This window comes from Lepisosteus platostomus, chromosome 5, assembly GCF_059453375.1.
Source record: "Lepisosteus platostomus isolate fLepPlt1 chromosome 5, fLepPlt1.hap1, whole genome shotgun sequence".
Classification (NCBI taxonomy): domain Eukaryota; kingdom Metazoa; phylum Chordata; class Actinopteri; order Semionotiformes; family Lepisosteidae; genus Lepisosteus; species Lepisosteus platostomus.
Genome location: NC_142615.1, coordinates 21,821,480 through 21,965,658, shown reverse-complemented (window position 1 = coordinate 21,965,658; position 144,179 = coordinate 21,821,480). Strand labels below are relative to the sequence as shown.

The 144,179-nt window shown below is 42.1% G+C and overlaps 2 protein-coding genes, 12 non-coding genes and 2 pseudogenes across 16 annotated transcripts; 8 read left to right on the top strand and 8 right to left on the bottom strand.

Annotated features, from left to right (window-relative positions):
* Positions 1 to 9,025: 9,025 nt before the first annotated feature.
* LOC148664909 (interferon-induced very large GTPase 1-like) lies at positions 9,026 to 20,821 on the top strand (annotated as a pseudogene).
* A 99-nt stretch (positions 20,822 to 20,920) lies between these two features.
* On the top strand, positions 20,921 to 24,722 carry LOC148664908 (interferon-induced very large GTPase 1-like). Its single transcript, XM_088631564.1, has one exon. It carries the CDS (start codon positions 21,207 to 21,209, stop codon positions 24,720 to 24,722), a length of 3,516 nt encoding a protein of 1,171 aa, XP_088487690.1. The 5' UTR covers positions 20,921 to 21,206.
* A 16,306-nt stretch (positions 24,723 to 41,028) lies between these two features.
* trnaa-ugc (transfer RNA alanine (anticodon UGC)) lies at positions 41,029 to 41,100 on the top strand. The gene has a single exon. It is a non-coding gene; the product is annotated as a tRNA-Ala (tRNA).
* Positions 41,101 to 42,402: 1,302 nt separating this feature from the next.
* trnak-uuu (transfer RNA lysine (anticodon UUU)) lies at positions 42,403 to 42,475 on the top strand. The gene has a single exon. It is a non-coding gene; the product is annotated as a tRNA-Lys (tRNA).
* Positions 42,476 to 59,726: 17,251 nt separating this feature from the next.
* Positions 59,727 to 59,808, bottom strand: trnal-aag (transfer RNA leucine (anticodon AAG)). Its single transcript has one exon. It is a non-coding gene; the product is annotated as a tRNA-Leu (tRNA).
* Positions 59,809 to 61,486: 1,678 nt separating this feature from the next.
* On the top strand, positions 61,487 to 61,560 carry trnat-agu (transfer RNA threonine (anticodon AGU)). Its single transcript has one exon. It is a non-coding gene; the product is annotated as a tRNA-Thr (tRNA).
* Positions 61,561 to 62,571: 1,011 nt separating this feature from the next.
* trnal-aag (transfer RNA leucine (anticodon AAG)) lies at positions 62,572 to 62,653 on the bottom strand. Its single transcript has one exon. It is a non-coding gene; the product is annotated as a tRNA-Leu (tRNA).
* A 1,689-nt stretch (positions 62,654 to 64,342) lies between these two features.
* Positions 64,343 to 65,155, top strand: LOC148664902 (uncharacterized; annotated as a pseudogene).
* Positions 65,156 to 73,738: 8,583 nt separating this feature from the next.
* trnai-uau (transfer RNA isoleucine (anticodon UAU)) lies at positions 73,739 to 73,832 on the bottom strand. The gene is made up of 2 exons: positions 73,795 to 73,832; positions 73,739 to 73,774 (listed from the first exon to the last, which is right to left on the bottom strand). It is a non-coding gene; the product is annotated as a tRNA-Ile (tRNA).
* Positions 73,833 to 77,927: 4,095 nt separating this feature from the next.
* trnat-cgu (transfer RNA threonine (anticodon CGU)) lies at positions 77,928 to 77,999 on the bottom strand. The gene has a single exon. It is a non-coding gene; the product is annotated as a tRNA-Thr (tRNA).
* Positions 78,000 to 80,441: 2,442 nt separating this feature from the next.
* trnak-uuu (transfer RNA lysine (anticodon UUU)) lies at positions 80,442 to 80,514 on the bottom strand. The gene has a single exon. It is a non-coding gene; the product is annotated as a tRNA-Lys (tRNA).
* Positions 80,515 to 82,065: 1,551 nt separating this feature from the next.
* trnaa-cgc (transfer RNA alanine (anticodon CGC)) lies at positions 82,066 to 82,137 on the top strand. Its single transcript has one exon. It is a non-coding gene; the product is annotated as a tRNA-Ala (tRNA).
* An 8,700-nt stretch (positions 82,138 to 90,837) lies between these two features.
* trnas-gcu (transfer RNA serine (anticodon GCU)) lies at positions 90,838 to 90,919 on the bottom strand. Its single transcript has one exon. It is a non-coding gene; the product is annotated as a tRNA-Ser (tRNA).
* Positions 90,920 to 93,505: 2,586 nt separating this feature from the next.
* Positions 93,506 to 93,616, bottom strand: trnal-caa (transfer RNA leucine (anticodon CAA)). Its single transcript has 2 exons — positions 93,579 to 93,616; positions 93,506 to 93,551 (listed from the first exon to the last, which is right to left on the bottom strand). It is a non-coding gene; the product is annotated as a tRNA-Leu (tRNA).
* Positions 93,617 to 100,824: 7,208 nt separating this feature from the next.
* On the bottom strand, positions 100,825 to 112,235 carry LOC148664895 (zona pellucida sperm-binding protein 3-like). 3 transcript variants are annotated; one of them, XM_088631563.1, is made up of 4 exons: positions 101,557 to 101,790; positions 101,362 to 101,479; positions 100,996 to 101,163; positions 100,825 to 100,916 (listed from the first exon to the last, which is right to left on the bottom strand). In XM_088631563.1, the coding sequence occupies exons 1-4, from the start codon at positions 101,679 to 101,681 to the stop codon at positions 100,905 to 100,907; spliced, it is 423 nt and encodes a 140-aa protein (XP_088487689.1). In that variant the 5' UTR covers positions 101,682 to 101,790; the 3' UTR covers positions 100,825 to 100,904. The 3 variants fall into 3 exon arrangements, 2 of the variants coding, with proteins under 2 accessions (XP_088487689.1, XP_088487688.1); XR_015936527.1 differs by lacking the exons at positions 100,825 to 100,916; positions 100,996 to 101,163; positions 101,362 to 101,479; positions 101,557 to 101,790 and adding exons at positions 102,353 to 102,507; positions 105,102 to 105,157; positions 107,779 to 108,603; positions 111,396 to 112,235; XM_088631562.1 differs by having other exon boundaries at positions 100,825 to 101,163.
* A 29,355-nt stretch (positions 112,236 to 141,590) lies between these two features.
* Positions 141,591 to 141,701, top strand: trnal-caa (transfer RNA leucine (anticodon CAA)). Its single transcript has 2 exons — positions 141,591 to 141,628; positions 141,656 to 141,701. It is a non-coding gene; the product is annotated as a tRNA-Leu (tRNA).
* The last annotated feature ends 2,478 nt before the right edge of the window (positions 141,702 to 144,179 follow it).

Genomic DNA, 144,179 nt, shown 5'->3' with positions numbered 1-144,179 from the left:
CAACCATCGTTAAACTTAAAGAGTATTACTGTTAAGTACGAAATCACAGTTTTACCACAGAAAACCACAAGATCAAGTATGCAATCAACCCGGTAGATCGCAAAAGATCACAAAACAATCAAACACTGCTTAAAGAGCAAGGGGAACTTTTTTCTTTCGGCTTTCAGCACACTGTATTGTCGTGTATGAAACCCGCGGCGTTTTATATTGAATTATTCCGCTTGGTTGACTCATTTCAGTCTTGCCACGCCCGTGCCAGGGACGCCAAATAATGTAGGGAAAACCGGTTCAGGGACACCAAATATGTAATGTTAGTGGCTCTCTGAAGGCACCAGTTCTGTAGGGTTTGGGCATTTACTGAGACAATTATTAATTGTAGCAGTAAATCACAAAGTTGATTCTTTTGATGGCTTTAGAATCCAACCATGCGACATAACTCAAACAACGCGCACACACAGGTACTAATACACGAGGATACATTTATTAATACATAAAATATGCATATAAACCTAACAGATCTTATCGAGAGGGTTATCAGAATACAAAAGATATATATTCAGTCAGTTACAAAGAGTTACACATATCAAGAGGACATACGTTCAGTATATCATTCATTAAGACCGTTTCGTAAATGAACTTGGTTATAACTTCTACATTAGATACTCAAACAAGTACATAACTCTTAGGAATTAAATTGATATCAACTGGTTTGGATAACAATTGAATTCTCGAGCTGTAATGCAGTGAAGTTGAATACTCATCCAATCTTTGGGGATTCAGATCTCCTGCGGGCACAAAGGAACAGTTGCAGGCTGTTGCTGTCCAATCCGCGCTCTCTGGCTCGGTGCCAGCTGTGCTGTGCGGCTTGCGACGGTGCGCTGCTGATGTTCACTGTTGGCTTTAACTAGCAAAGGTTGTGCACAGGAGAAAAGATGACTGTGGGTCCCAGCAAGTCAGGAAGAGGACCGGTTCATTCCTGGTGAAGAGCTAGTTCTGAATAGTGATTCAGCTTTCCACAGGTCCGACCTGTTCACGAGGCCTGCTGCTGGTTACTCTCTGGCAACCTCCACTCTAGACTCTTAGAACAAAGGAAAGTTCTGGCACTCAGAAACACTGGCCATTCCGTGGTTGTCCGGGCTGAGTCTCAGGATGGTCAGGAGGCGCACTGCGAGAATGTCCTGCCCTTGGGAGCCTTCTGCTCCTGGGCCGTCCTGCCCTGGAATTCTCCTTTGAATTCCCTTTAGAACAGTCCACAGAATCCTCTCCAGAATCTGAATCTTGTTAAATCTTCCCTTCTGAATCTATCAGGCTCTCTGTGTTGCCTGTTTTTACCTAGAGGAACTTCAGCTCATTGATTGGCTGAAAGTTCCATGGGCATCAGAGTCCCACGTGGGTTACTCGGCCCTACCAGTCTCTGATTGGTTGATCAAGGTGAGATATGAGTCACTTAGTCCTGACACTTAGTAATGCAGTCCAGATGTCCAACTGGCACTCCCTAGACAGATAGGCGCCAATGGATGACCATTGATCATGATAGCCAGGCTTAGCTAAGTGCATCCCCCTTTGGGAGCTGTCCTTATCAAAAGAAAACATCTTGCATGAATGGTTTCTCTGTGGCTGCACCACAGAGATGAACAGAGAAATGAGGCCTAATTTGGGAAAGCTCAGAAACACTTAATTCTGCCTTATTAATAAGCCTCGCCACTACACTTTTAACAGAGCGTTCCATAATTTCTAACTACGAAAATGCCAGGTGAAAGGATTTGTAAACATATTTTGTTAAAGCAAGTCAGTTTTTTCAGCAACACATAAAATACATTTTTCCAAGAAAGTTTAGCCTTTGTCACTAATGAAACCACTAAATAAAAATATTTATTCTAAATAAATATAGAAATCTTAAGATTTGTTTTATTTAATGTTGGTAGCAGGATGAACTGTCAGGTTGAGCTGAGTGTATATTTTGTTGCAGAGTTGCTGCAAGATGTTAACAGTGAAAAAGGTATTTAGAAATGAGTTATTTCAAGATGAAAATTTTCAGAATAATTGCAAATCTAGCAGGATAGAGAAAGCACAGAACACTGGCAGTTAGATTGATCAGATTAGTATGAAAAGTCATTTAGCAAAGGGAATGAGAAGAGTGACAAACTAGTATACTTTAGATCTTTTTTTCTGAACCAGGGAAAATCTGATCATGTTTCCCTATAACAATAATAAAAAACTTTATTTGATATATCACCATTAAAGGTGGCATCTCAAAGCAATACAGTAGATGTAAAAACAGATAAAAGGACCACAGATTACAAAGTAAATGCATATAAGAAAGACAAGCAGTTAGAGGTGCTACCAAAAGTAGAAAATGAAGCAGATACAGACACTAAGTCTTCTGAAAAGAAAGGTTCTGAGGTTAGATTTAAACTGGCCCTGGTGTGTGTGTGTGTTTGTGTCTGTCTGTCCTGTGATGGACTGGCGCTATGTCCAGGGTGTATTCTGCCTTTTGTTCTTCGCTTACTGGGATAGGCTCCAAATCCTCTGTACTGGATAAAGAGATTAGAAATGGATGGAAGTAAAGGCACTGTGTGGATGGAACTATACACAGTGTTAGAAACCCATTATGAAATGGCAGCATCTCACTGAGAATAAAATATTTTATAGTGCTGGCTTAAGGAAACTGCCTTTCCACCTCTCTTGCACATCAGTATCCATACCTTGTTATTTAAACAAATTGCCTCTAATTATAAACATCTTAATATGCTGGCTCTGTGGATCCGCATCAGCTATGTTTGCCCATTCCTTCAATTCATGTGCATCCAACACACAGTTCAACGCTAGCAACTACACAAAATCTAAAATACAATCCTCACAAAGGCTAAACTTTCTTGGAAAAATGTATTTTATGTGTTGCGGAAAAATGTTTACAAATCCTTTCACCTGGTATTTTCGTAGTTAGAAATTATGGAACGCTCTGTTAAAAGCAAGGGAGTTTTTATGTCCGTTGCAGTTCTTTTGAATATAATTATATCGTTATTAATTTCTTGAGATATGCGATTCCATATTATATTCCCTTTTAATCAAATTCTAAAAGTATGCTTGTTGATTCCGGTATCGCTTTAGTTAAAGACTTCGATGCTTAAAATGTTTAGGGAGAAATGGAATACTGGTGTGTATGTTTTCTTTAAAGTACCGAGACCAGCCATATACTGTATGTTTAAGTTCCAAAATTAATATCGTTTATGGACTTCACATGCGTTGCAGTATGCTCCTATTCTTTTTATGCTCAGGCACTAAGATTTCCCTTCTGCTTTGTGTAAGGATGGTATCAAAAGCAATCTTAAGTAGTGAGAAAGCTGTGCTCAATGTATTTAAGGGACTTAAAAGTAAAAGGAGATGCTTCATATTGCTTGACTAATTTTAAAAACTAAGTTATAAATGCAGACGCTCCCTCGGTGCGCTGCTCTGGTACGCCGGCTCTTACACAGTGCCTGTCTGCCGTAAGCGTTACAATATACATACCCAACACTGCTTGTACCCATCTGTCATGCAAATAAAACACTTTGAATTGAATTGAATTGAGGGGAGAGGGGGGGAATACTAAAGCCAATACTGGCTCAATACCCTCAATGGGCTTTGACGTGCTTATGCGTTGGTTTAACAGTCCGGGTGTGGCAGGCTTCCAATGTCAACTCGACTCGATTGGAAGACAATGAACGTATTTTAGCCCTAAATGAATAAATAGCAAACATGGTTTACATAAAATACATTTTTCCAAGAAAGTTTATAATAATACGATCTATAGTTGAAATCTGAGCCTACTGTAAATATAAAGGAAAAGTATTTTCAGAGAGCAATCACGCTGTTTATGTAGAAAAAGCGATTAGGTTTATGAGCAATCTAATTACCTATTCGCTTAAAACGCTATATAAAATAAAGTTTATTTAGAGATGAATGATCAGTGTCGCAGTTTAAATAGTTTTTGTAGGAGGGCTTGGACAGATTCCAAGTGCATTTTTGCAATTTACGTTGCATTGTCCAAGGTTCTGTTGTAATACAGGCTAGAATACAGTTACAGTAGTTTAAGCTTTATCAGCCTATTTAAAATAATTTTTTTGAATCCCCGGCAGAACACACTCCATATGAATCAGCGCTTTTATACAGTATATCGCCTTTAAACACATATATTTAAACACGCTTTACGATTTAAATCAAAACGCGATTCAAATCAATATAAATGTATATTTTGTAACGCATAGGTGACTATTCATTGTTATTAAAAAGACTTAAATTCGATCATGTAGTGATATTTAGAAATATAAATTTGTTTGGTGCGAGTGAGGTTTTATTTAATCTCTGACCAAGGGAAATGTTTCATTTTTTCAAAGAAATGTTTGTTAAAAAATAAAGTCATAGTTCCATGGGATTCAATCACAGACCATGTGACATGGGAGTCAGGAAACTAACACACAGCGCCACTGGATTTAATAACGCAATAAAAACGCTATAAAATAATGTGACTAGGCACAGAAAAAGTTTACAGCACAGTACAATAATAAATGCTGACCATGACTTTAGAAGCATAAATTACCTTACACTTAATTTAAACACAAGCTGTCTTTCTGTATGAACCTCTAAGCTGGTTAATACAGAAAATGTAGAAATGCATTAGCCTGATTATGATTAAAAAACACATAATTAAACACGCGTTTGAGATTTAAATCAGAACACGATTTAAATCAATATAAATGTTTATATTGTAACGCATACTGTCCAGCCTCCATTTCTCTATAAAAATGTACTCTGTTGCACACACACACACAATAGAAGCAGGAACCGCTGTCAGAAGGGAAGATATGTTCAAAATATCGCAAATATCGATCATGTTGCGATATTTTGAAATATAAAAGTCACTTGATTGTCCATAATATCGCTATTCTATTTTTTCGAAGAAATGTTTGTTAAAAGTAAAGTCCAGCACCAGCTGGATTTGAACACACAACCTGTGCGTTGTTAGTCACACACCTAGACTAGTAGGCTACAGGGGAACTCGCATGAACAGGGAGGCGAAACAGCCTTACACAGCCCTGTCGCAGTACACGAATATAATCATACCGTTATTAAATTCTTTAGATACGCGATTCCATATTATATTCCCTTTTAATCAAATTCTAAAAGTATGCTTGTTGACTCCGGTATCACGTTAGTTAAAGACTTCGAAGCTTAAAATGTTTAGGGAGAAATGGAATACTGGTGTGTATTTTTTTCTTTAAAGTACCAAGACCAGCTATATACTGTATGTTTATGTTCCAAAATTAATATCGTTTATGGCCTTCACACGCGTTACAGTATGCTCCTATTCTTTTTATGCTCAGCTACTAAGATTTCCCTTCAGTGGTAAAATTCAATATCTACAACGGGCACAGTAAAGACGTTTACAGTAAGTCTTTCTACGACAGACCAGTGCCCCTGTCGGTCAACCAATCACGAACCGCGTCATCTTGCGTCATGATACGCGATACCGCAGCCAATTACCTTCGGTACGTGTCTGTACCGCGCACTTTGAATGGCTGCATCTGTATTATGATATAGAATTTGTTTTCATAATTTCAATAGAACATACTTGAAAAGACTTGGATAGTATGTTTTTATTGCCTGGAGTTAACTATTAGGTTATTATTAACTTGTTGGTACAGTAGCTACTGTGTTGTTCCTTTTGTAATAGTGAAGGTTTAGGTGGACTGCCTGAGCACCGGCTTCTTTTCTTTAGCCAGGAAGCAAATGGTGTGCTGGTGTCGTATCGAAAAACAGGTCTTTGTCGCTATATAAAAATGTCCTTCCAATAAAGGAGAACAGTAATTCACTAGCTGTTCAGTTAGAAGGCTGGTTCTGAGCTTAAACCCCTGTTTGTGATCTCATGAGGTTCTTATGTAGTTTGATGAGACACAGCTGCTGCAGGGGCACATTCCCACATGCTGCAGAGTAGGGTGCACCACTGTCACACTTTAGTATTTTTGAAATTTCACATTGAACTTAAGTAGAGGTCAAACATTTTAAGAACATTTTTATTGTGCAGAACAGAAACAATAAACTTATGAAAATCAACTAAATAAGTAAATGTTATACTTCAAATAAAATTCTTATAAACTTAAGTCATACTTAAAACAAAATAAAATGAATATATAAATTAATAATAAAATAAATAAGAAATATTCAGGCATTAAAGTAATAACACCTCAAGTATTCAAACAGCTGCTTAGTGTAAAAATTTGAGAAAGAGGATGCATTGCTGTTTTCTGCTCATGGTGACTTTTTAAATCCAAACCATTTCCAACCAGCCGATGACCCTTCTTTTGAACACAACACAATTTCATCGCTTGTTCCCGTCTCGCTAGCGCTGCCTTTCTCCACTTCCCCACCTATTTGTGTTTGCAGATGGGCATACCAAACATGTGCGTTTGTTTTCTCGGAAAAGGGAAGCATGTCTTTATTGGCCGCAATGATCTCAGATGCGTCATAAACCGGACGTCTGAATCACCCAAGATCAATAATTCTGAACCTATCAGATTTCCAAATATCAGCAAGATATTGAATTATATAACTGGAGCTAAAATACAGCAGAATTTTAAACTATGAGCAGTCAATAGTGAAAATTTCCAAACCCCATTTTTCGATGACAGTGGCGTCGCAATCTATGTAAACACCAATATCCATTCTCTATCGGTATATGCGCTATAGCCAAATCCATATCATATTTCTACCGGTTATACCGCGCACCACAGAATGGACTGGTGCATCATCCATCATCCAGGTGGTGATGCACATTGATTTCCATCGTTCCTTATTTGTGACAGAACTCTAACAATGCAAGACTGCCATCTTGTGTCTCACTTCATTTTGCTTATGTCAGTGGTTCTCAAACTGTGGTATGCGTACCAGGAGTGGTACGCAGAGCGCCGCCAGCTGGTACGTCATATGACCCTGGAACTTTGTTGTGTGCACTGAAAAATCAGGATGGGTTTTCATATTTTCTATTTTAATACATGTCGAATATGCAGCCCACGTTGTCACGCCCTCTGCAGCCAGAGGGCGCTCCTTCTCTGTCCTGTCCCTAGTTTCCGGTCTGCTGTCCTTCCTGTCCCTCTCTTTCCCTTGGGCTATATATTTCCGGGTCTTGCACTCTGTCCGGGCTCAGCATTGTTGTTCAGATGTCCTGAGACCCGCCTAGCACCAGGGCGCCCCACGTCCGCTCCCTGAGGGCATAGGTTTCTATACGGCATTCCTGAACTCTTTGCACTAATGAGCCCGGGCCTTTTTCCCGTCTCGCCGCTACGCATATGGGTCTTTTTCTGCTCTCCTGCTCCCCACGGTTAGTCCCTTTGGACGTCCGTGACACACGTACCACGATACAGCGTGCGCGAATACTTGAGTGGACACAGAGCTACAATGTAATTCTATATCATTCTATAGGAATGCGTGCTACGAACGCAAGTGACCAATTGTATTTAAAAAGCTTATCTCCAGCAAATAGGGAGGTAGGAGAATGTGCGTGATTTCAGAACAATGCCAATGTTGTAAACAAAGGAATGAATAGAAATGCGTGCTAGGAACGCTGGTAATCTTGTGATCACAGGAAAGTGTGATAGGTAACAGAAAAATATTTAAGAACTGTTCTAGGTTAATTTGAGAAAAATACCTGAGCATCAATGTGTTTCGCTCCCATGCGCATGAAATAAAAACTTCTTTTAACTTCTGAGACAGACTCCTGAAACGGAAATGGGGAAAAATGCAAGCTTGCGGATTGCTAAAGCAGGTAAGGCCCACACTATTTTTGAAGAACCTTATTTACCGTTAGCAAAAGAGCTGACGCGTATTATGTGTGGAGAAAAAGCTGCTAAACAGCTCGACCTGCTTCCCCCTCTGAAAGACACAGTCACTCATAGAATTATTGAAATGGCGGATGATATAAAAAGTACGCTGACAGAGCGCATTAAGATGAGCAGACGCTTTTCACTGCAATTAGATGAGTCTGTAAGTCAATTTTGCTTGTTTACGTTAGATACAAGTTTGAGGGCATGTCCCATGAGGACTTTCTGTTCTGTAAGCCGCTGCCAACAGGAACTACAGGAGAGCTAATTTTTCAGCTTCTGAATGAATTTATCGAAGAGAATGGCATCGACTGGATAAAATGCATCTGAGTTTGTACACACGGTACTAGAGCGATGACAAGCCCACACAGCAAGAGGTTGCTTTAGATATGAAGTGCAACATCCACTGCAAGACCTTTGCCGTCAAGAAAATGCCTGACGATTTAAAATCTGTTAGACTCTGTTGTGAATTGTGTCAAGGCACGAAAAATGACTTCACATCTGCTTTACTCTAAACGGGCTCACCCCTCTCACTGAAATGGTGCTTTTTATTGTTTATTTTTATTTGTTGTTGTTCCTGTTTTTTTCTGTAAAGCGCTTTGAGAAGCCATCTTTAAAGGCGCTATATCAAATAAAGTTTATTATTATAATAATATTGTAACGCATACACAGCCTCTGGGCTGATGGGAGATTTCCCTTTGGCTCAAGAGGCTAGGTCCCTGTTGAGTAACACCGGAGGCTTGGGTGTGAGTCCCTGATGGTGGGGGGCTGACCTGCTGTGGTGAGGGCGCCCATGTGAGCCCTGTAGTGTTACATTGGTGTTAGAGTGGGGTGGGATAGCCCTTTGCCAAGGATGGTGAGTTAAGTGGGGGAGAGTGTAATGCATACGGCCTCCATTGCTTGTAAGAGCTGGCTTACCAGAGTGGTGATGTCACCGCCCTTCCCTGTGAATAGCAGGGACTGCAGCCATCAGGCTGATGGGAGATTTCCCTTTGGCTCAAGAGGTTGGGTCCCTTTTGAGTGATGCTGGAGGCCCGGGTTAAAGTCCCTGACGGTGGGGGGCCTACATGAACCCCCTAGGGTTAAATTATTTATTATGTGTATGTGAGTGTGTGCATAAATGTGCGCTCATGTCGGCCATTGCGATTTTCTGGGGTTCCTATGAGAAGATGTTTTGTAGGTGGTACTTGGATGCTTTGGTTTGATCAGGGGTGGTACTTGGTCAAAAAAGTTTGAGAACCACTGGCGTATGTAATTCTGTAATGTCTTCAGTGTTCTGTGATTGCTTCAGTACATTTAAAGTGACTTGTTGTTGTACAGGCCGAGAGTGGAACATTGCGAATGAGCCAGCAGGAGAAAATAATGAACGAAGCCAAAAGGTAACACCTATACGTGCTGTGTGTGTATACGGTATATACAATAAACCTCTATATATATAAGAGATAAGATAAGATCACTGTATTGTCCATTTACAATTTCTTGTATTAGGAATTTGTCTTTTCATATACCCCAACTTTCTCTCCGTGAGACACACAGACAAGGGGAGAAGCTGGGGGTCAGCACAGGGTCAGCCATTTATACAGCGCCCCTGGGGCAGTTGGGGTTAAGGGCCTTGCTCAGGGGCCCAACAGAGTAGGATTCCTCTGCCAGCCACAGCATACAAACCGGCAACCTTCCAGTCACAGGCGCAGAGCCTTAGGCACTGCACCATCCATAATATGCAAAGGAACAAGTAAAGGTTTATTCCATGCTGAAAAGAGAAGAAAAAAAAAACACAATGTTTCAGCTATGGAGCTTTCTTCAGGTGTGAATAAACCTTTACCTTTGCAGCCTACGCAGGCTGACTCAGCTCCCTCTTGAAATATACAGTATACATAACACATGCAGAATAATATATTTATATATCTATAGAGTGTGCAAGGCACTGATGTGTCCAATTTCCTTAAAAAACTTAACCTTTCCAAATGGAATTTGAATTTCCTGCTTTCTTTGCCAATTTTATTACAAGTTGTCTCTGGAGTTGGGGGGGGGGCATCAGACTTAATTGCTATGTGGCAGAGTGGTTTCATGTCAGTGTCTTAGAAACTTTTAAATTCCCTTTCCTTGCAGTTTTTACCCAAGGGATCACCAGAGGGAGAAGAACTTCAGGAATCATCAGAGACAGAGGTTCCAGAGAGATCACCAAAGACAGCAGAACGTGAGGAATTACCAGAGAGAGAAGATGCCAAAGTGCCACTTAAAACAGAAACTAGAACAGAGCCATCAGAGGTGAGTACATATTTATACTAATTGCTATATACTAATAGCAATATATATATACTTGCATACAGTGCCTTCAGAAAGTATTCACCCCCTTAAATTTTTTCACATTTTGTTCCTGTTACACTTCCAAATTTTACCACATTGAAATACTTTTCTCTCCCTTCAATAACACAATACCTTCAACACATTTGAGTCAAAAAATATTTTTTATTCACAGATAAAAGATTCAAGGATATTCGTTTCTCCAGAATGAAAGACTTACATTTCTCATTTTAAAACGTATTCACGCCCCGAGTCAATACTCTGTACATAGTCCTTTAGCAGCAATTACATCAGAGAGTCTTCTTGGGTATGTCTGTATGAGCTTTACACATTTAGATTGTGGAGTTTTTGCCCATTATTCAATGCAAATTTGCTCCAACTCCACCAAATTAGATGGAGAACGTCAGTGGACAGCAGTTTTCGGGTCATACCATAGACTTTCAATTGGATTCAAGTCTAGGCTCTAGCTGGGCCATTCCAGAATACTAACCTTTTTTTTCCAGCAATTCCTTGATAGTTTGTGTTGTGTGCTCTGTGTCATTGTCGTGCTGGAAAATGAGTCCTTGCCCTAAATGCAGATCTCTGGCTAACTGAAACAGATTCTCCTCAAGGATTTGCCTGTTTTTGGCTCCATCCATGTTGCCCTTGATGTCAACAAGCCTTCCAGTTCCTCCTGCTGAATAGCAACCCCAGAGCATGATGCTGCCACCTCCATGCTTGAGGGTAGGGATGGTGTTACCTGGGTGTTGGGCTGTATTTGGTTTGCGCCAAACATAGCGCTTTGCTTTCAGGCCAAAGAGCAAAACTTTAGTCTCACTAGACCACAAAATTTTCAAAATTTCCAAAAAGTCTCAAGTTTTGTCACATGGCTTCTAGCAAACTCTAGGTGTGACTTAATGTTGGCCTTTCTCAGTGATTCTTAACAATAGCAGTGCGCCAAAAAAATAAATCAAAGACGTCGTGCAGAACGCATACCCTGTCCACGCAGTCCATCTTGGTTTTGTTTTATGGCATGTCAGTCATTTATTTTCTTTTCTCTTAGAAACAATAAGTGTCCCATTTTGTGTCTCTCTATACTCTTTCGCTTAAATGGTTGTTAAATAATGTTGTCATGTTTACTTCATATTCCTTTTCACAACTTTATTTCATCCCACTGACGGACCAAAACAGACACCATATAATGAAAGTATTGTCAATCAATTGTTTTTCAATCGACTTGTGATGCTTTTTGCTAAGCGACTTCAGGAGCAGGATTAACAAAGTACTTTATACTCGCTCGTAAAATGACTGTAACGTTGCCATAGCCAAAATGTAATGTAGTGGCTCTCTGAAGGCACCAGTTCTGTAGGGTTTGGGCATTTACTGGGACAATTATTAATTGTAGCAGTAAATCACAAAGTTGATTCTTTTGATGGCTTTAGAATCCAACCATGCGATATAACTCAAACAACGCACACACACAGGTACTAATACACGAGGATACACTTATTAATACATAGAATATGCATGTAAAACTAACAGATCTTATCGAGAGGGTTATCAGAATACAAAAGGTATATATTCAGTCAGTTACAAAGAGTTACATATATCAAGAGGACATACGTTCAGTATATCATTCATTAAGACCGTTTCGTAAATGAACTTGGTTATAACTTCTACATTAGATACTCAAAACAAGTACATAACTCTTAGGAATTAAATTGATATCAACTGGTTGGGATAACAATTGAATTCTCGAGCTGTAATGCATTGAAGTTGAATACTCATCCAATCTCTGGGGATTCAGATCTCCTGCGGGCACAAAGAAACAGTTGCAGGCTGTTGCTGTCCAATCCAAACTCTCTGGCTCGGTGCCAGGCTGTGCTGTGAGGCTTGCGACGGTGCACTGCAGATGCTCACTGACCGGCTAGTTAGTGTTGGCTTTAACAAGCAAAGTTTGCGCACAGGAGAAAAGATGACTGTGGGTCCCAGCAAGTCAGGAAGAGGACCTGTTCGTTCTGGCACTCGGACACACTGGCCGTTCCGTGGTTGTTCGGGCTGAGTCTCAGGATGGTCAGGAGGCGCGCTGCGAGAATGTCCTGCCCTTGGGAGCCTTCTGCTCCTGGGCCGTCCTGCCCTGGAATTCTCCTTTGAATTCCCTTTAGAAAAGTCCATAGAATTCTCCTGAATCTCTCTGAATCTCTGTGTTGCCTGTTTTTACCTGGAGGAACTTCAGCTCGTTGATTGGCTGAAAGTTCCATGGGCATCAGAGTCCCACGTGGGTTACCCAGCCCTACCAGTCCCTGATTGGTTGATCAAGGTGAGATATGAGTCACTTACTCCTGACACTTAGTAATGCAGTCCAGATGTCCATCTGGCACTCCCTAGACAGATAGACGCCAATGGATGACCATTGATCATGATAGCCAGGCTTAGCTAAGTGCATCCCCCTTTGGGAGCTGTCCTAGGAAACCTTACATCAGCCTGCATGAATAGTTTCTCTGTGGCTGCACCACAGAGATGAACAGAGAAATGGGGCCTCATTTGGGAAAGCTCCGAAACACTTAATTCTACCTTATTAATAAGCCTCGCCGCTACATGACCGATTAAGAAGGTTTTTTGGAAACGCACGAAAAAGTAGGGTTTTTGGAAACTACTTTTTCGTGCGTTTCCCAAAACCATACGTACAGATACAGCCATTCAAAGTGTGCAGCACAGACACGTACCGCGGGTAATTGGCTACGTCCTCGCGCATCATGATATGAAATACCGCGGTACGTGATTGGTTGACCGACAGGGGCACTCGTGGTGTGTTGGTCAGTCGTTGAAAGATTTAAATGTCTTTACTGTGCCCGTTTTAGTATTGAATATTTATATGGAATTTTACCACTGAAGGGAAATCTTAGTAGCTGAGCATTAAAAGAATAGTAGCATACTGTAACGCGTGTGAAGGCCATAAACGATATTCATTTTGGAACAAAAACATACAGTATATGGCTGGTCTCGGTACTTTAAATAAAAAATACACACCAGTATTCCATTTCTCCCTAAACATTTTAAGCATCGAAGTCTTTAACTAACATGTGAAATAGCACGTATAAAAAGTGGTAGTTTTAAGCTTTTCTGCTAATATAATATGGAATCGCGTATCTAAAGAAATTAATAACAATAAAATTATATTTGTGTACTGCAACACAGTAATACATGCTGTACAATGTCTGTTGATTCTGTATGTGTAGGGCTGTTTCACCTACACTCATGTGACCTTCCTGGTAGCCTGGTGGTCTATGTGCTGGATTAGTAACTCACAGGTTGTGTGTTCAAATCCAGTTGGTGCTGTAACTTTCTTTTTAACAAACATTTCTTTGAAAAAATAGAATAACAATATTATGGACAATTAATTGACTTTTTATATTTCTAAATATCACAACATGATCGAATTTAAGCCATTTTTAATAACAATGAATAGTCACCTTCTTTCCTTCTGACAACTGTCCCTGCTTCTGCTTCCTGCTTCTATTGTGTGTGTTTGTGGGGGGATCCCTTTACATCTCCCTTCAGATTTAAAAGGTTATTAATCATATCTTCTGTGTCGCATCTTCCCAGTGTAGCTGATCTTTTGCTGCCTGGGTAAAGATATCACAAAGCTTTAGAGAACTTAACATTTCTATTATCAACAAATTGTAAATATGACGTTTACATTGGCATTATTAATTTTTCACTTGAGTGTATGGAGGATTGTCAGCTGTCACTGAGAGTAGACCCCCCCTCTTAGGCTGTGCAAACGATCTTTAATTTTTTATAAAGAAATGGAGGCTGTAAAGTATGCGTTACAATATAAACATTTATATTGATTTAAATCACGTTTTGATTTAAATCGCAAAAGCATGTTTTATCATATGTATTTTTTTATTCACAATCAGACAAATGCAACATAAATTGTTATCTTTGTCTTCTAAGTATCTTAATAAACTTTCAGCATAGCTTTCTCCCTATTTAGATGTATTTTTCTTGGGATTTTTGGATCAAACGTGGAAAGATTAGATTGTAATCATTTTTATTTTTAAATACATTTTAGAAAAGTGTAATCTATACTAAAAAGCTGTATTTATTTAATACCACTAAATACTTATATTAATACTAATTAAAAGACCGCGGGCACTTTCCCCTTTGACAGCTGGAACTCCTATTCTTATAGTAGCTCAGCAGCTCTTTGCAATATAGGGTGTTCAAACCATTTTTTTTACACAGTGACACAGCGTCGCGTTGTGAATCTGTTTTTCCGTGTTTAGAAAAAAGTGGAATACAGTGAGACTTCCTGCTATATAGATACATATGTTTAGATATTTAGACCCGGTGCAGCACCGAGAGAGGGAGGAGGCACGGTTCTCAGTTCTGCTGCCTGGAGCGGTTAATGGCACCGATTATTCTGAAAATTTTCTTCTGGAAATAACTCATTTCTAAATACCTTTTTTCACTGTTAACATCTTGCAGCAACTCTGCAACAAAATATACACTTAGCTCAACCTGACAGTTCATCCTGCTACCAACATTGAATAAAAAAATCTCTATATTTATGTCTTTATTTAGTGGTTTCATTAGTGACAAAGGCTAAACTTTCTTGGAAAAATGTATTTTATGTGTTGCGGAAAAACTGACTTGCTTTAACAAAATATATTTACAAATCCTTTCACCTGACAATCTACCTGAAGGCCCAACTATCTGAGAAGCCCTCCATGAAAGCATGTTTGCTATTAATTCATTTAGGGCTCACAAAGATATTGTTCCAAAATCAATATCTTTTATGAGCATGTGAAAGGCATGGTGAATCGGAGATTCTCAAAAATTACTGTACTTTGCATGATTGGAAACAAATGCGTGATTGCGAAATGCTGGGGTGTTACTTTTACAAAGACAATCAATGAAAAAAGAATGTGGACCAGGGCAATACTTTGAGTTTACAGCTTGTCCAAGGTCATTCATTATTAATACTATTAGTAATAATTTTGGTAAAGACTTTGATGGCGACAGCTCAAACATGAGAGGTTGAGCTTTATTAGCTCCACCTTGCGGAAATTCAGAATACTATTATTTTATTTGCGGTACCACGTGGTATCATGAAGCACTATGCGAGAATTTATGGTATTAATACGGTAACTTGAGGTAAACTGCGTCAAGCGCACCGCACAATAATGTGGTATCGCCCGCTTGTTTTGAATGGCTGCATCTGTACAGCGGAAAGTTGCTCGTTAGTCTCTAAGATTCATCGTTTTCAGGAAACTCACCCCTGATCGGCTCTTTTAGGTATGAGACCTCACAGTCAGTGATATTTATTGTGCAATTTATCAAGCAATTGAACACAAGTGGATTCGAAATGAACACACGTGTACCTTGTTAACGTATTTAATGTGATATCTCAAGATAATTGAATACCTCACCCAATTTAGGTTGTTAAAACAAAGGGGGTGAATACTTTAATTTTCAATATAATTCTGAAGACATCTAAATACTTTATTTCATTTTAAGAAGTAATTCTCTATAATGTTAAAATGAAATCCCATTTAAATATGCTTTGATTTGACTTTCCAACACAGCAGAATGAGAAATAATTAATGGGGGGTGAATAATTTCTGAAGGCACTGTATCTATACTTCCTATGGCTGTTCTTTAATACCATTGTAAATAATATATAACTTATCTAAACTAATTATCCCAAAAAAGCATTTTATTGTAAATACAAAAAGTATGGTACTTTGCAAAAGCATTCAAACCCTTGAGTTTTCACTCTTGTTGCTTTAAATCTTGCAGTAGTTACACTTTGAAGTAGCAATTCATGTTTCTAACTTATGCAATTCAGTCCACACATTCAAAGTAAAAATCAAAAGTAAAGCAAGAAGTAAAAAGACAATATGCAAGAAAAAAAAACTCATGATTGCATAAGTATTCAAGCCATTCAATTACCATAATGTGCCATATTTATTTATAGAATTTAATGTGTATTTTACTTTGTGTTTAACAGTGACAGTACAGTGTAGGGTCATATGCAGTTATATATAAATCTAATAAATAAGGTAAATAAGTTTGAATTTTGAATGCTCAATTTGGTGGTAAATTATAGGGTTTTAAAAATGATATAAACTATATAAAGAGTGGAAGTTTATTTTTTATCCCTATCATGGAATGTTAGCTTTTGCTACATCCTCTCTCTGCTGTTCACCATTAAAGAACAATAAACCCAGGAGAACCAGCAGTTATACTCTCATGTCTTTCCTTCCTCACTTGCAAGCACAGCTGGGAACAATAAGGGAGGAACAATTTTATAATGGTAATTTTCTATACAGTATGTATTCACACTAGAGAAGGGTCACTTCCAACTTACATGAGATTTATAATTTGTAAATTTAGTAAAAACTAAAAAAAAATTTGAGTCACATAAAGACTTGAGGAACGAAACCCTCACATATCACAGAGTGGTCATTTGTGGAAGAGCCCTCTTTTTATTTGAGTAGCACGGCAAGGGGGTTTCCACATGAACCATGACCTTATCTTTCCATAACCTTTAACCGTCTCTTCCTAGATAGCAGTGGTAATAATCAGTCTATTCCGGTTGACCAGGTTCACTCATTAACTGTCTTCTTACTTACCAACATCCTAACCCAGTAAATGACCTAGGCTGCTATCAATGTTATACCACCATGCTCACTACTTTATAGAACCTTGAGAGTTTGTGGACAACCTTAACTTGCTTCAGGAACTGCTTACAAATGGGGGGAGTTTCCAGCTGCAGCCAATTCTGTGATTTCCCTGTGAGAATCCAAAAAATCCATCTGCAGCTACAGTACATCGTTGTACATTTCAATGACCTTTGGTCTCTTTGTGAGCATAGTGACGTCAAGCATTAATCAGAAATGAAAGTCTTTGAGACTTGACCATTACTGTCCTTGAGTGATCTCAAAACAATTTGGTTTAGTTTAGTAGAGATATGCCTAAAAACGTTTACAGATGTAATTGTTTCCAAAGGTACTTTCACTAAATATTGAATCCACAGATCTGAATGCTTACGCAAACATTTTTTTTTTCTCTTTCATTTTTGCTTTAGACACCATTAGTTTGAGCATTCTGGTTTTTAATAACATTTAAATTTATGCTTAAAAAATGTGTAAATTTATTTGTAAATTCACCATGAATGGAAAAATCTAATTTAAAAAATAGCAATTAAATTAATCATTTTTATTTTAAATGATTTCAATAATGTATTATTCAAAACAATGAATTTATTTTTAGAGGATAAGTGATTGATTTGTCAAACATACTAGACAGCAACATCTAAACCTCGTTGCTGTAATGTTTTGTTTATGGTAATAACACAGCTTATTGTCCCAACATCCTTCCCTAATCACTTTCAAGCTAAACAAGTTTGTTTCTCTCTACTGTAATTTACGTACTTGTTACAATATGTACTATACAATATGTATATACAATTTCTGTGTCAAGTCATCCTGAATGTTAAGTCTCAACATTCATGTTTTAATGTATTTCTATTGAAAAAACTCAGTTTTGTATATTATTTCCTTATATACTTTACATGGACTTTTTTAGAATGTAACCAGGATGGAAAATTTCTTAGCGTGTTCGATTTTTAATTATCGCCCAGAAACCCATTCTGTTTGCTAAATTATTTACTTTTTTTCTTCTGTCTTAATAAACTAGGTAAACCCACAGAAGTCCTTTAGAAGGAGAACACAGCAGGTGAGACGGGACCTAACACAGCTTCAGAAACTGTTAGAGAAAAATAAAGAAAACGCCGCCCAGGTGAAATCGTTGAAAGATAAGATTCGTTCAGCTCTTGACGTCCCTAAGGAGTGCTGGGTACCGGCTGGACAATCCCTCAAAGAGCTGGTAAAGAATCTGCACAAACAGCTCAGTTTCATGGAAGACACATCCACCTCTCCTCCTGGAAACCTTTCTGATGAGGAGGTGTTAAGTAATGCGTCTGAAGGCCTGTCTCTGCAGGGAATCTACTGCACTGGGGTTCTGAAGAACATGCTGGAGAAGAGAGAGCAGCTCATTGAGGTTCCTGAGGGCTTCTCACTGCACAGACCCCAGCACAGCTCCCTTTATGAGCAGGAGGAGTTTTCATCCTATAAATCACAGGCCCTTTTCCAGAAGGTCATGGAAAATCTGGGCTACTCTTTCAGCACTTTAGTAACAGGTGAATTCAAGGCCTTCTCTGCTGCAAACACAGTAGGTCTCTCACACTCTACAGACAAGGAGAAACCCCCATCTGCACACCCATGCATATGGAAAACAAAGTACAACTATGTACCACTGGCGTCCAGCTTTTTTGAGAAGAATAGACTGAAGTTGTCAGGTGCTGCCATGAGAGACCTCCGAGATATAGAAACGGCGCTGTTAAAGAGTGAAGAAGATAGCATGTTCCCTATGTTAATAAACAGAATGGATAGTTTTTTTAAGAGATTTGGCACCCATGCTAACCAGGGTCCTGTTCACTTTGGTGGGGTGTTCTGGTGGAAGGCCTCTGGTGAGGGTTTCAGCAGCAATGATCTCACAGGGATGAACAGCCTGACATCTGACAAGCTCTAAATATCTATGTTGGTCATGGATACTGTGCATTAACCACATCTTGTTCAGCTGGAGTGAGCAAGTCTGCATCAGAGCTGAAAGGACACTTTACTGGGAACTACAGTGAAACCCAGATGAGCGGAGTGAAGCTCTCTGTCTCTAAAAGTGGGGGTCCTGCTGAAACTCACAATCACCTGCAGTGGAAGTGTGCTCTGGTCAGCAGCAACAGGACCTGGCAGGTGATAGACAGAGGAACCAGGCTGATTCCTGTGTGGGACATCATCCTGTCTGCTCACACTCAGGACTTCACAGACCCTTTCAGACTGAGCAGCAGCCTGCTGGAGGCCTACAGAAGGATCACAGGGCAGGACGCAGACCTGATGTCAGGAGAGAGGGAGCTCTCGGCACAGAGAGAGGCTGAGGAGCTGATTCAGACAGTGAAGAACTGGACTGTGTCCAACAGTGAACAGGTTCTGACTGAGCTGCTGCAGTTCAAGAGTAAACTGAGAGAAACAACAGGGTCCCACAGAATCTGGTTTCAGACCTGTCTCTCTAACAAGGTCCTGCAAGATGTTTTACTGGAAGTTGTTAAAAAGCACAAACATGAGGAAGCAATAAACCTGCAAACGATGATGCGCTCTCTCATGGAGCCTCACCTGTACACAGTGAAAAACGTCCCAAACAGAGCCAAAATCATGGAGTGGGCCTACCAGGCTGAGGAGGAAATATTCAAAGTTGTCTCTGTTTCCGAGTTCTCTGAACTGGCGGAAATCCTGAGGAGAACTAAAGAACTAGCAGATTCTACATTAGCACTCAGTGACTCTGTAACTGTGCGTGAGGCCAAGATCAAAGCCACATGCACTATTGCCTTCTCCCTGAACTCCCTGCGACAGACTTTAACACAGAACAATGAGGGAGAAGCAGAGCTGCTGGTACTTTCGGTCATCACATCTGTAGGATACAGCTTGAAGAACAACAGTTTCAGTCACCCTCTGGGCTGGAAAGACATTGACTTTTTAGAGAATGAGCTCCAGAAGGCTTATGACAAAGACTGCTTACTGAAAGGGCAACATCCTACAAGAGCTCAGGCCCACTTAGTGCTCACAGCTCTGACTGCATCAAAAAACAAACAGTCAGTCACCTCAAAGGATAAGGAGAGGCGACTACAGTTGATAAAATCACAGCTAAAGGGGAAAATGATCCCTGAAGTCTCCTCAGCAATCACATGTGCAAATGTATATCAGGACTGGAAACGACTTGAACTGCAGTTGACACACTTGACAAACAGCGAGGAACAAGAAGATTTTATGAATTTGCTTCAGAAACTGGGTCTAAAGTGCCTATGCCTTAAACAGCAAAAAAAAGATATTCTTGTCATAGATAGTGCCTCACAAAGTGTGAACAATCCCAGAGAGGAGAGCCAGCTCTGTTTCCACTATCTGTACAAGCTCATGATGCTGGACTACAGTGTCCGTTTTTTTGTTCTTAAAGTTCCGGATACTGACTGTAAGGAAAACAGTGCCACCACAGTGCAGTGTTCTAGTGGTCCTGAAAAAAGCAGTTTTGGCTTCTTCAGTATTGGCGAGGAAGATGTTGAGAAGGAAAAGAAACACAAGACTCACATTCACCTCATGGACGTCCACATGGCTGTGTTCCACTACTCTGATGACTTCCTGAGGCAGTACCTCTACACCAAGCTGTCCACCTGTCAGTTCGCCTTACCCCTGCTGGTGCCCAGCCCCTGGACTGGGGCACTGGAGTTCCCTCTGTGGGCCCTGAGGCAGATCAAGAAATCATGGTGCTGCAGGGAGCCATCTGAGAGAGGCAGCTCTGTGAAACACAACTGCAGGGACATGTTCAATGCTCCAGTGCCAACGGTGTCCTTCATCAGGCTGGGATCATCCTCCGTCTCCAAATCCCAGATCCTGAACAGCGTCGTCAGCCCCAAGAGACACAGTGTGTTTTTCCACCGGCACTGCAGGGGCAGCTCAACACAGCCTGCTCATGGACAGGGTGGTGGAGATCGCCTGGTACTGTCCAGGAGGCAGGAAGGACGACGTGTTCGACAGCTGTGTGGCTCTCCTGAACCTTCACGGTGATGCCAGCAAACACCCAGAACAGCTGCAGTTTCTCCAGGAGGTCAGCGTTGTCAATGTAGTTCTGATCACAGAGACTCCACTGGGGGAAGACGTGAAGAAGACAGCTGAGGCTCTTTTCAACTCTCCTGTTCCCCTAATCTGTCTGTTTGCTGGCCTGAGTAAAGTCCCACAAGGAAACAATCCAACCAAGGTGAGACTGGCTGCCAAGAACAGGAACGAAGCTGATCTGACTGATGAGATAGTATTACACGTCAAACACTGCATCTCCACTGTGAACAAGAGCTCCAGCCTGCAGACATACTTACAGGCTGCGAGACAGCAGCAGTTCAGGGTGGATGAAGACAGTGAAGCCTGTATAGAAGGGAAGGAAAAGGCTGAACTTCTGATGAGCCTCCTGAGAGAAGATGAGTTATTAAACCTCAAGGAGAAGCTGCTGCCTCTGCAGGGCAAGCTGTGGCACAAGTGGTGCCTGAAGGACAAAGAACAGTATTGTCTGAACAGCAGAGTGAACACAAGTATTGAACAGCAGGTGAGCAATATCAGGGCTGAGAAAAGAGCCCTCCGCCGTGAGCAGCTAAAGAGAGCTTTCCCTCTCCATGACTTCATGAGATCCTTCCTGGAGTGTTTAGCTTCTGCAGATCCACAAGACATTAAACTGTTCATGCTGCACTGGCTGGGGATGTATCTAGATGAACTGACTGCAGACACACTGAGTGAACTTCAGAAGAAATTCCACTCCACATGGAAAACACTGAGGCAGAAAGAGAAGAGCAAGGACAAGGAGCAGGAGATGAAACTGCAGAAAGACCTGAGCACCATATCTGAAGAGATCACTGCTGCTACTCTCGGACTTCAACACCTCATGAGAGAAACCGCTCAGCTTCATGAGGCTGTTCAATCAGAAGGAGAGGGTCTAGAAGAGTACAGACAGTTTGTCAGTGTCTTTCCCGCTGTCGGAGCCGAGATGCTGATGTCAGGACATCCTCTGGAGATGATGGACGGAGATGCTGCCCATGTGCCCCTCCTGTGGATTGAGGCTGTCCTAGACAAACTCAAGGAAAAAATTGGAGACAGAAAGGTGTTTGTCCTCTCTGTTCTTGGAGTCCAGAGCTCGGGAAAGTCCACTCTGCTGAACACGATGTTCGGGCTGCAGTTCACAGTGAGTGCAGGAAGGTGCACCAGGGGAGTGTTCATGCAGTTAGTGCGAGTGAGTGAGGATGTCAGAGCTCAGCTGCAGTATGACTTTGTCCTGGTGGTGGACACAGAGGGGCTTCGGTCACCAGAGCTCAGTAATAAAACCACACTGAGTCATGACAATGAATTAGCAACGTTTATTATCGGGATTGGTGACATGACTGTGATCAACATCATGGGAGAAAATCCCTCTGAAATGCAGGATATTCTCCAAATCTGCGTCCAGGCATTTCTGAGAATGAAGTCTGTTCAGATCAAACCAAGTTGTGTTTTTGTGCATCAGAATGTGGCAGAATCTTCAGCAAACAGCAAGAATATGGAGGGAAGGAGGCGCCTCCAGGAGAAACTGGATGAAATGTCCCGCATTGCTGCCAAAGAGGAAGGCTGTGAAGTTACCGGCTTCAGTGACATTATCCAGTTTGATGTGGACTCACAGGTTTTCTACTTCAAAAACCTTCTGGAAGGAGACCCTCCGATGGCTCCTCCCAACCCCTCCTACAGCCAGAACGTCCAGGAGCTGAAGATGAAGCTCCTCAGTGTCGCTCAGTGGCAGCCGGGAGTGAAGTTTCCCTCACTGTCAGAGTTTAAATTACGGATCAAAGATCTCTGGAATGCCCTGCTGGGGGAGAACTTTGTCTTCAGCTTCAGAAACACCCTAGAAATGATGGTTTACAGTAAACTGGAGGACAGGTACGGAGAGTGGTCATGGAAGATGAGGAAACGAGCCTTAGAGGTACAGAACAGACTGAGCAACCAAATCATCAATAATATAGTTCAGGCTGTGACATTGTCAGATCTGAGGAGAGAATTTCATGAGATCTACAGAACTCTGACAGCTGAAATAAAGAAGTATTTTAAAGAAGAAAAATACCAGGAGATCTTGATTAAGTGGAAGGTGAATGTTGATAAAAGGTTTGAGAGCCTGAGAAATGAGCTCATTGAAGAAACCAGAAAGCAGAGCAATGAACTGATCAGACTGAAGAAATGCCGATCGGAGCTAGACAGGAAGAAATCAGAATACGAAGCAGAACTGATTAAAATGAGCAAAGACCTGGCGTCCAGACTGAAGGAGCAGAAGCTCAGTGATAAGAAAGTGGAGGAGCAGTTTGACAGACTCTGGAAGAGCTGGGTGACCAGAGTGTCCTCAGAGCTGCCCCCTGAGGAACAGCTGGACATCAGAGCCACAGTGCAAAACATCCTGATGGAGAAATTCAAGAACCAGGGAGATGTGAACAGAGAGGAGATGTTCCAGTTCAATAGGAAAAAACACATCAAACAAAGCTGGGCAAGATCTGCATGGAATACGGTTACTTTTCAAGACCCACAGTGGGAATATCATGGGAATGAACTCATTCAGGAAATACAGAGACCTGTTAATAAATACATTGACAGGAGAGAAGAAGAGAAAGTGGATTTCAATGACAACTTCATCCATGAAATCCTGGGGCTGATAAAGATTAAAATAACTGATTATGAAAAGTCTACAGAGCAAAATATATTCACAAAGGAGTACGAGTTTGAACTGTCTGTCTATCTGTGCACCACAGCAGTAGAACAATTTAAGAAAATGCACACAGCCTTCAGGAAAGCCAACAATCCTCTGACTTACCTCCAGAGTAAGAGGGATCAGTACCTCGACTGTTTTAAGAGCTTCTGTAAAGGAGCCTCATCTGTCACATTCTTTGTAGATTTTCTGTGCAGATGCCTCAAACCTGCGATCCAGCAGGCAGCATGTGATAAGACCTGTATCCAGATCCCAGATAAAATGAAATCTAACTACCCTGCTTTCAGTGGTAACAGATCCAACCTGGAAAACCACATTCTGAGACACCTCGCTGAGCAGCCGAACTTTGACTCCTATATGGAATATATTAACCATCCAAAGGGTTATTTTGAGAAGTTTATAAGGGAGCGTGTTGAGAGATACTGTAGAGACAACAGTGATCAACTGAGAAGGATGTTTAAAACCAATCTGAGTGACCTAGTACAGCAGGTTTTAACAGTGAACACTACTGTCACTGCAGCAGTGAAAGACAGACATGGTGGCACCACCTTGTGGCTGGATGAGTTCTGTGCAGCACTCAGTGATCACATGGTGCTCCCCAGACAGGACTTCAGAAACATTGAAAAGGAAGACATCACAGACCTGCAGTTCCTCAGAGAAATGATGGCCAGATCACTTGATGAGCTACTGAAAAGTCTTCAGAAAGAAAGCAGCAGCAAACCTGACCTTGACTTAAAGATTTTCAGACGCAGACCTGATGAGATTCTGTGTGAGGCGCTCAGTGGCTGTTGGGAACAGTGTCCCTTCTGTAAAGCCATCAGCACAAACACTATCCCTGGTCATAACTCTGATCACAGTGTCCAGTTTCATCGTCCTTCTGCTCTGGCTGGCTGGCATATCCATGGGACAGATATATTTTATGTTGATATTTGTACCACCTCAGTCAGCAGTGACAAGAGTTTCTATCCTACTTGGGAATCTACTAAAACTGTTCCCTATAAGACCTACAGAGAAGCAGGTGAACCTTACAGCAGGTGGCGCATCACCCCAGATAACAGCGAGCAGTCCTACTGGAAATGGTTCATCTGTACTTTCAGGTCACAGCTGGAGGAGAAATTAAAGTATAAATTTGTAGGTCATGGTGAAATTCCCAGTGAGTGGAAAACAATTGGAAAGAGCTCTGCACTGAAGGAACTGAAGTAACTATAAATTGTTTCTAGGTGATTAAAAACTGTCTTTTGTATAAACTGATACCTGAGTAAAAATGAAGTGAAAATATAAGTCCGATATCAAACAGTTCTACTGGAAATGGTTCATCTGTACTTTTAGGATCAAGATCGAGTGGGAATTTGGATTAAATTCACAGATTTGGGTAAAATCCCTGAAGACTGGGACAGAAGCACAAAGTAGGCAGCTCTGACAGATGAGCAGTAAACCAACATCAGTGTAATAATAATAATAATAATAATAATAATAATAATAATAATAATAATAATAATAATAATAAACCTTATTTTATGTAGCACCTTTAAAGGTGGCTTCTCAAAGCGCTTTACAGGATGACAACAACAATAAATAAGAAGAATACACAAGATAAAACACAATGACAATACACAGAGGAGACTTTGGATGGTGGTACTAAGAAGAGCAGAGGGGTGAAGAATGGAACCAGTTCAGTAAAGGCTTTTCTGAAGAAGAGGGTTTTGAGTCTGGATCTGAAGGAGTTTAGAGAAGGTGACTCTCTGATATCCATGGGGAGAGAGTTCCAGAGCTTGGGGGCATAGCAGGAGAAGGCCCTGTCACCCATAGAATGTAGACGGGCTTGGGAGACAGTAAGGAGAGCAGAATTAGCAGAGCGAAGATTGCGAGGTGGGGAGTAGTAGTAGTAGTAGTAGTAGTAGTAGTAGATAATAGTTCAGACAGGTACTGAGGTGCCAAGCTGAGCCATATAGGTGAGCATGAGGATTTTAAAGTCTGCATGGAATTTGACCGGAAGCCAGTGCAAGGACTTCAAGATAGGAGTAATGTGAACACTTGCACTAGATCTGGTCAGGATTCTGGCTGCTGAATTTTGGACATACTGGAGTTTGTTCAGTGTAGATTTAAATACCCCAGCGAGTAGAGCATTACAGTAGTCAATTCGAGAGAATACAAATGTGTTGATCAGCTTTTCAGCCACAGTTAATGATAGCATAGGGCATAGTCTTGCGATATTTCTAAGGTGAAAAAAATATGTTTTGACAGTATGCTGCACATGTGGGTCGAATGTTAAGCCAGAATCGCATATCACCCCAAGGTTTTTCAATTTTGATTGAAGCTCAAGTACAGAACCATCTACAGATAGGGTTACAGGACTGGCTTTACAAAGTTAAAGGGGGGTGCCAATAAGCATGACTTCATGCTTCATTTACACTTCGTGTAAATATTTAGGTATTCAGGGAGACTGATGTTCAACCTGATTCAGTGGGATTATGGATCGATTCTTTCAGGAGCTCAGCTACTGTTCAAGTCAGTCTTACAGGTCCTCATATCATATCACCATGATCCTCTGTAACAAATCTGGTTATTAATGAACAGATGAGAAGCTCTCTGGGTAAGATATGGTAACAAAAAGAGAACTGTCATTCAGTAAAATTATTTCAGTACTAGAATGTCACAGAAAGCTCTCACTCAACAGACATTTAGACACTGAACAGTTAATGAATAACTGCAGATTTCTGCAACTATTGTGTTTTATTTTAACCTGAAATTGGTTTTATCTTTAAACTTTATTCTGACATTTGTTTTGCTGTTTGTGAAAAGTGATTCAGAGTTTTGCTAAGGAACTTCATGCTGTATTTTGAAGCTGTGGGTGTGTGTCTATATCCACAGGAAATCACGGCATCTGCTCTTGTACTACATCAGGGGTTGAGTTCTGTAGGTACATTCTTATGTTTACTGTGCTGATAAATTCTTAAACCCTCTGGTGTGTGATTAATGGAAATAGATTAAAATAGGAAAAAATGAGATAGAATAGAAACACAATACATTGAAATGGTAATTGAAAATTGGTGACAATTGGTGATAGACCTTTCTTCTGTTCCTGTACTGACAAATGCGATAATTACTGCTTCTAACTAAAATATCTAATAAAGAAATCACAATCAAATGTGACAAACTGTATCTTTTTACAAGCATAAATAACATAGTGACATTTCACTTGTGTTGTTTTCTTCATTTGGAAATTGTTTGTTGTTTGACAAAATAATACATCACACCAGATTAATCTGCCAGTACAGCTCCCTCTTGTTTTACACTCAGCGATTCTGCAGTGTGAGAGAAGAAATTAAATACTTTCTTCACTTTCACTTAAACGACACTACAGGTCCAGACCAATGAAACCCACCACTGTATTCAGGATGCCTACTTAAAGACCTTAAAGTGTTCCAACAAAGCCTGAATGAAATAAACAAACATGTACCACATAACTTTTGCACAATAACCATACCATACAACTTCAACACCTCAATGGTTCTGTTTTTATCAGCTGACACAGTAATGAGCACAGAGCTGTAAACTAACTGCTCTACAGAGGACAGAAATACACACAATATTAAGTCTTGTTTTCAGCCTTTTATACCTGCTACCCCTTAGAGGCAGGGTAGTGCAGTGGTTAACATCACTGCCTGGCTACAGTTCCTAGGGGACTGTATGTGTGGAGTTTGCATGTTTGTGTTCACTGGGGTTTCCTCCTATAGTCCCAGTCTCATGCTGGTGAGTTCATTGGCTTGTGGGAAAATTGGCCCTGTTGTGAGTGTGTGTGTGTCTGTTTGTGTGTGCCCTGAGACAGAGAGGCGTCCTGTCCAGGGTGTGTGAGTGTGTGTGTCTGTGTTTGTCCTGTGATAGACTGGCGTCCTGTCCAGGATGTGTGAGTGTGTGTGTCTATGTGTGCCCTGAGACAGTGTGGAGTCCCATCCAAGGTGTGTGTGTTTGTGTGTCTGTGTCCAGGGTTTGTGTGACGTCTTACACACATTGCTTGTCAGGACAGACTCTGGCTCCCCTGCAATCCTGGATTAGAAAAAGTAGTCAGAAAATGGACAGATATACAATACAATTATATTTCTATTGGTAAAACAGCCCCCATACAAGAAATACCTACATTGTGCAGAGAAGTTTCTAGTTGTCTTGTACAGAGGGCATTTTGTTACTGACACACACACGGGTCAGGGAAATATCACCAGCTTGAGAATATGGAGACTGTGCCTGTCTTTCCCAGCTGCATCCCAAAAACCACAGACACCAGTGTCTGCAGGGGACTCGTTTCAAACTCAGAAACATAAACATAAAAAACATTTTACAATAATCACTTCCCATCATGTTTTCTGACACAGAGATCTGGAACATTAAATTCACGTGAAACTAATGATCAATAACTTCCCTGATATATTAATATATATTCTAATTAAACTGTTACATTTCTTCTATCTGCTGCTCTACATCTGTTCTCACCCCCCCGTCTGGGCAGAGAGGGTGTGAGGTGCAGTAATCAGCCAGACCCCCTTTATGATTTAAAAGATAATAAGTATTAACAGAATAATAAAGTCAAACCACGCCGTACTGAAGCAGCCCGTGAAGGAGTGTGATAATAATAACAATATCTCAAATGTGCAAACTTCAAATTGTCATTGATAGAAGCCGCCATCAATTCCTGCTGAAATGCTCTGTTGTGTACCGCTCTTGTATTTGTACTGTTTAATAAAGAGACTCGGAGAAGGGACATGAATACTCTTGTGTCTTCACTTGATCGCCCTCACTTCCGCCCACATTTCCGTGTATTGTTGGCAATGTAGTACACAAGCATCTCAGCAGATACAGCAGGTATCCCGCCTGTCAGCTCCTCACAAGCAGAGAGCTCCGGTACATCAACACTCTCGCCCAGCTGATCCTCAATAACAGCTCCTGGCATAGAAACACAACCTGGTGCTTTAATGTCAACTATTGTACACTTGTGTGCTTCTGCACCGAGAGCATTCTTCTGTTCTCTGGCAGAGAGAACTCGCCTCAGATCAAATCACAAACTGACACGAAATTTACATGTCAAATCTGCTATCTGGCTGTGGTGGGTTTTTATTGATGATAATAAACTGTGCGCGCTGCAGTTTTAAATACTCAAGATGAAAAATTGCCGCGACACGAAATCCTGGTACTGGGAGGGTTTTTAAATATCCAATATATATCAATAATAATATAAATATAGATACAATATAGATCTAAGGAGTATATCTATAGATACAGATACAGTAGAGATACAGATAGAGTAAGTAGACATACTGTATAGATATAGATTCTACCGGATTTGTGTGATTTTAAATCAGGCTCCTCAGAAATAGATGTCCATTATGTGAATGAACCGCACCTGAAAGCAAACGTTGGGTCGGGTTTCCTTTCTTTCCTGCATGAAATAGAAAATCGTTACAAAAAGCACCAGCTAATGTCCAATAGCGTTGGTCATTTTAATTAACATGAATATACTGTAAGGTCTTGGTACATGGGAGTGGATTTCATCCACAATTTAAAAAAGGGCAAATAATATTTATTTTATTTAATACAAAAGTGACCTAAAACTCTGTAACTTTCAGGTTAGCTTGAACCTGTAATAAAAAAGGGGCCTGAAACTTCCATTCTCTGATGTTACTGTCTCTAGAGTCGGACATGATGTTTCACAGATGTGCAGTGTGCCTTTTCTCTTGTTGTGTTCAAGATGACTTGCTGTGCACTCTCTTGAATGCGTGTTCTGTACTGCTCTGTTATTTCATTTAGATTATCTATGTGGTATACAGATAAAACTGGACTGCATGGTGTAATTTCTGGGTTCAGCACCAGCTGAACCTTAAAATACATCAGCCAATCTAAACATGATTTGAACACACAGCTTTTTGATGTGGTGTCAGATGCGCTACCGTTGCGCCACGAGGTCACTCCCTAGAAGTGCTTTTAATTCCCCCAAGGAGAAAAATCAGCATCCCTGAAAAAGTTTTTTTTTCATTCTCTCCTGTGAGGAATGCCGCTCTTCCAACGAGGGTCTCTTCTTCCCAGACCACAGATTATACTTCCTGTCCGGCTCTCACACAGAGAGCAGACACACCGTCTCCACTAATGTGTTTACTACATCTATAGATCTGACCCCCTACAGCCCTGATATTCCTGGACAGGATCCCATATTGAGCAGTATTTCTCGCGTTGTGAACTTACAGTGTGTACAAAATGCACTTTATACACAAAGTAAGTGTTTTTGTAACTCTAGGACGTTTTGTGAAAATGTTACTGGCATGCCAAAATCGCCCGCTCAACTGAACAGTCCCACCCCCCTCAGTTTTGGATAAAAGGTTTGGATAAAAAGTTTTTGAACACTTTCACTTTACTTGCGCCGTAAAAAATAGTTCTACTTTGTCAATGGTCAGATAACTACACTAACCCCGAATTCACAGTTACTACATCGGACTGTTTGATGTGCAGAAGGGCTATCCGTCCAGGAACAGCATGTTACATAGTGTCTATGTTTTGGGGTGTCAACATTATTACGACCTTATTTGCTCAGGTGGACCACTGCCTTGCAGTAGTTTATCCTTATACTTACAATTGTTATATAACTAGGACTGTAGTTATAGACGTTTGTACTTTCTGTTGGTTTTACAATGATTTCTTAATGATTCAGAACCTCGTTACTGTTGATGTTGTTGCAAAAATGAACACATATGGTTGATGCTCCAGGCAAAAATAATCACGTGAGTTCTGATGAACGTGGAACTGTTCTTCATCGCTAAATACCAGATTGCTTGTTGTTATCTTCTGACATGAAATACTAATCAGTGGCATGCTTGCAAGAATTCACTTGGATGGTTGCAACGGCTCCGTTTAAACCAAAATATCACTGCCCCCCTCAGGATTTCAGATGCCCCCCTACAGATCATTCACCTGGCGCCAGTCCTGGGTATAATGATGAACAAAGCTGCCTTGAAAGCAGTGAATCCGGGTGTGATTCCCACCTGATCCATCGACAAACGTTTTCCAATGAATCTTCGATCGATTTAAAAAAGTCTTGAAGCTGGTAGGCTAGGGAATAAGCACTGTTTCAGTGCACTAAGGAAAATGTGCTACTGTGCTGTGTCGCTCCAGTAGCGCAATTGGTCAGGTTGGGGTGCTTTTAAAGTGGAGTTATGTCGAGGTTGTGAGTTCAATCATCACGTGGAGTCGTTTCTGTTTTCAGCTACAGAAACTCGCTGTTGAATTTAAGTCTGTTCTTGTGTTGCTTTTTCCGCTCGATGGAGCTGTGTTAATGCAGGCACACCTGCTTCCACGTCAAGTTATTTTATTGTTGCTCACAAACCAACACACTGCAGACACCTCTGATATTGTCACTACTTGTGGGCCACATGTTCCTGCTGTCAGCCTACCATGTTCATGCACATCTAGAAATATTACTGTTACAGTATAGGAGCGAACAAACAAAATGAAAGCACACCAAGTTTAAAAAGGTCAAAATGTGTCAAAGCCCTTCCTCGACGAGGATGGGGTTCAAACCTACTTGTGCAGAGTATAATGTATTAAGAAGTTATTGCTTTAACCACTAGGCCACCTCCATACACACTTTAGCCCCTTCCGGACATGAGTTGGCTCTTTCCCCATGCTCAAGGGTAATTTTCCTCTTCCACCTACAATTTCAACATTTACCTTGGGAGATGTCAAACCACAGAGCCTGTGCTGTGCTTCAGTGTTAGCTGTAGTGGACACCCCGTTGAACATAAAAAGCAAATTGAGCTCCTTGGACATAAGCCATTTCTCGTCACTTGCTCAGCGAGCAGGCTCAGCCAAACTGAATGCAGGTGTCTCAGAGCAATTGAGATGTGTCCAAGTGGCTGTAAAAGGGATATTTGATGCCAGTGCCGTGGCTTAGTTCTCCGACGGCAGGCGTAGCGGCGCGCCGGTTGGAGTATTCTCGGTCGCATTTAATGGCAACGTCATGGCAACATCAGCTCAAACCACCAAATGGAGATGGGCGTGCCGACAAGCTGACCCTGCTGATGCGGGATTAACACTAGGATAAGAGAATGCTGTGGCTTAGTTGGTTAAAGTGCCTGTTTAGTAAACAGGAGATCCTGGGGTTGCCACACAGTTTATCATTATGGACAGCAACATGCTTCTACATTAAATTTAGTGTTCATTTAATTTTTGGAACAACTTGTTTTTTAAAAAATTCATACAAATTGCGAAAGATAAAATACTCATCTGTTTTGTCAGTGCAGAGGAATTACTGCCAGCTGGCAAGGAAACGAAAAAGATTTTTTGTCTTTAGCCAAAAACCTGTGAATGTAGAAGAAAGGTGATGTGCGCTAGTTTCTATGGCACAGTCAGTCAGCGTATCCTTCAGTTAAACATAACGTTGGTAAATCAAAAGTCCCCAGAGACGCATTTCAAATTAATCCGACCTCAACACCGTCTCCCCTAAATGTGATGGGGTTTCTTTGGATGTCCTTAAGCATCCTGATAGTTGCAGAGATTTCAAACTTTTGGCTAAAGTCAAACTACAAGAAGTTAATAGTTGAGCGCCTAAGTCAATATCACCGGGAATGTGACTATGTAAACTTAAATAGTATTCAAAATATTGCAATTTTGTTGTAGTTTAAAAAGATATTTTAGCTGGGGATCCTCAAATGATGAGGGTAGAAAAGAGAACAATAGACACCATCAGGAGTGCTTAACATGTGATAAAAGTGTTTTTTAATCACAAAGTGAAAATAGTGAATTTGTCTTTCACTTAGATGTTTATCAAAAGCTCATTAAACAATGAAGGAGAGGCTCGTGTTCCGAATTCACTTCGTGTCTCATTGTCTTGCTTTGATTTTTAAAATGTACACTGTTGACTATACACTCTTCCTAACACGATTAAAGAGCCGAGTTTAGTTCAGAGGTAAAGCATCTCATGCATCATATGAAGCTCTGTTTTTTATCACCAGCGTCTCCACTCTGGATTTCTTTTTAAGCGCAATATCTTTTCTGCGATTTCTTTCATTTGAATTCCCTCATGTGTGAATTTCAGCGCGACATAAACTCGTTTGTCTGTTTTAAAGAGATGCAATTTTTAAAACAGACAAAATGAAAGACTTATTAACTAAATACACGTAGAAAGCGTGCACCTAATTGAGAAAATTTGGACTGGGGCGATTTATTATTGTAGCGGCACAAGCTCACAGTGGTGCACTTGAGGAATGCGGTACAAGGGCCAGTGGTGCATTGGATAACGCATCTGATTACGGATCAGGAGACTGTAGGATCGTAATGCTCTTAAACCCAATACCATAACCGTAGTGTGTTCAGTCCTACACAACCTTTCTATCGACTGAATAAGCCTCCTGTTCCATCTCCATCTTCTTCCCACACATTCCGGCTATTTCAGCACTGTTATTGTTGGACTACAGTCACAGATACGTAAGGGACACTGTTCCGAAGACCGGTCTTAAATAAATAACGTTGCAAAAGGTAACAATAAGGGTTTCTTAATGTTACCTTACATTTGGCCGTACAATACAGTTTTCTGTACCCTCAAAAAACTAAAAAAAAATATTACTGCTTTCTCCTGAGAAACACAAGTGTAGTGTCAAATCACAATAAATAATACAACAAATATACTAAATTAACACCCAGATATGACAACACACAGCTATGACAGAACACATTGAAGACTTAAAAGCCCTTTAAATTTTTATTTCCTTAATCTCCATTCTCTTCCCTCCCCAGGATAACTGAAAACTAACTATAATAAAGACTGTATATGCATTACTTGTAATACAGCTACTAATGAAGATATACATGGAACTTAATTATTAATAAATAACACTTTTATTAATAAATACGTGTAATGATAACATTCATTGTGAATATAAGTTTATTGCAATTGACCCATTGTAGCTACCAATCAGCAGCAAGGAAAAACAAACTTCACTTGTGCCTTTTAAAAAAAAGGAAACAGAGTAGTAGTTTATGTGGTAATTTCAGGTACTGTACAATGTAAGAACTAATGTTAACTACTCCAATAGTAATGCGTGGGGTCCTATCAATAGAAAAAAAAATTGTTGTAACCCGAAAACACAACAAACACAAAACAAGAAGTCTTCCAGGAACCTAGGTAAATCCCTGTAGTAGTCTAACAACTACGAAAAAAAAACCAAACGCAACAACTTCAAAAGAAAAAGAACATTAAAAACAAATCTGGGGAACAACAAAAACACAGAGTCTAATGCGAGAGCTTTTTCAAGTCTTCAGTGCTCCTCTCGTCTCAGTAGACCTCTCTCATATATTTGTGTATAGGTCAGCTGGAGGTACACAGCTGATGGTAATTTAAGTAGGGAGCTGCGTCAGCATGCATGGGCTTCAAAGGAAAAAGTCAAGGTTTATTCCATGCTGAAAAGAGAAGGAAACACAATGTTTCAGCTGTGGAGCCTTATTTGATTGTGACTCGAAGTAAACCTTTACTTCTTCGTTTGATGTTAATTTATCTCCATCGGATACCTGATAGTATCTAAACTTAACAGTTGCTTTCAGTAGCTAAAGCTCTAGGTGAGGCTTGAACTCAACCTCGGCATGACTCTGCTGTGCACTGCTGTATAAGTGCCACACGCGAACCGATTGCGCCACTGGAACTGTGCAAGGTGCGCAGGAACAGGGTGAAAACGGTTTCGGTTGTGGATCCATCTATACATGGGGAACACTAAAATAGCAAGGAAAATACAAGAAAAGAAACTGAAAGAATTGTGCTAACAGCAAAGGGGGACGGAGGGAGGTGGTAGGACAAGTAAATCAACCTGGCAGATTATTTGTATCGACATTTTTTGAGTCAATCAGCAAACAGATTTCTCTTCATGTGCCTTAAACTGTGCGGTTTGTATCTTCGTTGTAGATAGGTTTCTTCAGAAGTCCAGTAAACTGACAATAATGGAGAACTAGCTGACGCACCCCATCGTGAAGACCTTCTGTAAGGTGATTACACGTTTCATTTTCAAGTCGCCTCCTTTACACGCAATTGCAGCCTGGACACTGAGAGAAAGTATGAGAAATGGCTTCAATTTCACTGTGAAAGCGCAGTACAGGCACGATGGCTTCACATCTCCCATCAATCAAATAAAATTGCAGTAAAGCGATCTAAATATGACTCTGAAGTACTGGGAAAGATGATTATTTTGAGTGTGCCTCCCAGGGTCTGCTACGAGGCTGAAGTTACAGTAGCTTCTTATTCGCCAGCTTCTTATGCGTGTTTTTCGTTCCACCTTAAATGGTGCTGCTGTGATGTTACGTCGCCTTTCGCCTGTAGATGGCTCTCTTTGATCAGTACTAATTCGGGTGGAATACTGCAGACATCTTCACTGAAAGGGAATATCCAAATAAATAGCGACTGTCCAAATTATATTTTTGTACGGAATATATTTCAGAAAATCGCAAACCAATTTTAAAAACTCACCACAACACGGACTTACACTGGGAAAAGGTGATTGCACTTTCTGCTTATTGCTACAGCCTTCCCCCCGATTATGAAAATGTCTCACAGTTCTGACACCGACGTGTGAAAGACAATGTAACAGACTATCAAAATCCTGAAGTACAAGAAACTTTAATGCACCAGTTTTTTAAATATGACCCTCTGATCCTGGCATGTCAGAATACATTTCGAAAAAGTATGGCACGAATTGCACGAATTGAAATGGCAGAAATTGTTGAGAACAGATTTGTTCGAGAAACTTGTAATCGCCTTAAAGAGAGTCTTCTTGAAGATTTGCACCAGCTAGCTCTCCACTGTCAATTGACAGGACTTTAGAAGAACATGTTCTCATACAACCAACATAAAAATTACACATCTTAAGGAACATGAAGAGAAATCCGTGTACTAAATAACATAAAACTGTCGCTGCAAATTATCACCAAGCTATTTTATGTGTCTGACCACCTCTTTGCTACTTTGCAACGAGCACAAATCTTTGTTTCTTCATCGCTATTTTACTGTCTCCTTCCCCTATGTGGAGATGGATCCACAGCCGAAACTTTAGGTCAGTTCCTGTTACTCTGTCTGATTGAAAGAGCTGTATTAAAGGAACTTCCATCTCTGCAGGAACGTTATTGCTGCTCTCAACACAATATACTGCAGCCAAATATAGCGATACTGTCACTGCCTGTGGGCCACGTGTTCCTGCTGTCAGTCTATTATTTAATGTTCATCCACACCCAGAAACATTACTGCTGTAGCACAAGAGTTATATAGTCGAAGTCCATAGAAGAAGAATCTCTTAATCTCAGAACTGTGGGTTCAGCCCCCACATTGGGTCCCTCTGTGTCAATTTGATCCCCCCAATCCTCCTAGCATGACCTGATGGCGGAAGTGAAGATTTTGATCTGAAATCATCGGCCGAACAAGAGTTTGTCTAAATCGAGGGAGATCTGCTCACAAGCAAGTATTAAACACTTCAGCATTTTCTGTTCGAATACCACACTTTGTCAAAACACTGCCGCTTCTTAAGCTAATAAGTAAGGGTTTGTGAGCACGCATTGTATTGTTAATGCTTATATTAAAAAAGCATACATTCACATAATGGAATTTGGACTGAACAAAGTAGTCCAGCCCCTTTACAACATTACATACCCACTGATTAAAGCTTAAAACTACAGCAGCAGGAGTAACAATAATGGCAACAACATGTTTGGAGTTCGGCATTTCATTTATTCTGCGGAAACATCGTATGGGAATGAACTGCCTGAGATAAAAGAGTAATTGCGGCTTCAGATCATTTTTACAGAGCATTGCGTTGTTCTGTTCATGCTGACTACACGCTTTAGATATGTCATTTACTGCAAGCGTTGCTTTTCCAGGTTTTTCTGAAATTCCTCGCATTTGAGCCAGCACTAAAATATTTCATTCCCGTCGCTGAATACATCGTGGAAACGGTATTTGCAACGGAATGCTGTCACACATGAAACCTCTTTGTTATTCGGTTCTGAAGTTTGAAAATGAAAATAAAACGGGGGTCACTTCATAGGCTTGAAAGAAGTCCAAGCAGCATAAAAACCCGCGAATTCTCACAAAGGCTGCACCTTTCTTCTGCTGCTGTTATAAATCAGCCTTAAACATTTGAATACATACCTTACTGCTGCTAATCACATTCACGTGTTTACGAAGCTTTTTTCTGTCCGTTATGTTTTTGCTAAGCAGTTTCTCCGTTTTCCTCGTACTGTGATTGTCAGCGAGCACAACAAGACTGAAAGAGTGTAAAGGCAGGTAAAAAAGACAGGGTAAAACGCCTAATTGTCGGGAGTGGGATTTGAACCCATGCCTCTATTTGGAGAGCGAAACACAAAGCTTAAAAGACACGAAGCTGTGAATTTGCTGTTTTAAACCGCTCGACTATCCTGAAAAAATGTGTGCTGATTGCACCAGTCGCATCCGATTTTCCGTAACTTTAGGACAATTGATACGACTGGACGAACACAATTTGTGGCGTTTAGCATGACATGGAAAACGGTACCGGAGCATTTGGGTCTGGACTACCAGTCTCAGAAACAGTTTTTACCCCCGCACTATTAAACTATTAAACTCCCAGCCTCTCTCACTCTCACCTCACCTCTCACCTATGATCTGAACCTCACAGTGCCTTTTTTCTTATCAAAAACCCAAACACACATTGAAAATCTACCTCTACCATACATGTCAAAAGCTCACTCCCCATCATTTCTATCCCTTTATTTCATTCTTTTGATGCATGTTTTTGCACATGTTACCTTTTTGTTGTTTTGCACACTGCCTGTTGTTGTTTTTTGCACATCGGCTGTTGTCTCTGTCTTTCTTTTGTTATACAATTGTATTGTTGTTGTGTTTTTTTCTTTGTACTACTTATGTCCGAGAGCTAGCTAAATAGCATTTCGTTATACCATATACCTGCGTATGAGTATAATGACAATAAACTTGAACTTGAACTTGACTTAGTCTTGCAGGCAGTATATTATTTTATATTATTTATTTACTCATTTTAAAAAACACGGTCTTCTCGTTCCTAAGTCAGATTCTTAGTGCTTTAGTTACTTCCAACCTGGACTGACAGCTCACCAGATCTGTTTGTGATCAGACCATGGAGTGGGGGGCTGTACCAAGCACACGTCATTCGGAAGATGGGTGTGAAGAGAGACAAGCTTTGTTGACTAAAAAACAAGGCAGGATATGCACAAATACTAGTCACTGGCAACAGTTATGTTCCCTTACTATTGAGACTCCCACATTGATAGTTTTTTTGAAGACTTTGAAACAGGCACAGGTGGGCCACGGCACCTTCAAGCAAGCATAGGAATAATGTTGTACAAATTATTTTTTTTCTGAATCTGGTTTCCATCGCCTGGAGGTAGTGTAGCGGCGAGGCTTAATAATAAGGCAGAATTAAGTGTTTCTGAGCTTCCCAAATGAGGCCCCATTTCTCTGTTCATCTCTGTGGTGCAGCCACAGAGAGACTATTCATGCAGGGTGATTTAAGGTCCTAGGACAGCTCCCAAAGGGGGATGCACTTAGCTAAGCCTGGCTATCATGATCAATGGTCATCCATTGGCGCCTATCCGTCTAGGGAGTGCCAGTTGGACATCTGGACTGCATTACTAAGTGTCAGGAGTAAGTGACTCATATCTCACCTTGATCAACCAATCAGGGACTGGTAGGGCCGAGTAACCCACGTGGGACTCTGATGCCCATGGAACTTTCAGCCAATCAATGAGCTGAAGTTCCTCCAGGTAAAAACAGGCAACACAGAGAGCCTGAGAGATTCAGTGAGATTCAGTAAGATTCTGGAGAGGATTCTGTGGACTGTTCTAAAGGGAATTCAAAGGAGAATTCCAGGGCAGGACGGCCCAAGAGCAGAAGGCTCCCAAGGGCAGGACATTCTCGCAGCGCGCCTCCTGACCATCCTGAGACTCAGCCCGGACAACCACGGAACGGCCAGTGTGTCTGAGTGCCAGAACTTTCCTTTGTTCTAAGAGTCTAGAGTGGAGGTTGCCAGAGAGTAACCAGCAGCAGGCCTCGTGAACAGGTCGGAACTGTGGACAGCTGAATCACTATTCAGAACTAGCTCTTCATCAGGAACGAACCGGTCCTCATCCTGACTTGCTGGGACCCACAGTCATCTCTTCTCCTGTGCACAAACTTTGCTAGTTAAAGCCAACAATAACTAGCCGGTCAGTGAGCATCAGCAGCGCACCGTCAGAAGCCGCACAGCACAGCCTGGCACCGAGCCAGAGAGCGCGGATTGGACAGCAACAAGCCTGCAACTGTTTCTTTGTGCCCGCAGGAGATCTGAATCCCCAGAGATTGGATGAGTATTCAACTTCAATGCATTACAGCTCGAGAATTCAATTGTTATCCCAACCAGTTGATATCAATTTAATTCCTAAGAGTTATGTACTTGTTTTGAGTATTTAATGTAGAAGTTATAACCAAGTGCATTTACGAAATGGTCTTAATGAATGATATACTGAACGTATGTCCTCTTGGTGTGTGTAATACTTTGTAACTGACTGAATATACCTTTTGTATTCTGATAACCCTCTCGATAAGATCTGTTAGTTTTATATGCATATTCTATGTATTAATAAATGTATCCTCGTGTATTAGTACCTGTGTGTGTGCGTTGTTTGAGTTATATCGCATGGTTGGATTCTAAAGCCATCAAAAGAATCAACTTTGTGATTTACTGCTACAATTAATAATTGTTCCAGTAAATGCCCAAACCCTACAGAACTGGTGCCTTCAGAGAGCCACTACAGTTACATATTTGGCGTCCCTGAGCCGGTTTTCTTACAGTAGCAACAACAATAAAAGGGATACTTAACAAGGAGATACGCTGTAGCAGTGTGACTCCAACAGATGCTCCTGAAGAGGCTGGAGGTTTAAGCCAGCTCCTTAGAGCGCTCGGCCGTGTTACTTTCAACAGCGGCTCTTCAGCTCTTGTCGTTTGACCTAGTGGTTTAATAACATGTGGAAACGACCGCAACTTCGTTTTCTGAGATGCTTTCTCTCACGTGGTGAAATCTCAACCTCTTTGGCATCTCTGGCTTTAGTTCTTCTGTAGAGAAGGCTTTCACACCTCTGCTTATAGTGCCCTTGAAGTCATTTTATTTTTACAGGAAGACGCATTCCCTGATGATCTCTCCTGTTTTAGAAATGCTTCATAAGGCGTGTTTGATTCAACGGCCAAACTATACTAATTGTACAATGCAGATCTATGCGGCATTCGTACTGTCTTTGACTGGGATTCTGAAATACGTCTTGAAAAGGTATTCAGATTTTCTTGAACCTATAATAAAAACACAGACCTGAAACTCCCTAGCTTCCAATCTCTGATGTTGCTGTCCTTAAACTTGGACGTGATGTTCTGCAGACGTGCAGTGTCCCTTTACTCTCGTTGTTTTCAAAACGACCTCCGTTGTCGGGCGCAGTTAAAGTGGAACTGGCCTGACCGCACAGGAAAGTACGGAATGATAAAATGTTTCTACGGCTCAAAATGTCCCTTTAGACCCTCGTCATGTTTCTGTGAGGAACGGGCAGGTAGAGAGGTTTAACAGATGCTCATGATGTTTCACACGGGGTGTTACCTGTTGTAGTGTTTCAAAAGATGTGTTAGCGGACCACAGATTATCTTGAAAAGATTTGGGTTTGCACTGGCTGGGATTCAAACCTGGCTCAATTATTTGGAAGGCGCCTGTACCACCAACGCACTTCCGAGAAGCGCCTGCAAATTATCACAATCCTCTCTTACCTACAAAGCTATGGAGACACAGACGTCCAATGAAAGCTCAAGGCTCCACTCAAGGCTTTATTCACTCAAGGCTCCACTCTTTTGTTGTGATGTCATTTTAATTAATATTAGCTTTGATAAGGTGTCATTTTGCCTCTTAAAGTAAAGTCTGCTCCTTTCTTCCTGGTATAGAAAGAACGTGTTCCATCTTTGTTTAAAAACACCACTAAAAGTAAATTATTCAGCTCTACCGCCTGTGTGCATTGACAAGACATCTCAAAAGGACATATTAAATAAGAACACGATCCTTCCTGTTACCAATCCTGTGGTTGGGGCATTGTTTCACCCTTTTACGTTAAATCATCAGTACTGCTGTTTTTCTATGCATAGTTTAATCAAGAGCACTTAAAAGATGCAAAAAGCTTTCAAATAAAATAGAATTGAAAGACAGTCGAGTAAGGAGGTAGAAAAAAGCACTCCCCCGTCTGGGAATCAACCACCGTCGCCCATGTAACTGGATACAAAAATAACAGATTAATTTGTGCCCAGTCTCTTGAAGCTTCGATGCGATTATTTTTCCTTGTTTATTTCTTCATTCCTATGAATTTACTCTGTAGTAGAAGAAACGCGAAAGTGGGAAACTGCAGGCATTCTTCGTGAGTGGTGTGATCAGTGAGCATTTGCACATCTCTAAGTCTGTTCCACAAACTTTTTCCATCGGGGATGTAGCTCAGTGGTAGAGCGCATGCTTTGCATGTATGAGGTCCTGGGTTCAATCTCTGGTATCTCCAGGTGCTTTATGTTATAGTACTCACATCGCAATCTTCTGTTGAGTGAGAACTCTTTGCTCGTGTTCAGAGAGAGCCAGGTTTACAAAATTAAATGCAGGCACACTCGACGTGCTGCAGAGTTGCGCTGCTGTTTTAAATGTACCTCATTTAGTTCTGTTAAATCCTAAATTATTTGAACTAATAATTTAGTTCAAATTCAGGAAATCTAGAGATTGCTTCACACTTGTCGTGGCTGTTGCAGAAAACACCTGTTGAATCTCACCCGGGATTTCCTGAGAGATTATTCAGCGAGCGAATCCTCCTTCTGAACTCCGCACTAAACTAAACTAAACTGAAAGCTTCACGAACTTCTCACTGCGTGTCCTGCGTGTCCTGTACTGCTCTCGTGTAGATGTGAAGCACAGCCATAAACACACTTTGAACTTTTTCAGTTTGTTAAGGAAAATGCAAAGAGCATGATAAGTATTGATCGTATAAAATATCCATGGCACAACTGGAGAAAGTACTGAAGGACTACACATCGACTTTTGATGATTACAAGAGATTCAAGAAACACAACCGTCCGCACCTGGGTTTGGATCCTGAACGCTAGAGTTAAAAGAACATAAGCGACGTTTATGACCTATAAACTCTCTAAATTGTCTTATAGTTTATGAAATAAAACAATTTCTCAATAATTACTTACTGATGATAGACGATTTATTGAATTTTAACAAAATCACAATTACAAACTTTTTCAGTTAAACTGTTATTCACATACTCTAACGTAAATAAACGTTAGTGTCTTCCGGTGTGTGAGCCAATTTCTCCCAAAAATATGCGTTAGTCTGTCGGGAGGCTGTGCAGGGTGTTAAGAAATAGAATTTCTAAAGACAGGCTCCTTAAGCTTAACATCAAGGCAGAAAAAATGCTGTTTTCTCTACAGAAATGCTCTTTACATTTCAGCACTGTTGCAACTCCCTTTATAAAGGGTGTGCACACGTATACAACCAAGGCATTGAAAGATTTTTTTAAATTATTGTTCCAAAAATGTTTTTCTTTTGTTTTTTTTTTGTTTTCTTTTTAATGTTGTTGATTAAAAGATTTTATTAAATGTGAAAAAAGGTCAAAATGCTATTGAAAAAAAACAGTAATGTGAGGAAAGATGGGTTGTGGGAGCCCCTTAACTACCCATGTCATGCTGTATTTCTTACTCATTCTACTTCTGTCAGTGGTCATTCCAGACGGGTCAAGTATGACTACTCTTCGGCACAAGAGACACGTGACTTGCGAGGATCCCGACAGTGTTGAATTTCTTTCAGGGCCCGGATAGCTCAGTCGGTAGAGCATCAGACTTTTAATCTGAGGGCCCAGGGTTCAAGTCCCTGTTCGGGCGATTGTGCCGTTCCTAAGTCTATTGTGAATGTCATTCTAAGTAGTCTTTTATCTTTCACTCTTCTAGCTGTACTGTGGTTATTTTAAATGTCCATTACTTGTATTTACAGTAGTGTATTTAGTGTTTCGTTTCACAAACCGAAAATGTTCAAGTAGATCTTGTCACTCTACTCCACGTAATCATCTAAATTAAATCACAGTAGAGTACAGAACACGCAGTGAGGAGCTCACACAGTGAGTACTCTTGAATACGACAAGAGGAAAGGCACACTGCACATCTGCAGAACATCATGTCCGAGTTTACAGTGACAGCAGAGGTTGGAAGCGACGTAGTTTTTTGATACTCGCTCGCTGAACGATCTCTCAAGAAACCTCGGTTGAGATTTAACGGGTGTCTAATAATCACGTTCAAAAAGGTGACGATAAGATTTTTTTAAACTAGGTAGCCTTAATGGCAACACGGTGTGAGTAGATCTTAAAGCAGCTGCAGACAGAGTACCCGTAATGGCACCACAGTGCTTTGAGTTCGGCTTTTCTTATTTCTTCTGCAGAACCAGTGGTTTCGGAATATACTGATCCACATAAGAAGCGCTTTCTGTTTCTGATCATTTTTATTGAGCGTTGCTCTAAACTTTACATTTGCTCGGGCTAGTTTTCCCATGAAAAAAAGACGTATCCCTAATTACATGATTTCACTTTTTTTCTTATCAACGAGTAGAAAGAAATAAAATACATACTTCATTATAAGTACCACAGGCAAGATGGCTGGTGGTCTAAGGCGATGCGTTCAGGTCGTAGTTAACCTTGGAGACGTTTGTTAAAATCTCACTTCTAATAAAGAGTTCTTTCTCGTTAGAGTAGAAACGATAGAAGCCTTAAGCGGGAAAAAAATCACAACATCTCGCATTTCACGTGTTTAATGTTAACTGTCTCAGTGGTTGCCTCGGTGATTGATGGCTCTTCTCCCTCGCAGGGTGACGGCAAACACCAGGGTAAAGTTAGCTTGAAGTTCGAAAACGATTTTGGCACGCCTGTAGCGCTTTCACGAAATCTCTTAGAGTTACAAAAACACTTGCTTTGTGTATAAAATACATTGTGGATGCTTTCTCAGCCTTTACTTTTTCGTTTATATGACATTTTTTTGACCAAGCACGAATATTCTTTTGTCCAGATCTCCGCAATGGAAGCACAGAACACCTTCAAACCAAAAGCATTTTAAAGACCACGACTCGTGGATATTTCCACAGACTTTACATCAAACTATCAGTGAGCTAATTATCTTTTTTTAAACCTCCGGTTTTTCATCGATGCGTAATTACGCACGAACTGGAACCCGGGGGACCGCTGTGTGCACACGTTCACAACGCGAGAAATACTATTCAATACGGCTTCATGCGAAAAACCCGTATATGACCACAGGAAGCAGAACAGCACAGTCTCCAATTACCCAGACTGTAAGCACGGGAATAAAGCTTTGTTTGATTTCTGAAACCCTTCTTTTACGCCCTGTTTTCGTTCAGGTAAGGGTCAACTATATTGAAAATACTACTGACAGCAGGAAGATTAAAATATTCTTTACTCAGCAGCTTATTAAAAACAGATCCCATGATGTTCAAACCGATTTTTTACACAGAACACTGACACAGCTTTGCATTCTGAATCTCTTTTTCTCATGCTTTTATTTAATATAGCACAATGCACTGGGATAGGGGTATTCTGTTCACAAACCAATAGCATTTAAATCACAGAACCCACAATGCTGCAAGTGTTTTGCACACTAAACAGGTCCTCTGACTTTTCCCAGCTTTGTTTTGGGTTGTGGAACCTTTATTTTTTATGATTTTTTTAAAATAACACTACAGGTAATACACTAGGATAGGTGGGTCATCTTCATGGCTCAAAAGCATTTCAAATACTACAGCCACACTGCTGTACCCAAGTGTTTTACACACCAGACAGGCCCCCGAACCTCATACAACCTTGCTGTGGCTGTGGCCCCTTTCTTTATTTTGCAATGATTTTCTGAAGATAACACTACAGGTAACACAGTGCGATAGGTGGGTCTTCTCCATGGCTCAATAGCATTTCAAATACAACAGCTACACTGCTGAAACCAAGTGTTTTACACACCAGACAGGCCCCCTAACTTTAGTTAGGTCCGCGTGACAGGTCCTATACTAACGAGGAAGACATCGATCTCTCCGACACCCGGCATCGTGTCCCGACCCAGCGTGCTGGAAGCCGACGCGTGCTGTGATTCCTTTACGGAGCAGAAATGACAACCGAGGAGCCGAGAGATCATTTCAGCATTTCGTGTCTGAACGGAAAACACAAACTACCAACTCGGAATGACTTGCCTTTGACGCTTATCAAACCGTTCTTTGTGCGTCGAACAGACCCACTCACCTCTTAGTGTGGCGGGATCTGCACAGTGCATGTCGCAGCGCTCCCTGCTTTCACTTCAATGCGCGTCCTGATGTCGAGTTGTGTGCCGTGCGGAGGCTCTGAAAGCGAGAGCAATGAAAAGGTGCACGACGCTGTCAAAGAAAACAGAGAAGTGAAAGGCAGTCCTTTCTCTAAGGAGGTAAAAGAAAAGCTACTCCCCAGCGGGGAATCGAATCCCGGTCTCCCACGTGACAGGCGGGGATACTTGTCACTATACTAATGTAGTATTTGGGCACTTAAGGGGACAATTATTAATTGTAGCTGTAAATCACGAAATTGATTCTTTTAATGGCCTTAGAATCCAACCATGCGATATAACTCAAACAACGCACACACAGAGGTACTAATACACGAGGATACATTTATTAATACATAAAATATGCATGTAAACATAACAGATCTTATTGTGACGGTTTTCAGAATACAAAAGATATATATTCATTCAGTTACAAAGAGTTACATATATCAAGAGGACATACGTTCAGTATATCATTCATTAAGACCGTTTCGTAATTGAACTTGGTTACAACCTCTACATTAGATACTCAAAACAAGTACATAACTCTTAGGAATTAAATTGATATCAACTGGTTGGGATAACAATTGAATTCTTGAGCTGTAATGCATTGAAGTTGAATACTCATCCAATCTCTGGGGATTCAGATCTCCTGCGGGCTCTCTGGCTCCGTGCCAGGCTGTGCTGTGCTGCTTGTGACGGTGCGCTGCTGATGCTCACTGACCGGCTAGTTATTGTTGGCTTTAACTAGCAAAGTTTGTGCACAGGAGAAGAGATGACTGTGGGTCCCAGCAAGTCATGAAGCGCTAGTTCTGAATAGTGATTCAGCTGTCCACAGTTCCGACCTGTTCACGAGGCTTGCTGCTGATGCTAACCTCGGGTGGATCCTTTGGTTACTCTCTGTCAACCTCCGCTCTCGACTCTTAGAACAGAGGAAAGTTCTGGCACTTGGACACACTGGCCGTTCCGTGGTTGTCCAGGCTCAGGATGGTCAGGAGGCACGCTGCGAGAATGTCCTGCCCTTGGGAGCCTTCTGCTCCTGGGCCATCTTGTCCTGGAATTCTCTTTGGATTCCCATTAGAAAAGTCTCAGAAGTCCACCGAATCTCACTACAGGCTCTCTGTGTTGCCTGTTTTTAACTGGAGGAAGTTCAGCTCATTCATTGGCTGAAAGTTCCATGGGCATCAGAATCCCACGTGGGTTACTCGGCCCTACCAGTCCCTGATTGGTTGATCAAGGTGAGATATGAGTCACTTACTCCTGACACTTAGGAATGTAGTCCACATGTCCATCTGGCACTACCTAGACAGATAGGCGCCAATGGATGACCATTGATCAAGATAGCCATGCCTACAGATGCAGCCATTCAAAATGCGCGGGCGATACCGCATTATTTTGCGGTACGCTGTACGCAGTCTACCGCAAGCTAAATACCGCGAGTTACCGTAAATTCTCCTATAATACGACAAGCAAAATAATAGTATCCGGAATTTCCGCAAGGTGGAGCTAATAAAGCTCAACCTTTCATGTTTGAGCTGTGGCCATCAAAGTCTTTAACGAAGATATTACTAATAGTATTAATAATGAATGACCTTGGACAAGCTGTAAGTGTAAACTCAAAGTATTGCCCTGGTCAACATTCTTTTTTTCATTGACCGTCTTTGTAAAAGTAACACCACAGCATTTCGCAATCACGCATTTGTTTCCAATCATGCAAAGTACAGTAATTTTTGAGAATCGATTCACCATGCCTTTCACATGCTCGTAAAAGAGATTGATTTAGGAACATAAACATATTACCGTATGAAAACTGTACTGTATACAGTATGTATATGTATATTTAATGTCTTAACTGTGCCCGTTTAAGTATTGAATATTCATATCTAATTTTACCACTGAAGGGAAATGTTAGTAGCTGAGCATAAAAAGAATAGGAGCATACTGCAACGCGTGTGAAGGCCATAAACTATATTAATTTTGGAACATAAACATACAGTATATGGCTGGTCTCGGTACTTTAAAGAAAACACACACGAAACATGGTTTCATTATGACCAGAATCGGTCTTGAGATATTTTTAACTTGATTTACGGTATTTGAGAGGTACAGTGCCTTGCGAAAGTATTCGGCCCCCTTGAACTTTTCAACCTTTTGCCACATTTCAGGCTTCAAACATAAAGATATAAATTTTTTATTTTATGTGAAGAATCACCAACAAGTGGGACACAATTGTGAAGTGGAATGAAATCTATTGGATTTTTGAAACTTTTTTAACTAATAAAAAAATGAAAAGTGGGGCGTGCAAAATTATTCGGCCCCTTTACTTTCAGTGCAGCAAACTCACTCCAGAAGTTCAGCGAGGATCTCTGAATGATCCAATGTTGTCCTAAATGACTGATGGTGATAAATAGAATCCACCTGTGTGTAATCAAGTCTCTGTATAAATGCACCTGCTCTGTGATAGTCTCAAGGTTCTGTTGAAAGCGCAGAGAGCATCATGAAGACCAAGGAACACACCAGGCAGGTCCGTAATACTGTTGTGGAGAAGTTTAAAGCCGGATTTGGATACAAAAAGATTTCCCAAGCTTCAAACATCCCAAGGAGCACTGTGCAAGCGATCATCTTGAAATGGAAGGAGTATCAGACCACTGCAAATCTACCAAGACCTGGCCGTCCCTCTAAACTTTCAGCTCAGACAAGGAGAAGACTGATCAGAGATGCAGCCAAGAGGCCCATGATCACTCTGGATGAACTGCAGAGAACTACAGCTGAGGTGGGAGAGTCTGTCCATAGGACAACAATCAGTCTTACACTGCACAAATCTGGCCTTTATGGAAGAGTGGCAAGAAGAAAGCCATTTCTCAAAGATATCCATAAAAAGTCTCGTCTAAAGTTTGCCACAAGCCACCTGGGAGACACCCCAAACATGTGGAAGAAGGTGCTCTGGTCAGATGAAACCAAAATCGAACTTTTTGGCCACAATGCAAAACGATATGTTTGGCGTAAAAGCAACACAGCTCATCACCCTCAACACACCATCCCCACTGTCAAACATGGTGGTGGCAGCATCATGGTTTGGGCCTGCTTTTCTTCAGCAGGGACAGGGAAGATGGTTAAAATTGAGGGGAAGATGGATGCAGCCAAATACAGGACCATTCTGGATGAAAACCTGTTGGAGTCTGCAAAAGACCTGAAACTGGGACGGAGATTTATCTTCCAACAAGACAATGATCCCAAACATACAGCAAACTCTACAAAGGAATGGTTCACAAATAAACGTATCCAGGTGTTTGAATGGCCAAGTCAAAGTCCAGACCTGAATCCAATCGAGAATCTGTGGAAAGAGCTGAAAACTGCTGTTCACAAACGCTCTCCATCCAACCTCACTGAGCTCGAGCTGTTTTGCAAGGAAGAATGGGCAAGAATTTCAGTCTCTCGATGTGCAAAACTGATAGAGACATACCCCAAGCGACTTGCAGCTGTAATCGCAGCAAAAGGTGGCTCTACAAAGTATTAACGCAAGGGGGCCGAATAATTTTGCACGCCCCACTTTTCATTTTTTTATTAGTTAAAAAAGTTTCAAAAATCCAATAGTTTTCGTTCCACTTCACAATTGTGTCCCACTTGTTGGTGATTCTTCACATAAAATAAAAAAATTATATCTTTATGTTTGAAGCCTGAAATGTGGCAAAAGGTTGAAAAGTTTAAGGGGGCCGAATACTTTCGCAAGGCACTGTATGTCTTAACACCGATACTACAGTGCATAAATACTGCTCACGTATATGTTTCTAGGTTTATATTATGAATTTCATATGGTCAAATTACTTTTGAGCAACTAATAAGAAGCGCGAAACAGTATACGTTTTAGTTTCGTTTTGTGCTGGGACTCTGCTTTTAACAATGTGGCCGTGGATTGATTAGAGATATCAAGTTCGTCTTGTAAAAATGTTACGAGTACATCATCTATCAACAATTACACAGGTTCTGTTTCCATATTGCGGATTTTGGTTACATTATATTATTTTCTAGATTTCACGTTGTGAATATATGATTTGGGCAAACAGAGACGCAAAGAAGTACATTATGGGTTGTTGTTTTTTTTTGCAGTTTTATCTAGAACAAGCGATGCTTAAACCTTTGTCTGATTCTTGTGAAACTATCCACACGACAGTTATAGTACCTAGGAGTTGACTTCAGTGATGTCACTGATGGGATGTTTCTAAAAATCCATCCACTGTAAAACGTCTTCTCTAGTTGTCCTGCATATGTATTCGCTAATGAAGCTGTGTGTTCTGAGCCTGGATCTCTACATTTCTGTATGAACCAGCTTAGAGGGCTAAAGACAGCTTGTGTTTAAATTGAGTGTAAGGTAATTTATGCTTCTAAAGTCATGGTCAGCATTTATTATTGTACTGTGCTGTCAACTTTTTCTGTGCCTAGTCACATTATTTTATAGCGTTTTTATAGCATTGTCAGATCTGGTGGCGCTGTGTGTTAGTTTCCTGAGTCCCATGTCACATGGTCTGTGATTGAATCCCATGGAACTATGACTTTATTTTTTAACAAACATTTCTTTGAAAAAATGAAACGTTTCCCTTGGTCAGAGATTAAATAAAACCTCACTAGCACTAAACAAATTTATATTTCTAAATATCACAACATGTTTGAATTTAAGTCTTTTTAATAACAATGAATAGTCACCTATGCGTTACAAAATAAACATTTATATTGATTTGAATCGCGTTTTGATTTAAATTGTAAATGCGTGTTTAAATATATGTGTTTAAAAGCGATATACTGTATAAAAGCGCTGATTCTTATAGAGTGTGTTCCGCCGGGGATTCAAAAAAATTTCTTTTTTAATCGCGTATCTAAGGAAAATTGCAGTATAACTTTGTTCATGCACAAACAGTGACATGTTACATTATAATTTGGGTGTCTCCTCTTGCCAGAAAGCTCTAAATTGCAACGTAAATTGCAAAAATGCACTTGGAATCTGTCCAAGCCCTCCTACGAAAATTATTTAAACTGCTTTAAGTTGAAAATCGAGGTGGATTTTGAGGATGATATGTTTTTGGTTGGTATTATGTTTATATGGTTGTTTTTGTTGGTTGGTTGTTATTATGGTTATTAATAATACAATCTATAGTTGAAATCTGAGCCTAAATAAAAAGAAAAAGCTAGTGATTAGGTTTATGAGCAATCTAATTACTTATTCATTTAAAACGCTATATAAAATAAAGTTTATTATTAATTTGCTAGACAGAGCGGTGAACATTATTATGCATAAGACAAAGATGATGAAATCTGTGTACGCTGTAAGGTTTTTACTTCTTAAACTTTTAAAATACACGTTTCGAAAAGAAAGAAATCCTCTTCCTGGTACAGTACTGTATGTATAGCAAACCAGCACGTCTTTTTTCTCCAATCAGAGGGGTGTCAGATGGTGTCAGCCAATCACCATTCTGAAGCCCTACCATAATCTCTGGTATGGGGAGACCCCAGAATTCTGTCCCATAGTTTAGACAGATGATAGATACTTTTATTGATCCCATGAGGGAAATAAAGTCAATCATTTTCATGGTTAAAAGCAAAGGAGATTGTCTGTTATAGTGGACATAAAAACAAGAGTTCGCTGGCATTATATCCTAGAAGACACAGACCAGGAGAATGCCCGCCAGCATAAAAGAAAATGCCAGATGAACTGGGCGTTTGCCCAGCGTAGTTATAGTGGACATAAAAACAAGGGTTCGCTGGCATTATATAATTATACGAATTACACGAATATTATTATATCTTATTAATTTCTTGAGATACACAATTCTTTTAATACAGTCTTTGCTGTGCTCTAGAGGATCCTTGTGATATTTCGAGCTCTTGGTGAATGATAAGTGTTGCAGTTTAAATCATTTTCGTAGTTAGAAATTATGGAACGCTCTGTTAAAAACAAGGGAGTTTTTATGTCCGTTGCAGTTCTTTTGAAACTGAACTTGTTTGAATTGACTGAGCTCCTTGCTGTACCACACAATGTCTGTTTTTTTTGTGCTGTGCTACTGTACTTCCTACATTGAAAATACCCGTGAAACCGGTTTAATTCGTCACAGCCAGCCCTCCCGCAGAGAGGGGGGTTGTACTCGTTAATGTCTTAGCTCAAAGCAGAAACTTCTTGGAAGATTACAGATTTTAATCGTCTTTTTTCTGAACCAGGGAAAATCTGATCATGTTTCTCTATAACAATAATAAAAAACTTTATTTTACATATCACCTTTAAAAGTGGCATCTTAAAACAATACAGTAGATGTAAACCACAGATTACAAAGTAAATACCCAGACAAAAGCAAACACGTTTTTAATAAGATGCTTTGATCTGAAGTACTGTACCGTATACTAGTTTGTCACTCTTCTCATCCCCTCTTTGCTAAATGGCTTTTGAATCGAGTCACATGAAGACAGAGGTGAAACAGCCCTACACAGCCCTGTCGTAGTACACGAATATAATTATATCTTATTAATTTCTTGAGATACGCGATTTTTTTAATACAGTCTTTGCTGTGCTCTAGAGGATCCTTGTGATATTTCGAGCTCTTGGTGAATGATAAGTGTCGCAGTTTAAATCATTTTTGGAGTTAGAAATTATGGAACGCTCTGTTAAAAGCAAGGGAGTTTTTATGTCTGCAGTTCTTTTGCAACATGAATATAATTATATCGTTATTAATTTCTTGAGATACGCAATTCCATATTATATTCCCTTTTAATCAAATTCTAAAAGTATGCTTGTTGACTCTGGTATCACGTTAGTTAAAGACTTTGATGCTTAAAATGTTTAGGGAGAAATGGAATACTGGTGTGTATTTTTTATTTAAAGTACAGAGACCAGCCATATACTGTATGTTTAAGTTCCAAAATTAATATCGTTTATGGACTTCACACGCGTTGCAGTATGCTCCTATTCTTTTTATGCTCAGACACTAAGATTTCCCTTCAGAGGTAAAATTCCATATAAATATTAAATACTACAATGGACACAGTAAAGACGTTTACTGTAAATCTTTCTACAACAGACCAACGGACCACGAGTGCCCCTGTCGGTCAACCAATCACGAACCGCCGTACCCTGCGTCATCTTGCGTCACGATGCGCGACGCCGTAGCCAATTACCTCCGGTACGTGTCTGTACCGCGCACTTTGAATGGCTGCATCTGTAGCTAAGTGCATCCCCATTTGGGAGCTGCCCCTTATCAAAAGAAAACATCTTTAAATCAGCCTGCATGAATAGCTTCTCTGTGGCTGCACCACAGAGATAAAGAGAGAGATGGGGCCTCATTTGGGAAAGCACAGCAACACTTAATTCTGTCTTATTAATAAGCATTGCCGCTACATATCCCCCCTTTTTGAAGGTCACAAGGTCCTGAGGCGTTGTTGCCTTCAAAACAAAACACAGTTAAGTGATGTCCCTTGTCATTAGAACATTAACCTTAAATGTCTACATTACTCCTCGAGAATTCATACCGGAACCAGCATTGGGAACAAACAGGATGAATAACATCTGGAGTATGTATAAACACGGTAGGAGACATCATCTCAGTCTAGGCATTACACATCGGGAAGTTCACTGTCAATATCTGATACCTCTGTAGGCAGATATTTGGGAAGAAGTAACTTCATTTCTTTTGACATGCTACCCGGAGTACATCTTGATGTAAGAGTACAGCATTCAGAGTACATCCAGTCATGACCCAGCTACCCGGCAGTAGTGTTACAATAACAACAGTTCCTGTTCCCAACTACCTGATAAACCACGACACCTGTGTTGGGCACCTGCCAGGGTGGGTTGGAGGTTTGTTCCATTAAAGCAAACTAACTACCTGTACCTCTTCAGGGCGTAGTGTTACTTGGATTTCTATCCAATTCAATAGTGTGGCACCTGAAGGCATCCACGACCTCCAGTTTGGTCTTATGTTGTCTGGTTCCAGACCGTACAGTGTTAAGTTACCATGCTGTACTATGGCCTCCTCGGGAACTTGCAGGAAACTGTTGGTTAGGTGGCTGCATTGTGGTAGCTGTATCATGCCTGTCACAAGTCATAGTGACAGTTAAGTGAGATGTGCTGACCAGCCATTTACTTCCCACCTGCTCTTCATGGAGTTCATTAACCTCCCTCTGCTCGTTAGTAGCTTTACACCCTTCATTGGTGAATCATTTAGACACAGCCAATGGATAGCTTTGGTAGCCATACCCATCTCAAGATTAGGAACCAAATTCAATATTGGATTGCCTTCTGGGTGAGCTATGAGCGATGGGGTGGTTAATGTCACATACTCCTCTACTGAGAAGAGTGGAATCAAGTTGGTTGGGAATTGTGCCATGGCTAGACTGGCTACAGTGGCACTAAGCTCCCTTAACAGGTCTTGTGTCAACATTCTGGCCTGTTGCACACAAGCATTAACCCACTGTATAACACCGGCAATCATGTCCACTGGTTGGGGGATAAGGTTTAACCCTGTTGCATAGGAAATTGCCTGTAGGGTTTTCCCTAAGCTTTCCAACTTTTGCTGCTGTTGATACAGTCTGTCACTACCCTCTGGCATCTCTGACACCTGCCTTCTTGGGGCAGTCAGGGTGAGAGTGCCAGTAGCAAACAAACCTACCAGAAATAGCAAATGCACAACAGTGGAGGCAGCAATCAGTCCTTCCAAAAGTCTTTTAGGGTGGCTGATCCCAGTCATCTCCTTCTGAGTGACTGTTGCCTTTCTAAGCTGGCGCAGCGTGTACATGGTGTCTTTCTCAGTATGCCATGTGGCATCTTGGGCACCAACATCCTGGAAATCTGTGGAGATCTGACGCAGCTGCTGATGCTGCTCCTCCAATTCCAGGGTATCTGCTTTTTCGATTTGTTCATGCCGATGCTCTAGGAACCCTGCAGGGGGCGGTGCAGCTGTGGAGCACGCCTGACCCTCGGCTGAGTGGTCATTTGGAGCACCTGAGTGATCTGGAATTGTTACCCCATTTTCACTGTTCAGGTCCACCCTGCACACTTCCTGATTGAGGAATCCCTCTATCGGCATGTTTACAGTTGTTCTCTGGGGGCCGGTGTAGGACACCTGCTCGCTCCCCCCTTCTCTCGCTAGGGGTTCAGGGAGCTGCCCCAGCACTGAGATAGCCAGTTCACAGTCTTCGAACTCGCTTTCACCCACCAGGCCCATGTCAGTGCAGGCGGGGATTCTGACACCCCACTTTTCCGTGTTCTGCACTGGCAGGCGGGTGGCTTGACCATCCAGCTCCAGTCTGGCTGAACCACTGTTGGTCAGACTCAGACTGACAGACTGAGCTGGTGGCTGTAGGAAAACCGGCTTGGCTTTCATTCCCTGTCCCTTCTGGGGGACTGGGTGTGTTGGAAACCCTGCCGTTGAGGCAGGAAAATCAGGTCGGTCTCACTCACTACCTGGTAGTTGTGAGAAATAATGTTACCTGACTGCAGTTTCCCTGGGTCACTGGGTGGCCCAGTGACAGCTGCTCAAGCAGATCCTCACTAATAGAGGACCTCTCAGGGCTAAGGGTGAGGGCTACATCACCAACCTGCTCTCCTGCCATCTGGATCCCTTCCACTTCCTCTTGGGTGCCAGGGTGCACAGGGAAAGTTCCTTTTCATCGCCAGGTGGGGAGATCTGCTCCTCTTTAGGGATGTAAAAGGGGTGTGCTTCACCTGGTGGATCAGGCGGCTGCTTGGAGCACCACTCCTATGGCATGGAGGCTGTTGTGACCTCAGCCGGGACATGACTTCCCTGTATATCCGGGGAACAAGAAAATATTTGTATTTCTTCTCCAGAGTGAACAGAAGGAATCTCCACATAGGCTTCTGTTTTCGGTGGGCACTGTGTGAACAAACTCTGCCTCTTGGCCCCCCTTTCCTTCTGTACAGAAGGCTTAGGAGCCTTCACCTGTTTCTACACCTTGCCTTTCTGGTGATCCACCAAAGGTTCCTCTCTGAGTCGCATGCCCTTTTCTTTTTCTACCGGTTTGAGCTTGCTGTATGACATCAAACACCTTTCAACCTCAGTGTCAATCAATGTCTCGCTGGGTAAGACATCTCCCATGGAAGCCTTGAGGTAAAAGCTTCCTGCTTTTCCTCTCTGTTTTACTGCCTGCTCTGTGACTTCAGGGGTGGAGTCAGCACTCGCTTGGGAGTGGCTGACCTCATCCAGGCAGGAACCCTTCCGCTCAATCAGACAGACTGAGGGAGGGAGAGGGGGCGGGTCTCCGCCTCCTCCAGTGGAGAGTATCAGCTCATTCACGCTTCCGGCAGCCTTGGGGAGCGGTTGTCTCTGTCCTAATAAAACTTGTTCAAGCCTGGCCAGGCGGGCGGCTACTGAATCCTTTTGTTCAGCTTTATCTAGCCCTTTCCCTCCCCCGGTGTTCTCATGGCACTTAGACGCTGGGTGTGGTCCTGTGTGCCTGCTTTGGAACGGGGCTTAGCCAGCTCAGGAGCCTGTGCTCCTTCAAGCAGGGGGGAGTTAACCCTGCTGGCTCTGACGGCGAACACAGTCGCTTTAACAGCTTTTTGCTCAGAGCGACTTTGGACATCATACTCCCAGGCTTTCTGCACGAATCTCTTAATATCAGTCATTTTCATGGTCTGTGCATCTGTATGCATTAAGATCATCTTTCTGACTGACCGGTGGAGATTCGCAATGAATAAACCCTTGAAATGTGTATTCTCTTCGCAACCCTCATCATTTCCCCCTGCAAAATAAGTTCTAAGTCTCTCGTAATATTCGCGAGGGGACTCTGCTCTCTCGTGCTTAATGTTAAGGACGGCGGCTATCGCGGCAGTCGGGTCAATAAACGCACTGTATTCTCGGATAAGTGCTTGACACAGCTCTTCAAAGTCATCACAGACTTTCTTCATCTGCCTAGCCATCCACTCATGTACAGCTCTGCTGCTAGTTTTCCTGACCAGAAACACTTTCTCCTGTTCTGTAGCGTTTGGCAGGTACTGCAGGGTATACCTGAGGTCTTGAATATAACTCTCGATATTATTCTCTGACACTGCAGGGTCAATTCTCTCCATGTCCTTCGCTAGCTCTCTCAGAGAATGGAGGTTTATTCTCCTAGCTTCTCCGCTGATGGAGATATGACGGAGATCGTGGTCAGACCTGTCGCTGCTAGAGAGAGTGCTTAATAGCGACTCGAATTCAGACCTTTTAGCAACCATCGTTAAACTTAAAGAGTATTACTTTTAAGTACGAAATCACAGTTCTACCACAGAAAACCACAAGATCAAGTATGCAATCAACCCGGTAGATCGCAAAAGATCACAAAACAATCAAGCACTGCTTAAAGAGCAAGGGGAACTTTTTTCCTTTCGGCTTTCAGCACACTGTATTGTCGTGTATGAAACCCGCGGCGTTTTATATTGAATAATTATGCTTGGTTGACTCATTTCAGTCTTATCATAGCCCAGGTATGACTGAAATGAGTCCAGGGACGCCAATAAATGTAGTGTGCTCTCTGAAGGCACCAGTTCTGTAGGGTTTGGGCATTTACGGGGACATTTATTAATTGTAGCCGTAAATCACAAAATGATTCTTTTGATGGCCTCAGAATCAAACCACGCGATATAACTCAAACAACGCACACACACGGGTACTAATACACGAGGATACATTTATTAATACATAGAATATGCATATAAACCTAACAGATCTTATTGAGAGGGTTATCAGAATACAAAAGGTATATATACAATCAGTTACAAAGAGTTACATATATCAAGAGGACATACGTTTAGTATATCATTCATTTAGACCGTTTCATAAAGTGAACTTGGTTACAACTTCTACATTAGATACTGAAAACAAGTACATAACTCTTAGGAATTAAATTGATATCAACTGGTTGGGATAACAATTGAATTCTCAAGCTGTAATGCAGTGAAGTTGAATACTCATCCAATCTTTGGGGATTCAGATCTCCTGCGGGCTCTCCTGCGGGCTCTGGTTCGTTCCTGATGAAGCGCTAGCTCTGAATAGTGATTCCACAGTTCCGACCTGTTCACGAGGCTTGCTGCTGATGCTAACGTCGGGTGTATCCTCTGGTTACTCTCTGGCAACCTCCGCTCTAGACTCTTAGAACAAAGGAAAGTTCTGGCACTCAGACACACTGGCCGTTCCGTGGTTGTCCAGGCTCAGGATGGTCAGGAGGCACGCTGCGAAAATGTCCTTCCCTTGGGAGCCTTCTGCTCCTGGGCCGTCTTGCCCTGGAATTCTCCTTTGAATTGTCCAAAAAAGTTCACAGAATTCTCTCAGGCCCTCTGTGTTGCCTGTTGTTACCTGGAGGAACTTCAGCTCGTTCATTGGCTGAAAGTTCCATGGGCATCAGAATCCCACGTGGGTTACTCGGCCCTACCAGTCCCTGATTGGTTGATCAAGGTGAGATATGAGTCACTTACTCCTGACACTTAGGAATGCAGTCCAGATGTCCATCTGGCACTCCCTAGACAGATAGGCGCCAATGGATGACCATTGATCATGATAGCCAGGCTTAGCTAAGTGCATCCTCCTTTGGAAGCTGTCCCTTATCAAAAGAAAACATCTTTAAATCAGCCTGCATGAATAGTTTCTCTGTGGCTGCACCACAGAGATGAACAGAGAGATGAGGCCTCATTTGGGAAAGTACCGCAACACTTAATTCTGTCTTATTAACAAGCATTGCCGCTACACGGGTTTGCTTCAGCCTTTGATAAAAAAAGTGATCTGATCTGAAACTATCCAGCTTACAATCTCTGAGGTAGTTGTCACTAAACTCGGACATGATGTGGCACACATGTGCCGTGTGCCTTTACTTTTGTAAAAAACTGGTATCGGGAAAAGTTTCTTAATATTTCTTTTGATTAGCATGCAAGAAAATGTGATCATTACCTATGGAATTTCCCGCCAGCGTGGAGCTTGAATTCACAATCTTGAGATTCAGTGTTCAAGAGTCACAGAAGAGGTCGGCCTGGTCTTCAGTTTGCCAACGATAAGCTCCGGCAGTGCTTCTCTGTAAAGCAGATTGTTCGGATCGGTTATGTGGGACGGCACTTCGATACTAAGATCGTTTGCAGCACACGCATGGTTTCCCCCCTTCACGCAAAAAACATAGACAAAGGAAGCTCTCTTGTCTTGGGCTGCTGACTCCCGGATTTAAAGCGCTCTGGGTGCCAGCTAAGTCTCTAACAAGGACACTATAAAGACAGGAATTACACTTTGCTCACGTCACGCATGGAATGGCGAGGCTACTTGTTCCAATATTATCTAGTCTCACCTCATATGGTGCCGATTCCTGGTTTTCATTTAAGAAAGAGCACTGCAAACACCGTAAACAGTGCAAAACGTGTGATGAAAGAAGTCTTTTCCCCCCTTTGTCTAAAGCAGAACACAGCGGAGTCATGCCGAGGGTTGTGAGATCAAGATTTCAGTGGAGCACTGTCGTCTATGTCTTTAGCTACATGAGTTGGACATCCTCTTGTACACGGAAAGCAGATTGAGATCCTCTGACATGAAAAGTGCCAGATAAAAGCCATTTCTCATCCTTTCTCTTAGTGGTGGAGCTATCGCATGTAAATGAGGCAACTTGCAAGGCGAGCAGGCTCGGTGCACACCGAACGCAGATGTCTCAGAGCAGTTGAGACGTGTCCAAGTGGCTGTCAAAGAACAGCACTTTGCCGGCACTGTGGCTTAGTTGGCTAAAGCGTCTGTCTAGTAAACAGGAGATCCTGGGTCCGATTCCCAGCGGTGCCTTTCTTCCTGTCTTACTGTACAGAATTTATCCTTATGGGCAAATCCCATGCCTTTTAATTCAGATGAATGCAAGTGTTCGTTTCCTTTCTGGAACAACTTGTTTTGAAAGAAATCTATACAGCTTGCGAAAGATGAAACACAAATCTTGCTTATCAGTGAAGAAGAGGTACTCCCAGCAGGCCAGCTAATACTAGCAACGTTTTTTTTTCACCCTAACCCAGAGAATGGAGAAAAGCGAGGCGCCTGTGGCTCTGCAGTGTAATCAGTTCGCGAGTTCGGCGGTTAGCTGAAAGAGTGGTAAATGGAGCTCGCCCCAGCCCGTCCTTATTCTTTTAAAGAGGATAAAAAATTAACTTCGCCGCCACTACTACCAGCTTTAAAAGACTGCCATGGGCACAGAAAAAAACACACTACAGATGACTTTTCTGGAACCGAAGCAGAGATTCCTTTACGAACCAACTGATAAAGCTCAGCCAGTGAATACTGTTATCAGAATGTGAAAGCACGATCAACTTTGTAACTGCAACCACAGGAAAAACAGCAAGAAGCAGGCTCCATTCCCCATTTAAATCTGTTGTGTGAGGCATGCTTTTTGCACGCATGAAGTAAATCCCACGATCGCTTTTGAACGTGGACAAAGTACTTCCAAAGGAGCGCTATGCGCAAAGATTTAACAAGCTCAACCCCCGCCGATGATTTGGTGTGAAGAAGCAGAACATTCAAGTTTCACAGACAGAAGCAGCACGCCAGCACAGCCAACATTAAAACGGAGGGCACACTACGATTTGCATTGACACAAAAATGATCTGGGCAGACGTCGTTCCCTGCATAACGCAAAAAGTGGCAAAGCGCTTTTGGGTTGAGAGGACGCAAGAAGGTTTTTGTTTTGTGCCTTGATGTCAAGCTGAGAAAGTATCTTTAAACACTTTGCTTAGTTTCTCGAGAGACTGCCAAAAAGCAGTTCCCTCCCTTTCGTCTGAAGCCAGCTGAAAGGGGGTCTCGACAGAAGCACCTGGCAGCGGTGGGATTTGAACCCACGCCCCCGAAGAGACTGGAGCCTTAATCCAGCGCCTTAGACCGCTCGGCCACGCTACCCGCTGTGTGTTGTCTCTTTGTCTCATTACTTGCCCGGAGGAAGCCGGGTGGGTTTTGCTCTTGTCGCCCGACTTAGTGGCGTTATGACCGTGGAACCGACTGCACCTGCTTTTTCTGAGATGCTTCCCCACTCATGGCGAGATCTCGACTTCTTTAACACCTCTGGATAAAGATCTTCTGTGGAGCAGGTTTCAGACCTCTGCGTACAGCACCCTTGATGTCATTTTATTTTTACAGCAGCCGCATCCGGAAAGTTGTGTCTTTTACGTTTTATTTGAACAACAAAACTACATACAATACAAACAAGAGCACATATAACGTATCAAGAAAATCGTCAGGGGCACATGCTATAATACAATTACACTTTATGAAAAACGATTACACAAGGTAAATAAAGATAAGGTCCGCACAGCTTGTTCTTACATTTCGAAAGAGTCCGTAAACACCCCTTTACGTCTATTTTGAACTTTTCAAACGTAGGACTCTTCCCAGACCATTTCACTTTATACCACATTCCTAAACGAGGATGCTTCTCCTGTTTTAGAACTATTTTGGGCAGTATGGCTTATACAGCACACCCACAGTATTCTAATGGTGGACTGCAGATCTGTGCTATAGTTCAGTCGAATTCAAAGGATCCAGCAATCGTACTGGATTTGACTGGGATTCTGAAATGTCTCTTGCAAAAGTATTCGGGTTTGCTTGAACCTTTGATACAAAAAGTGATCTGATCTGAAACTACCCAGCTTACAATCTCTGAGGTAGTTGTCACTAAACTCGGACGTGATGTGGCACACATGTGCCGTGTGCCTTTACTTTTGTAAAAAACTGGTATCGGGAAAAGTTTCTTAATATTTCTTTTGATTAGCATGCAAGAAAATGTGATCATTACCTATGGAATTTCCCGCCAGTGTGGAGCTTGAATTCACAACCTTGAGACTCAGTGTTCAAGAGTCACAGAAGAGGTCAGCCTGGTCTTCAGTTTGCCAACGATAAGCTCCGGCAGTGCTCCTCTGTAAAGCAGATTGTTCGGATCGGTTATGTGGGACGGTACTTCGATACTAAGATCGTTTGCAGCACACGCATGGTTTCCCCCTTCACGCAAAAAACATAGACGAAGGAAGCTCTGTTGTCTTGGGCTGCTGACTCCCGGATTTAAAGCGCTCTGGGTGCCAGCTAAGTCTCTAACAAGCACACTATAAAGACAGGAATTACACTTTGCTCACGTCACGCATGGAATGGCGAGGCTTCTTGATCCAATATTATCTAGTCTCACCTCATATGGTGCCGATTCCTGGTTTTCATTTAAGAAAGAGCACTGCAAACACCGTAAACAGTGCAAAACGTGTGATGAAAGAAGTCTTTTCCCCCCTGTGTCTAAAGCAGAACACAGCGGAGTCATGCCGAGGGTTGTGAGATCAAGATTTCAGTGGAGCACTGTCGTCTACGTCTTTAGCTACATGAGTTGGACATCCTCTTGTACACGGAAAGCAGATTGAGATCCTCTGACATGAAAAGTGCCAGATAAAAGCCATTTCTCATCCTTTCTCTTAGTGGTGGAGCTATCGCATGTAAATGAGGCAACTTGCAAGGCGAGCAGGCTCGGTGCACACCGAACGCAGATGTCTCAGAGCAGTTGAGACGTGTCCAAGTGGCTGTCAAAGGACAGCACTTTGCCGGCACCGTGGCTTAGTTGGCTAAAGCGCCTGTCTAGTAAACAGGAGATCCTGGGTCCGATTCCCAGCGGTGCCTTTCTTCCTGTCTTACTGTACAGAATTTATCCTTACGGGCAAATCCCATGCCTTTTAATTCAGGTGAATGCAAGTGTTCGTTTCCTTTCTGGAACAACTTGTTTTGAAAGAAATCTATACAGCTTGAGAAAGATGAAACACAAATCTTGCTTATCAGTGAAGAAGAGGTGCTCCCAGCAGGCCAGCTAATACCAGCAAGTTTTTTTTCACCCTGACCCAGAGAATGGAGAAAAGCGAGGCGCCTGTGGCTCTGCACTGTAATCAGTTCGCGAGTTCGGCGGTTAGCTGAAAGAGTGGTAAATGGAGCTCGTCCCAGCCCGTCCTTATTCTTTTAAAGAGGATAAAAAATTAACTTCGCCGCCACTACTACCAGCTTTAAAAGACTGCCATGGGCACGGAAAAAAACACACTACAGATGAATTTTCTGGAACCGAAGCAGAGATTCCATTACGAACCAACTGACAAAGCTCAGCCAGTGAATACTGTTAACAGAATGTGAAAGCACGATCAACTTTGTAACTGCAACCACAGGAAAAACAGCAAGAAGCAGGCTCCATTCCCCATTTAAATCTGTCGTGCGAGGTATTCTTTTTGCACGCATGAAGTAAATCCCACGATCGCTTTTGAACTTGGACAAAGTACTTCCAAAGGAGTGCTATGCGCAAAGATTTAACAAGCTCAACCCCCGCCGATGATTTGGTGTGAAGAAGCAGAACATTCAAGTTTCACAGACAGAAGCAGCACGCCAGCACAGCCAAAATTAAAACGGAGGGCACACTACGATTTGCATTGACACAAAAGTGATCTGGGCAGACGTCGTTCCCTGCATAACGCAAAAAGTGGCAAAGCGCTTTTGGGTTGAGAGGACGCAAGAAGGTTTTTGTTTTGTGCCTTGATGTCAAGCTGAGAAAGTATCTTTAAACACTTTGCTTAGTTTCTCGAGAGACTGCCAAAAAGCAGTTCCCTCCCTTTCGTCTGAAGCCAGCTGAAAGGGGGTCTCGACAGAAGCACCTGGCAGCGGTGGGATTCGAACCCACGCCCCCGAAGAGACTGGAGCCTTAACCCAGCGCCTTAGACCGCTCGGCCACGCTACCCGCTGTATGTTGTCTCTTTGTCTCATTACTTGCCCGGAGGAAGCCGGGTGGGTTTTGCTGTTGTTGCCCGACTTAGTGGCGTTATGACAGTGGAACCGACTGCACCTGCTTTTTCTGAGATGCTTCCCCTCTCATGGCGAGATTTCGACTTCTTTAACACCTCTGGATAAAGATCTTCTGTGGAGCAGGTTTCAGACCTCTGCGTACAGCACCCTTGATGTCATTTTATTTTTACAGCAGCCGCATCCGGAAAGTTGTGTCTTTTACTTTTAATTTGAACAACAAAAATACATACAATACAAATGAGCACATAAAACGTATCAAGAAAATCGTCAAGGGTTCATGCTATAATATTGTACTGTTTTCAGGTTCCCTCAGGAAAAGGTCAAGTGGCGACGTGATAGTTAACCAAGCGACAGCTTCATTCTTTTAAACCACACAAAACCAAACACAGGACATACACACACGAGGAGACTGATGGAGCATGTTCACATCGTTAGGGTGGTAATTACTTAACAACAGGCTATACACTTATAAGGCTACATGGTACCATGAGTGCCTAGGTGCACTTCCTCCTCACCACCGGGCCAGGGGGGTTACACTGTCCCCACCTGAAGCGTCTGGCGTCCCGCCGACATCGAACACCCCCCTCAGGCTATACTCATACTCTGCTAAAGGCTGTGGAACTCTGCGTGAGCGGCTGTTACGAAGCGGTGGTGGCCGGCGGCCCGCGGTCACCCCATTGTCGGCCGGCTCTGGCCCTGGCTGCTCCTCCGGAGCCTCCCCGCGGGGCTCCTCCTCCCGGTCCCGGTAGGGGGCCAGGCGGTCTCGGTGCAGAACCATCACTCTCCCCCGGTAGCAGACCTTGCCTACCACCCCGAGGACCTCAGCGGCCCCCTCCCACAAAGGCGCCAGCTTAGGGCTGAGGCCTTTGCGGCGGAGCGGGCTGTACACCCAAACCAAGTCCCAGGGCTGGAAGGCAGGCCCCCTGCAGCGCAGGTCGTAGTTCTGCCGGACTCCCGCCTGAGTCAGATGGGTCCGGGTAAAGCTGTGCACCCGCCGCATCCTCTGCTGCAGGTCCTACTCGTAGTCCAGTCCAGCTGGTGGTGCCGACTCGTCTCTGGGCGGCGGGCCGAAGACCAGGTCCACCAGGGTTCGCATTTCCCGGCCCAGCATGAGTGAGGCCAGGGTACACCCGGTAGATTCCTGGATAAGCCTAGAGCTCGAGGGGGAGGTGGCGGTCCCAGTCCCGTTGATGCCAGGACACCAGGGAGGCCAGCTGGGTGGCGAGAATCCGATTAAACCGCTCCACAGACCCGTCGCTCTGGGGATGCAGCGGGGTGGTCTGAGTCTTAGAGATCCCCAGGCACTGGCACACTCTGGCGAAGACCTGGGACTTGAAGATATGCCCCTGGTCACTGTGTAACTCCTCCGGCACCCCCAGCCTGGCAAACATCCCCTCCAGTAGTGCATCGGCCACCGTGGGGGCAATCTGGTCCAGGAGGGCATAGGCCTCCGGCCACTTCGTGAAATAGTCCATTGCTACCAGGACATAGCGGTTTCTGGCCTCGGCCCAAAACGTCCACCCACACCCGCCCCATAGGAGCCCCTACCTGGTGTTGTTGGAGAGGGGACCTTTCTGCGCCATGCACACCGCTCCACGTCCCGGTGGCAAAGACCCCAATAAAAATGGCCTCGGAGACGCTACTCGTCTACTGTTTTTTTACAGCCGAAATGCCCCACGCCCGGCTGGCCGTGCACCGCTTTGAGCACAGCCGCGCGGAGCGACTGTGGCACCACCAGCTGTCACCGTATCTCACCACTGGAGGGTACCCGCCACCCCTGGCGCAGCACCCCGTCCTTTACCTCCAAGGCCTCCCACGGGGCGCAGAGGGACTCGACGGACTTTGGGTGTGGGGCAAGCTCCTCTTGCATAGGCCGCACTCCTGCTGCCTTCCAGCGGAGCACCGGCCCCACGTCAGGATCAGCTGCCTGATGCTGCGCCAGGTCTGGCAGGCCCACCCCCAGCAGCCCCTCCAGGGCCATGGCCGCGGTGCTCGCCTCTGCCACGGTGCGGACAGCCTCCTCACGCTGCTCCTGCCGGGCGCAGTGGTGGCGTTCCGCGGCCTCGCAGGGGTGCCGCGAGAGAGCGTCGGCATTGAGATGGTGAGACCCCGCACGGTGCACAACAGTGAAGTCATATTCCTGCAGGACCTCTATCCATCGCACCATCTGCCCCTCCGGCTCCTTAAAGTGGAGCAGCCAGGTGAGGGATGCATGGTCGGTCCTCAGCTGGAACCGGGTCCCGAACAGGTACGGCCTGAAGTGGCGGACCGCTGCCATCACCACCAGCAGCTCGTGACGGGTCACGCAGTAGTTCCGTTCAGCCCTAGTCAAAGCCCGACTATAGTAGGCAACTACAAGCTCTCCATCTGGCCTCTCCTGCGCCAACACCGCACCCACCTCCGAGTTACTCGCGTCAGTATCTAGGACATACGGTAACCGCGAGTCGGGGTAGGCCAGCATGTAAGCTTCACGTAACCAGCCGAACGCTATCTCACAGCCTGAGTCCCAGTCGAAACGGCAGCCCTTGCGATGCTGGCAAAGTCCCGGACGAACTTCCAGTAATACGAAGCCAACCCCAGAAAGCTGCGCAGCTCTGCAACGTCGCGGGGAGTCAGCCAACCCCTCACTGCAGCGACCTTACCTGGGTCTGTAGCCACCCATCGCGGTCCAACAACATGTCCCAGGAAGGTCACCTCCCGCCGCAGGAGCTCGCACTTGCGGGGGTTGAGCCTCAGGCCAGCACGGTTCTGGAACTGGAGGTTCGTCAAGGCCTGGTTGAAACACCGGGCATGAACCAGCAAATCGTCCAGATACAGCACACACTGGTTCCACGGGACCGATGCCAGCACCCTCTCCATCAGCCTCTCGAAAGTCGCCGGGGCATTGCACAGGCCAAAAGGCATGACAGTAAACTGCCAGAGGCCCTGGGGAGAAGGAGCCAGAGGGAGCTGAACCAGGTCGACCCAGTGATGTAGTCCAAGGCATCGTCTATCCTCGGCAAGGGGTGGGAGTCTTTCCGGGTGACCTCATTCTGCTTGCAGTACTTTACGCAGAACTTCCATGAGCTGTCTTTTTTTCGGTCCAGTACAGCTGGTGCAGACCACAGGCTCACGGAGGGCTCAGTCACTTTTGCTGCAAAGAGGTCATCGTTTTGGGTGAGTAGCGCCTGGAGCCACTGCCGCTGGTCCCAATCGAGGCCCTCGCATCTTCGCTGGTAGAGGTCCTCAACGGTGCGCCTAGCTTCCACGCAACGCTTGGCCCCCGCCACTGCCGCCTTGTCTGGCCCCCCGGGTGACTCAGGGGCAGGATCTGGCACGCTCTCTCTCCAACTCGCAGGCCCAATCCGCCCCAGTGACTGCCGCCGCCGCCACCACCACTGCCTCTTTTTCTCCTGGCTCCAGCAAGCCCGCGTCCCTCGGCCTTCGCCGGGCCTGCCCTCCACCAGGTGAAGTCACCCCTGCCACACCAACTCCTGCCAGCTCAAGTCCAAACTGGCCCCCACTCGCTGCAGTACGTCCAGCCCCAGAATGCAGTCCTCCTGGATGGGTGCGAGGTAGCAGGGGTGGCGGACCGTCGCTGCACCTAGACGGAAGGCAAGCACCTGTTTCCCCCGGACTGCAGCGAGCTGTCCCTTCATGGTCCTTAGCCGCAGGCCGGAGGCCTCCCATCCTGGGGGGGTGGTGCCCTCAGTGTTGGGGAGGACGCCCGGCCGGAGTAGGGTTACCGATGAACCGGTGTCAAGCAGGGCCAGGCAGGGTTGGTCCTCGATTTGGCAGTGGAGGTACAGGCCCTGGCTACAGCCAACTCGCCCCACGGTGGCGTGAGGGGCGCCGATCTTAAAAGCGCTCTCCGGAGTGGGGGTTGAGGTGTTCAAGAGCGGGCAGCCATTCCCGCCCTGAGCCGCTTTGTTCTAGTTTCCCGACGCCGATCGAGGAGTGCGAGGTTCGGGTGCCCAGCAGTACCGGGCTCGGTGCCCCCTCTTCCCGCAGCGGTCGCAAAACAGCATGCGGGGCTGTTCCGTGGCGGTTGCTGCACGGGCTGGCTTCTCTTCCCCCTTGCTGAACTCCTCCGTCGCTGCCTCGGTCTGCTGGCAGGGCGCCCTGCGTCTGCTGGTGCTTCCAGCCACCCCGAACACGGCCTCAGCCCGTGTAGCAAGGGCCAAGGCCTGCTCCAGCAATTCCGGCGCGGCCAGCTGCACATGGCGCCACCTCCTCGTGTGAGAGGGCCTTGAGAAAGGCCTGGAGAGCCATCTCCCGCTGCGCCTTCCGGGGAAAAGTTGGGTATCCTCGGCGGGCGAGGAACAAGACATCCGCGGCGACCGGGCCCAGTCGCTCTTTTGGTCAGCGGCGCCGCAGGGCCAGCCTCTCCCGCATCAGGTCCGGCTCCTCCTCCACACCGAAGCGCAGCTGGAGAGCTGCTGCCAGCGCCGCGTATTTGCCTCAGTCCTCCTCCGGGACATCCAGGAGCACCTGGCAGGCCGCTCCTTCCAGCGCCGCCGCCAGGTGGCCGGCCATCTCCGCCCGGCACCAGCTGTTCGTCCGGGCCGCGAGCTGGAACTGCACCTCGTAGGTTTCCCAAGGCGCTGCCCCGTCGTAGCGACCGGGTTGCACCCGCGCTGATGGGTGTGGGAATCGCTGATCGGCTCTGGCAGGGAGGGTATCTTCTCTTTGGGGCATCCACTGGGCGGGAGTAGCAGCAGGTCGCCCCAATTCTACCGGCAGGACCACTATTGAATAGCCCTGGTAAGGGCTGTGGCCACCTGTCGCACCCAGGAGTTGCTCAGGCTCCCTATGTGCGCTGCCGATGGGTTCTGTCTCTTTTAGAGTCAGACAGCACTTGACAGAATCGGCTAATGTCTGCCAAGATTTGTCCATCCTGCCCGCTTCTGACACCAATGTAGCGTTTACAGGTTTTTCTCAGAACAAAGGACCAGTGGAGACGCGATTAACAAACCAAGCAATAACTTTATTCTTTAACAACCACAAAACCAAACACAGCATATACATGCACATGAGGAGACTGACAGAACACGTACACATCTTTAGGGTGGTAATTACCTAACAACACACTATACTTTTACAGGACTACACAGGCCACTAGAACTACTAGGACATTATTTACACAGGTAGGGTCAGCCACTGGTCATCGTGCTGACCCTCAGACTCTCCCCGGCTACAACTCCCAGCATGCCCAGCGGTACTATGCACGCCTAGGGGCGCTTCCTCCTCACCACCAGGCGAGGGCGTTACAATATATATATTTTTTTTCTCTGGTTCTCAGCAGTATCATTGGGCTGAACTCCAGTTAAATGCTTGGCTTAGAAAGATCAAAAGTGAGCGAGGGAAGATGGGTGGAGATTAATGGAAGTTATAAAAGCAATGGGTTGGCTCTGCTTAAGCTTCATTCAGACCTTATTAGGGAAAACTCTATGGGTCAATTGCATCGAACTGAAAGTAGCATACTAACAGGAGTTCAACCCGTGCTTAGAACGCAGATGCCGTCTAAACTTGTGCTCCACCTTAAGTCCAATTGCAACAAACTTTGCTGCTGTGCTTAGTACGCAGTGCCGAGCTAAACCTGTTCTCAATTGCAATGAAAACAAAGTAACAACTGCAGCACTCCAGAGTAACTAAAGTAGCGGACTAATTTAAATTATGTCTTCATATGGCTTAGTACCGTACTCGGTGTAACGCAGGATTGCATTAGAAGGCTCCCAAATATAGTGGAAATAATCTGTTGCTTGGAAATGTATTGGAATATTAATTAAAATTGCTTTACACTCATACCATATTTATTAATAATGAAGTTTATGAATGTGTGTATTTACAGAAGTGTCATTCACTATTTATGTTTAATGTCAATCATTACTAGTAGCTGTGAGTTTTAAGATATGCTAGGGAGTGAAGAGAACAGAACAGAGCAAATGGTTATATAAATGGAGTGGGAGCCTTTAATATGTTCTATAAAATTTGGGAGTCAACTGAATAGATTTGCTAAGTATTTTATTGTGATGGGTCTCTGTATTTGTGGTTATCAGTGGAAAGCAGGGATAATAAGGAAATGGGTGGCACCCAAGCACATGTTAAAGAAAAAAACTTGGCTTCTTAAAAGTGATTATGATAGCCACAGGACAGAAGAGACAGTGCACTGTGGTCCAATAATGACTGTGTTGAAACAGCCAGAGTGTGCTGCATGCCATGGAGATGGAAAAGGTAGCTCATCCCAGTCAATCGCAAGGTTGTGTAGGACTGCACATGACCTGATGATGATGGTGCTGGCTCTTGATGGACTGGTATACAAACCAAATGACAGCCAAGCAAAGCGTTAGTTGTTTTACAATTCCGAAAGATTGTTCAAAGTGGCTTCTTGCATTTTTATGACTCCTGTTATAGTGCTTCTCTTGTAATGTTGTAGGATTGTGCACAGGTGTCAGAAGATATAGTCATAAAGAATAACCACAGGCAAAACAACATGCCAGCTTGCTCTTCCCTACTTTGAAAGGAAGATATTGGAACTGATTAAAGAACTTAACTTGAAATGTAAGCTCTTACTGACACAGGAGAGAGAGTTCTGAAAAGTAAGCACAAGGCACACTGTGGATAAATAAATGTATTAATTTAAAAAAAGAAATACTGAGAAGGTCAGAGGAACAATAATTGTTGTATTTATTTGCTCAGGTAGTTTTATAAGTTTAACTTTCAGTAAAGTTCTGTTAAAAATAAAACTGGTCATTAGTTGGCGTCTTTTGTAATGATTTAGCAATAGTGACATGTCGGCTTGTTCGACTGGAGTGTTAAACAAAATTAATACAGTAGCGTCCTGTCTCAAGTGTACAGCTGCAGTTCTCGTTTGTTTCGTGACTAATTGCAATTGCATTAGTCTGTGTAAAAAAAGACTTCTGCAGCTCCAGTGGTGCGATCGAACTCATGCTGAGATTGAGTTCAAGCCTCACCTGGAGCAGTGTGGCCTATATTTTCAACTATTTAAACTAACTGACCAGTTTAGGTCCTGTTAAGTATTTGCTGGAGATCAGGTCTAAATTAACATGAAAGGAACAAGTAAAGGTTTGTTCCTTGTCAGACCTGAAGAAGGCTTCAAAGCTCAAACGTTGCTTGCTTCTCTTTTCAGCATGGAATAAAATTTTACTTGTTCCTATGCAGTCCACACATGCTGACACAGCTCCCTACTTAAATTACCATCAGCAATGGACCTCCAGCAGACCTATACACAAATATATGAGAGAGGTCTACTGAAACGAGAGGAGCACGATGGAGTACCGAAGACTTGAAAAAGCACTCACTTTTCTGTGTTTTTGTTGTTACCCAGATTTGTTTTTAATGTTCTTTTTCTCTTTGTTTTGAAGTTGTTCTGTTTTTTTTTTTCTTTTTTGTAGGTGTTAGACTACTACAGGGATTTACCTAGGTTCTATTAAGACTTCTTTTATCAAAACATATTTTATTAATAAAAGCGTGATTTCTTAATAATCAACTTTAATGTTATCTTTATTAGTAGCTGTATTACAGGTAATGCATGCACAGCCTTTATTATGCTATAGTGAATTTTCAGGTATCCCATGGAGGGAAGAGAACTGAAATTAAGGAAATACTTATTTAAAGGGGTCTTAAAGTCTTAAAAGTGTTCTGTCACATCTGGGTGTTAATTGAATAGATTTGTTGTATTATTTCATATGATTTGACTCTACACTTGTGTTTCTCAGGAGACAGCAGTAATATTGGGGATTTGCGGGTACAGATAATAAATTATACTATACAAGTGTAGAGGTTTGATGGGTTTACTGAGACAATTATTAATTGTAGCAGTAATCACGAGGTTGTTCGTTGTGGTTTTTAGAAAATCAATCGTCAGAACAACTAACAACGCACACACACGGGTTCAATACACGAGATACATTTATTCAAATAAATTGTGCACCAAACATATACTAGTCTGCCTGGATACGAGCAGCAGACCTTACTGTGAGGGTTATCAATATACAAAGTATATAATCTCGAAGAGATGCAAACACAAAGAGATACACAACAGAGAATATATGTCAATATATATCGTTCGGTTACCAAATCGCTAATCAGTGTTATTACCCACTGTTACTCTAAACTCGGAAGTAAATACATTACTCATGAATTAAATTGATAACAACTTGTGTTGAGGTACAACTGAATTCTCGAGACGCAATGTAGAACATGGGGTTTACTTATCCACTGTGTATGGATTTGGAATTTCCCAGCACGAACACCAAACCAGCTGACAGGCTCTGTTGCAGCCTCGGTCCCAGCGGTTGTCCAATGGGTATTGTCCTGGCGTCCTCTGGCTACTGGCCAACCAGTCGAGGTGCAGCTCGGAGTAGGACGGGCGGAGGAATCTGACTGCGGCGCGCAGGGCAGTCGTTGCTCCGAGGGGATCTACCAGCAGTCCGGCTGGCTAGTAGAAAGTCTCTATGCACTATGCACTCTATGCAGTGTGACGGCTAGTCCTCACAAGTCACTCTTTTGCCCAGGAAGAAGCTGGTTCGTTCCCGGTCCAGCGCTGCTTCTGAATAAGCTATTCAGGTTGTCGACGAGGGTCCAACTGTGGGCTGCCGTTGATCAAGCGGAGCGTTCACGTTGGTAGAATTCTGAGTACGTACGGGATCCTCGGCCCCGCGCTTAGAACAAAGTCCAAGTCCCTTTGCAGACAACAGCCTTTGTCACGTGATTGTCTCTGAGGATGTGCGAAAATGGCCAAGGAGAGCCCTGATCTGAGCTTGCGCTCCCTTTTTGACCAAGACACAGATGTGTTCTGATTGGTTGAGAGTTTGGCAGGCATTGGAGACCCACATGGTGTTACCACACCCTGCCAGTCTCTAATTGGTTGATCAAGGTGAGATACTAGTCACTTACTCCTGACACTTAGGAATGCAGTCCAGATGTCCATTTGGCACTCCCTAGACAGATAGGCGCCAATGGATGACCATTGATCATGAAAGCCAGGCTTATCTAAGTGCATCCCCGTTTGGGAGCTGTCCCTTATCAAAAGAAAACATCTTAAATCAGCCTGCATGAATACTTTCTCTGTGGCTGAACCACAGAGATGGAGAGTGAGATGGGGCCTCATTAAGGAAAGCACAGCAACGCTTAATTCTGTCTTATTACCAAGCATTGCTGCTACAACTGCTTAAATTCAAACTAAACAGGACTATGGGAATGAGATTTGATTTCGAACTGGGTTTTAAATAAATAGGACCGCTGCACTACATTGTGCTTTATGTAAGACAAAAGGTGGGCTTCCTGTGTTTTCGATAACTCAGTTGTAAGAGCGGAGGAATATAGTGGAAACAGCTGGGAACTCTTTGTTCTCTGGTTTGAATTTGGCTGGAAGAAAGGTGTTTTTTATGTTCTTTAATCAAAAAGTGAAAATTTGTCGTTCACTTAGTTGTCTTATTTTCTAGGCTTGTAGACTCCTCACTCTTCCTAAAAGAAAGTGCTGCAGATAAAGATACAGTAGTTGTCGGAAGTTTGTTCAGTGGTAGAGCACATACAGGCTGTATGTGGTTGTTTTCAATCGCCGGCGTCTCCACTCTGGATTTCTTCCTAAGCGCGATATCTTTCCTTACTTGTGTGTGAATTTCAGCGCGACACATAAACCCTTTGTCTGTTTTATAAAGATTATATTTTAAATCAGTTAAAACAAAAAAGTACCTATAACATACACGTAGAAAACACATGTATCCAATTTGAAAATTTGGGCAATGTATTACTAGTAGTGGAGCTGAGCTCACAGAAGAGCAGTTGATATTGTTAAACCACGTATTATTTTTACGCTACTAAGCACTGGCACGGTGTTAGTGCAGTCCTACCCAAGCTTTCTATCGACTGGATGAGTCTCCTGTTCCATCTCCAATTCTTTCTGCACATTTCGCCTGTTTCACCACCATTATCATTAGACTATAGCCACTAATACGAGAATACTGTTCTGAAAGACTGTCTTAAATAATAATGTTGAAAAGGGTAATGATAAGAGTTTTTTTTCATTAAGGTAACCATACATTTGCCTGTATAGTACAACTTATTATCTGTATCCGCAAATCCCCAATATTAATGCTGTCTCCTGAGAAACACAAGTGTAGAGTCAAATAATATTACAACAAATCTATTCAATTAACACCCCTATGTGACAGAACACATTTAAGACTTACACCCCTTTTAAATATGTATTTCCTTCATTTCAGTTCTCTCCCCGGGATATCTGAAAATTCATTATAGTATAATAAAGTCTGTGCATGCATTACCTGTAATACAGCTACTAATAAAGATAACATTAAAGTTGATTATTAAGATATTACACTTTTATTAATAAAATAAGTATTGATAAAATTCCTTGTGAATAATTGTAGTGTCTGGAAAGCAATTGTTCATTGACGATATTATTTCCACTTCATTCAGGACAGTTCCAATGTAATCTATTGTTCCACTTCGTCTGCTTAGTCTCCTACTTTAGTAACATCTAATGGGGAGCAGCTGTTATTTTAGGTTTGTTGCAATTGAGAACAGGTTTGCTACAGAGCTGCTGACAAATTTCAGCAGCCAGTTTGTTGCAACTGACCCGTTGTAGCTACCAATCAGAAAAAAAACCAAACGCAACAACTTCAAAAGAAAAAGAACATTAAAAACAAATCTGGGGAACAACATAAACACAGAATCTAATGCGAGAGCTTTATCAAGTCTTCAGTGCTCCTCTTGTCTCAGTAGACCTCTCTCATATATTTATGTACAGGTCAACTGGAGGTACACAGCTGATAGAAATTTAAGTAGGGAGCTGCATCACAGCATGCGTGGGCTGCAAATGGAAAAGTATAGGTTTATTCCATGCTGAAAATAGAAGTAAACACAACGTTTCAGCTGTGGAGCCTTCTTTGATTGTGACTCGAAATAAATCTTTACTTGTTCGTTTGATGTTAATTTATCTCCATCAAATACCTAACAGTATCTAAACTCGAAAGTTGCTCTCAGTAGCTAAAGACACTGCTCCAGGTGAGGCTTGAACTCACAACCTCGGCATGACTCCGCTGTGCACTGCTGTATAAGTACCGCGCGCTGACCGATTGCGCCACTGGAGCTGTGCAAGGTGTGCTCCTCATACAGACTGACGCTGCAGAAACACAGGGTGAAAACGGTTTCGGTTGTGGATCCATCTATACATGGGGAACACTAAAATAGCAAGGAAAATACAAGAAAAGAAACTGAAAGAATTGTGCTAACAGCAAAGGGGAACTGAGGGAGGTGGTCAGACAAGTAAATCAGCCTGGCAGATTATTTGTATCGACATTTTTTGAGTCAATCAGCAAACAGATTTCTCTTCATGTGCCTTAAACTGTGCAGTTTGTATCTTCGCTGTAGATAGGTTTCTTCAGAAGTCCAGTAAACTGACAATAATGGAGAACTAGCTGACGCACCCCGTCGTGAAGACCCTCTGTAAGGTGATTACACGTTTCAATTTCAAGTCGCCTCCTTTACACTCAATTGCAGCCCCGAAACTGAGAGAAAGCATGAGAAATGGCTTCAGTTTCAATGTGAAAGTGCAGTACAGGCTCGATGGCTTCACATCTCCCATCAATCACATAAAATTGCAGTAAAGCGATCTAAATATGACTCTTAAGTACTTGGAAAGATGATTATTTTGAGCGTGCCTCCAAGGGTCTGCTACGAGGCTGAAGTTACAGTAGCTTCTTATTCGCCAGCTTCTTATGCGTGTTTTTCGTTCCACCTTAAATGGTGCTGCTGTGATGTTATGTCGCCTTTCGCCTGTAGATGGCTCTCTTCGATCAGTACTAATCCGGCTGGAATACTGTAGACATCTTCACTGAAAAGGAATATCCAAATAAATAGCGACTGTCCAAATTATATTTTGTTATGGAATATATTTCAGAAAATCGCAAACCAATTTTAAAAACTCACCACAACACGGACTTACACTGGGAAAAGGTGACTGCACTTTCTGCTTATTGCTACGGCCTTCCCCCCGATTATGAAAATGTCTCACAGTTCTGACACCGCCGTGTGAAAGACAATGTAACAGACTATCAAAATCCTGAAGTACAAGAAATTTTAATGCACCAGTTTTTTAAATATGACCCTCTGATCCTGGCATGTCAGTATACATTTCGAAAAAGTATGGCACCAATCGCACGAATTGCAATGGCACAAATTGTTGAGAATATCACTGACCTTGCCGATATTTGCAGGGGATACGAATGTTTTGCACATGTTGAACTACAACACGTAAAAATTGAGCTTCTTAGTCAATATCATCGGGAATGTCCAATAATGACGAACATCAGTAGCTTCAAGGAAACTTTGACTCGCACATGGAGTTTTATCTTCAAATGGAGGGTGGGAGAATTTATTTGTACTCTCGTTGCTCATTAGCTAAACTATTTTAAAAATATGACACAGATTTGTTCGAGAAACTTGTAACCGCCTTAAAGAGAGTCTTCTTGAAGATGTGCACCAGCTAGCTCTCCACTGTCAATTGACAGGACTTTAGGAGAAACTGTTCTCATACAACCAACATACAAATTACACATCTTAAGGAACATGAAGAGAAATCCGTGTACTAAATAACATAAAATTGTCACTGCAAATTATCACCAAGCTGTTTCATGTGTCTGACCACCTCTTTCCTACTTTGCAGCGAGCACAAATCTTTCTGTTTCTTCATCGCAATTTTACTGTCTCTTTCCCCCATGTGGAGTTAGATCCACAGCTGAAACTTTAGGTCAGTTCCTGTTACTCTGTCCGATTGAAAGAGCTGTATTAAAGGCACTCCCATCTCTGCAGGAAAGTTATTGCTGCTCTCAACACAATATACTGCAGCCAAATATAGCGATACTGTCACTGCCTGTGGGCCACGTGTTCCTGCTGGCAGTCTATTATGTCATGTTCATCCACACCCAGAAACATTACTTCATCGCTATTTTACTGTCCCCCATGTGGAGATGGATCCACAGCCGAAACTTTAGGTCAGTTCCTGTTACTCTGTCCGATTGAAAGAGCTGTATTAAAGGCACTCCCATCTCTGCAGGAAAGTTAATGCTGCTCTCAACACAATATACTGCAGCCAAATATAGCGAAACTGTCACTGCCTGTGGGCCACCTGTTCCTGCTGTCAGTCTATAATGTCATGTTCATCCACACCCAGAAACATTACCGCTGTAGCACAATAGTTATATAGGCGCAGTCCATAGAGCAAGAATCTCTTAATCTCAGAACTGTGGGTTCAGCCCCCACATTGGGTCCCTCTGTGTCAATTTCATCCCCCCAATCCTCCTAGCATGACCTGATGGCGTAACAGTGATACCCAGTACCCAGCGTAATTCAGCTTTCTTTCCACTTGATTCAGATTTTGATCTGAAATCATCAGCCGAACAAGAGTTTGTCTAAATCGAGGGAGATGTGCTCACAAGCAAGTATTAAACACTTCAGCATTTTCTGTTCGAATACCACACTTTGTCAAAACACTGCCGTTTCTTAAGCTAATAAGTAAGGGTTTTTGAGCACGCATTGTATTGTTAATGCTTATATTAAAAAAGCATAAATTCACATAGTGGAATTTGCACTGAACAAAGTAGTCCAGCCCTTTTACAACATTACATACCCACTGATTAAAGCTTAAAACTACAGCAGCAGGAGCAACAATAATGGCAACAACATGTTTGGAGCTCGGCATTTCATTTATTCTGCGGAAACGTATCGGAATGAACTGCCCGAGATAAAAGAGTAATTGCGGCTTCAGATCGTTTTTACAGAGCATTGCGTTGTTCTGTTCATGCTGACTACACGCATTACATTTGTCATTTACTGCAAGCGTTGCTTTTCCAGGTTTTTCTGAAATTCCTCGCATTTGAGCCAGCACTAAAATATTTCATTCCCGTCGCTGAATACATCGTGGAAACGGTATTTGGAACGGAATGCTGTCACTCATGAAACCTCTTTGTTATTCGGTTCTGAAGTTTGAAAATGAAAATAAAACGGGGGTCACTTCATAGGCTTGAAAGAAGTCCAAGCAGCATAAAAACCCGCGAATTCTCACAAAGGCTGCCCCTTTCTTCTGCTGCTGTTATAAATCAGCCTTAAACGTTTGAATACATACCTTACTGCTGCTAATCACATTCACGTGTTTACGAAGCTTTTTTCTGTCCGTTATGTTTTTGCTAAGCAGTTTCTCCGTTTTCATCGTACTGTGATTGTCAGCGAGCACAACAAGACTGAAACAGTGTAAAGGCAGGTAAAAAAGAATGGGTAAAACGCCTGATTGTCGGGAGTGGGATTTGAACCCGTGCCTCTATTTGGAGAGTGAAACACAAAGCTTAAAAGACACGAAGCTGTGAATTTGCTGTTTTAAACCGCTCGACCATCCTGAAGAAATAGGTGTCGACTGCACCAGTCGCATCCGATTTTCCGTAATCTTAGGACAATTGATACGACTGGACTAACACAATTTTGGCGTTTAGTATGACATGGAAAACGGTACCGGAGCATTCGGGTCCGGACTACTAGACTCAGAAACAGTTTTTACCCCCGCACTATCAAACTATTAAACTCCCAGCCTCTCTCACTCTCTCCTCACCTCTCACCTATGATCTGAACCTCACAGTGCTTTCTTTCTTACCAAAAACCCAAACACACATTGAAAATCTACCTCTACCATACATGTCAAAAGCTCACTCCCCATCATTTCTATCCCTTTATTTCATTCTTTTGATGCGTGTTTTTGCACATAACCTGTTACCTTTTTGTTGTTTTGCACGCTGCCTGTTGTTTTTTGGACATCGGCTGTTGTCTCTGTCTTTCTTTTGTTATACAGTTGTATTGTTGTTGTGTTTTTTTTTTAAAAAACACGGTCTTCTCGTTCCTAAGTCAGATTTTTAGTGCTTTCGAACGTTACTTCCAACCTGGACTGACAGCTCACCCGATCTGTTTGTGATCAGACCATGGAGTCGGGGGCTGTACCAAGCGCACGTTCCTTCCCAATGCTGAGGCGATCATTCGGAAGATGGGTGTGAAGAGAGACAAGCTTTGTCGACTAAAAAACAAGGCAGGATATGCAAGAATACTTATCACTGGCGACAGTTATGTTCTCTTACTATTGAGATCCCTACATTGCGAGTTTTTTTAAGACTTTGAAACTGAAGGAAAGCGATGACAAGTGAAACTGGCACGGGTGGGGCTTGAACCCACGCTCTTCGGTTTACGAGACCGACTCCTTACCACTTGGCCACCGCGCCTTCAAGTAACCATGGGAATAAGGTTGTTCAAATTATTTTTTTCTGAATCTGGTTTACATCGCCAAATGTAAACCGGAGGCAGCAACAACAATAAAAGGGATACTTGTCCTTAAACTCGGACGTGATGTTCTGCAGACATGTGCACAATGTCCTGTTTTCTTGCAGTGTAGACATTTTGCTGTTCACGCTCCGCATTCATCTGCTTTGTGCATTGTTAGTCCGCACCTGTAACATGTAATGTCAGCCGTCCCCTGTTCTTCTATTTCTCTAGCATGACTGCGTCCTGCTGCTCGGCTTTTGTTTGTAAAGTTTGAGCGAGCGCCCCGTTCAGTGTCACTTTGTCACTGTGGTCAGAAAGCATTCTTGATTCTGCTTGAGCTGCTTCATGAATTCTAGCGACTGTAAGAGCTCTTTCTAAAGTCAGCCCTTCCTCCTGCAGCAATTTATAGTCTTTTATGTGCACATTTTTCCACAAGTTGATCTCTTAACATGTCAGTTTCCAATACTCCAAAGTCACAAGATTTAGCCAGTTCTCTTAGTGCAGTCACAAAAGCAACAACAGATTCGTCCTGAGACTAAGTTCTCTGCCTAAATTTATGCCGTTCCAAAACCACATTTCTCCGCGGTGTAAAGTAAGCGTCTAAGGCAGCTACAGTCTGTTCATATGTACCTTTTTCTCCAGGGAGGTTGGCGAAAATCCGCTGCACGGGAGCCCCGATACAGTGCAGTAGTGTAGCCCGTCTCACGGCATCCTGAGCTTCTGTAGATCCACTGGCTATTTAAAAAAAATCTGTACGACTCCATCCATATCTTGTATTCCGTATACAAATACGGAGGTCCGAGGTTCAGTAGAAATGGTGGAAAAAGCTGAGCATAAGCAAAGCTTCTCGGCGCGGCTACCATATCTTCCATGGCGAAAGCTAAACGAAAAGTCCGAAAATTCAGAAGTTCGTTTCTACCAGCAAGAGAACTAAAATCAGCAGTGTTCTGCTCGCTTTGAGTCCGTCAACCACTCATCTCTCGTCGCCATAAATGTTGTGTATCTTAATAAAGAGACGTTTTCATATTATTTTAACTATTTTATTAACTACACAGATCACGCCCTTACACCATATATTCCCGCCTTCTACTCTCTCGTTCTGTTGTCTCGCGATGTCTACACACTATACTACATTTAGCATGACTTCTTGTTGCAGTTGAGCTCAAAGCTGGAGATGATCTCCATATTCTACCGCCGTAACTAGTCCGAAACGTAGTACACAGTACACACTTTTTAAGTGAACTCAGGTTGTTAAAAAATTAAACCAGCGCCCTGTCACAGAAACGTACCCCAGTCTCCCGCGCAACAAGCGGGGGTACTCAGCACTATACTAAAGAGGAGCGCTTGTCTGCAGCTGAGCGTCAGCTCTGTTTACTGTCAGCAGTCATTTCCGCATTTCCAAATACTTTTTCACCTGCTTCCAGCTTTTAAACTAAACGCTCAAGAAGTAATTAATGTCAGTTGGAAGTCTGTTTCTGTTGTCTCAGCTCTTGATAAAGAAAAGCCGTGCATGGGAGACTCCCTCTCTGAAGAAGTTTGCCGTCACCCTGCGAGGGAGAAGAGCCATCAATCACCGAGGCAACTACTGAGACAGTTAACATTAAACACGTGAAATGCGAGATGTTGTGATTTTTTTACCGCTTAAGGCTTCTATCGTTTCTACTCTAACGAGAAAGACCTCTTTATTAGAAGTGAGATTTTAACAAACGTCTCCAGGGTTAACTGCGACCTGAACGCAACGCCTTAGACCACCAGCCATCTGGCCTGTGGTATTTAGAGCAGTGCTCAATAAAAATGATCAGAAACCGAAAGCGCTTCTTATGCGGATCAGTATATTCCGATTCCACTGGTTCTACCGAAGAAATAAGAAAAGCCGAACTCAAAGCACTGTGTTGCCATTACGGGTACTCTGTCTGCAGCTGTTTTAAGATCTACTCACACCGTGTTGCCATTAAGGCTACCTAGTTAAAAAAAAACTTATCGTCACCTTTTTGAACGTGATTATTGGACACCCGTTAAATCTCCACCGAGGTTTCTTGAGAGATCGTTCAGCGAGCGAGTAATAAAAAACTACGTCGCTTCCAACCTCTGCTGTCACTGTAAACTCGGACGTGATGTTCTGCAGATGTGCAGTGTGCCTTTCCTCTTGTCGTATTCAAGAGTACTCACTGTGTGAGCTCCTCACTGCGTGTTCTGTACTCTACTGTGATTTAATTTAGATGATTACGTGGAGTAGAGTGACAAGATCTACTTGAACATTTTCGGTTTGTGAAATGAAACACTAAATACACTACTGTAATGACGAGTAATGGACATTTAAAATAACCACAGTAAAGCTAGAAGAGTGAAAGATAAAAGACTATTTAGAATGACATTCACAATAGAATTAAAAACGGCACAGCCGCCCGAACAGGGACTTGAACCCTGGGCCCTCAGATTAAAAGTCTGATGCTCTACCGACTGAACTATCCGGGCTCTGCAAGAAAGCCAACACTGTCGGGATCCTCGGAAGTCACGTGTCTCTTGTGCCGAAGAGCAGTCATACCTGACCCGTCTGGAATGACCACTGACAGACTTTATCCAGAAGCGACGGCACCACTCCCAGTAGAATGAGTGAGAAATACAGCACGACATGGGTAGTTAAGGGGCTTCCACAATCCATCTTTCCTCACATTACTGATTTTTTTCAATAGCATTTTGACCTTTTTTCACATTCAGATTTTTTTCACATTTAACAAAATCTTTTAATCAACAACATTAAAAAGAAAACAAATGGAACATTTTTTGGAACAATAATTAAAAAAAAGCTTTCAATGCCTTGGTTGTATATGTGTGCACACGCTTTATAAAGGGAGTTGCAACAGTGCTGAAATGTAAAGAGCATTTCTGTAGAGAAAACAGCATTTTTTCTGCCTCGATGTTAAGCTTAGGGAGCCTGTCTTTTAGAAATTCTATTTCTTGACACCTTGCACAGCCTCCCGGCAGACTAACAAATATTTTTTTGGAGAAATTGGCTCACACACCGGAAGACACTAACGTTTATTTACGTTAGAGTATGTAAAACTCAGGCTTTATCAGATGTTCATGATGTTTCACACGGGGTGTTACCTGTTGTAGTGTTTCAAAAGATGTGTTAGCAGACCACGAATTATCTTGAAAAGATTTGGGTTTGTACAGGCTGGGATTCAAACCCGACTCAATTATTTGGAAGGCGCCTGTACCACCAACGCAGTTCCGAGAAGCACCTGCAAATTATCACAATCCTCTCTCTCACCTATAAAGTTATGGAGACACAGACGTCCAATGAAATCTAATTTTATTCACTCAAGGCTCCACTCTTTTGTTGTGATGTCATTTTAATTAATATTAGCTTTGATAAGGTGTCGTTTTTGCCTCTAAAAGTTAAAGTCTGCTCCTTTCTTCCTGGTATAGAAATAACATGTTCCATCTTTGTTTAAAAACACCACTAAAAGTAAATTATTCAGCTCTAACGCCTGTGTGCATTGACAAGACATCTCAAAAGGACTTATCAAATAAGAACACGATCCTTCCTGTTACCATTCCTGTGGTTGGGGCGTTGTTTCACCCTTTTATTTTCTTCTACAATATTTGCAGACAGGGCTTTATCACTCGAGTTGTACAGAACAAGTGTGCATCGGTCCATGAAAATAATCAGTAGTGCTGTTTTTCTATGCATAGTTTAATCAAGAGCACTTAAAAGATGCAAAAAGCTTTCAAATAAAACAGAATTGAAAGACAGTCGAGTAATGAGGTAGAAAAAAGCACTCCCCAGTCTGGGAATTAACCACCGTCGCACGTGTGACTGGATACAAAAATCATAGATTAATTTGTGCCCAGTCTCTTGAAGCTTCAATGCGATTATTTTTCCTTTCTTATTTCTTCATTCCCATGCATTTACTCTGTAGTAGAGGAAACGCGAAAGTGGGAAACTGCAGGCATTCTTCGTGAGTGGTGGATTGTGATCAGTGAGCATCTGGACAAGTCTGTTCCCTCGCGTTTTTCATCGGGGATGTAGCTCAGTGGTAGAGCGCATGCTTCGCACGTATGAGGTTCCTGGTTCAATCCCTGGCATCTCCAGGTGCTTTATATTACAGTACTCACATCGCAATCTTCTGTTGAGTGAGAACTCTTTGCTTGTGTTCAGAGAGAGCCAGGTTTACACAACTAAATGCAGGCACACTCGACGTGCTGCAGAATTGCGCTGCTGTTTTAAATGTACCTCATTTAGTTCTGTTAAATCCTAAATTATTTGAACTAATCATTTAGTTCAAATTCAGGAAATCCAGAGATTACTTCACACTTGCCGTGGCTGTTGCAGAAAACACCTCTAGGATTCAGCGAGCGAATCCTCCTTCTGAACTCCGCACTAAACTGAAAGCTTCACGAACTCCTCACTGCGTGTCCTGTACTGTTACGAGTGCTCTCGTGTAGATGTGAAGCACAGCCATAAACACACTTTGAACTTTGAACTCCGTTTGTTAATGAAAATACAAAAGAGCATGATAAGTATTGATCGTATAAAATATCCATGGCACAACTCGAGAAAGTACTGAAGGACTACACATCGACTTTTGATGATTACAAGAGATTCAATAAACACAACCGTCCGCACCTGGGTTTGGATCCTGAACGCTAGAGTTAAAAGAACATAAGCGACGTTTATGACCTATAAACTCTCTAATTTGTCTTATAGTTTATGAAATAAAACAATTTCTTAATAATTACTTACTGATGATAGACGATTTATTGAATTTTAACAAAATCACAATTACAGACTTTTTTGGTTAAACTGTTATTCACATACTCTAACGTAAATAAACGTTAGTGTCTTCCGGTGTGTGAGCCAATTTCTCCCAAAAATATTCGTTAGTCTGTCGGGAGGCTGTGCAGGGTGTTAAGAAATAGAATTTCTAAAAGACAGGCTCCCTAAGCTTAACATCAAGGCTGTTTTCTCTACAGAAATGCTCTTTAAATTTCAGCACTGTTGCAACTCCCTTTATAAAGGGTGTGCACACGTATACAACCAAGGCATTGAAAGATTGTTTTAATTATTGTTCCAAAAAATGTTCCATTTGTTTTCTTTTTAATGTTGTTGATTAAAAGATTTTATTAACTGTGAAAAAAATCTGAATGTGAAAAAAGGTCCAAATGCTATTGAAAAAAATCAGTAATGTGAGGAAAGATGGATTGTGGGAGCCCCTTTACTACCCATGTCATGCTGTATTTCTCACTCATTCTACTGGGAGTGGTGCCGTCGCTTCATGATAAAGTCTGTCAGTGGTCATTCCAGACAGGTAAAGTATGACTACTCTTCGGAACAAGAGACACGTGCGAGGATCCCGACAGTGTTGACTTTCTTTCAGAGCCCAGATAGCTCAGTCGGTGGAGCATCAGTCTTTTAATCTGAGGGCCCAGGATTCAAGTCCCTGTACGGGCGGTTGTGCTGTTCTTAAGTCTGTGAATGTCATTCTAAATAGTATTTTATCTTTCACTCTTCTAGGTGTACTGTGGTTATTTTAAATGTCCATTACTTGTATTTACAGTAGTGTATTTAGTGTTTCATTTCACAAACCGAAAATGTTCAAGTAGATCTTGTCACTCTACTCCACGTAATCATCTAAATTAAATCACAGTAGAGTACAGAACACGCAGTGAGGAGCTCACACAGTGAGTACTCTTGAATACGACAAGAGGAAAGGCACACTGTACATCTGCAGAACATCACGTCTGAGTTTACAGTGAGAGCAGAGGTTGGAAGCGACGTAGTTTTTTAATACTCGCTCGCTGAACGATCTCTCAAGAAACCTCGGTTGAGATTTAACGGGTGTCTAATAATCACGTTCAAAAAGATGACGATAAGTTTTTTTTTTAACTAGGTAGCCTTAATGGCAACACGGTGTGAGTAGATCTTAAAGCAGCTGCAGAGTACCCGTAGTGGCAACACAGTGCTTTGAGTTCGGCTTTTCTTATTTGTTCTGCAGAACCAGTGGTATCGGAATATACTGATCCGCATAAGAAGCGCTTTCGGTTTTTGATCATTTTTATTGAGCACTGCTCTAAGTACCACAGGCCAGATGGCTGGTGGTCTAAGGCGTTGCGTTCAGGTCGCAGTTAACCCTGGAGACGTTTGTTAAAATCTCACTTCTAATAAAGAGGTCTTTCTCGTTAGAGTAGAAACGATAGAAGCCTTAAGCGGAAAAAAATCACAACATCTCGCATTTCACGTGTTTAATGTTAACTGTCTCAGTAGTTGCCTCGGTGATTGATGGCTCTTCTCCCTCGCAGGGTGACGGCAAACTTCTTCAGAGAGGGAGTCTCCCACGCACGGCTTTTCTTTATCAAGAGCTGAGACAACAGAAACAGACTTCCAACTGACATTCATTACTTCTTGAGCGTTTATGACCGTCTTTAAAAGCTGAAAGCAGGTGAAAAAGTATTTGGAAATGAGGAAATGACTGCTGACAGTAAACAGAGCTGACGCTCAGCTGCAGACAAGCGCTCCTCTTTAGTATAGTGCTGAGTACCCCCGCTTGTTGCGCGGGAGACTGGGGTACGTTTCTGTGACAGGGCGCTGGTTTAATTTTTTATCAACCTGAGTTCACTTAAAAAGTGTGTACTGTGTACTACGTTTCGGACTAGTTACGGCAGTAGAATATGGAGATCATCTCCAGCTTTGAGCTCAACTGCAACAAGAAGTCATGCTAAATGTAGTATAGTGAGTAGACATCGCGAGACAACAGAACGAGAGAGTAGAAGGCGGGAATATATGGTGTAAGGGCGTGATCTGTGTAGTTAATAAAATAGTTAAAATAATATGAAAACGTCTCTTTATTAAGATACACAACATTTATGGCGACGAGAGATGAGTGGTTAACGGACTCAAAGCGAGCAGAACACTGCTGATTTTAGTTCTCTTGCTGGTAGAAACGAACTTCTGAATTTTCGGACTTTTCGTTTAGCTTTCGATATGGAAGATATGGTAGCCGCGCCGAGAAGCTTTGCTTATGCTCAGCTTTTTCCACCATTTCTACTGAACCTCGGAGCTCCGTATTTGTATACGGAATACAAGATATGGATGGAGTCGTACAGATTTTTTTAAATAGCCAGTGGATCTACAGAAGCTCAGGATGCCGTGAGACGGGCTACACTACTGCACTGTATCGGGGCTCCCGTGCAGCGGATTTTCGCCAACCTCTCTTGAGCAAAAGGTACATATGAACAGACTGTAGCTGCCTTAGACGCTTACTTTACACCGCGGAGAAAAGTGGTTTTGGAACGGCATAAATTTAGGCAGAGAACTTAGTCTCAGGACGAATCTGTTGTTGCTTTTGTGACTGCACTAAGAGAACTGGCTAAATCTTGTGACTTTGGAGTATTGGAAACTGACATGTTAAGATATCAACTTGTGGAAAAATGTGCACATAAGAGACTATAAATTGCTGCAGGAGGAAGGGCTGACTTTAGAAAGAGCTCTTACAGTCGCTAGAATTCATGAAGCAGCTCAAGCAGAATCAAGAATGCTTTCTGACCACAGTGACAAAGTGACACTGAACGGGGCGCTCGCTCAAACTTTACAAACAAAAGCCGAGCAGCCGGACGAGAAGAACAGGGGACGGCTGACATTACATGTTACAGTTGCGGACTAACAATGCACAAAGCAGATGAATGCGGAGCGTGAACAGCAAAATGTCTACACTGTAAGAAAACAGGACATTATGCACACGTCTGCAGAACATCACGTCCGAGTTTAAGGACAGCAACATCAGAGATTGGAAGTTAGGGAGTTTCAGGTCTGTTTTTTTATTATAGGTTCAAGAAAGTCTGAATACCTTTGCAAGAAGTATTTCAGAATCCCACTCAAATCCAGTACGAATGCCGCATAAATCTGCATTGTACAATTAGTATACTGTTTGTCCGTTGAATCAAACACGCCTTATGAAGCATTTCTAAAACAAGAGAGATCGTTAGGGAATGCGTCTTCCTGTAAAAATAAAATGACTTCAAGGGCACTAAAAGCAGAGGTGTGAAAGCCTGCTCTACAGAAGAACTATAGCCAGAGATGCCAAAGAGGTCGAGATTTCACCACGTGAGAGAAAGCATCTCAGAAAACGAAGCTGCGGTCAATTCCACGCGTTATAAAAACACTAGGTCAAACAACAAGAGCTGAAGAGCCGCTGTTGAGAGTAACGTGGCCGAGTGTTCTAAGGAGCTGGCTTAAACCTCCAGCCTCTTCAGGAGCATCTGTTGGAGTCGCACTGCTACAGCGTATCTCCTTGTTAAGTATCCCTTTTATTGTTGTTGCTGCCTCCAGGCGATGTAAACCAGATTCAGAAAAAAAAAATTTGAACAACATTATTCCCATATTTCCTCGAAGGTGCGGTGGCTAAGTGGTAAGGCGTCGGTTTTGTAAACCGAAGATCGTGGGTTCACCCCACCCGTGCCTGTTTCATTTGTCTCCACTTTCCTTTAGATTCAAAGTCTTCAAAAAAACTCGCAACTCAATAGTAAGAGCGCATAACTGTCGCCAGTGATTAGTATTCTTGCATATCCTGCATTGTTTTTTAGTCGACAAAGCTTGTCTCTCTTCACAACCATCTTCTGAATGATCGCCTCAGCATTGGGAAGGAACGTGCGCTTGGTACAGCCCCCCACTCCATCGTCTGATCACAAACAGATCGGGTGAGCTGTCAGTCCAGGTTGGAAGTAACGTTCGAAAGCACTAAAAATCTGACTTAGGAACAAGAAAACCATGTTTTTTTAAACGAGTAAACGATAAAATAATATACTGCCTGCAAGACTATGTCAAGTTCAAGTTCAAGTCCAAGTTTATTGTCATTATACTCATACACAGGTATATGGTATAACGAAATGCTATTTAGCTAGCTCTCGGACATAAGTAGTACAAAGAAAAAAACACAACAACAATACAATTGTATAACAAAAGAAAGACAGAGACAACAGCCGATGTGCAAAAAACAACAACGGGCAGTGTGCCAAACAACAAAAAGGTAACAGGTTATGTGCAAAAACACGCATCAAAAGAATGAAATAAAGGGATAGAAATGATGGGGAGTGAGCTTTTTGACATGTAAGGTAGAGGTAGATTTTCAATGTGTGTTTGGGTTTTTGGTAAGAAAGAAGGCACTGTGAAGTTCAGGTCATAGCTGAGAGGTGAGGAGAGAGTGAGAGAGGCTGGGAGTTTAATAGTTTGATAGTGCGGGGGTAAAAACTGTTTCTGAGTCTTGTAGTCCGGATCCGAACGCTCCGGTACCGTTTTCCATGTCATGCTAAACGCCACAAATTGTTCGTCCAGTTGTATCAATCGTCCTAAATTTACGGAAAATCGGATGTGACTGATACAATCCGCACCCATTTCTTCAGGATAGTTGAGCGGTTTAAAACAGCAAATTTACAGATTTGTGTCTTTTAAGCTTTGTGTTTCGCTCTCTAAATAGAGGCACGGGTTCAAATCCCACTCCCGACAATCAGGCGTTTTACCCTGACTTTTTTACCTGCCTTTACACTGTTTCAGTCTTGTTGTGCTCGCTGACAATCACAGTACGAGGAAAACTGAGAAACTGCTTAGCAAAAACATAACGGACAGAAAAAAGCTTCGTAAACACGTGAATGTGGTTAGCAGCAGTAAGGTATGCATTCAAATGTTTAAGGCTGATTTATAAAAGCAGCAGAAGAAAGGTGCAGCCTTTGTAAGAATTCGCGGGTTTTTATGCTGCTTGGACTTCTTTCAAGCCTATGAAGTGACCCCCGTTTTATTTTCATTTTCAAACTTTAGAACCGAATAACGAAAATGTTTCATGTGTGACAGCATTCTGTTGCAAATACCGTTTCCACGATGTATTCAGCGACGGGAATGAAATGTTTTATTGCTGGCTCAAATGCGAGGAATTTCAGAAAAACCTGGAAAAGCAACGCTTGCAGTAAATGACATATCCAAAGCGTGTAGTCAGCATGAGCAGAACAACGCAATGCTCTGTAAAAACGATCTGAAGCCGTAATTACTCTTTTATCTCAGGCAGTTCATTCCGATACGATGTTTCCGCAGACTAAATGAAATGCCGAACTCCAAACATGTTGTTGCCATTATTGTACTCCTGCTGAAAGAAGAAAGAAAGAAAGGTGTCGTAAATGAACTTTGTCGCCCGTGGGAGATGTCAAGCGCATTGGACATGAAAAGTGCCGGATAAAACCCATTTCTATACGTTTCTCTTAGTGTCGGGGCTCCTATTGAATGTAAAGGAGGCAACGTGCTCAGCCAGCCGACTCAGCGCTTACTGAACGCAGGTGTCTCAGAGCGGTGTGTCCAAGTCGCAGTAAAAGAGGAGGATTCTGTCGGCGCCGTGTCTTAGTTGGTTAAAGCGCCTGCCTAGTAAACAGGAGATCCTGGGTTCAAATCCTAGCGGTGCCTTTCTTCCTGTCTTCTCGCACCGTTTATTGTTATAGAGAACATGCTTCTGCATTACCTCAGTCAATATCACCGGGAATGTGAATAGAAATGTAAACATCAATATTTCTGCTGTCTCCTGAGAAACACAAGTATAGAGTCAAAACACAATAAATAATGCTAAAAAATTATTCAGTTAACAGCCAGATGTGACAAAACACATTTAAGACTTACATCCCCTTTAAATATGTATTTCCTTAATATCAGTTCTCTTCCCTCCCCAGGACACCTGCAAATTCACTAGAGCATATTAAAAGCTGTGTGTAAGTCTTACATGTGTTCTGTCACATCTGGGTGTTAAATTAATAGATGTGTTGTGTCATTTAATATGATTTGACTCCACGCTTGTGTTTCTCGGGAGACAGCAGAAATATCGGGGATTTGCGGCTACAGAAAATAATGTGAACTTTACAGGCAAAAGTAAGGTTAAGTTAAAGAAACAAAAACGTATTGTCACCTTTTTCAACGTGATTTTTTAAGACATTTGTTCGGAATAGTATACTCGTGTCTGTGGCTATCCTACAATAACGGTGGTGAAATAGCAGGAATGTGCGGAAAGAATCGGAGATTGAACAGAAGACTCATCCAGTCGATAGTAAGGTTGTGTAGGACCGCACACCCTACGATGTCAGTGTTGAGTAGTGAGGTTTAAAGGCTTCTTCACGAACCAGGAAGGAGTACAAACCTAAAGTCTTCTGATCCGTAATCAGACACGTTATCCATTGCGCCATTGGCGTTTGTATTACATTCAGAGCCGCTACTATTCATGTGTCTTGTATGTGTGTCTAGTTACTACGTCTTTCATTATGTCTGGTTTAAAATAATGTATCTTTAAAACAGACAAAGGGTTTATGAGTCTCCCTGAAATTCAAGAATAAAAAATATCGCGTTTAAAAAGAATACAGAGATGCCAGCGATAGAAAACGGAGCGTCTTAAGTGCACGCTATCACTGAACTAAACTCCCGATCGGTAAGTTTGTCGGCGGCTTTTTAATTGTGTTAGGAAGAGCAAACAGTCCACAGTGTACATTTTAAAGGTCTAAGCAAAACAATCAGACGTGAGGATTAGCATTAGGATCCAGAACAGGAGCCTTTACTTCTTTATATACTGAGGTTTCGGGTGAACGTCAAAGTGAAAGACAAATTCGCAATTTTCACTTTTTGATTAAGGAACAAGAAAACACCATCCTTCAAACTGGATTCAGACCAGGGACATAAGAAATGCCCACTGTTTTTGTCTATAGTCTTAAGATCCAGCAATTGAGCTATCGAGAGGTCGGAAAGCAAACGCTTTGTCACACGTGTAGCCCAATGTAGTGTAGTGTTCCTCTATTTAAATCCCAGTTCGACGTCAAAATACTCACTCCCATAGTCTCGTTCAGAAGAAGAAATGGACCAGGCTTCCACTGTATAAACGTCCAGAGTTCTTATAAAACGTTTGAAGGGACATCAGTGCAGGCTGAAATTGACCCTTTTTCTAGTGGGATCAGGATCATATAAAACCTTTCTTTTGGATTGAGAAGAGGATCATGGAGACACTCAAAATATCCCTGTCTTTGCTTCTTTCAAGGATGAATGGAGTATTGATCTGCAAGCATCGGTTTAAATCAAAACTCTCTGCTACTGCAGTTGCTTGTTTGAGAGTTTCTTCAAATCTTTCAACTGAACGTTGATATCAAGATATATTGACGGTAATATCATAGGGACTTTGGTTTTCTTTTGATCGAAAATTGTATTAAAATACAAGCCTCTTTCACAGTTGTATAATACTTTCCCTTGCATCCTCAGATAAAATTTCTAAATACCACAAAGTTACAACATATGGAATAGCATTTATTTTAAAATGTATTTTAAAATTTGCATTTATTTAGAGCTATATTTAGAGCTTAGTAAAGATAGCATTGCTAATATTGATGGAGTAGAAATGTAAGATGAATTGATAGCTTTTTCTGAACTAAAAAAGTCCTACAACGCCTCCTGTAACAGGTAAGGACTCATAGCAAGACATTGCTATTGCATTGCGCATTTTGCAGATACGACCAGTTTCTGCTTCTGGTGAGTGCATCTTTTCCAAACTGAAATTAACAAGAACATTTTCAAGATGCGCCATGTCCCTAAATCGTTCATCAGGACTACTATTAATATCAGGTGAAAGCAGTACAAAGCATACATTTAACCTAAATATTAAGAGACTATATCTGTCAGCTACTGCTGTAAGCCATGTTCAGCCAACGCTAGAAATATTACTGCTCTACTACAGTAGCTAAAGAAAACAAGTCCGACTTAGAAACGGATCACAAGTCGAAAACACAAACCGACGAGGATGGGATTCGAACCCACGCGTGCAAAGCACAATGGATTAGCAGTCCATCGCCTTAACCACTCGGCCACCTCGTCACGAAAGCTGCCCCCCTTGGGCATGATTTTGCTCGGCGACCAGGCTCAGCGCACATCGACCTCAGATGTCTCAGAGCGGTGTTTCCAAGAGGCTGTATAAGAATAGGTAATAGGTTTATTCCATGCTGAAAAAAAGAAGAACGAGAACACAACGTTTCGCCCGTGGAGCCTTCTTCAGGTGTGAGAGAGACAGGGCAGTAGGCAAAGGTAAAATAGCGAGAGAACAAAGGTTTGAGGGTGGGTACCCACCTATATAAGAATAGTATTCTGCCAGTGCTGTGGTAAAGCTGGTTAAAAGACCTGTTTCATAAAGAGGAAATCCTGGATCCGAATTCCAGCGGTACCTTTTTTTTCCTGTCTTGTTTTACAGAACATGTAATTTGGGACACTCAAAGAGGTCTTGATTTGGTTTAATGCGTTTATTCATTTCCTTTGCAGAACAACTTGTTTTTTTTAAATCATACAGCTTGCGAAAGATGAAATGCGAGCGATTTTTTTTGTTCACCAAAAGTATGTAAATGAAAAAAAGCAAGGTGTAAGCATTTCTGTGGTGCAATCGGTTAGCGTTTTCGGCTATTAATCCCCAGGTGGGTTTTTTGATCCCACCCAGGGACGCACTTCTTCCTATAGTAAACATCATCACCGCAAAAATTTAATTGTTCCGCAAAACCTGAACTATTTTGATATTTGCAGTAGTAAACAATTGAGTACCAGAGTCAACATTACCGGGAATTTCCAATAATTACCGACATTGGCAACTTGCAAGCAGTTAGTATTCACCCATAGAATTATATGTTCCAGTGAGTGAGGGAGAATTCACTTATGCTCCCGTTGCATCTTCAGCTAAAGTAATTTAAAAAACAATGCAAAATTGTTCGAGAACTTGTCAAGCAAAAACAACAGATCGCCGGAGTTCTATTTTAATATTTTCGTATATTTACCTTAATTTGAATATAAATGTTAACATAAACGCTGTTCAATATAATGTAATGTTGTTGTACTTTTAAAATATTTTAGCTGAGGGTGAGAGGGGGGATATTACGCCTTGCCAAACATCTAAAATAACTGTAAAAGGGGATGGCATTTTAATAAAACTGGCAATCAAAAGAAAGTTACAATTTGTATGGTATTATGCTCAATATCCCTCGATATTGAAGGTCAGATGAGGAATTTGAAGAAATTATCAATGAAACAACGGCAATAGCAGAGGGTGTTGATTTTGAACCAGTGTTTGCACCTCAATAATCCATCAGTCTTCGCTTGACAGGCTTCCTCAAGATATTCGGTGTTCTATACAAAAAATCGACAATTAAGCACAAATGTGACAAGAGGCAAAGACTGCGGCAGAGGAGGAATAAACTCCACACGATGACTGTATGTATACGTCTGTCTAATATTCGGCCCCTGCAGGGACATCATATTCGCTGAACTGCCTGCCAGCGTGTGTACGGTGTTATAATTCAAGAATATCAATGGTCAGACGCTTATAACGGGTGTTTGTGCTTGTATTATTTAGAGAATTTAAAAAACATTTTCAAAACTACAGCTCGAATGAAATTAAAAAAAGTTTATTTGTCTCTTTGCTGTAACAACTGTGCCAAAACTATTCCGATACATCAAAATAGCATCAGAATGTAACTAGATTTTATTGGATTTTAGGAAATGTATTTTTGCGCATTTCTCTATACGATCAGAATACCTTCCTGTTTTCACCGTGTTTATTGTTTCTGCCTATGATCTCGGAAAGAAAGATCCAGTATCTGTTCACCGAAATATTCCAGGAGTTTGATATGGTTTGAGAGGAGTGTATGAAGGTAATGAAGGAGGGAGGACACGCGCATTCCGCACGGGGAGCGCAGAGCAATGAGCTGCGCCTGCAGCTCTCCGAGTCTTTTCTTAATCAACCTCTGAGTCCGGACACACAGCGTCTCCAGCCAGAGATTTACAGTTCAGAAAACGGCTGTCTCGAGCAGAAACTGATCTTCCTGCTTTAGTTAAGGTTTGGTTATTGTGGGGGTTTAGCGCTTGTATCTCTCTTCTCTTACTAAACACTACTGTAAAGTATATAAATAGAAGCTAAAATGCAGCTAAAATACTTCAGTAAGGCCGAGCAGATAGGAAAGTTTAATAAAAATAATAATAAATGATCTATGTTCTAATTGCCCATATTTTTTTTAACTCTCTGTTCGAGCTCTGATTTAATCCTCTCGGCTCCTGCCGCTGTCACCGGGAGAGTGGCTGCATTCCGTAGGGCTACAGGCTGATTTCACAATGCCACATTTAATGAAATACAGGGGAAACCGCAAGGAAAACAATATGTTTTAATACATTTTCTTCTGGATTTATATTTCGGTCTTTCACCTTTGAATGCATACCTTGACCGTAAATCTTTACTCGATTACAGGCACCCCAAACAGTTCTTAAGGGAGAAATCGAAGCCTATTTGACTTTCTGCTAATCACATTGAAGTGTTCACGAAGCATTTCCCTGCCCATCATGTGCCCGCAAGCCTGTTTCTCCGTTTTCTTCTTTCTGTCGTTGTCAGCGAGCACAAGAAGACAGGAAAAATGCAAGAGAGGGAAAAGCTGTCAGGAGTGGGATTTGAACCCACGCCTCTATTCAGAGACCAGAACACCCAAGCAATGGAAAGACAGGAGTCCTTGAGTCTGGCGCCTTAGACCACTCGGCCATCCTGACGAGTTGCGTAAGTTGGTGTGTTAAAAGCACCAGTAGTTCACAAAACTGAGAAATGCTTTGCTGGAGAAGCGCCACGTTGCCTAATGTTGCCTAAACGGATCGCGGAAATCAAATATTCGGATCGATTTAGAGTGTGCTTTACAGCCTTTGTGTAATATTTTAAATTGTTTTTAAAAAGTGTGTACTGTGTACTACGTTTAGGACTAGTTAGTGTGGTAGAATATGGAGATCATCTCCAGCTCTGAGCTCAACTGCAACAACAAGTCGTGCTGAACAAAGTCAGAGTTCAGCTGAACCTTTGCTCAGTGTGGTGCTCAGGACTCAGGAGTATTGTTGTGGTTCTAATTAGCACGAACTGCAGGGGCTCTGAATCAGAACATTTCAATTTATCTGTTCAGTAAGTTAAAATGCAGGACATGTTAAAATCAGATTATCACTGTGTCTCTGTCCCGTTTGTATATAACCGAATGTTTAAAAGATACCAGTAAGGACACACAACTACTAATGCGGTACTTATTGGAAATAGTCCCAAAACAAGTACGTCCGGCAGCTGGTAGACTCCTGTAATAATTTTGCAGTGACACTTTGAAGATTTACGCTCTATTTAAATATTAATTTACTAAATTTCAGTTCTCTTTTCTCACACTCCCTGGCATAACTGAACTCTCACTCTCGCATACTAAAGGCTTTACATTCATTAGCTGTAATACAGATTCTAATAAAGACAGAATGAAACTGTTTGTTTTGTGTCTCATGGTGATCCTCTTCTCGATCCAAATGAAATGTTTAATATGATCCCTCGAGAAAGAAAAGGAGTCAATTTCCGCCTGGAAAGATTGATGCTCCATCAAACATTTTGTAATATCTCCGGAAGTTTATACAGTAGAATCCTGGTATGTGGCTTAAATTCAAGGTAAACAAGACTAAGGAAACGAGTTGGAAACGATGTCGATCTGGGATTTAAATCATCCGGAACATTTCACTACATCGGACAGTATGTGCCAGAGAGCATCTCCTGACATCTGTTGGTAGCTCAGTTGGTAGAGCGGAGGACTGTAGTGGAAACAAGAGGGAATCCTTAGGTTGCTGGTTTGACACTGGGTCGAAGGAAGGTGCCCTTTGTGTATTTCATTCAAACAGTTAAAATAGCCGATATTTTTCCACTCAGACTTTGATCACAAGCTCAATAAACGACGAAGCAGAGGCTCTTGTTCTGAATTCAGCTCACGTCTGATTGTCTTGTTTTGGCCAAGATCTGATCTTTGAATTCAGGGAATACTCTGTCTGCTTTGTACAGTAATTCAAAAGTAGATACAAATGTCACTTTTTTATTGTAGATATAAAGGTGTTCTCTGTTTTCAAAGGATAGGTACTTAATTGGCTTTATGATTTGGTTTTGATTTTGTATCGTTGTATTATTAAGTTTGTGTTTTTTGTGTTTTTAACATATTGTGAACTTATTTTTGAAACAAATGCTTACAAAAGCAGACATGGCACACATCTGTTTATACCAGCGGTGAATTGTATATTTTATTAAGTAGAAGCTACTGCGCACTTCTGGGAGTATAACAGGTTCGATATAAAGTGGCAAAAATATAAAAGGGGAAAATACCCCAGACTGGGTGTAAAGGCCTCGTTGTGACTGTTGTTTCATTGTTGAATACGGCATACTGTGCACGAAATGTTGCAGAAACACAATCTGATAGTTAAATAATTAGTATGAGGCCACGGATCCAAATATTAATTGCTGATTTTTTTAAGTGATATCTTCCTATCCTCTGGTAGAAGTAACACGATGTGAGCAATTGTTTTTTGTTCTTTTTTTTCACGTTGCGATCCAAAAAGCCTCAGATGCACAGTCTGACAGCAACCAAACCAGAATGGATTCTGCTGGGAGCCGGACTGAGCTCATTCTTGCTCCCTGTGCTGAAAACAGAATTAGCTCTTCCTCGAACATCGTCTACAGCTGCTGGATGGTGCTCTACGTCCTGCTGCTCCAGCAATTATTTGGACGAAAGACAGATCACTTGTCCGCTTTTAACCTTCTCGCAGCTACAGGCGAGACTGAAGCTGGCGATATAAAGGCACGCGCTGGTACACCTTCTCGAACTTTCACAATCATGATAAACATTTTTTAAGACCTTTGAAAAACTAGATATAGATATAGATAAAACTAGATAAAAAACATGAGCTTTATCGGTTTTTACATTAATCGATTTTGAATCAAATTTGATCTTTTTACATTGCATTTTACGTTGAAATGTAGCATGCATACCTAATCCACCAACGGACAGAGCAATATTTTACGTTGCCTTCCAGAGCTTCCAACGTGTGGTGGATTTGTATGGGTGTCTGTATGAGACCACTACAGCACTGGCGCAAGTGCAAAATCCACTTTCACAAGACTTTTTCAGTGTCTTCTCTCTCAAATGGACCGAAGCACAGGAGCCAATATAAGAGAAAATGACAGGTGTTTAAACAGAGTATGTCCCAATGTCTGCGACAACGCATTGTGATTTTGTATAAACGCAAATGGTTTATCATTTAAAAGCCAACATCATTCTTTTTATCCCTGGCGCTAATACGCTACCATACATGCGAGCTGTTGTGTGAAAGAAAATTCATATGTGCGTAGGAAGGCAGAATAAAATCCAGAACTGTGTTGGTGACATCGATAAACAGGGCTCATGTTCACAACAAAACTTTACTGTATAAAAAGTTAAAATTCGTAAATATATATTTTTTTAATTATGCAAGGTGTCTGTTAAACCATTCATGAAGGATTTTTAGACAAAAAAACACACTATTATATGAGAACATATATTTACTATATCTGCATTTAACTCACTTTTTAACAATATCAATTTCAAGGCCGATATAAATTGCTGCCCTGCTTTTTTGTCATAAATACACAAGCTTGTTATGTCTTGTGTCAGAAATAAACTGCATGAAATTTGCTAAAGCAACAAAAAGTAAGCGCCACAAAGAAGACAGACATTTGCGTTTATAGTGCAATATTATCTCGAGCCTTTAAAATTACTTTAAATGCAATTTGTTTTTCTCTGTGGCTCTAAGGCTTTGTCATTTACTGTAGTTATTCAGGAGAACATTATGTTAATCGTATGGATGAAACGTTTAATATATTCAGGTGGGTAGCTACGTCAGCATGCGTATCTGCAAAGGAACAAGTACTACTGTAGGTTTATTCCATGCTGAAAAGAGAAGAGAGAAAACAAACCTGAAGAAGGTTCTACAGCTGAAACGTTATGTTTTCTCTCTTCTCTTTTCAGCATGGAATAAACCTATTACTTGTTCCTTTAATATATTGTTCGGTTTGACTCAAAATGCTTTACTACTACAAGAGAGAATTATAGTATGGAGGATGAGACAAATTTATGATTTCTTGGAAGAAAAAAATGTTTTTTCTTTGCATTCGAAATGAATCGAAACTTTAGCGCGACACACAAACCCTTTGTCTTTTTTAAAGATATAATATTTTTAAACAGACAGTATAGAAAATGTTTTTTTTTACTAAGCAATTTTGGCCGGGGGCGATGTATTACTAGTAGTGGTGCTGAGGTCACTATGGTGCAGTTGAGCACCGTAAGATTAGGGCCAGTGACGTAATGTATAACGCATCTGACTTTGAAACAGAAGATTGTAGGTTTGACTCCTGCCTGGCACATGTTGCTTTTTTAACACGGTACTGTCTGAAGATCAGCTCCTGCTCTGAGCTCAATAGCAATGCAAAACTGTGCGTAACAAAGCTGGCGAGCAGCTGAACTTGTGCTCAGTAGTCAGTACGGTGCTGAGGGTTCAGTACTGGCGTTGTTCTAATTAGCACGAACTGCAATGGCTCTGAATCTGACCATTTCTATGGAAGCCTGTTTCCGCCAGGGAGTAAAAATAAAAACGCGCTATGGTATCTCAGAATTCCGACTTAGTAACTGAGAATTGCGACTTAAAAACTCAGAACTTTCCGACTTTATATCTCACATTTGGGACTTCGAATTAACCCATATTTCATTGTCTGTCCTTTTGTCATTGTAACGGATTCGGGTTCCAGGCCTTGTGCCCTCGCCGCTCCCACCCTAGTTCGTGCCTCACTGCATTGGCTCGAACCCAGGCCTTGCCAGCTGAGCTAAAGAAGAGTTTTTTTTTTTAAAGTAAAAAAGGACATACAATGGAAATATTTAAAAAGTTTCAGCTTTTATAATTGTGAATTCTCCTGGATGTGAAGTGTCTATTTATGTATCTTATTTCATATTGTCTTCGTTTTTGTATTTCTGATGATTAAATAAAAAAAAAATTAAAAGCCCACCGTCCACTATTCCATCCGTGTACTATGGAAGCCTCACTACTGGAAATGGAATTCCATAAAAATTAATGTAATTAATTTGATTTTTATCAGGTCACTGTACAAGACAAGTCTTCAGGCTTATAGATCCTATGATCTTGTACGATTCATCAATATAGTGTAACAGAACGGCCAACATACAATTTGTAATTCAGGTGGGTAGCTGCGTCAGCATGCGTAGGCTGCAAAGGAACAAGTAATAGGTTTATTCCATCCTGAAAAAAAGAAGAAAGAAAATATGTTTTGGCCGAAATGTACCAGTAAACGTTACATTAATAATACCAGCCAATGATACATTATCATTTCACACCGGTTCTACAGGAATCTACAACAGAGCCCTGAGTTGACTCCCGGAGTCCCACTGAGCCCATAGAATTCCACATCACCCATCACTCCTGCGCACAGTCCGCTGAGAGCGCCTGTCCATAAACTACTGGATTGAGAACGGGATCAGATAATTCCCCATTTTCTTAATTCTACATCAAAGGACTGTTAAAGGTCTATTTGAAGGCATCGATTCGTATTCTTAAACCAGATGAACGCCTGGAATAAGTTAATATTACTTATAAATAGTCGTGCTACAATACTCCAGTTGAAGGCACGCTTCTAGCTTTGTGGTACTCTGGTGCGTCACAAATTTATGTTTGAATTTCTGTGGATGAACTACTATACAGTAGATGTACCCTCTCTCACTTACTTTAGCGACAGTCATTGCTCTTCATCTGAGTGATGTATTTGCCTGTTTTTCAGTTCACTTCCCTGCAAGGAATATTTACCTCAGAGCTCTCTTTCACAGACTGCAGGCGCTATGTTTGTTAACAGGTGTTAGTGATGACATCTTTCTGTATGATCAGGACAGGAGCTGCAAGTCCACTGTGTTGTGGCTGCAGTACAATTTTAGCTTATTATTATAATACTTTTTAACAGCGACAGATTCCTAAGATCACGAGGTGTTTATGATATTATTTCAGTATTAAGTTGCTACTACATTCGGAACTGTCCCATAGGATTCAGTGTTCCATCAGTTTGGCACTAAACTGCTTAGTCTATTGCAGAAATTGTACTTAGTCCTGTCCTGTAGTGTCCTCTAGAGAGCAGCAGCTGTTTCCTTGGGCTCATTGCAATTGGGAACATTGTGATTACTGAGCAGGGGACTAAAGTCAGCAGACGAGCGAGTTGCAAATCGGTATTAATCTGGCGTACAGAGCTGCATGCTAATCTCTGGATCATCTCCAGTTAATGTGATGCTGTTCTTACCTTGCAATTGACCCAATCTGACTACTGGCACCAACAACCCTGTTATTACAAATAAACTTCTTGTGTACCTACCGTGATACATAAGTTTGGTGGAGAGGTTTGGCAGCCCATATTCAGTCAAAGGTGTGTGTGCAGATCACTGTGATATACAGGCATCAACAAACTGACATACAATATTAAATGTTTAACTGATAAAACCCAAATGAACCAAACCTGTATAAATTAGTGGTGGAAAGGTCTCTGAGCCTTTGGTAAGAACGATGGGTATATAACCCATTGTCCTCAATATTTGGAAATGAATCCTTGAGCACTGCTGTTGTACCAACGGTCCTCAAAAGTGCTGCCATTACCCCCGTCCCATAAAAGCCTAACATTACCCTTTCTTGCATAAACTGTAGAACTTGCCTTCACATTTCAGTTGCAGTTTAATCTATTATCACCCTACTCCCCACTTCATAACCTTCACTCTTCTAATTCTGGTCTCCTGTCCCCCAAGCCCGTCTACACTGTATGGGTGACAGGGCATTCTGCTGTTATGCCCCCAAGCTCTGGAACTCTCTCCCCAAGGATACCAGAGTCACCTTCCCTAAACTCCTTCAAATTCAGACTCAACACCTTGTTCTGTAGAAGAGCCTTTACTGAACTGGTTCCATTCTTTAGCCCTCTGCTTCTACTTTCCTTAGTACCACCATCCATGGTCTCCTCTGTCTATTGGAATTGTTTTATCCTGTGTATTCTTATTGTAATTCTGTCAAGTGCTTTGAGAAGCCACCTTCAGAACCATTATATAAAATAGTTTAGCCTAAATCCTGGAAGCTTTAATAGGGCAGTGCAGTAGGGCTAAGAATTGACAGTGTTAGTGGGCCAGCAGGATTTGTGCAAATTATAGGTAGTCACAAAGGAAGACTAGGATTCACTTGAAAATCATGACATGGGACACTGAAACAGGGGAGAGGCTTTGTGTAGTAAGGGTTCAGTCTCAATCTACGCAGTCTGTGCTGCTGGTAAAAGTGGTTGTGAACACCTGTCTTCCCAGTCAAGTACTGGGATATCCAGTCTCAATCCTAATACTTCTCATGACTGTCCACTACCACTGCTGTAAAACCAACACCCATAAGACAAGACCTCCAAGATTCTAACTGTACCATTATTCATTGATGTTCACGCACCAGTATTATTCCTCTGCCAAGGAACGGAAGGCCTACTTTACACCAAGCCCCTGTTGACAATCCCTTCCTTGTGTTTCTTTTAGTCAGTTTGTGCAGCCTAGAATAGGACACCAGATCTCACTCTTACTGGCACTACAGTAGCAACTCACACTCCATAAGCACTACCCCTCTCGGAAACGGGAGGATTTCCAGTATATTGAACACCTCTGTCTCTCCCCAAGTAAAAAAAAAGTCACACTGCCCTGCCCAAGGAATAGTGCGGCCATCTTCCCCCAGTACAACGCTTTATTACTCCAGCCATTTTCAGTCCTCATTGGCAGCAATACGGGAAGCATTCTTGAAAGGGAACCCCCACAAATACTTCCCTTGAATTCCTCCACCCCATTCAAACCTATAAACCATAAAGAAACAAGGGTAGGCAGAAGGGTCTTTCACAGCTTTATTGAGATGTTGCCATTACAAGGCAAGTGGAGGCAGGAGAGTCACAAGGGCCAGGCTGGAGCCTTCATTCAGGCACCTGGGGAGGAAGAAGGAGAACAATCCAGCTGAACTGCAGGACACGCACCCCTACAGGAGCTCCTCCTGCCAGACCCTACCTGTCCACTGGCCAACATCTCCAAAGTCCTCTGCTCCCTCCACATCCTCACTGGTGCTCTCAGCATCTTCACTGGAGCTCTGCTGTAGGTGCAGGACTTGGTCCCTGGTGTTGCTTTAGCAGGAGCCACAGCCATGACACAGTGCATGTACAGCTCAGTCACTTCATGCTGCAAGAGGGAAGGTCACAGCATTAAGGGATCAAGGCCAATAGAGGGACAGAGAAGGACCTTCTGCCATCAGTGAAGGCAAGCTGGCAGCTCTAGGCACTACAGCTGCCACAGTCTAGTTCACATCTAGATCATGAATGAAAAAGCAGACAATGGATCAGTAGAGCAAGAAGGCTGAGCAGCCTTTGAGAGCAGCACCTTCCTGGACAGCTTCTTCTGGAAGAGGAAGGCATCAATCGTGAAGCGGAGCACATCCTTCTGCTTGGAGGGGACAAACCTGGACAGGCAGCCATCTGCCTTGCTGTCCACCATGCACCTGGGGACAAGGACAAGGATGAACCCCTGCAGGCTCTCAGGGCCCCTGCCCACCTCCCCTTCCAGAAGGGGCAGTACCCCAAGTTGTCGATCACAGGGAAACGGGGCTGGGAGTGCTGGTCCGGTTTCTCTGTTACATAACACGAGTGGATGTACAGCCTCTGCTCCACTGTGGCAAAGTAGGCAGTGGCCTGGAAGTACATGGGCTGACCCAGGAAGTACTCATCCTTAGGAGAGAGCCGGACCCAGTGGGCTGGAGAGAGAGAGGCAGCATTACACCTGTACACAGCACCCCCTGCAGGCAGGAGGAGCCACTCACTCAAGGAGCTTACAGTTGGTGGTGAGCAGCACAAAGCTGTGCTTGTTCTTCAGGTCCTTGAAGAAGGTCCTTCTCCTGGCCCACGTGGGGACATAGCCAACCTTGTAGGAGTAGTGGAACCTGCAGGACAGAGGGGATGAGGGGCTTCTGGACACTTTCCCAGCGGCTTCTCAGCAGCAGCAGAGCCCTGCCTACCTGTTGTAGGAGCACTTGACCGGCACAGAGAAGGGAATGAAGCGATGCACAGGTGCACTGGAGGAGGGCGGGGCATAGCGGAGAGTGTTGGAGTACACCAGGCGGCCCTGGACAACCTGCAAGGTCACAGAGGAAGGGGTATTCCCAGGAAAGGCAACCCTGACACTAGCCCTACAGCTCACATCGATACACTGCCTGTAGATGAAGACCCGCTTACCGATCGCTCGGTACCGCACTCGTGAAGCCCGTAGATGAAGTAGAAGTAACGGCCTGTGGTTCGGCTGACGCTGCAGTTGCCCAAGGTCACCTCCGATGGCCGACAGCTGAAGCCGAACAGGAGCCGACTGACCCTCACGTACATCCTGCTGGAGTCGCACCACACGGCCACTCCTCGGGTGCCCCCGATGGCCGGGCGAGCCGGCTGCCGCCCTCGCTGGGGAGGAAACAGGACGCTCTTGATGCCCGAGAGTCCCAGCCAGCCGGCCCGGCGGAGATCAGTGCGGGGAGCCCGGCCCCTGCGCACAGGCACAGCACAAAGAGAAACGAGCGCATCGCCAAATTAACGTCCCGCTAAATTGCTACAGGAGTAAAATAAGTAAACCACCAAACTGTGTTGAAGCAAGAAAGCATAAAGTGTGAACGCGGTGACTAGGTTTTTATACTGGCAGGACCTTCTACCACACACCTGGTCACACTACCGCTCAATCAACACAATTAATTACACACAGAGACTCTTGTTCTCAGCGTCTAATTAGAACCTGCTTCCAGTCTGAGGCCGGACTCCGGGAAGCCGCCTGAACACTTTCCCGTGTGTATTCGACCTCAGCGGAGGAGTTCCACGCAATTTAGACAGAATTAAATCACCCACACGTGTAGATTTGGCTCAGATGAATTTATTGTTCAATTAGTTTCTAATTTACGAGGACAGTGTGTTAAACTCACTGTCAGACAGAGTACGGAACATGCGACACGTCCGTCCACACTTTACTTTATCAAGGGGGCTGTTCTATCAACATGTAACGCAATTAAAATAAGTTTACTATTTTTCATTTTTGCATGTCATATTAAAATGTGTAATACAAGCATTTCTTTGCTTCCCAGTAAAGAAATACTGATCAGCTTTTGACATGATCTGATAATAATTTGTCTGATTTTTCAGATTGCTTTTGCTTCGCAGCACTGAGAACCTATGGAAGCCCGTTTCCGCCAGGGAGTAAAAAATAAAACTATGGTATCTCAGAATTGCGACTTAGAAACTCAGAATTCCGAATTTATATCTCGTAATTGCGACTTAAACACTCAGAATTCTGACTTTATATCTCACATTTGCGACTTCGAAATAGCCCATATTTCATTGTCTGTCCTTTTATTATTGTAATGGATTCAGGTTCTAGGGCTTGTGCCCTCGCCGCTTCTGTATCTTATTTCATATTCTGTGTCCGTTTTTGTATTTCTGGTGTTTAAATATTTTTTTTAAAAGCCGCTATTCCATCCGGATTTTTATCAAGTCTTCAGGCCTATAGATCCTATGATCATTGTGTTTTCTTTCTTTTTTTTCAGCATTGAATAAACCTATTACTTGTTCCTTTGCAACATACAATTTGTACGATCTGGTTGCAGTGTGGTGATGGCACCGCCCTCCCCTGCGCATAACAGGGATGCTGGCCGCCGGGGCTAAAGAAAGTGCTCTTAAGCTCAGCTGGCAAGACCTGGGTTCGAGCCAATGCAGTGAGGCACGAACTAGGGTGGGAGTGGCGAGGGCACAAGCCCTTAGAACCTGAATCCATTACAATAACGAAAGGACAGACAATGAAATATGGGCTATTTTGAAATCGCGAATGTGAGATAGAAAGTCAAAATTACGAGATATAAAGTCGCAATTCTGAGTTTTTAATTTGAAATTCTGAGATATAAAGTTGGAATTCTGAGTTACTAAGTCGGAATCCTGAGATACCATAGCGCGTTTTATTTTTACTCCCTGGCGGAAACGGGCATCCATACATTTCAATTAGTCTGATCAGTGTAGGACAAGTTAATGTAGAATTATTACTTTGTCTCTTTTTCGTATATAAATGAATGTCTCTGACAACTTAATGTTAGTTTTTAATTTAGTTTTAGTTTTACGATGTAGGTCAAACGTTGACATATGCACGAGTATAGGAAATGTCTCCCTCCTGATTCAGCTCATGCTCCATAGGAGAGAAGTGATTCCTCCTGCTTCTCGTACAACTATATGAGAACAGAAGCCCGTGTCACCCAGCTCTGATTCAAGAGCGACTCATATCTTTAGCCCCTTTTTTTATTCGTGATCCTAATTTTCTTTAGTTATGATCAATATTGAACTTTTTCTAAATAAAACGACAAAAATCAAACATGCAGGCAGACATTTTAAAAAGTATAACGAGTTGACAGGGTGCCCCTTTGGAATAGTTGTCAGAAAATGTGAGAAAAGTAAACTTACATTACAAGCTCTCACACACAGCATTAGAGATTGGAATCTGATTGTAAAAAAAAAACTACCCGTCTCCCCAGCATTTAACGGTGCTGTTGTTTTTATTTTACATATTGTTAGCATTTTAATAAATTGTTAAAAGCGGAGCTGCCAGCACACTTACAAGTATCCTTGTGAAGCAGTCAGTGAATATGAGTCTGGTGTTAGCGTACAGGGCCAACTCCTCAGTTAACACTCAGTTCAGCAGTCACTGGTGATTAAACTGCTAGCACAACTGGTCTATACTTATATTGTTAATAATATAATCTTAATAATATTATTAACCTTAGGGGTGCCTGTCTGGACTCAGAGGGAATCTTGCTGGCACAATATCGTCGCTTAGCTCACCTTGTTCCGTTTAGGGACTTTGCCTCGCCCCAGGGGGAAAGCTCCCTGGTTTAGAGACCCGCCCAGAGCTCAGAGGAACCACGTCTTGTCTTGGTTTCAAAACCAAGCTCAGAGGAATCATGTCTTGTCTCGGTTAAGGTATTTTTACCCTGAATCTCAGAGGCGTGTCCTTACTCTTTTCCCTATAAATGATTCTTTATATTCTCTGTATGTTTCCGGTCCTTCCTTTTCGGTAACCTAATTGTGTGGTAACATAAAAAATATACTCACCCTGTGTGCTGTCTGGGAATTACCGAAGACTTGGAGAATCCTGTCGACTACGCCAACTGTTGTGGGAAATTCTTCATCAGAGGAGAAGGACACAGTCTTGTGCAGATTCAGTTTTATTGAGCTCAATAAGTCTGACAATGCGTGCTGGGTCTGCCCCACAAAACAGACAAACTGCAAGGGTTTCCCAATTCTTATATACAGTCAGAAGAAAGTTTGTTTCACCACCTGAGTGCTTGTCCTGTTCTTTGATATCTAATTACTTCTTGTCCTACTCTTTCTTGCTCTAGGTTCTGTCCTTTGATATGCAGCAGACATTGGTGTGATTTATCCTGTTTGTGGGTGTTGTTCCTGTTTTTTATTATGTAGCATTAAGCCACTGGGGCTGCTAAAGCAGGTCAGCTTTATGGCATCTTAGTTTAACTTATGTTTGAGGCTAGATTAACAGATCCCATTAACACCTCTCACAGTGTGCTTAAGTGGTGATACTGTGATGCTGGATAAGTGAGATATATACACATGTCCCACTTCAGTTACAATGGACTTCACTGGGCTCCTAGGAAGATTCAAATCTTTGCCAATCTTTTTATAACCTTCTCCAGCTTTTCTCCTCCTAACAACTTTATCTCAAAGCTCCACAGGCAGCTCCTTGGTCCTCATGACAGCAGGACTGATCTGATCTGCTGTTTTAGTTGTGAGACCTCACAGTCAGTGATATTTATTGTGCAATTTATCGAGCAAGTGAACACCGGTGAACTTGAAAGGAACACAGGTGTACCTTGTTAACATAATTTAGTATGACCTCTCAAGATAATTGACCCAAATTAGGTTGTTAAAACAAAGGGAGTGAATACTTATCAATTAAGTAATTTTCCATTTTTATTTAATAGATGACTTCAGAACTATAAATATTTAATTTCATTTTAACATTATAAACAATGGGGCATGAATACTTTCTGAAGGCACTGTATATATTGCTTGTCTTGTTTAAAAAATAGTTGCATTGAAAAAAATGACTATTATAGAATTATTGCTAATTCATACGATATCTTGTTCTTTATTATTTACCCTTTATTGTATAAATATTTCTTGTATTTGATATATATCCTCTCTGGGGAAAATACACTTTAGATTGTGCAACAAAGACTTTGAGCTTTTGTTTGTAGAATTTAATCAGATGTGTGACTTTTTTTCCTTAAGAGTGACAGTTAAGGATCTTAATCTGTTTTATACACATTCTGTGTATAACATGGTAAGTTAAAAGCTGTTACACAATTACAAGCTTATCCAATGAGAACAGTCTTAATTGGAAAATTAAACAGGACTAAAATTAACATTCCAAGACTATAAGGAATCCAATTCAATTGACAATGAAATTTATTCAATTTAGACCTCATTCATTTTAAAATTGAATAAAACTAAAAACATTTTATTATACACATAAATTAAACTCTGTGACAGTAGCTATTTCTATTTTAGTCAATCGTAAATAAGAGTATAGTCATAATTTAATTGACCAGATGAACTCAAAAGTGGGTGAGTACAAAGTGACTGTGACTAATAGATATTTTATTAAAGTAAAGGTTTGTTCCATGCTGAAAAGAGAAGAAAATAAATGTTTCGGCTGTGGAGCCTTCTTCGGATGTCACATGCCTACTTGCACTGAAAGACATTTTAGTTTACTTGACTGACAACTGACCTGCTGACTAGATTGGTGTTTTTAAGTCACCTGACTGGAAAAAAACCCACTCTTAACTGCAGCGGAATGGTCTCTCTCCTGTGTGAATGCGCTGGTGCATTTTTAAGTCATGTGACTGAATAAAACTCTTCCCACACTGACTGCACCTGAATGGTTACTCTCCTATGTGAATGTGCTGGTGTGATTGCAAGTGGCTTATCTGACTAAAACTCTTCCCTCGCTGACTTCAGCTGAATGGTCTCTCTCCTGTGTGAATGCGCTGGTGGGCTATTAAGCTACTTGACTGTCTAAAACTCTTCCCACACTGACTGCAGCTGAATGGTTTCTCTCCTGTGTGAATGCGCTGGTGGGTTTTTAAGTCACAAGACCGAATAAAACTCTTCCCACACTGACTGCAGCTGAATGGTCTCTCTCCTGTGTGAATGCGCTGGTGGGCTATTAAGCTACTTGACTGACTTAAATTCTTCCCACACTGACTGCAGCTGAATGGTCTCTCTCCTGTGTGAATGCGCTGGTGGGGTTTTAAATCACCTGACCGAATAAAACTCTTCCCACACTGACTGCAGCTGAATGGTCTCTCTCCTGTGTGAATGCGCTGGTGGGCTATTAAGCTACTTGACCGACTAAAACTCTTCCCACACTGACTGCAGCTGAATGGTCTCTCTCCTGTGTGAATGCGCTGGTGCCTTTTTAAGTCATATGATTGAATAAAACTCTTCCCACACTGACTGCAGCTGAAAGGTCTCTCTCCCGTGTGAATGCGCTGGTGGTTTATTAAGTTACGTGACCGACTAAAACTCTTCCCACACTGACTGCAGCTGAAAGGTCTCTCTCCTGTGTGAAGGTGCTGGTAGGGTTTTGAAATGCTAGACTGACAGAAACGCTGCTCCTCCCTGTGCCATAATGGCAGTTTGTCCACTCCATCTGAGCAAGGCCTTGACTGATCTTTCCTCATCCTCTGATTGTGCTGGGGTCTCTTACTCTGAAAATGCTCCATGGAATGATCTTGCTCTGTGTGCTGAAACTGAGATTTGTTTTCTCCACCTTGTCCCTCAGTGTGCTGCTCAGCAGTGTGAATCATCTGGGGCTCCTTCTCCAGCTCTCTGAGACTAAAACCATCCAGTTCATTCAGTTGTTCCTCTCTTTGCCGAAGAACAGACATACTCTCCAGTTCATTAAAACTTTCAACAATTTTCTCAGTAACCAGATCATTAAACCTGTGTGTAAAGTCATCAGATACTAAGGGATCATATGGTTGTTTGAGACTCTGCAATGACAGTCTCTCCACTTGAACAGAACAAGGTCTAATGATTATCAAGCCCTGTAGGAGCTGCTGTTGCTCCTCCCTGTACTGACTCTTCTCAGTGTGCTGTGACTCAGTATTGTTCTCTTCACCAGGTACATCAGTCGTCTGCTCTGCAGGGTCAATCAACTGGGGATCCATGTCCTGCTCTGTAAGATTAAACTCACACAGTTCTTCTTTGTGCTCTTGTACAGAGAAACAGCCTAGTTCATTACAAACCTGCGTAATATTGTTTGAGTACAGATTATTCATCTTATCTGTAAAATCATCACATACTAAGAGTCCAGGTGTCCCACTCTCAGACTCCATCTTCATCATGGGCACAGAGTTCAGAACCTCAACAATCTGTCTGCTCTCTGTGTGCTGCTCACTGAGAGTCTTTTTCCCTTCTGGAGCAGTGAGCTCTGTCTCCTGCATCAGACTGGAGCCCCACTCCTCCGCACTATGCTTCTGTTCAAGAGCAGCCCTTTCCCCAGCCTCAAAGAGAGCACTGGCCTCTGAGCCTGTAAACACAGAACAAGATAAAATCTTTATAATAATAATAAAAAACTTTATTTTATATAGCACCTTTAAAGGTGGCTTCTCAAAGCATTTTACAGAATGCCAACAACAAAAAATACACAAAATAAGCACGATTAGAACACACAGTTAGAGGAGACACTAGATGGTGGTACTAAATACAGTAGGAGCAGAGGGGTAAAGAACAGTTCAATGAAGGGCCTTCTAAAGAAGAAGGTTTTGAATCTGGATTTGAAGGAGTTTAGAGAAGGTGACTCTCTGATATCCTTGGGGAGTTCCAGAGCTTGGGGGCATAACAGGAGAAGGCCATGTCACCCATTGATTATAGACGGACTGGGGGACAGATAGGAGAACACAATTAGAAGAGTGAAGGTTGTGACGTGGGGAGTAGGGTGATAAACCAGACAGGTACTGAGGTGCCAAGCCATGGAGAGCCTTATAGGTGAGCAGGAGGATTGTTAAGTCGACATGCAACTTGACAGGAAGCCAGTGCAAGGACTCAGGATAGGAATAATGTGAACACTTCTTCTAGACCTGGTCAGGATTCTGGCTGCTGAATTATGGACATACTGGAGTTTGTTCAATGTGGATTTAGAATCCCCAGAGAGTACAGCATTACAGTAGTCGATTCAAGATTAGACAACACTTTTCAGCCACAGTTAGTGATAACATAGGGCGTAGTGGAGCAATATTTTTGCTGCACATATGGGTCAAACGTCAAATAGCATCCCTAAGTTTTTCAATATAGACTGAAGCTCAAGTATAAGATTATCTACAGATAGAGTTACAGCATTGGTTTTACAAAGTTGATTGGTGGTGCCAATAAGCATGACTTCAGTCTTGTCACAGTTAAGATGAAGGACATTTTGAGTCATCCAAGATTTTATATGGGAGATGCAACTAAATAGAATAGAGACAGACACATCAGCGTCAGGTTTGGTATGGATGTATATTTGAGTATCATCAGCATAGTAGTGATAGCTGAGGCCATGTGATCTAAAAAGCTTTAAACTACACACATGCGTACTAGTACACTGACAATCAATTTGGGTTGTTTAAACATAGCGGAATAAATGGGTATAAGGGGGTGTTCTGATTTAGCTTTGTCAAAAACCTAACTACCATCTAAAAAGAAAGTCTACTGTAATAATATCACAATCACGTTACATTTACTTTAACAGTGCACTGAGAGAGAGAGGGGTTAATACAGACACATTGACTGGACACTACAGTACATTAACACTACAGTGAGAGAGAGGGCTTTATACAGACACGGACAAACTGGAAATAAAAGCATATTAACACTGCATTGACAGAGGGGGGTAAATACAGACACTGGACATAACAGTACATTAACAATGCACTGAGAGAGAGAGGTGGGTTAACAGACAAATTGACTGCACACTACAGTACATTAACACCACACTGAGACAGAGGGGTAAATACAGACAATGATTGGACATAACAGTACATTAACACTGCACTGAGAGAGAGGTGTTAATAGATACATACTGACTGGACACTGCAGCATATTAGCACTGCACTGAAAGGGGTTTATACAGACATGCTGACTGGACAGTATAGTACATTAACACTACACTGAGACAGAGGCATTTATACAGACCGTACATTAACAGTGCTCAGAGAGAGGGGGGTAAATGCAGACAGACTGACTGGACACTATAGTACATTAACATTGTACTGAGAGAGATAGAGGGATAAATACAAACACACTGACTTGACACTACAGGACATTAACACTGCATTGAGAAAGAGAGGAATTAATACAGACACACTGACCACACATTACAGTAGTTTAAAACTGCACAGAGAGAGGCAGGTTAATACATACATACAGACTTAACACTACAATGCATTAACACTGCACTGAGAGAGGGGTGAACACAGATACATTGACTGGACACTACAGCATATAAACACTGCACTGAGAGATGGGTGAATACAGACACACTGACTGGACACTACAGCACATAAACACTGCACTAAGTGAGAGGTTAATACAGACACTTTCTGGACACTACAGTACATTAACACTTCAATGAGAGAGAGGGGTTAATACTGACACTACAGGACATAAAGACTGCAATGAGAAAGAGGGGTGAATACAGACAGACTGCCTGGACACTACAGTAAATTAACACTGCACTGAGAGAGAGAGGGGTTGATTCACACACACTTACTGCACAGTACAGTACATAAACAATGCACTTAGAGAGAGAGAGGTTAATACAGACACACCGGATTAATATTCCAGAGGAGTTAATACAGACAGACCCTGGAGGACGGTAATATCTAAACCAATCAAAATAATTTTTATTTACACAATCATTAGTATAAATAAAAAAATCTAGACCGATACAACGTGAATACAATATTTATAAATGGTGTCTCCTAATGACGTTGGATTACAAATTGATTCAGTGGAACAATTGTTGAATGTGAACGAGGGGTTTTCAGCACCGTAACCGGACAAAACAGTTCAGTTTCCAGTAAAGAATCCCGTTGCTACATCACACATGTCTTTCCCACGTCACTCTGCATCTCTCAAAGTTTATTTGATGACAGTTTGATACCTTGTTACTTTGTTAGATGCTTTGTTAGAATGCGTACTGAGAATGAGAATGAGAATGTTCACTATTGTGAGATGTTTTCTTTAAAATAAAGTTTGTTATTTAAAAAATCTCACCAGTGAGTTAGTTATATACAGTGGTTTTTAACACACACACTCTGACTTCATACAAGTCACCACACTGACCTGACAACATTTCTTATTTTATTTCTGCAGTGACTTCACAGGGAAGCGTCTGGGTACCCTGATCTGTCCGACCCTGATCTCCTCTTGCTCCCGAATCCTTCTCCCACAGCTGAAATCTCCACTTCAGGCATTCGTTTTCCTTCTTTAGCTGCGCCATTTCACTCCCGACACTGTCCTCCACACACTGCGTGATTTTAAGCACGGCCCGTCTCACCAGAATCTGGGAGACGCTGAGGAGTTTGTCTTGAAACTCGTCCTCAGAGTCAGAAATTCTGTTTCGGAAAACTTCTGAAACTTCATACACGATCGATTTGAGCAAAACCTGCATGAAAGAGTCAAGCTGGGTTTGCAGATTTAACAAGCACTCCGCCATCCTTCTTCAGAGTCGGTCAGAAACAAAGGCTCACTTCCGAAGTTTAAACAGAATAGCTTCTTTATTTTTATTCTTCACAGATCCTGCTCTGTTCAAGCATAAACACAGCCGACGAGACGTTACGTATTCAGAACCTGAAGTCATTTAAAAAATAATAATGAATAATGATAAGAAAATGATTCAGTCACCCACACGTTGGTGAAATACACGCAGTGTCGCGCAGTATGATGACGTCATTCTTTAGCGCGGATGCGGCTTCAAGACAACCGAGAAGCGGAGCTGAGAAAGAGGAGTTCCTGCAGCCGGATATAAACTTCACTGCACCTCCTAGCGCCACCTAGTCAAGAGGAGTGAATCGCCTGCGACCTTCGCCGTTCGTAACGGAACAGATACATTTTTTTGCCCTTTCACATCCCTCCTCCCCAACGAAAACGTCTCAAGCGGATTTTTGTTCTACATCTCCCTATGCAGGTTTTTGGTTAAAGAAAAAAAATGCTGTCGTTTTCTTGCCAACTGGCAGTATTTCTCCTGCACCGATAAGCAAGATTTCTATTTCATATTTCACAAATTGTTTGAATTTCTCGAAAAACAAGTGGTTCCAAGATAGGAAATAAATACTGTACTTGCATTTAACAAAATCAAGCCCTATGTGATTGTCCTTAATGATACATTCTGTATGACAAGACAGGAAAAAAGGCACCTCGGGATTTTGGACACAGGATCTCATTTACTTTTTAACAGTTTCAATAAGACCGATGAAAATTGTTGCCCTGCTTTTTGTCGTAAATACACAAGCTCTTTACGTCATGGGTCAGAAATAAACTGCATGAAATTAGCTAAAGCAACAAAAAGCAAGCGCCACAAAGAGGACAAACATTTGAGTTTATGGTGCAATATTACCTCGTCTTTAAAATAACTTTAAACGCATTTTTTTTCCCTCTGTGGCTCTAAGGCTTTCTTATTTAGCTGTACTGTTTTCTTTTACATATTGTAAAAAAGTCGCTAAATCATACGAACCATAAAAATTCCAATTGTAAACAAATTACAAATTTGAAATTATTAATATTCCTGAATTTTAAACCCATGGAGTATTCATACCTTGTCTTAGTATTTGTGAATTTTACAGAGCTCCTTTTCAAAAACTGTCTGCAGTCTTGTTAACGTTTTTTTTTACATTTTGTTACATATTATTAGCATTTTAATGTCTTTTTAAATTATTTGTAATCTCTAAACCGTCGTCACCCAGGCGGACTGGGTTCGACTTCGGGTATAGGAGCGCGTCTGTTGCCTTTTGGATTTCAAAGGAGCAGCTCAGCGCAGAAGAGAGCCCTGTAAAACAGCATGCGGAGTGCAAAAACGTGTAATAATAGTTATCGCTTTGGTGTGTTAACAGAGATACATTGCGCGAGGAGGGGAGGAGTGACTGGCAGAGAGTGCTGACCTTCAAAAAAAGGACTCGTCTCGGTAAATATATTTCCATATCTTGAAGAGGAGGTTATCCCCATTTCTCTAGTCGGAACTCCTCTATTGCTAGAGAGCTGTAGAATATGGAGTCTCCAATCCTGCTCTGGGAGTGGGGTGTACTGTCGTTTCCATAGCGCGGTGGTTATTACGTTCACCTCGTTTCTTTGGCCTTCTGACAGGCATGTTTTTTTTAAAGAAACTACTGTATAAAAAATAGAGAGGAACTAAGCTACCAATAATGGTTGCAATAATGAATAATGTTTTGCTCAAGCAATTTCATACTATAATTTGGCACGTATTAACTGCGTTTATCTGTCCTAGTGTCTGGTTAAAATACATTGAGAGCAGAGTCCTTGATTCATCTACTAAAGCAAGGAAAGAGATTTGCTTCTTGCTAATCTTTAGCTGGACCAAATACATGCATTGCTATTTAGTGCTAGGAAGTAACGTGCAAAAATAATAAAACGGTAAATATTTTTGTACAACATACTTTTAAATACTGTAGGTGTAACTGAATATCAATGGTGTAGCGAAAGATTTAAAGCACACTTGATAAAAAGTGATATACTAACAGTATGTAAAAAAACTCAACATAATTAAATACAGTAAAAAAGTTTAAAATGAACGATCAATAATTAATTTCTTATCATGGGTGTTGTTTGTGTTTCATGCAATTTATATTTAAAACAATCATTTAGAAATACATTCAAAAGACAACAATATTTTTATAAAAATATATATTTTTAAAAAGTCAGCAGAATGCACAAAACAATGAAGTGATGTAACAGAAAATGCTCACACAATTTGTAAAAACATTTTTTTAAAGCTCTAATATTCACAAATACTAAAACAAAGTATAAATATTCTGGCAGTTTAAAATTCAGGATTATGAATGCTCAATTGCTTACAATGGGTGTTTGTGTTCTATACCTGAACCGATAGAAACACCTATTTCTCTACAAGACATAGAAATAATGACTTAGTAAAACAGAGCACTTTTGCTGGAACATCATTTAATCATAGGATTTGATCGCTTGAAGATGGGCACACAACATGTCTTTTTCCAAGGCTTGTCACACTGTCATTCCATGAACCCATTCCAGCTTCTCATAGCAAAACGTCTACTTTTTACTACTATAAGAACAGTGATGCACAAGAAATATTTAGTTATATAAAATATTGTAATAACAACAGGGAGCTATTGGCCTGACACAGTATATCCAGGTGGATGCTGCACATTGGTGGTGGTGGAGGGGATCCCCATTACTTGTAAAGCGCTTTGAGTGGAGTGTCCAGAAAAAGCGCTATATAAGTGTAAGCAATTATTATTATTATTATTATTATTATTATTATTATTATTATTATTATTATTATTATTATTATTATTATTATTATTATAAACAACACAAACCTTCTGCCTTACTGTATGCACTTCTCCAGGACCAATTTCAGCACACGATGATCCTCGGTCAAACGAGAACTTTAATTTATATCACATTGGCCTCTGGAAAAGCAGTTGATTTGACATCACATTTGCCGCAACACACTTCCTCCTCACTTTGAGTGTAATCTTGGGATTTGAGCACAGAAGTGAGACACACCCCACCCCATATAGGACTTGAGACCCAAATTCCTGCCTTAAAAGACTAATAAACATCCACTCTGACACAATTTTAATATCTAAGTTCTCTAATTGGCCATCTTCACCTAGGTAATGAGCCAATCATCTGGTCCTGAGACTTAATAGGCTGGATTTGAGCGTCTTTACGAAAAAATTATTTGAAAGCCTCATTTTTTGCAAATAGCGACACTCTATCTGTTCTTCACATACCAGATTTTAAATATTTGAGCACTTTCCTCTTCACACTCATTTATCTATAGTTAGTGGTATCTTTGCATCATATTTCACCATGGAAAGAAAGATCAAAGGGTTTTGGCAGAAGAGAAGGAGCTCTCCTGGCCCGTATAGGAACAAGCAATCTTGGTGTTATTAGCACCACACTCTAACCAACTGAGCAAACCGACCATACAGAAGAAAGTGCTCTCTGTGTAGCATAAAATTTCATTTAGAGATTTTTTTTCCTACACTGAATTGAAACTCTCCCAATTAAGTGTGTGGACTCTCTGGAAGTGGACAAAATGGTCATTGATTTTCTATCCCAGTCCTCCTTGGAAGAGGGAAGGATTGCTCACTGTGCAACATAGACTGTGTTTTAGAGCTTCTTTTACTAAGAATTGAAACTCTTGCAAATACGTGTCCTTACTTCCTGGAAGTGGATACACGTGGTCTGAGTTGCTTTCCTGTGAAGTTACTGGAATAATAAAAGAAGAAATGCACACGAAACTGGAGCTGTCAGGTCAGTGGGGTGACTTGTATGAAGTCAGTGTGTTTAAAAACACTGTGTTTAACTTCCTCACTGGTGAGAATATAGTGGAGAGATGCAGATTGAAGTGGGAAAGACTTTCTGTGATGTAGCGCCAGGATTCTTTACTTGAAACTGAACTGTTATTGTCTGGTTTTGGTGCTAAAAACATCTGGAAATAACAGTAACAAGACTGAAAATACCTTTTCAAATACAATTACTGTGTCAGTATTATAGAACTCAAATCATTAAATAATATTTTGCATATTTTATTATAGTGTTGATATGTAGAAATATATTCTGTTAATAATTGCTAATTTCATTTAATTTGGAAAATTCCCTTTCCTCCCAAAACCAGGCAACCTAACATTTTCTGCAGACAAAAGGTTAAATACATTGTTAAAGATCCAGACTGAAAGTATATAGAATATAGTTTTACACAATCCCTTAGTGTTTCACAAATTATATTTATTTTACAGGTGGCACCGTGGTTAACATTGCTACCATGTAGTGCTGGAGCCCTGTATTTCATTCCTGACCTGTGTGCTATCTGTGCGGAGTCTGTATGTTGTCCCCCATGTTTGCATAAGTTTCCTCCAGGCGCTCCAGTTTCCTCCTAAACTAAAACATTCTGATATTATTTTAGGAAGTGAGCTTAAAAGGCTCATTCTTTCAGGATCATGAGTTTTGTAATGTCAGTTTGTCACACTTGTCAAAGTGTGTATTGTTTGAGCATACTTTAAACTCTCCTGTGTTCCTGTCATTTGAATCCAGATGCTTTAGGAGATGTCTGTAGTTATAACATTTCTGAAGTTTTAAAATTTGGGATTCTGTGCCTTCTTGTAGGGAAATTTCAATACCAGGTTGTCTCATGTTGTGTCTGGTTTTGTCTACAGTGTCCTTTGTGTAGATCAATTTATATGACTAAGTTGATAAACATTTAAATCTCCTTTTCCTGTGGGGTGAAGATTATCATTGTGATTGGCCAAGGGCTCCTTAATTTTTTATTGATACTTTTAATATCAAACATTAGAAATAACACGCAGATAACAAAAATAGTTTTAAAAAGTTTATTGCAAAACATCTTTTTAATAACATTTATAAAAATTGTTACCATCAAAAGTGGTACATTCAGAACTGTACATCAATGAATGGTTTTATTTCTAATTTCTAAAACATCAAAATATAAAAAGAAGAAAGACTGAGCAGGAAATGGGATCTTCAAGCCTCCCTTTTCTAAAACACAAGCTGCAGGTACTGTAGACACAGACACTGAGGATAGTATGGAAACAGAGGAGTGAAGTGGACTCAGGTCACAGACAGTATCAGTGTGGAAACAGTGGAGTGAAGTGGACTCAGGTCACAGACAGTATCAGTGTGCAAACAGTGGAGTGAAGTGGACTCAGGTCACAGACAGTATCAGTGTGCAAACAGTGGAGTGAAGTGGACTCAGGTCACAGACAGTGTCAGTGTGGAAACCGTGGAGTGAAGTGGACTCAGGCCACAGACAATGTCAGACAGTCTCAGTGCTCAGAGTTGTTCTAAGACTGTGTGACTCTGTTGGTGAAGCTCTTCTGTGTCTAGACCTGCAGGAGGAGCTTCTCCCAGACAGCCCTGTCAGTCTCACAGCACCCATCCTCTCCCTGAGACTCGTCCCCAACTTCATCGTAGTCAGTCCTGTGAGGGGTAGGGGCTCCTTCTTCAGAGGGCATTGTGGCCAGGACCCTGTCCACTCCAGGGCAAGTGTGGGGGACACCTGACAGAGAGACACAGCCTAAGAGACAGGCAGTGGACAGCTGATGGAAAGGGACGACACTCTAAGCTGATATTTTTGGTTTAGCAGGTCATTAAAATTGGACCCATCAATTTTTAATCATGGGTACAGTATGCATTTTTTTAATTGTACATGTGCGATTTTAAAATCTATAGGAATTAATTGCCTATAAACAATGCTAGAAATAGATAGTATCACAAAATAAATACTTGAAATTCGGTTTGTCAAATGAGTCAGGTATTGAAATAATATTACAAATTACAAATAGGGGTTATGAAAATGGTGAATATCAGAAATGACAGAGTAGATAAATTAATAATTTAAAAAATCATAGCCCCCACCTTGTAAAAATTGTTAAAAATTTGCTAAGAATATACCCAAGCTTTTGGTATAGTTAAAGGCAGATGCGTTCTTTGTTCTTTGGTACAGCTTTAGGAAAACAAGTAATATTTCAGACACAATGAGTTAAATATTTGTTAACAATGACAATACTCACACTAAACAACACACAGAATAAACATACAGCACACATGCATTGTACAAATTAACTAACAAGGTGTTTTAGGCAACTACTTCCTAACCACCCAGAGAAACCACAAAGTGTCACCAAGTATTTAACTTTTACAGAACACCTACACAGGCCAAAAGAAGAGATATACAGTAGCCACTTTTTTAAAAATCAAATAGAATACGACCTGCACTTAAATCTCTCTCTTTATGAACCTGGATGCTACAAAATCAATATACAGAACAGTTGTTACAATCATTTAGTCAAAAGCCTTGAATAGGAAATTTTTTAAATCAAATTGTATTTTTTAGGAAGAGTTGATGGTTCAGTGCAGATTTCACTTATGCTTATGAAGCTCCAGTGCTCTAAAACCACAGTGAAGAAATACTTTGACCGTATTTTCTGGACTAATTCTCTCTGCAGTCAGAGAACAGAATTCCTAGTCTTGGGGAATCCAGAGCTGTGCTCTGCCCAGACCTCACTCTCTCATAATAGATCAGCAGCTGATCAACCTCAAACATCTGATTGGCTGGATATGTCAGTATTTGGGTTTCAATGAGACTTGTCACGCCCTCTGCAGCCAGAGGGCGCTCCTTCTCTGTCCTGTCCCTGGTTTCCGGTCTGTTGTCCTTCCGGTTCCTCTCTTTCCCTTGGGCTATATATTTCCGGGTCTTGTACTCTGTCCTCGCTCAGCATTGACGTTCGGATGTCCTGAGACCCGCCTAGCACCAGGGCGCCCCACGTCCGCTCCCTGAGGGCATAGGTTTCTAAACAGCATTCCTGAACTCTTTGCACTAATGAGCCCGGGCCTTTTTCCCGTCTCGCAGCTACGCATATGGGTCTTTTTCTGCTCTCCTGCTCCCCACGGTTAGTCCCTTTGGACGTCCGTGACACTATCGTGTAAATTTCGCTTTGTTGCTGATAGGTTAAGCTTTCGAAACTCTGCCCCAAAGTCATGTGACTGATTTTTCGCCCTGTTTCGTTGGTTAAACGCAATGATCACAAGCACCACCATGGTAACTGGGATGTGTAGTTTTTAATTTGAATTTGTTTGAATTATAACTGTACGTACTGTCTTCATATTTAGCCAGAGCTTTAAAGAGAAGGCGCGCCAAAAAATTTCGGTGCCATCATATCCGCTTTAAAGGTACCCCCGTGCTGGAAGAATTTGACTTTGGAACGTTTGCCCAGCGTAGTTATAGTGGACATAAAAACAAGAGTTCGCTGGCATTATATCCTAGAAGACACAGACCGGCGCCAGACTGGTAAATGCTTGATGAACTAGGGATTGGATAGTTTCCAAGTGCTTGTACAATCGATGGAAATGTTCAAATAAATGTGCAAAAGAAATAAACAAAATAATCATTTTGTTTCTTTAAATTATTTCTTTATCATATTGGCTAGCTAATGTCCTCTCTTGTCCTCTCTAATGTCCTAGTTAGTGGCTGTGTTTCTGCGTTGGGTAGCAACGGGTGACTGTTCTCAGGCGGAAGATGTAAACAGCTTAATTTTCGTGTTAAATAATTTTTAAAAATTAAAATTCATTCTATACAGCAATCACATATTTGGGTACCGTTTCATAAAACTTTCATGCTTAAAATGTTTAGGGAGAAATGGAAAACTGGTGTGTATTTTTTCTTTAAACTATCAAGACCAGCCATACACAGTACAGTTTATGTACAGTGCCTTGCGAAAGTATTCAGCCCCCTTGAACTTTTCAACCTTTTGCCACATTTCAGGCTTCAAACATAAAGATATAAATTTTTTATTTTATGTGAAGAATCACCAACAAGTGGGACACAATTGTGAAGTGGAACGAAATCTATTGGATTTTTGAAACTTTTTTAACTAATAAAAAAATGAAAAGTGGGGCGTGCAAAATTATTCGGCCCCTTTACTTTCAGTGCAGCAAACTCACTCCAGAAGTTCAGTGAGGATCTCTGAATGATCCAATGTTGTCCTAAATGACTGATGGTGATAAATAGAATCCACCTGTGTGTAATCAAGTCTCTGTATAAATGCACCTGCTCTGTGATAGTCTCAAGGTTCTGTTGAAAGCGCAGAGAGCATCATGAAGACCAAGGAACACACCAGGCAGGTCCGTAATACTGTTGTGGAAAAGTTTAAAGCCGGATTTGGATACATAAAGATTTCCCAAGCTTCAAACATCCCAAGGAGCACTGTGCAAGCGATCATCTTGAAATGGAAGGAGTATCAGACCACTGCAAATCTACCAAGACCTGGCCGTCCCTCTAAACTTTCAGCTCAGACAAGGAGAAGACTGATCAGAGATGCAGCCAAGAGGCCCATGATCACTCTGGATGAACTGCAGAGAACTACAGCTGAGGTGGGAGAGTCTGTCCATAGGACAACAATCAGTCTTACACTGCACAAATCTGGCCTTTATGGAAGAGTGGCAAGAAGAAAGCCATTTCTCAAAGATATCCATAAAAAGTCTCGTCTAAAGTTTGCCACAAGCCACCTGGGAGACACCCCAAACATGTGGAAGAAGGTGCTCTGGTCAGATGAAACCAAAATCGAACTTTTTGGCCACAATGCAAAACGATATGTTTGGCGTAGAAGCAACACAGCTCATCACCCTCAACACACCATCCCCACTGTCAAACATGGTGGTGGCAGCATCATGGTTTGGGCCTGCTTTTCTTCAGCAGGGACAGGGAAGATGGTTAAAATTGAGGGGAAGATGGATGCAGCCAAATACAGGACCATTCTGGATGAAAACCTGTTGGAGTCTGCAAAAGACCTGAAACTGGGACGGAGATTTATCTTCCAACAAGACAATGATCCCAAACATACAGCAAAATCTACAAAGGAATGGTTCACAAATAAACGTATCCAGGTGTTTGAATGGCCAAGTCAAAGTCCAGACCTGAATCCAATCGAGAATCTGTGGAAAGAGCTGAAAACTGCTGTTCACAAACGCTCTCCATCCAACCTCACTGAGCTCGAGCTGTTTTGCAAGGAAGAATGGGCAAGAATTTCAGTCTCTCGATGTGCAAAACTGATAGAGACATACCCCAAGCGACTTGCAGCTGTAATCGCAGCAAAAGGTGGCTCTACAAAGTATTAACGCAAGGGGGCCGAATAATTTTGCACGCCCCACTTTTCATTTTTTTATTAGTTAAAAAAGTTTCAAAAATCCAATAGATTTCGTTCCACTTCACAATTGTGTCCCACTTGTTGGTGATTCTTCACATAAAATAAAAAATTTATATCTTTATGTTTGAAGCCTGAAATGTGGCAAAAGGTTGAAAAGTTCAAGGGGGCCGAATACTTTCGCAAGGCACTGTACATACAGTAATGTTTATGTTCCTAAATTAATATCGTTTATGACCTTCAGATGCATTATGCTCCTCTTCTTTTTATGCTCAGCTACTAAAATTTCCCTTTAGTGGTAAAATTCCATATAAATATTCAAAACTAAGCGGATTGAAACGTGCACAGTAAAGACATTAAATGATTAAATCTTTTCACTACCAACCAATGCACCACGAGTGCCCCTGTCGGTCATTTTGGCTAGCCAATCACTTACCGCGGTGCCCTACGGTGCCCTGCGGGTTGGTTACTGAACCGCGGGTTTTTAACGCTCATTTTGAATGGCTGCATCTGTATTTCACTTCAGCCTTTCACTCTTGCTTCCTTCCAATGAGGACGAAGCTGCGGGAGAAAGGGCGCTATAGACGATCGCTGTGGAGAGCTGCTGCTGTGCTTTGACATCTGACCTCTGTGGAAAACGATCTCAATACAATTCTGAAAAACGCAACTCCCAGAACGCCAGCCGAACAAGTCTTGAAGTGGAAATCTAATAAGTAAATTGATTCTTAAAATGTAGAAAGCTTTGCAAAAAATATATTGGTGCTTTAAGATAATATATTTCAAGGATGTACAGTGCCTTGCGAAAGTATTCGGCCCCCTTGAACTTTTCAACCTTTTGCCACATGTCAGGCTTCAAACATAAAGATATAATTTTTTTATTTTATGTGAAGAATCACCAACAAGTGGGACACAATTGTGAAGTGGAACGAAATCTATTGGATTTTTGAAACTTTTTTAACTAATAAAAAAATGAAAAGTGGGGCGTGCAAAATTATTCGGCCCCTTTACTTTCAGTGCAGCAAACTCACTCCAGAAGTTCAGCGAGGATCTCTGAATGATCCAATGTTGTCCTAAATGACTGATGGTGATAAATAGAATCCACCTGTGTGTAATCAAGTCTCTGTATAAATGCACCTGCTCTGTGATAGTCTCAAGGTTCTGTTGAAAGCGCAGAGAGCATCATGAAGACCAAGGAACACACCAGGCAGGTCCGTAATACTGTTGTGGAAAAGTTTAAAGCCGGATTTGGATACAAAAAGATTTCCCAAGCTTCAAACATCCCAAGGAGCACTGTGCAAGCGATCATCTTGAAATGGAAGGAGTATCAGACCACTGCAAATCTACCAAGACCTGGCCGTCCCTCTAAACTTTCAGCTCAGACAAGGAGAAGACTGATCAGAGATGCAGCCAAGAGGCCCATGATCACTCTGGATGAACTGCAGAGAACTACAGCTGAGGTGAGAGAGTCTGTCCATAGGACAACAATCAGTCTTACACTGCACAAATCTGGCCTTTATGGAAGAGTGGCAAGAAGAAAGCCATTTCTCAAAGATATCCATAAAAAGTCTCGTCTAAAGTTTGCCACAAGCCACCTGGGAGACACCCCAAACATGTGGAAGAAGGTGCTCTGGTCAGATGAAACCAAAATCGAACTTTTTGGCCACAATGCAAAACGATATGTTTGGCGTAAAAGCAACACAGCTCATCACCCTCACTGTCAAACATGGTGGTGGCAGCATCATGGTTTGGGCCTGCTTTTCTTCAGCAGGGACAGGGAAGATGGTTAAAATTGAGGGGAAGATGGATGCAGCCAAATACAGGACCATTCTGGATGAAAACCTGTTGGAGTCTGCAAAAGACCTGAAACTGGGACGGAGATTTATCTTCCAACAAGACAATGATCCCAAACATACAGCAAAATCTACAAAGGAATGGTTCACAAATAAACGTATCCAGGTGTTTGAATGGCCAAGTCAAAGTCCAGACCTGAATCCAATCGAGAATCTGTGGAAAGAGCTGAAAACTGCTGTTCACAAACGCTCTCCATCCAACCTCACTGAGCTCGAGCTGTTTTGCAAGGAAGAATGGGCAAGAATTTCAGTCTCTCGATGTGCAAAACTGATAGAGACATACCCCAAGCGACTTGCAGCTGTAATCGCAGCAAAAGGTGGCTCTACAAAGTATTAACGCAAGGGGGCCGAATAATTTTGCACGCCCCACTTTTCATTTTTTTATTAGTTAAAAAAGTTTCAAAAATCCAATAGATTTCGTTCCACTTCACAATTGTGTCCCACTTGTTGGTGATTCTTCACATAAAATAAAAAATTTATATCTTTATGTTTGAAGCCTGAAATGTGGCAAAAGGTTGAAAAGTTCAAGGGGGCCGAATACTTTCGCAAGGCACTGTAAATGCTGTGCTACAGTACGTGCAGAATTTTAGAAAACAGTGCATCAACAAAGTATACTGTTTAGGTTACTTTAGAAGACAAGGTACCAAAACAATATATGCTGTCTGGGTTGTTAGAATTAGTTGAAAGTAACTGATAAGCTTTGAATAACAAAATATAGTGCTTCTTCTCTCGCTTTTTGATGTAATCTGTTTTCTCTTAGGGAAAGGGGAACTTTTAGAAGGGACAAAGCGCTGAGCTTTTTTACAGCGCAACATCTTTTAAAAACCCTGTACTGCTTGTAACAAATTGAGTCTCTGGTTGCACTTTGCGAAGTGGCAGCAGGGCTTGCAATATTGAAATAAAGACCTTACTCAGGTGAGAACTCTCTCTTGTGGCTTCCTTGAGAGTTCCATGACAATTTGAGGCTGCTAAAACTCCATCCGGACCCTGACAATTTTAGCAAAATTGGACGAACCTCGGAGGATAAATTGTTTATCCTTCCAGAGACGCGTCTGGAGAATTGGCAGCTGTCTGACGCCAGTAAGTGATCCTTAAAAATTAATAGTTTGAGAAGCGAGCCACAGGGGTGTTCTCACGCGGGTTTGATGAATCTGGGACTCATATAAAGAACTTATCTTAACACAGACGTGTGGTTTTTGCTCTGCGGAGTAGTTGATGTGATAAGGTTCTAAGTAAGGCACCGATCAGTAAAAATGGGAAATTAAAATTAAAAGATGAAAATGGGACCGAGCAGTCCAGCAAAAGTATATGTACGACAAATTCAGAGAAACAATTATAGCCTGGGTTAGAGTAAAAAAAATGTTTTATGTTCATGAACTGTAAAGCTAGGGTAATAGGTGTAAGGGAACTTGCACATAATTTATATATGATAATTAGGGGCCCATAACTATGAAGGATCTTTGTAAGTGAATCAGAATGGACAGAGGAAAGTTGAATTAGGAAAAAGAAGTTTCCTGAAGAAGGGGAAACTTAGAAGAGAAGGAGAAGAAAGGAAAGAAAGTGAATTGGAAAACTTATGTAATGGAAAGAGGAATCACAGAAATAATGGGAAGCTTCAAAAAAGACTAGTCTTGTGTAGTGATTCATAGCCGTTTCAGGGACGCCAAATATGTAATCATAGTGGCTCTCTGAAGGCACCAGTTCTGTAGGGTTTGGGCATTTACTGAGACAATTATTAATTGTAGCAGTAAATCACAAAGTTGATTCTTTTGATGGCTTTAGAATCCAACCATGCGACATAACTCAAACAACGCGCACACACAGGTACTAATACACGAGGATACATTTATTAATACATAGAATATGCATATAAACCTAACAGATCTTATCGAGAGGGTTATCAGAATACAAAAGATATATATTCAATCAGTTACAAAGAGTTATACATCTCAAGAGGACATACATTCAGTATATCATTCATTAAGACCGTTTCGTAAAGTGAACTTGGTTACAACTTCTACATTAGATACTCAAACAAGTACATAACTCTTAGGAATTAAATTGATATCAACTGGTTGGGATAACAATTGAATTCTCGAGCTGTAATGCATTGAAGTTGAATACTCATCCAATCTCTGGGGATTCAGATCTCCTGCGGGCACAAAGAAACAGTTGCAGGCTGTTGCTGTCCAATCCGCGCTCTCTGGCTCCGTGCCAGGCTGTGCTGTGCGGCTTGCGACGGTGCGCTGCAGATGCTCACTGACCGGCTAGTTAGTGTTGGCTTTAACTAGCAAAGTTTGTGCACAGGAGAAAAGATGACTGTGGGTCCCAGCAAGTCAGGAAGAGGACCGGTTCGTTCCTGATGAAGAGATTGTTCTGAATAGTGATTCAGCTGTCCACAGTTCCGACCTGTTCACGAGGCCTGCTGCTGGTTACTCTCTGGCAACCTCCACTCTAGACTCTTAGAACAAAGGAAAGTTCTGGCACTCGGACACACTGGCCGTTCCGTGGTTGTCCGGGCTGAGTCTCAGGATGGTCAGGAGGCGCGCTGCGAGAATGTCCTGCCCTTGGGATTCTCCTTCTGAATCTTGTCTGAATCTTGTTGAATCTCTCAGGCTCTCTGTGTTGCCTGTTTTTACCTGGAGGAACTTCAGCTCATTGATTGGCTGAAAGTTCCATGGGCATCAGAGTCCCACGTGGGTTACTCGGCCCTACCAGTCCCTGATTGGTTGATCAAGGTGAGATATGAGTCACTTAGTCCTGACACTTAGTAATGCAGTCCAGATGTCCAACTCGCACTCCCTAGACAGATAGGCACCAATGGATGACCATTGATCATGATAGCCAGGCTTAGCTAAGTGCATCCCCCTTTGGGAGCTGTCCTTGGACCTTAAATCACCTTGCATGAATGGTTTCTCTGTGGCTGCACCACAGAGATGAACAGAGAAATGAGGCCTAATTTGGGAAAGCTCAGAAACACTTAATTCTGCCTTATTATTAAGCCTCGCCGCTACACTTGGAACTAAAGAACAGCAAGCTGCAGCTAAAGTCATGGCCATGGCTTCTAAAAAGAAAAAGTCTCCACCGAAACTAGAAAGCGGTCCGGAGCCATAGCCTTTTCACTTGTTCGTGAAATGCCAATGTGCACTTTAACAGGTCCAGAAGGAACTCCAGCATATGTACATTGACATTGGTCTCCTAGTGAATTATTTGCATTAGTTGAGTCTTTTCCTAAATTGCCTGATGACCGTAAAGAATTTAGAAGAAAGGAAAGCCTTGTTCTTGATTGTCTTAAGCCTAATTACAGTGACATAACCTTGTTGCTAGATTATATTGTTCCTAAAGGTTTACAACGTCCTCTAAAAAGGAGGAGGCAGATTGGCGGATACATGACCCAAATGATGAAGAAGTATCCATCTAAATTAAACCACACGGACATGGAGAGGAAAAGTTAGGCGGCCGCTTCTATAAAGAGGTAAGGACTCCTCTTTTCTAAAAAGTCCCTTGTCCTCTCCATGTTGCTGTGGTGCTGAAGCAAGTACAACAGAAAAATTAGTCAATGGTGTATGTGTTTTTAGATGCCTGTTTTGTGAAGGTGGTGTAGAAAAAAAGGGATTGCTGAAGGAATAGCGTCTCGCCCTGCCCGTGCGAAACAATCCAGGTGTTGCATCCTGGTACATGACTGCAGTACGGCTGAAGGTAGTAACTAGAACTGTACTCGCAGAAGAGCCGAAAATGGTAACTCGATTCAACTGTGTGTTTAAAGCCAGGATTTGGAACCTGGTCCGTGTTCCCGAATTGTGATAGTTCGTCAGTTTGTCTCGACTGGGGGGTTCCGCGGGGCGGGTTGGAGACGTGAAAATGGTTTGGTGTGAAGAAAAAAAAAAGTTTGATTAATCCAAAGTGAAACTTAAAAGAAATATGTCAGACGGAATTTAGGCTGAACAAGAATGTAGAAAAGTGTATGAACATTTGGATAAAAATAAACAATATTTAGAGGAATATTTGAGAATTCAAGAGAATATCATAGATGAGACGCACAAATCTCTGATGGAAAAGCTAAAAGCAATGGCTGAACGAAACGAAGTTATATATGCAGAAAAAGAAACAGCAAAAGAAGAAATAGAACGCCTTAAGAGAGAATCTAGGAGAAGGGTGGGAATTAGTGTGGAGATTTTTGAAAGAGCATTACCCACCGAAAACTGATTAGACAGCATGTCAGCAGAAGGAAGTGAGGATGTTTCAGATTTTACAGAAAGGTTTATAGCTTTATGGATAGTATACTCGGGGTTAGCCGATGAGAAGGAAGTGAATGGAGATACTTCCACAGTAATAAAACAAATTTACTTGAGTGGGTTAAAACCTGATGTTGCCAAGAATGTACAACTATGCTTTCCTGATATTACGGACAGCAGAGACAGATTTGATTTAATAACTCGCGAAGCATGCATGCAGAAGTGCGAGCGCTGCAAATGGGAGGTAAAAAGACTCCCAAGGAGGAGAAAAGGGAGCCGCCAGTTTGTCGAAATTATCGTGCGACTTTAATGTTATACCGAGATATAAAACCCCAAAGACAAAACTACTAATAAGCTGGTGTGCAGTTACTAAAAAAAAGGTGTTTTTTGGAGAAATTGTAAGAAAGAGGCTTGATTTCACAATTAAAGAACATGTCAGAAGCTGAAACGAGAGCCGTGCGTGAACTAACAGTTTTAATCTAGTAAACCCCTCTGTAGCCTTCCTAAATTTATCTCAGGATTTAAATAAAAGTGAAAAAATCTTACAGTGTGCAGTAACTGGGGGACACAGGAGCACAGCTGTCCTGTTTTTAGACTAAAACAGCATAAAGATGTGATATAAAGTTTTCTAACGGGTAACAGGAGGCTACAGGAGAAGGGGTGCAATGGTTGTGTTTAAAGCAAATACAAGCTGTCACAGTCTGCTTGGGAAAAGATGTACAGTTTCAACTACTGATGTGGGTGGGGGACACCCCAGACCTATTTTAGGCCCAGACCGCAGCATTTTATAAGGAATTACTGCATGAAATAGCATTTATGTAAACTAACTCAATAGAGTTATGTGATATTGTGATTGTTTTACCTAATGAGGGAATCCATTAGGCCGGGCTACTCCAAGTATTGGATCTTGAGAGGAAAAAAAGGAGTATAAAACCAACTACATGATAAAGCCAGGGTGAATGCCTTCTCAGAACGAGCTTGTCCAGTGACGTATTGGTTTAAGGGGGGTAGTGCAGTCTAAAGACAAAATTGCCTTGACCCCTGCAGCAGAAACCGTTTTTGATGTTTTGAAACAAGCTTTCTTGCAGACACTGGCTCTGGACTGTATTCCCTCAGACTGATCATCTGTATGTAATCTGTCTGTAAGTGAAAGAAATGGGTTGTGAGCCGTTGTGCTGGTGCAGGAGCATGGAGATAGGCATCGTCTGGTGGGTTATTATTATTCAGGACCCCTTGATGCGGTGGCCAAGGGGCCGTGTTTATGTGTTGTGCAGGCTACCTGCCTGGCTGTATAAACTGTGAATAATCTGGTGTAGAACTAGCAGACCGAATGAAAATATTTAATTGAAACTTGTAAATATGCTAAATGGAAAATTGTAGCAATTTATATAGACTGTATATATACATTTGGTGTATGCCACAATTTTGGATGGCAGTGAAGGAATAGGGATTTCCCCAACATGGAAGGGACTCCAATCAAGAATGCTGGGTTTGTCTCTGAACTGTTAGAAGCTTTGCAGCTACTGACTGAAGTAGCTGTGGTAAAGTATAAATCACATAATAAAGAAATGTTTCCAGTAACTCGAGGGAACAACTTTGCAGATGTAGCTGTCAGGTGCACAGTCCTGGTAGAACAGGAGTCTGAGACCCCTGTGAGACCTCTGTTGGTGAAAAGGGGACAGCTACAGGATATTCAGGCTGAGGCCTCTAAAGCAGAGAAAAGGACATGGTTAGAAAAGAGTGTGGTGCTGCCAGCACACTGGACGCTCTGCATGCCCTCACAGCCTAATGCCCTTTGTAGCTCGACTAATGCACTGTGTCGGACACCTGGGTGTGAGTCAAATGGTGTGCCGGTTACCCAAACCTGGGTGGGGACCGTGTTTGAAGCACTTATGTGGCATCTCAATGTGATGCTAATCAAAGGAACTCAACTACAGTTCAGGTTCAGGTGCTACAGCTCAAAAGGCCTGCTCCTGAGAAACCTTTCATGCAGTAGCAAATGTTTGCAACCTTGGCTCTTATAATCTGTTTTCCCAGTGGGTTGCTGTCACTGCCTCTGTGTCTACCAAACACTTGATGATGGAGATAAGCCCTTGGTGGGCACTGCCCTACCGCATGTATTATGATCAAGGGACAGGCTGTGGCTGGATTATTCAGGGTGAGATGGACTGAGATCACCCTCAGTCTGCTAGAACAGTGGAATGAAGGAACAGAAAAGATTGACTAGACATCAGACTGAAGGAACACCATGGGATGCGGGCTGGATCAAACAGAACTGTGTAATAGAGCCTGTTTGATATCATCACAGGCCAATCAACGAAACTTCCTGGAGGGATGAATTTGGCTAATGGATTGTTGAATTTGCTAATTCTCTATTGTAGTATTGTAGGTTGTTAATTGAAGTGGTGCACGGGGCTGGTGAACAGGTGCTGGAGGCTTGGAGACCTCCAGTAGAGGGAAGACACGACCTGATACCTAGCGAGTGGGTGTGGGTGAGGAAGATATACCCTCCCAGATGTTGCAACCCTGCTGGGAAGGACCATATCAAGTGCAACTGACTACCGACTCTGCCATCTGAGTGACAGGATGAGATCGCTGGATCTACACATTGCGCTGACACCGAACCACTGCACCAGAGACTGAGTGAACATTATTATATTGTCACTGTTTCTGTGTTTGTTGAGCTTCCTGAGGTGGGGTGACAGTGTACCTGTTAAGTGTAAGGAGTTTTACTTTTATAAATGGGGATATGGAATCAATACTTTATCAGTCAGCCACAAATAATCATCAGAGCTCCTGTTGGGATTGTATTGCTATAAAAGATGCTCATGGGAGTAATCCCCTTTGGTAGAGGTGATTATTTAGGTTTATTGGCATGGGTAAATAGCCCTGCTTTTAGTCTGAGTGTAACTCAGATGTATTAGAAAGGAAATAACTGTATGCTCCTCGCTATAATCACAGTTTTAGGCCATTCTCTATTAGGGTGATAGACAGCTGTTTAGGTGAGCAAAGACTAAACAGTACTTGTATTTTAGACAATTATTAGCAAATTAATGACTTAGCAAAGCACATCTATGATGAAGAAAAATATATATCATAATTAGAATCCAGATGATTGGGGCATTGGTGCATGGCTACAGTCTGTGCTAGGAACCTGGAGAGGGTCTCTGGTTCAATACATATTTGTGTGTCTGGTATTATTCGTTATAATCATACTGTTAATATCCTGCTTGAAAAACATGTGGACTAAAGCTGCTGCTTCTGTGCTAATTGTACGCCCTGAAGGGATCATGAAGGTCAAAAAATGATTTCATGAGAAAGGTTCTCTTATCTAGTGGCAGAACCTGATGGGTAGAACAATATAGTTTTAAGGGGGGGTTACCCTTGGGACTGATTCCCCTAGATGCACATTATTATTATGATTTGTTTGTTCATAATAAGATGTTTTGCAGGAACAGACCAATGAGAAATTTTACAACTTCAGCTAGAATTGTTCTGCAAAATGGCACAGCTGAGGCAGTGCAACAATGTGTAGATTTTTCTAAGAGTTTCTTCTGGTGAAAGACTTCAGGAAAAAGAAGTGGTGTTCACTCAGGTGGAGGGGGCCGTACCACGGCTGCTGACCACTGCGACTGCTGTGAAAGTCACGGAAAGGGTGCCCTGAATTCATGCTTCCCACTGTAAAAAGGTCACAAACGAACTGAGCAACGCGCAGGAGTGATGTCTCCACAGGGATAGATGGGGATCACATGCTTGGGACTGATGTGCCCAGCCTTTTTCCTTTTTATGTGGAAGCCTGTCACCACCCAGAAAGAGGAAGAATCTAAATGCGAAGCCTCTTTGTATACAAACTGGCTGAATGAAACTGATAATGAGGGGGATATGAGTAATTTGTGGTATAAACTTATAAATCATACTGTAAAGTTAAAGAAATTTAATGCATCTTGTTATGTATGTGCTTTAATGCCTCATTCTACAGCCTCACCCATTTCTCTCCTGGTTAGAATCACTGTTTGGGCCAGGGGGAATGTTTTTCTTTAAGTTACTAACACCGATTATAGTAGCTGTGATACTTGTCTTCCTGTTTTTGTGTTGCTGTACGACATATATTATTCCAATGCTTTGAAATATGGTAATGAATATGTTTGCGCATCAGTATGTTGTGATAAGAACGCAAGAATCCGAAGTATGGGAGCCTCCTGGGAGTCCATATTGTAACACCCTCGCCTGGTGGTGAGGAGGAAGCGCCCCCAGGCGCTCGTAGTACCGCTGGGCATGCTGGGAGTGGTAGCCGGGGAGAGTCTGAGGGTCAGCACGATGACCAGCGGCTGACCCTACCTGTGTAAATAATGTCCTGTAAAAGTATAGTGTGTTGTTAGGTAATTACCACCCTAACGATGTGTACGTGTTCCGTCAGTCTCCTCATGTGCGTGTAGATCCTGTGTTTGGTTTTGTGTGGTTGTTAACGAATAAAGCTAATGCTTGTTTGTTAATCGCGTCTCCACTCGTCCTTTGTTCTGAAAAGAACCTGTAAATGCTACAATATTCTTTACTCAGCAGCTTATTAAAAACAGCTCCCGTGATGTTCAAACTGATTTTTTACACAGAACCTGACACAGCTTTGCGTTCTGAATCTCTTTTTCTCGTGCGTTTATTTAATGTTGCACAATGCACTGGGATAGCGGTATTCTGTTCACAAACCAATAGCATTTAAACCACAGCACCCACAATGCTGCAAGTAAGTGTTTTGCACACTAAGCAGAGAGCGATGTCTTCCTCGTTAGTATAGTGGCGAGTATCCCCACCTGTCACGCGGGAGACCGGGGTACATCAGGACGGCCACAACGCAAAGTACTGACCCCTATACGATCACGGCGAGTTACCAATACACACGTGGCAGGGCGGAAAAGGCTGTGCTCTCTTCGTGTGACATAATTCGGAAAAGTCCTGACGTTGCATTTCAACTGAGCCCCAGTATACATCGACCCTTCGACATTCTGAGTGACAACTCTCTTGCGTGTTTTCTCATATTTATGTAGTTTGCTTGCATGATGCCCAGAACAGCGGGGTGGCGCCCTCCCATTCGCTCTAGCAGTTAAGATTCCTGGTTTTTACGTGTCAGTTTTGCCTCCTGCTTTCCAAAAGATCAGCACCGTGTACGAAGGAGCCGCATTAAAACTACGCGAACGTGCAAAACGTGCGAGAAGAGGGGGCGCTTGTTTCCAACCGAAACTTCTCGCGTGTGAGACGAGCTGATCATCGCTGTGGGAGGGTTACTCTGGTAGACAGGGCTGACCTTCGGCAATAGGATTTATAGTCTCCAAGATGATATTTGCACTTTCTGGAGAGGCGATTTTCTCCACTTCAGTAGCCCGATTTCGTCGATTGCGTAGAGAGGGCTTTAGAATGTGGCGCCGCCTTTCCTGCTCCGTCCATGATAGGCGTGCTGGTCTCTGGAGAGAGAGAGCACGGTCCATCAGCGCACTCCAATAAAGGCACTGGAAGCAGTTGAATCGCATTGGCGAAGCTCAGCACTAGGCCGCTACTGTTTCCGTAGTGTAGTGGTTATCACATTCGCCTCACACGCGAAAAGTCCCTGGTTTGAAACCGGGCGGAAACAGGCTTCTTTTGTCGCCACGCACAAAAGGGGATTGGGGATTCGCCTAGCGCTGTGATCGAACAGACCCACTCACCTCTTAGTGTGGGGAGATCTGCACAGTGCATGTCGCAGCGCATCCTGCTTTCACTTCAATGCGCGTCCTGATGTACCCAGTCTCCCGCGTGACAGGTGGGGACAGGTGACAGGTCCTATACTAACGAGGAAGACATCGCTCTCTCCGACCCCCGGCATCGTGTCCCGACACACCGTGCTGGAAGCCGACGCGTGCTGTGATTCCTTTACGGAGCAGAAATGACAACCGAGGAGCCGAGAGATCATTTCAGCATTTCGCGTCTGAACGGAAAACACAAACGACCAACACCGGGGTAAAGTTAGCTTGAAGTTCGAAAACGATTTTGGCACGCCTGTAGCGGTTTCACGAAATCTCTTAGAGTTACAAAAACACTTGCTTTGTGTATAAAATACATTGTGGATGATTTCTCAGCCTTTACTTTTTCGTTTTTATGACATTTTTTTTGACCAAGCACGAATATTCTTTTGTCCATATCTCCGCAATGGAAGCACAGAACGCCTTCAAACCAAAAGCATTTTAAAGACCACGATTTGTGGATATTTCCACAGCCTTTACATCAAACTATCGGTGAGCTAATTATCTTTTTTTAAACCTCCGTTTTTTCATCGATGCGTAATTACGCACGAACTGGAACCCGGGGGACCGCTGTGTGCACACGTTCACAAAGCGAGAAATACTGTTCAATACGGCTTCATGCGAAAAACCCGTATATGACCATAGGAAGCAAAACAGCGCGGTCTCCAATTACCCAGACTGTAAGAACGGGAATAAAGCTTTGTTTGATTTCTGAAACCCTTCCTTTACGTCCTGTTTTCATTCAGGTAAGGGTCAACTATATTCACAATACTACTGACAGCAGGAAGATTAAAATATTCTTTACTCAGCAGCTTATTAAAAACAGCTCCCATGATGTTCATACCGACTTTTTACACAGAACACTGACACAGCTTTGCGTTCTGAATCTCTTTTTCTCTTGCTTTTATTTAATGTGGCACAATGCACTGGGATAGGGGTATTCTGTTCACAAACCAATAGCATTTAAACCACAGCACCCACAATGCTGCAGGTAAGTGTTTTGCACACTAAGCAGGTCATCTGACTATTCCCAGCTTTGTTTTGGGTTATGGAACCTTTCTTTTTTTATGATTTTCTGAAGATAATACTACAGGTAACACACTGGGGTAGGTGGGTCTTCTTCATGGCTCAATAGCATTTCAAATACAGCACCCATCTGCTGAAACCAAGTGTTTTACACACCAGACAGGCCCCCTAACTTTATATAACCTTGCTGTGGCTGTGGCCCCTTTCTTTATTTTGTAATGATTTTCTGAAGATAACACTACAGGTAATATAGTGCCATAGGTGGGTCATCTTCATGGCTAAATAGCATTTCAAATACAGCACCCACACTGCTGAAACCAAGTGTTTTACACACCAGACAGGCCCCCGAACCTCGTACAACCTTGCTGTGGCTGTGGCCCCTTTCTTTAATTTTTTATGATTTTTTGAAGATAACACTACAGGTAATACACTGGGATAGGTGGGTCATCTTCATGACTCAATAGCATTTCAAATACAGCACCCACACTGCTGAAACCAAGTGTTTTAAACACCAGACAGGCCCCCTAATTTTATATAACCTTGCTGTGGCTGTGGCCCCTTTCTGTATTTTGTAATGATTTTCTGAAGATAACACTACAGGTAATATAGTGCCATAGGAGGGTCATCTTCATGGCTCAATAGCATTTCAAATACAGCACCCACACTGCTGAAACCAAGTGTTTTACACACCAGACAGCCCCCCGAACCTTGTACAACCTTGCTGTAGCTGTGGCCCCTTTCTTTATTTTGTAATGATTTTCTGAAGATAACACTACGTTCACAAAGCGAGAAATACTGTTCAATACGGCTTCATGCGAAAAACCCGTATATGACCATAGGAAGCAAAACAGCGCGGTCTCCCATTACCCAGACTGTAAGAACGGGAATAAAGCTTTGTTTGATTTCTGAAACCCTTCCTTTACGTCCTGTTTTCATTCAGGTAAGGGTCAACTATATTCGCAATACTACTGACAGCAGGAAGATTAAAATATTCTTTACTCAGCAGCTTATTAAAAACAGCTCCCATGATGTTCATACCGACTTTTTACACAGAACACTGACACAGCTTTGCGTTCTGAATCTCTTTTTCTCTTGCTTTTATTTAATGTGGCACAATGCACTGGGATAGGGGTATTCTGTTCACAAACCAATAGCATTTAAACCACAGCACCCACAATGCTGCAGGTAAGTGTTTTGCACACTAAGCAGGTCATCTGACTATTCCCAGCTTTGTTTTGGGTTATGGAACCTTTCTTTTTTTATGATTTTCTGAAGATAACACTACAGGTAACACACTGGGGTAGGTGGGTCTTCTTCATGGCTCAATAGCATTTCAAATACAGCACCCATCTGCTGAAACCAAGTGTTTTACACACCAGACAGGCCCCCTAACTTTATATAACCTTGCTGTGGCTGTGGCCCCTTTCTTTATTTTGTAATGATTTTCTGAAGATAACACTACAGGTAATATAGTGCCATAGGTGGGTCATCTTCATGGCTAAATAGCATTTCAAATACAGCACCCACACTGCTGAAACCAAGTGTTTTACACACCAGACAGGCCCCCGAACCTCGTACAACCTTGCTGTGGTTGTGGCCCCTTTCTTTAATTTTTTATGATTTTTTGAAGATAACACTACAGGTAATACACTGGGATAGGTGGGTCATCTTCATGACTCAATAGCATTTCAAATACAGCACCCACACTGCTGAAACCAAGTGTTTTACACACCAGACAGGCCCCCTAATTTTATATAACCTTGCTGTGGCTGTGGCCCCTTTCTGTATTTTGTAATGATTTTCTGAAGATAACACTACAGGTAATATAGTGCCATAGGAGGGTCATCTTCATGGCTCAATAGCATTTCAAATACAGCACCCACACTGCTGAAACCAAGTGTTTTACACACCAGACAGCCCCCCGAACCTTGTACAACCTTGCTGTGGCTGTGGCCCCTTTCTTTATTTTGTAATGATTTTCTGAAGATAACACTACAGGTAATAATATAGTGCCATAGGTGGGTCGACTTCATGGCTCAATAGCATTTCAAATACAGCAGCCACACTGCTGAAACCAAGTGTTTTACACACCAGACAGGCCCCCGAACCTCATACAACCTTGCTGTGGCTGTGGCCCCTTTCTTTATTTTTTTATGATTTTCTGAAGATAACACTACAGGTAACACAGTGCGATAGGTGGGTAGTCTTCATGGCTCAATAGCATTTCAAATACAACAACCACACTGCTGAAACCAAGTGTTTTACACACCACACAGGTCCCCTAACCTTATACAACCTTTCTGTGGTTGTGGCCCCTTTATTTATTTTTTTAATAAGAATTTTAGTTTTTCAATATGGCACCATAGACAGGCGGTACATGGGGATTGGGGGGTGCTATTCATGAGTCAATAGCTCTTCAAGCACAACAGCCACAGTGCTGCAACCAGGTGTTTTACACCAGATATTTCCCCTAACCTTATACAACCTCGCTTTGAGTTGTGGAACATTTCTTTATTTTTTAATGGTTTTTTTGACTGTAATCAAGTGTTGTGCTCACTAGGCAGGCCTCCTGACCTTTCACAGTCATGCTTTGTTGTGTGCAACTTTAATTATCTTTTTAGGATTTTTTGAACATGGAAACTTCCACCGAGACAGATGGGGGGTGTGGGGGTGCTCTTCAATTGTTTTTTTTTATCTATACACACAAACGGATGTAACCAAGACACTCAGAACCTGTCACGCAGGGGCTGACTGCTGAGGATAGGGATCCAATGCGGTGCCCTTGGTAGGGTTGGCGCGAGACGCAGGTGTAGTCAGAGTAAACAGGCAGGGGCCTGAGTCCAGGAAGGCGTAGTACAGGCGTAGGCACAGAATCGACAGGCGAAGGCATAGTCGAGGGACTGGCAGGGGTCGGAGTCCGGGAAGGCGTAGAAGTTGTGTCGGTAGGCAGAGGCGTAAACGAAGAGACAGGCTGGGGTCAGGATCCGAGAAAGTGTAAAACAGGCGAAGGTACAAAATCGAGTGGCTAAAGCGGTTGTCGGAAAAGCGGGGTCGAGGTCCAGGGGAGAAGTCATAGTAAGGTAAAGGCGTAGTTAGTAGGTAAGCTCCGGGAGAGAATCTCAATCGTGAGCAATGACCGGGGGACAGATGAGGGTTTAAGTAGAGGACTGATTGACATGTGCACGTTTGGTATGGGGAGAGCTCGAGGGAATGCGGGAGCGCTTGCCTGCGTGAGGGAGATACATGACAGAACCAACAGAATCAACCTGAACTCATAGAAAAGCAAGAATGCCCCCGAGACACCTGAATCCCCCTCCTGGACCACTCTGGTATCAACACCCCCAAACCCATCGATACCAGCTAACAAGACTCAGAATTGGTGCAACCCTCCAACCTGGACCAAGAGCAGGATGGGACAAGAACCTGCACCACACTACGTACACAGGTTTGTATTTTTGGCTGAAGATGAAAATGTCTAACATAGATTGTTTTGGTTCTAGCAAACAATAAAAATAGTTGTTAAAATCCAAACACACATAATGAGATCACTCTCTGTCAGTATGTGTAACATTCTGGGTCTGGGCTCCTCTGTATTTGGGCTAAAGAGAGTTCAACAACATTATTAAATGCACTGACATCATATTCTGACAAGATCCATTGTTTAGGGGAGACTTGACCACCCACTGTCCCCCTGGTATCGTGAAGCTCATTGTCCTTTAGCTTTCCAAAACCAGAATCACTTGGGACTCCGGGGGGATCGGTGTATGCAAAATATGAATTCCTTATGCAAGAAATTGTATATGGTCAATATAGCGATCATATCTTATCAGCAGATGGTAATCTCCAAGGAACAAGTAATAGGTTTATTCCATGCTGAAAAATGATCAAATGATTGATGAACCCAAGTGATTTGAAAGAAATGTTAAACAACTCAAAGTGAGGTTGTATAAGGTTAGGGGAGCTGTCTGGTGTGTAAAACACCTGGTTGTAGCACTGTGGCTGTTGTGCTTGAAGAGCTATTGACTCGTGAAGAGCACGATGTACTATCCCCATGTACCGCCTGTCTAATGGTGCCATATTGAAAAACTCATAAATAAATAAAGAAAGGGGCCACAACCACAGCAAGGTTGTATAAGGTTCTGGGGGCTGTCTGGTGTGTAAAACACGTGGTTTCAGCAGTGTGGCTGTTGTATTTGAAATGCTATTGAGCCATGAAGTCGACCCGCCTATGGCACTATATTACCTGTAGTGTTATCTTCAGAAAATCATTACAAAATAAAGAAAGGGACCACAGCCACAGCAAGGTTGTACGAGTTCCGGGGGCCTGTCTGGTGTGTAAAACATTGGGTACAGCAGTGTGGGTGCTGTATTTGAAATGCTATTGAGCCATGAAGATGACCCACCTATCCCAGTGTATTACCTGTAGTGTTATCTTCAGAAAATCCTAAAAAATATAAAGAAAGGTTCCACAACCCAAAACAAAGCTGGGAAAAGTCAGAGGACCTGCTTAGTGTGCAAAACACTTGCAGCATTGTGGGTGCTGTGGTTTAAATGCTATTGATTTGTGAACAGAATACCCCTATCCCAGTGCATTGTGCCACATTAAATAAAAGCAAGAGAAAAAGAGATTCAGAACGCAAAGCTGTGCCAGTGTTCTGTGTAAAAAATCGGTTTGAACATCATGGGAACTGTTTTTAATAAGCTGCTGAGTAAAGAATATTTTAATCTTCCTGCTGTCAGTAGTATTTTCAATATAGTTGACCCTTACCTGAATGAAAACAGGGCGTAAAGGAAGGGTTTCAGAAATCAAACAAAGCTTTATTCCCGTGCTTACAGTCTGGGTAATGGGAGACTGCGCTGTTCTGCTTCCTATGGTCATATACGGGTTTTTCGCATGAAGCCGTATTGAACATTATTTCTCGCGTTGTGAACGTGTGCACACAGCGGTCCCCCGGGTTCCAGTTCGTGCGTAATTACGCATCGATGAAAAACCGGAGGTTTAAAAAAAGATAATAAGCTCACTGATAGTTTGATGTAAAGGCTGTGGAAATATCCAGAAGTCGTGGTCTTTAAAATGCTTTTGGTTTGAAGGCGTTCTGTGCTTCCATTGCGGAGATATGGACAAAAGAATATTCGTGCTTGGTCAAAAAAATTCATAAAACCGAAAAAGTAAAGGCTGAGAAATCATCCACAATGTATTTTATACACAAAGCAAGTGTTTTTGTAACTCTAAGAGATTTCGTGAAAGCGCTACGGGCGTGCCAAAATCGTTTTTGAACTTCAAGCTAACTTTACCCCGGTCTGAAAAAGTCTTGTGAAAGTGGATTTTGCACCTACGCCAGTGCTGTAGTGGTATCATACAGACACCCATACAAATCCATCAAACGTTGGAAGCTCTGGAAGGCAACGTAAAATATTGCTCTGTCCGTTGGTGGATTAGGTATGCATGCTACATTTCAACGTAAAATGCAATGTAAAAAGATCAAATTTGATTCAAAATCGATTAATGTAAAAACCGATAAAGCTCATGTTTTTTTATCTAGTTTTATCTATATCTATATCTAGTTTTTCAAAGGTCTTAAAAAAATGTTTATCGCGATTGTGAAAGTTCGAGAAGGTGTACCAGCGCGTGCCTTTATATCGCCAGCTTCAGTCTCGCCTGTAGCTGCGAGAAGGTTAAAAGCGCACAAGTGATCTGTCTTTCGTCCAAATAATTGCTTGAGCAGCAGGACGTAGAGCACCATCCAGCAGCTGTAGACGATGTTCGAGGAAGAGCTAATTCTGTTTTCAGCACAGGGAGCAAGAATGAGCTCAGTCCGGCTCCCAGCAGAATCCATTCTGGTTTGGTTGCTGTCAGACTGTGCATCTGAGGCTTTTTGGATCGCAACGTGAAAAAAAAGAACAAAAAACAATTGCTCACATCGTGTTACTTCTACCAGAGGATAGGAAGATATCACTTAAAAAAATCAGCAATTAATATTTGGATCCGTGGCCTCATACTAATTATTTAACTATCAGATTGTGTTTCTGCAACATTTCGTGCACAGTATGCCGTATTCAACAATAAAACAACAGTCACAACGAGGCCTTTACACCCAGTCTGGGGTATTTTCCCCTTTTATATTTTTGCCACTTTATATCGAACCTGTTATACTCCCAGAAGTGCGCAGTAGCTTCTACTTAATAAAATATACAATTCACCGCTGGTATAAACAGATGTGTGCCATGTCTGCTTTTGTAAGCATTTGTTTCAAAAATAAGTTCACAATATGTTAAAAACACAAAAAGCACAAACTTAATAATACAACGATACAAAATCAAAACCAAATCATAAAGCCAATTAAGTACCTATCCTTTGAAAACAGAGAACACCTTTATATCTACAATAAAAAAGTGACATTTGTATCTACTTTTGAATTACTGTACAAAGCAGACAGAGTATTCCCTGAATTCAAAGATCAGATCTTGGCCAAAACAAGACAATCAGACGTGAGCTGAATTCAGAACAAGAGCCTCTGCTTCGTCGTTTATTGAGCTTGTGATCAAAGTCTGAGTGGAAAAAGATCGGCTATTTTAACTGTTTGAATGAAATACACAAAGGGTACCTTCCTTCGACCCAGTGTCAAACCAGCAACCTAAGGATTCCCTCTTGTTTCCACTACAGTCCTCCGCTCTACCAACTGAGCTACCAACAGATGTCAGGAGATGCTCTCTGGCACATACTGTCCGATGTAGTGAAATGTTCCGGATGATTTAAATCCCAGATCGACATCGTTTCCAACTCGTTTCCTTAGTCTTGTTTACCTTGAATTTAAGCCACATACCAGGATTCTACTGTATAAACTTCCGGAGATATTACAAAATGTTTGATGGAGCATCAATCTTTCCAGGCGGAAATTGACTCCTTTTCTTTCTCGAGGGATCATATTAAACATTTCATTTGGATCGAGAAGAGGATCACCATGAGACACAAAACAAACAGTTTCATTCTGTCTTTATTAGAATCTGTATTACAGCTAATGAATGTAAAGCCTTTAGTATGCGAGAGTGAGAGTTCAGTTATGCCAGGGAGTGTGAGAAAAGAGAACTGAAATTTAGTAAATTAATATTTAAATAGAGCGTAAATCTTCAAAGTGTCACTGCAAAATTATTACAGGGGTCTACCAGCTGCCGGACGTACTTGTTTTGGGACTATTTCCAATAAGTACCGCATTAGTAGTTGTGTGTCCTTACTGGTATCTTTTAAACATTCGGTTATATACAAACGGGACAGAGACACAGTGATAATCTGATTTTAACATGTCCTGCATTTTAACTTACTGAACAGATAAATTGAAATGTTCTGATTCAGAGCCCCTGCAGTTCGTGCTAATTAGAACCACAACAATACTCCTGAGTCCTGAGCACCACACTGAGCAAAGGTTCAGCTGAACTCTGACTTTGTTCAGCACGACTTGTTGTTGCAGTTGAGCTCAGAGCTGGAGATGATCTCCATATTCTACCACACTAACTAGTCCTAAACGTAGTACACAGTACACACTTTTTAAAAACAATTTAAAATATTACACAAAGGCTGTAAAGCACACTCTAAATCGATCCGAATATTTGATTTCCGCGATCCGTTTAGGCAACATTAGGCAACGTGGCGCTTCTCCAGCAAAGCATTTCTCAGTTTTGTGAACTACTGGTGCTTTTAACACACCAACTTACGCAACTCGTCAGGATGGCCGAGTGGTCTAAGGCGCCAGACTCAAGGACTCCTGTCTTTCCATTGCTTGGGTGTTCTGGTCTCTGAATAGAGGCGTGGGTTCAAATCCCACTCCTGACAGCTTTTCCCTCTCTTGCATTTTTCCTGTCTTCTTGTGCTCGCTGACAACGACAGAAAGAAGAAAACGGAGAAACAGGCTTGCGGGCACATGATGGGCAGGGAAATGCTTCGTGAACACTTCAATGTGATTAGCAGAAAGTCAAATAGGCTTCGATTTCTCCCTTAAGAACTGTTTGGGGTGCCTGTAATCGAATAAAGATTTACGGTCAAGGTATGCATTCAAAGGTGAAAGACCGAAATATAAATCCAGAAGAAGATGTATTAAAACATATTGTTTTCCTTGCGGTTTCCCCTGTATTTCATTAAATGTGGCATTGTGAAATCAGCCTGTAGCCCTACGGAATGCAGCCACTCTCCCGGTGACAGCGGCAGGAGCCGAGAGGATTAAATCAGAGCTCGAACAGAGAGTTAAAAAAATATGGGCAACTAGAACATAGATCATAGAACATTTTTATTAAACTTTCCTATCTGCTCGGCCTTACTGAAGTATTTTAGCTGCATTTTAGCTTCTATTTATATACTTTACAGTAGATAGTGTTTAGTAAGAGAAGAGAGATACAAGCGCTAAACCCCCACAATAACCAAACCTTAACTAAAGCAGGAAGATCTGTTGCTTTAGCAAATTTCATGCAGTTTATTTCTGACACAAGACATAACAAGCTTGTGTATTTATGACAAAAAAGCAGGGCAGCAATTTATATCGGCCTTGAAATTGATATTGTTAAAAAGTGAGTTAAATGCAGATATAGTAAATATATGTTCTCATATAATGGTGTGTTTTTTTGTCTAAAAATCCTTCATGAATGGTTTAACAGACACCTTGCATAATTAAAAAATATATATATTTACGAATATTAACCTTTTATACAGTAAAGTTTTGTTGTGAACATGAGCCCTGTTTATCGATGTCACCAACACAGTTCTGGATTTTATTCTGCCTTCCTACGCACATATGAATTTTCTTTCACACAACAGCTCGCATGTATGGTAGCGTATTAGCGCCAGGGATAAAAAGAATGATGTTGGCTTTTAAATGATAAACCATTTGCGTTTATACAAAATCACAATGCGTTGTCGCAGACATTGGGACATACTCTGTTTAAACATCTGTCGTTTTCTCTTATATTGGCTCCTGTGCTTCGGTCCATTTGAGAGAGAAGACACTGAAAAAGTCTTGTGAAAGTGGATTTTGCACCTACGCCAGTGCTGTAGTGGTATCATACAGACACCCATACAAATCCATCAAACGTTGGAAGCTCTGGAAGGCAACGTAAAATATTGCTCTGTCCGTTGGTGGATTAGGTATGCATGCTACATTTCAACGTAAAATGCAATGTAAAAAGATCAAATTTGATTCAAAATCGATTAATGTAAAAACCGATAAAGCTCATGTTTTTTTATCTAGTTTTATCTATATCTATATCTAGTTTTTCAAAGGTCTTAAAAAAATGTTTATCGCGATTGTGAAAGTTCGAGAAGGTGTACCAGCGCGTGCCTTTATATCGCCAGCTTCAGTCTCGCCTGTAGCTGCGAGAAGGTTAAAAGCGCACAAGTGATCTGTCTTTCGTCCAAATAATTGCTGGAGCAGCAGGACGTAGAGCACCATCCAGCAGCTGTAGACGATGTTCGAGGAAGAGCTAATTCTGTTTTCAGCACAGGGAGCAAGAATGAGCTCAGTCCGGCTCCCAGCAGAATCCATTCTGGTTTGGTTGCTGTCAGACTGTGCATCTGAGGCTTTTTGGATCGCAACGTGAAAAAAAAGAACAAAAAACAATTGCTCACATCGTGTTACTTCTACCAGAGGATAGGAAGATATCACTTAAAAAAATCAGCAATTAATATTTGGATCCGTGGCCTCATACTAATTATTTAACTATCAGATTGTGTTTCTGCAACATTTCGTGCACAGTATGCCGTATTCAACAATAAAACAACAGTCACAACGAGGCCTTTACACCCAGTCTGGGGTATTTTCCCCTTTTATATTTTTGCCACTTTATATCGAACCTGTTATACTCCCAGAAGTGCGCAGTAGCTTCTACTTAATAAAATATACAATTCACCGCTGGTATAAACAGATGTGTGCCATGTCTGCTTTTGTAAGCATTTGTTTCAAAAATAAGTTCACAATATGTTAAAAACACAAAAAACACAAACTTAATAATACAACGATACAAAATCAAAACCAAATCATAAAGCCAATTAAGTACCTATCCTTTGAAAACAGAGAACACCTTTATATCTACAATAAAAAAGTGACATTTGTATCTACTTTTGAATTACTGTACAAAGCAGACAGAGTATTCCCTGAATTCAAAGATCAGATCTTGGCCAAAACAAGACAATCAGACGTGAGCTGAATTCAGAACAAGAGCCTCTGCTTCGTCGTTTATTGAGCTTGTGATCAAAGTCTGAGTGGAAAAAGATCGGCTATTTTAACTGTTTGAATGAAATACACAAAGGGTACCTTCCTTCGAC

Coding starts and splice junctions, on each gene's coding strand:
- LOC148664895 (XM_088631562.1), bottom strand. CDS start 101,681: ATGTACTTCCAGGCCACTGCCTACTTTGCCACAGTGGAGCAGAGGCTG. Junction 101,480..101,556: donor CCTGTGATCGACAACTTGGG/GTACTGCCCCTT, acceptor CCTTGTCCCCAG/GTGCATGGTGGACAGCAAGG. Junction 101,164..101,361: donor AGAAGAAGCTGTCCAGGAAG/GTGCTGCTCTCA, acceptor TCCCTCTTGCAG/CATGAAGTGACTGAGCTGTA.
- LOC148664908 (XM_088631564.1), top strand. CDS start 21,207: ATGAGCCTCCTGAGAGAAGATGAGTTATTAAACCTCAAGGAGAAGCTG.